The sequence below is a fragment of the Trichosurus vulpecula genome, chromosome 9 (genome assembly GCF_011100635.1).
Source record: "Trichosurus vulpecula isolate mTriVul1 chromosome 9, mTriVul1.pri, whole genome shotgun sequence".
Classification (NCBI taxonomy): domain Eukaryota; kingdom Metazoa; phylum Chordata; class Mammalia; order Diprotodontia; family Phalangeridae; genus Trichosurus; species Trichosurus vulpecula.
This window is the reverse complement of record NC_050581.1, coordinates 6833312-6977490: the sequence shown is the minus strand read 5'-3', so window position 1 is coordinate 6977490 and position 144179 is coordinate 6833312. Positions and strand designations below refer to the sequence as shown.

Here is a 144179-nt window from a genome sequence, read left to right as displayed (position 1 = left end):
AATGGTTGATTTGTGGAAAAAAATGTTAGAAATTGAAAGATATACACCAGCACTTCCATACTTGTCCTCTATGACACAGGCAGTAACACAATGACACAACTTTGCTTTTCTTCTATGTGATGGAGAGAGAGAGAGAGAGAGAGAGAGAGAGAGAGAGAGAGAGAGAGAGAGAGAGAAGAAGAAGAAGAAGAAAAAGAAGAAGAAGAAGAAGAAGAAGAAGAAGAAGAAGAAGAAGAAGAAGAAGAAGAAGAAGAAGAAGAAGAAGAAGAAGAAGAAGAAGAAGGGAGAGGAGGAGGAGTGGGAGGAGGAAAAGGAGGAGGAGGCAGAGTTGGTGGAGGAGAAGGAGGAGGAGGCAGAGTTGGTGGAGGAGAAGGAGGAGGACGAGGAGGAGGCAGAGGAGGAGGAGAGGAGAGGAATATTGATATATATCCTAATACCAATGGAGATAGAATATGTTGGATTATTTTCTCTTCAATGTCCACTCTAACCTACTACTACTCCTACTCCTGCACCTACTATTACTATGACTACGACTCCTCACACACACAGCTACTGAGAGGGCAGGTTTGAACACCCTGTAAGCACTAAACTGTTAGAAGTTCCGATGATAGAGATCTAGATTCTTTGATTAGAACACAAATGCATATTTGCATGGCAACCTCACAATGATAAGACTTTACAGTATTTACAAGGCATGCCATATAGAACCATATAATCTTAGTAGGATAGGATGTGTACCTTCAATAACCCCCATCAACCCAAATTAATCTCTGGTTAAAGACCTCCAGGGATGGGAACGCTCTTCCATTAAAGAAACCCATTCCACTTTGGGCCAGTATTTATTATTAGAAACAGTTCCCTTACATGGAGCCGAAATCTTCCTCTCTGCAACCATTTATTTAACTCAACTCAGTAGCATTAGTCATTGCTCTGTTGCTCAAGACTGACTGATCAGAATGTGTACGGTCTTCAACTCAATTTACCTTTTCCCGAAAGTTTGCTTTCCTTTTATTTTCCACTTCAACTTTTTTCAATCTGCTTTTGAAGATTCTTTAGATGATGGGTTCCCAAAGAAGCCAGTCCTAAAGGGGAGATGCATTATTCCAGGATGTCACGATTATTCACTTCTCTTGTGAAGCTTCTGTTATAACGAGTAAAAAACCCTGTATGTTCAGGACATATTTATTCCTGAAAACTTATCAAGGTGGTATACTGAAATTATTATTGTTCACAAAGGGAGAGAGAATGAAGAAAAGACAGAATTGCGTAATTTAAGGTTAAGGACAATGTCATTTGGCAGGCAGCCCGGACAGAATCATTGACTCCATAGTGGAGGCCCATTTCAAAAGGACAAGCCATGGGCTCTAGAAGGCCCCTTAAATGCCTATTTGTTCTTAGGGATTTATTTTGTCCCTGAAGTAATTTAAAATTATCGCTTGTAGAACTTCAAAACTTTTTAGTACTTCAGGAACAATGCCCTAAAGACCTAATTACATAGAAACCATTTTCTTATTTCAAATGGAAAGATTATCAGGGATAAGTGTTTGTTCCTTAATCCACCTCATGATTATGATGAAGAATTTCCTCTGTATCTATTCTAATAGCTTTATCCAAACTGCTCAGTTCACCCTCTCAAAACTTATTGGCCATAGAGTAAAATAACTTGAAGTCCCAGATGTTGATTATTTGTATCAATGGGGAGAACAATGCTAGAGGGAATTCAGATCTACTTCCATGCGAAGAAAAGGCATTCAGGATTCATCTCACATCCCCCAAATCGGCAAAGATGCAAAAAAATGGAAATAGTCAATGTTGGAATAGGGAAGCCAGCCACAATAATACACTCCTGGCAGGCCAGTGAATTGATCGAACAATTCTGGAGAGCAGTTTAGATTTATGCTAAAAAAGAGTAAGCATCCATTCCCTTTGACCTAGAGACCCCAATATTGGGCATATATCCCAGGAACAAAGATAGAAAGACGGGCCCCACATATAATAAAATATTTATAGCAGCAACAAACAGAATGAATAGTTGAATGTTTAAAAAATATTAAGAAAATTTTTATTTACCAAGAACTGTGCTAAGCTTCAAGATAATCTTGGTTTTCAAAAAGTTCACAGTCTAATTGGAGGAGGGAACACATTAAAGAAAGTTCAGCTTGAGGATGGAAAGACTGTGAAGTTCTTTCATGGAGGGGGAAGGCAGGGGAATTGGGGTTAAGTGACTTGCCTAAGGTCACACAGCTGGTAAGTGTGTCAAGTGTCTGAGGCCAGATTTGAACTCAGGTCCTCCTGACTTCAGGGCTGGTGCTCTACTCACTGCACCACCTAGCTACCCCAAAGGCTGGGAAATCCTAAGGGAATATCAGTTGAGGTATGGTCAATATCCCAAGGTTCATATAAGCTATATTGAAAGTTAAGGTGGCAGTAGGACACAAAGGCATGGCAGCTGGTAAGACCTGCAGTACTTTAGGAGACAGTTGCAGCACAGATGATATATGTTCTCAGCCGAAGGAAATGTAAAATAAAATATATCAATATGAATAAAACCACTTTAAGGTGTCAACAAAACGAGGGCATAATTTTTAAACCTATTTCTATTTAACTCTGATTTTTTTTTGGTTTGTATTTGTTTGGTCTAACCTTGTGGTTTCATCAGTTAATGAGGAGTCTCACTGTGGGAACTCTGTCCACTAGACCAACTCACCTGCAAATCCTCAACAATCATTTCTTAAGCTCACACTCTACTCCAAAAGCCTTGCTAAGCCCCAGGAATAAAATGGCAGGCCAAAAACATCCCCTGCTCCAAGGAGCTTACTTTCTTTAAAAAAAAAAACCTCTGAATTTAATGAACAGCACAAAATTTCTTTATTCATAGGAGAGAGAAAAGATCAGTATGTGAATCTTCAAGTCTCTATTTTTTTCTTGATCTCATTAAAGTACGTGTTTCTTTCAAAGCTGTCCTGCTTGTTTATGTTTCCTTTTGAGTTTCTTTTTCTTCTCTGCATTTAAAAATTATGCAATGTAATACCACAATAGCATTTCTAGGTCTGCATCCCAAAGAGATCATACAAATGGGAAAAGGACCCACGTATACAAAAATATTGATAGCAGCTGTTTTGTGGTGGCAAAGAATTGGAAATTGAGGGGATGCCCATCAATTGGGGAATGGCTGAACAAGTTGTGGTATATGAATGTAATTGAATACTATTGTGCCATAAGAAATGAGGAGCAGATGGACTTCAGAAAAACCTAGAAAGACTTATATTAACTGATGCTGAGTGAAGTGAGCAGAAGCAGAAGAACATTTTGCACAGTAGCTGAGACATGAAGGAAAATAGAGAAACTAAGGAACTAGGACATGGCCATGACAGAGGAGAGAGTCCTAGGCATAACAGATGGCCAGGGATAATACTGAAAGTCAGAAGAGAGAGCGTCTTGTGAGAACATCAAGGAGATCCCTGTCATTGGATTGCAGAGTATATGGAGCAAGAGTAAGGTGAAAAAGTCTTGAAAGGAAGCAAGGGATGATGTTACGAAGAGCTTTAAAAGTCAAATAATTTTGAATTTGATTCTAGAGGAAATGGAGAGTCCAATAGTTTAGTGAATAGGAAAATGATATAATCATATCTGTGCTTTAGGAATATCACTTTGATAGCTGATTGGAAGATTAACTGAAGTGGGGAGAGAATCAAGGTAGGGAGTGCAGCCAGTGGCTAATGGTATGTTATGAGGTGATGAGGGCCTTCACCAGGGTGGTGGACGTGTCAGAGGGAAAAAAGTGTCATTCCCTTCCCAGAAATGTCAAAGAAATATGAGGAATTGAGCTGAGTCACCACGATGATTCTGACAGCTCCTTGCTATTTGAGTTGGCAAAAGGAAACCTGAGAATCTTTCTGTTTTATGTTGTTGTTGTTGATCCTATGATATGGGTGACATGTTTAATTGAGTTTTTAAATGGATGTCAATGCCTATTGATTGATTGAAAGAAGGGGCTCAGTGAATCCTTTTTGAATGGAATTGAACTTTCCTTTTAACAAAGGCTAGAGGTCCAACTTCGGGGTTCTGAGTTCTGGGTTCAATTCTTCCTTGACATCAGCTTGTGCTAATAGGCTAATTCTCCCTTCCTAAGCTTCCCACTTCCCCAGGGTCTAGTCACTAAGCACCTGTTCTTTTCTCTCTGAACTGCTACAGGTGAAAGAAAACATAATGGAAGGATTCAACTGGACATCTGGGAGGGGGTTTGTTATACTGGGGTTTTCAGAATACCCAAAAACTGAAAGGCTCATCTTTCTTTTATGTCAGGTGACGTACATGGTCAACATACTGGGGAACAGTATTAAAATTATTCTGGCTATCCTGGATTGTCACCTTTACACCCCAATGTACTTTTTCCTCAGTAACCTCTCCTTCTTAGATATCTGTTTTACATCCTCTTTTGTCCCTAAAATGCTGACAAACTTCTCATCAGGGAGAAAAACTGTCTCCTTCTCTGGCTGTATGATTCAAATGTATATCTCCCTTGCCATGGGGTCCACAGAGTGTGTGATCCTAGCCACAATGGCCTATGACTGGTACATGGCCATCTGTAATCCCCTGAGATACCCTATCATCATGAACAAGAGACACTGTGTACAACTCGTGGTTATATCCTGGATTGTAGGTTTTCTCAACTCAACTATTTCCCTTTTGTGGGAAAAATATAATTAACCATTTTGTTTGTGAAATCTTAGCCATACTAAAGCTGGCCTGTGCTGACATCTCCTTGAATGAGATAGTTATGTTGATAGACAGCATAACACTTGCATTCTTCCCATTATTATTAATTATTCTCTCCTATATTTTTATTCTCTCTGCCATCCTGAGAATTAACTCTGCAGAAGGGAGGAAAAAAGCCTTTTCTATTTGTTCTGCACACTTGACTGTGGTGACTGTGTTTTATGGGACCATCCTCTTCATGTACATGAAACCCAAGTCCAAAAATTCAATTACGGACAAGTTCGTCTCATTGTCCTGTTCGGTGGTGATCCCCATGTTGAACTCCATCATCTATAGCCTGCGGAACAAGGAGGTGAATGCAGCTGTGAAAAATTTACTGAAAAGACTACCATTAAAATGAGTCCATGAACTGCTTAGTCTCCTTTTCTCAATTAGTCTCCTTTCTCAATATTAGTCTCCTTTTCTCAATATTCTGATATAAGAAAGGTAAAAGTTGAGTTGATATTATATTTAGATGGTTTGGGGTTTTGTCCTCTTTACTTTCTGAAGAAAAGAGCTTCAAATATAAGCAAAACAAAGCTCCTAAATATGAACCAACACCCTCTAATTTTTATGTGAATTTCCTGTGACATGTACAACCTGAATTTTTTCAAAGTCGACAATTGGTTAAAAAAGATGCTACCTGCCACTGCCCAAACTCAAAGAGATTTCTTGCCCATATTGAAGGGTACCAAGTAAAATTTAGCTTTTCTTTGAAACTTGCCCAGATTAATTAGCACACTGGTAATACCTTCCTAGCTCCCAATCCCCTTCCCTACAGCGTCATTGTGGTTTTGCACAAGATCATGCACCAAATGCGATGAAATGAAGACCATCTCCCCCATTTTATATTCTGGATGATATTGAGTTCCCTTTTCAATACTATGTCTGGGAATAAAGAGATATTTTTCCCTCTTAACTACTTTTTTAAAATTTATTTAATATATTTAGTTTCAGCATTGATTTTCACAAAACTTTGAATTACAGATTTTTTCCCCGTTTCTACCCTCCCCCCACTCCAAGATGGCATATATTCTGGTTGCCCCATTCCTCAGTCAGCCCTCCCATCTGTCACCCCACTCCCCTCCCATCCCCCTTTCCCTTCTTCTCTTGCAGGGCAAGATAAATTTCTATGCCCCATTGCCTGTGTATCTTATTTCCTAGTTGCATGCAAAAACTTTTTTTTGTTGTTGTTTTTTGAACATCTGTTTTTAAAACTTTGAGTTCCAAATTCTCTTCCCCTCTTCCCTCCCCACCCACCCTGCCTAAGAAGGCAAGCAATTCAACATATGCCACATGTGTATCATTATGTAAAACCCTTTCACAATACTCGTGAAAGATTAACTATGTTTCTCTCCTTCCTAACCTATCCCCCTTTATTGAATTTTCTCCCCTGACCCTGTCCCTTTTTGAAAATGTTTGTTTTTGATTACTTCCTCCCCCTGTCCGCCCTCCCTTCTATCATTCCCCGTTTTTTATCTTCTTCCTCCTTCTTTCCTGTGGGGTAAGATACCCAATTGAGTGTGTATGGTATTCCCTCCTCAGGTCAAATTCGAAGACAGCAAGATTCACTCATTCCCCCTCACCTGCCCCCTCTTCCCCTCCTACAGAACCACTTTTTCTTGCCACTTTTATGCGAGATAATTTACCCCATTCTATCTCTCCCTTTCTCCCTCTCTCAATATATTCCTTTCTTATCCCTTAAATTGATTTTATTTTTTTAGATATCATCCCTTCATATTCAACTCACCCTGTGCCCTTTGTGTGTGTGTGTGTGTATATATATATATACCTACATATATACATACATAGACACACATATGTATATATATATGTACACACACACACACACACACATATATATATATATGTATGCATATTCCTTTCAGCTACTACGATATTGAGGTCTCATGAATCATACGAATCATCTTCCTATGTAGGAATGTAAACAAAACAGTTCAATTTTAGTAATTCCCTTATGATTTCTCTTTCTTGTTTACCTTTTCATGCTTCTCTTGATTCTTGTGTTTGAAAGTCAGATTTTTTGTTCAGCTCTGGTCTTTTCACTGAGAAAGCTTGAAAGTCCTCTATTTTATTGAAAGTCGATATTTTGCCTTGGAGCTTGATACTCAGTTTTGCTGCATAGGTGATTCTTGGTTTTAATCCTAGCTCCATTGACCTCCGGAATATCATATTCCAAGCCCTTCGGTCCCTTAATGTGGAAGCTGCCAGATCCTGTGTTATCCTGATTGTTTTTCCACAATATTCAAATTGTTTCTTTCTGGCTGCTTGCAGTATTTTCTCCTTGATCTGGGAACTCTGGAATTTGGCGACAATGTTCCTAGGAGTTTTCTTTTTGGGATCTATTTGAGGAGGCGATCTGTGGATTCTTTCAATTTCTATTTTACCCTCTGGCTCTAGAATATCAGGGCAATTCTCCTTGATAATTTCTTGAAAGATGATATCCAGGCTCTTTTTTGATCATGGCTTTCAGGTAGTCCAATAATTTTTAAATTATCTCTCCTGGAGCTATTTTCTAGGTCAGTGGTTTTTCCAATGAGATATTCAACATTGTCTTCCATTTTTTCATTCCTTTGGTTCTGTTTTATAATATCTTGATTTCTCATAAGGTCACTAGCTTCCACTTACTCCAATCTCATTTTTAAGGTAGTATTTTCTTCAGTGGTCTTTTGGACCTCCTTTTCCATTTGGCTAATTCTGCCTTTCAAGGCATTCTTCTCCTCATTGGCTTTTTGGAGCTATTTTGACATTTAAGTTAGTCTATTTTTTTAAAGTGTTGTTTTCTTCAGTATTTTTCTCAGTATTTTTTTGGGTCTCCTTTAGCAAGTCATTGACTTGTTTTTCATGGTTTTCTTGCATCCTTCTCATTTGTTGTCCCAATTTTTCCTCTACTTCTCTAACTTGCTTTTCCAACTCCTTTTTGAGCTCTTCCATGTCCTGAGACCAGTTCATGTTTTTCTTGGAGGCTTTTGGTGTAGGCTCTTGCACTTTGTTAACCTCTTCAGGCTGTATGTTTTGGTCTTCTTTGTTGCCAAAGAAAGATTCCAAAGTCTGAGACTGAATCTGGGTGTATTTTCGCTGCCTGGCCATGTTCCCAGCCAACTTACCTGATCCTTGAGTTTTTCGTCGGGGTATGACTGCTTGTAGAGCAAAGAGTACTCTGTTCCAAGCTTGAGCGGATGTGCCGTTGATTTCAGAGTTATTTCTATACAGCCAGCTCTGCCACACCAGCACTCCTCCTTCCTCAAGAACCACCAACTCGGACCTGATGCAAATCTTCAGCAGGCTCTGCACTCCTGCTCTGATTCGCCACTTAATTCCTTCCCACCAGGTGAGCCTGGGCGGAAGTAACTGCAGCTATAGTTCTGTAGCTGCACCTCCCCCGCTGCCCCTGGGGTGGTGGCCAAACCTCAAACTCTGTCCCCAGCAGCTTTTCCCAATAACTTTCTCTGTTGTCTTTGGTGTTTGTGGTTTGAGAAGTCTGGTAAGTGCCACAGCTCACTGATTCAGGATGCTAGGGCCTGTGCTGCCCAGCTCCTGGTCTGGTTGGTCCTGCTGCCTCCCATGCTGAGCTCTGCTCCCCTCCACTCCATGCCCGATAGACCTCATCCAGTGACAATCCAGGCTTTCCTGGGCTGGATCCTGCTTCCCTCTGCTATTTTGTGGGTTCTGCAGTTCTAGAATTTGTTCAGAGCCATTTTTTATAGGTTTTTGGAGGGGACGTGGTTGGGAGCTCATGCAAGTCCCTGCTTTCCAGTCACTACCTTCCCCTCTTAACTTCTTACCCTGACAAAAGAGAATGAAAGAGATTGAATGAGAGATTAGCAAACCCAGCCCGGAGAATGAATCCACATTAGAACCTGAGGGTAAAGGATGTAATCCAAGTAAAGATCTCAGTAGGTCAAGAGGAAAGCCAGGCTAAGGTCAAAAACTAGATGTTTTCCAAAGGTAACCAATCTAAAAGGCTAAGTGGGAATTTATGACCTGAACCTTAGAGTAAAAGACCTCAAAGTGGGAGAAAGGAAAGGGATCCAACAGAACAAGTCTGTAACAGTACCACAGAGGATGATAAGTAGAATTGACAGTTGCCAGTTTCTCCCAAGCAAGGTATCAGCCTAACATTAGCTTTCATGGGGCTGGCCTGTTAACAGTGTCTTTCATCATTCTTCTCTGTCCATTTAGCTGTGGGCCCAGGCATTTTCTATTGACCAATCAGCTCACCATCATTTAGGAAGTGTTTACTATATACCAGCCTTGGGTTAAGTGTTATAATACAAAATACAAAGTGTTCCCATTTTATGGGGCAGATAACATGTATAAAATATACGTATATATAAAATAACATAGGTTGATTTATGTGGATGGTAGGGGCAGGAGGGGTACTAGGTGCTGTTTGATTGGCAAAATGAAACCTGAGGGTCTTTCTATTTTACATATTATTTAATGTGGCATCAATTAAAACAGCATGCTAAGTTTTATGTAATTAGATTATGGCTTATTATCCATAAAGCATGCTAAACTTGTTAAATTCCACATAGTTCCTGCATACAACTTTAAATTACTTCAGGGAAAACAGAGTCCCTAAGGAACACTGAGGTTCAAGGCAGTGGAACGAGGAGGGGAGTTAAGTTGGCATCTAGAACCAATAGTTGTACCTTTAGAACTTTCCAGGGTCCACAGACTGGAGCAAACATTTAGGGTATATGGAAAAAAATAATGCTTCTCTCATTTCTAATTAAAGTCATGGCTTTGCAGGGAAAGAGACAACATTCTATTAAGTCTGGCAATATCTTGAAATATTTCTAAATTTAAATTATAAGACTCCAATCCTTTGTCCTATGACATGTATTAAGTATGCTTTAAGAGGAAAGATGGTTATATAAACAACCTTATTAAAATCATTTCCATCCATATTGAGGCCTGGGAGAGAAATGTGCTTGATTTGGTCTTAAACCCCGAAGTGTTATTGGAAATGTGTTTAAAATACTTTCTTTGTTTAAAAAGGTGGAATAATCAGCTAAGTGGCTTTACGTGAACAGCAAAGGAGCTCTGGATCTCACACTGGGAGGTAAATAAAATTGTTGTCTGTAGAATATGGTAGGAAGAGCAAAGCTTTGATGGAACAGTTAGGGTTAGAAATCAGATTACAAGGAACTACAGCGTGACTGAATGATGAGTAAATTGAAAATAGCCCTTCTAGAAGTTTAACAATAAAGGAAGAGGCAGAGGGATGACAGCATAACCAGGAGAGAAATTTTCTTTAAGGAAAAGGAAGGCCTGAACATATGTGTAGGGAGGAAGGAGTCTGTGGAGAAGGAGCAATTGAAAGGCATGGGAATAATTACTGGGGCCAAGTCCTGGAAAGAATTGGGTCAAGAATAGTGATAGAAAGGACAGTTTATCAAGGAGTAGGAGTGCCTCTTCCTCAAAAATAAGGAATAAAAGGAAACCATATGGAGAAATTTGAGCAGAGGAGAAAAATCAAGGAATCTCGAGTGAGAAGGTCTTATCATTACTTAGATCAGAAATAGAAATGGACTTATTTGAACCAACTAGATGTAATTAATGTCAGTAAAAAAAAGTACTGTTAATTCATATCTAGGTATTTTGTTCAGTGGTAACATGGGAATACAAGGTGTTTAATTTAGGTCTCCTATATTACCCATTTTACAAGGAAAGTTGAAGTGTAAACGCCCTGATTGGGTGTGAATGAATTAATTAGTGTAAAAAACAATTAATGCATCTTTACTTGTACCAAGCACTGTGCTATACCAGGTTGGAGCAAAAATCTGTGCTCTAGTCTTGACCAGTGCTTACTTTGGTGTTGGGAATGTCAGTCAAGATGTGAGAAAATGTCAGTATGAGAAAATCCAATTGTATAAATATTCTACAACAATGCAGATCGGCCAATGATCTATCATAGCTTAGAAAGTTTCCTTGGGTAACTAAAAGGTTATGTGACCTGCCCATGTTCACATCATGTCAACGCTATCAGACTCAAGATTTAAACATATATCCCTCCTAGAATTATTGTGAAAATCAGATGAGATAAAATATGAAATACTTGTAAACTCTAGTGTGCCAGATATAGATATAAGTTGTCAATGTTTTTGTTTATCCTTAGTTGTGCTGTCCGGTACTTGGGATAATATGTCCTTTACTTTGTGGAAACATTTCTTCATTTTCTTCCCCTACATATCCTGTAGCACCAAATGTAAGACCATAGGAGAAATGATTACATATTATTAGAATGTAAATCACCGTTATTTTGCAATTTCAACTTCTATGAGCTGTGTCCTTCCCTAAATCCTGCAGGTGACCAGATGCATAACATGGACAAGTGGAATTATACAGCTGTGACTGAGTTTCTTCTGATTGGGCTTTCTCATTACCCAAGCCCTCCAAATATCTCTTTACGTTCTCTGCCTGATGATGTACCTTGTGATCTTATTGGGAAACAGCATCCTCATTGTCATCAGACATCCTGGATCTCCACCTTCATACTCCTATGTATTTTTTTCCTTGGGAACCTCTCCTTCCTAGACATATGTTACACATCTTCCTCTATTCCTCAAATGTTAGTAAATTTTATGTCTGAGAGAAAATCCATTTCCTTCACTGGATGTGCACTACAAATGGTTATTTCTCTGGCCTGGGCTTGTACAGAGTGTGTGCTTCTGGCTGTGATGGCGTTTGACCGGTATGTTGCCATCTGCAATCCCCTGAGATACACCATCATAATGAACAAGGGACTCTGTATCCAGATGGCAACTTGGACCTGGGTGTTAGGCTTTCTGTATTCCCTGCTACTCACTCTACTGGCTATGATGAGACCTTTCTGTGACAACATCATTGACCATCTTACCTGTGAGATCCTGGCTCTTCTCAAACTTATCTGTGGAGACATTTCCCTCAATGTTTACCATGACAGTTGGAAATTTTGTTTTCTTAGTCATCCCTTTGCTGCTCATTTTTTCTCCTATGTCTTCATCCTGTCCACTATCCTGAGGATCAAGTCTAGTGAGGGGAGGAAGAAAGCCTTTTCTACCTGCTCAGCCCACCTGACTGTGGTGATCTTATTCTATGGCTCAGCCCTTTTCATGTATATGAAGCCTCAATCAAAGGACACTAAGACCTCTGATGAACTCATTGGCCTCTCTTACTGGGTAGTGACTCCAATGCTGAACCCTATCATTTACAGCCTGAGGAACAAAGAGGTAAAAGAAGGTGTTGAGAAAACCTTAGGAAAAATCTGTATTTGGGGAGAAGGTAAAATGTTTCAAGGCTGTTAGTACTTTCGTTTATTGTTTTCTTTTTTCCTAGGCCGTTGTCCTTTGTATTTTTTTAATTGCTTAGTAAATTCAGTAAAATTACCAGAATCTTATTAAAATATGCATGTTTCATAGATAATTTTAAATATAGTGATATATTCATTCAAATAAACATTTATTGAACACCTAAAATGTATATGTCACAGAACCATAGATTATCAAGTTTCAAAGGAATCTAAGAGACCACACAATCTATACAACTTATACCTGAAAAAGAATCTAGAGCATACTCAACAAGCTGGTCAATCGGCCTTGGCTTAAAAGATCTCCAGTGATAGGAGATCTTCCTATCAGTCCATCCCACTTTTATAATTCTAATTATGCTGGCTATATAGAGCTATATAAATGCTCTCAATATTATTTGGTAGGACAACAACAATAATAATAAAGCTCTTGAAATAATTGAAGACAGTACTATCCTGCCCTGTTATCAAAGGAGAGAATATATGTATGTGTTTTGCAAATGTCACAACTCTATTAAAAATTATCACAGTTTCTTATAAAAATATTTTCTTATTAAATTTTTCCTTCTCCAACCTAAATCCTGTTTTTTCAAACAAATATCATATAGCAAGAAAAAACTAAATTTATAAGATAAATGTTTTAAAATGAATAGCAAGTTGTACATATTATTTGCAGCTTCATGTGCAATCATCTTTTATTATTCTATTATTGCTTTATTTCATAAATTAAAATTAAATGAAAATTTTAAAATTATCAACACATAATAAAACTATTCCCAGACCTTCTGCTTCATTAAACTCTGTGACTACTGATGACAAAAGGTTCCAAAAGACAAGTATCATCTCCCTATAGTAGAATATTAGCAATTTATCCTCATTTAATCTCACGATTATTGATTCATTTTTAATTTTTAATATTTCTCTTGACTCATTTTATGCTTCGAAATTTCTATTTGGCTCTGGTATTTTCCTCAGGATTTTTTCTTCTCACTCTAGAATTATATTTAATTTTACTAGGCAACTCATTTTTGTTGTCACCCGTCACCACTCCATATACTTTGCCCTCAAGCTATGTACTCTTTTATGGTGGCAGTTTGAAAGCAGGTGTGATCTTTACTGTGGCTCCTCAGTACTTTACTTCTTCCTTTTTGGTTGCTTGAAGTATTTTTTCTTTGTCCTAGAAACTTTGGGCTTCAGTCATAATGTTTCTGGTGAGTTTTCATTTTGGAGCTCTTTCAGGAGGTGACCAGTGGATTCTCTTTGTTTCCTTGTTGCACTTTGGTTCTAAGAGCTCAGGAAGTTTTCTTTTAAGACTTCTTAAAATATAATGCTAGGCTCTCTCTCTCCCTCTCTCTCTCTCTCCTCTCTCTCTCTCTCTCTCTCTCTCTCTCTCTATGTCTCTCTCTCTCTCTCCCTCTTCCTTCCTCTTCTCCCCTCTCCTCTCTCTCCTCTCTCTCTCTCTCTCTGTCTCCTCTCTCTCTCTCTCTCTCTCCTCCTCATCACTCCTCTCTTCTCCTCTCCTGTCTCCCTCACCTCGCTCTCTCTCCCTCTCTCTCTCTCTCTCCCTCTCTCCTCTCTCTCTCTCTGTCTGTCTGTCTCTCCTCTCTCTCTCCCTCCTCTCTCTCTCTATGGCTGTCCTCCTCCTGTCATGGTATCCAGTAATTCTTAAGTTTTCTCTTCTCCATCGGTTTCTAGGCCAATTGCATTTGGTATGAGGTAGCTTAAATTTCCTTCTTTATTCAGTCACTTGACTATATTTTTAAATTTTTAATATCTCATTGAGTCATTAGCTTTTATTTGGTACACTTTAATTTTCAGAGAGTTTGTTGCTTGGACAAGATTTTGTTTCTTATCACAAGCTGATACATACCTTTCTGATTCTTTTCTGCATGCTCTCATTCCTTTTTTCCAATTTTTCCTCTATCATTCATTATCTATAAAGTATTTTTATCTCTTTTTAAACCTTTGCAACATCTCTTCTAGGAATTCTCACCTAATTTATTACTAGTCTGTGTTTTCTTTTGAGGCTTTACTAATTGATATTTCAGAATCATTCTCTTTTTTTTTTCATTTTTGTCAAATGATCTTGTCAACATAATAGCTCCCTCCTCAATCTGCCCTAGATCTGTGACCAAGAAATGGGTAGCTAGAAAAGCTACCAATTGAGTGCTGTTCCACACCACGGATGAGGTCTTAGTATCCCACTATGGAAATAGGACCTCATCTATCCCCTGGGCACAGCCCCAGTCTTTTTTTAGTCTCTGGATGCTGAAATAAATCACCCATTGTGCTTCTGGCCAGTCCCAATCCCCAGTGTACACAGACATCTGTCTGTCTTCCTGTGCTGACCTGAACTGGGCAAATGACTGACTTTTTCTTGGATCAATGTGTTGTGTTTCCTAGATTTGTTTGGAGGAGCATTTTGGAGGGGGAGATCACCATATTTTTCCTGCTATTTTACCATCTTGGTTCTGCCCTCCATCACTTCGTTTTCTAGACAATCACTAAAAATCCCTTTATACTAGTACTCTTTAGAATTTTTCAAGATGACAAAATCAAGCTCACTGGTCACTTTTTTTCTTCTTTATGGAAATATTTTTCCTAATCAATAGTTTCTCTCCTTATTCTAACTGTATAGATTTTGCTCATAATACAAGTATTTCAATTTTGGGTAATAGAAATGATCTATTTTGTCATCTCTTCTGTAAAGATTACAGCAATACCACTGTATACCTTATAATTGGGGCACCTCGGTGGTGCAGTGTATAGAGCCCTGAACCTACAGTCAATAAGATCTGAGTTCAAATCCGTCCTCAAACATTTCCCAGCTTTGTCACCCTGGGCAAGTCACTTAATTCCTATTTGTCTGAGTTCCTCATCTGTAAAATGAAGACATACTGGAGAAGGAAATGGCAAACCACTCTAGTATCTTTGCCAAGAAAACCGCAAAATCTTTCCCAAGATTTTGTGACCTTGTCTATGAGGTCACATAGAGTCAGACATGACTTAATGAGGGAGAACAAGTTAGGTAGCAGAGTAGTTCAATTAAGATCCGAGTTCAAATGCAGCATCAGACACAATCTAGCTGTAGCACCCTAGACAAGACTTGCCTCCTGTTTGTCTCAGTTTCCTCATTTGAAAATTGGGGATAGTAATAGCCCTACCTCCCAGGGTTACTGTGAGGATCAAGAGAGATAATGTTTTTAAGTACTTTGCAAACTTTAAAGTGATATATAAATGTTAGCTATTATTATTTAGCATACATTCTTTTTAAATTTATTTTTTTTATTTTTAATTAAGACTTTTTTATTTTAGTTTACAACATCAGTTCTGCATGATTTGAATTCCAGATTTTCTTCCCCCCTTCCCCCTCTCTCCCTAAGATGGCATGGAATCTGATATATCTTCTACATATAACTTTGCATTAAACTTATTTACATAATAGTCAAGTTATAAAGAAGAATTATGACCAATGGAATGAATCATGAGAAAGGGAAAACAAAAACAAAAACAAAAATAAAAACAAAAACAAAAGAGAAAAAAAGGGGAGCAAACACTTTGCCTCAATCTGCACTCAGACTCCGTAGTTCTTGCTCTGGATGTAGATATCTCCCTCCATCATGAGTCCTTTGGGGTTGTCTTTGAACCTTGTGTTGCTGAGAAGAGCTAAGTCCATCAAGGTTAGCCATCACAGAATCACAATATCTGTGGCTGTGTATAATGTTCTCCTAGTTCTGCTCTGCTCATTCAGCATTATATCATGTAGGTTTTCCCAGGTTATTATGAAGTCCATATTTTCTCCATTTCTTACAGCACAATAGTAGGGAATCATCATTCTATCTTTAAAATTATATATGTCTAGCATATTATTATAATGCTAAAACAAAAACGAAAGTGCGATGTGACCTGAGAAAGTCATATTACGAGTTCGGTCTTATGGTCAAGACACATCTGCTTGTCCTATAGCCAGGTAAGGTGTTAGGTCCAGACATTTTTCCGTTATTAAGATTTTATTTCTAAATCAATTAAAATAGATGTAAGAAGGCTACCCTTCATGTAAGGGCTCTGAAAAGTATGCATACTAATGCAGCATCAGTAGAGCTATGTGTTGGTGCAATCATTTCAGGAAAATAATTGGGAATAATGTTACGAAAATGACTGAAAGGTCCATGGCCTTTGGTCCAGAGGACACCCACTTACACATGCGCACCACACACACACACACGCACACACACACACCACACCCTACATACATACACTAAGGGAGTCATTGATAAAATAAATGGTCACATAAACAGAAAAACTTTTATAGTTATCCTTCTTGTTGTAGAAAAGAACCAAAAACAAAGGGTCATCAATTGGGAAATGACTAAATAAACTGTGATAAATAAATAAAACAGAGGTCTCGCCTTGCCTTTTCTGCATTGTGGCTGTAGTATGTTTAGTATGTTCAGGCTTCAGAAGAGGCTTGCCTCCAGTTTCCTTTGATGTGGAAAGAATAAAGTATGGCTTGACCCCAATGAGACCAATGAAATTGCCAATACCAATTCCCATCAGTAGATCAGGAAGCTGATTAAAAATGGGCTGACTATCCTGAAGCCTGTTACTGTACACTCTCATGCCAGATTTTGGAAAATTTTGGAAAAATTTTATGGCTTGATGCAAGAGCAGGCACATGGGCATTGGTAAGAGAAAGGGTACTGTCAATGGTCACATGCCTGAGAAGGTAAGCTGGATGAGGAATATGAGGATTCTGTGCCATCTACTCCAAAGATATCACAAATGCATACGGAGCCATGTCCAGTCGTCCTGATCTACATTTGACCACTGGACCCAGATGGCTCTGGAGGAGAAAGAAAAGCTGGTGACGTTGCACAGTCCTCCCTCACTTCAATTCAATTCAACTGCAAGTCTTGTCATCATCTCCCTGATGTCATGGTCCTCTTTGAGAATGAAGGACAAACCACACGCAACTCCAAAGATATTGTGAATCCAAAAAGATTGACCGCCATGTGAACTACAGCCTGTACTTGAAGGTGAAGGGAAATGTGTTCAGGAATAAGAGATCTTCATGTAGCACATTCATAAACTGAAGGCAGACAAGTTCAAAAGAAGTTCCTGGCTGACCAGGCTGAAGCTCACCAGCCCAAGACTAAGGATGCACGAAAGCATCAAAAAAAATCTACAGGCTAAGAAAGAGGAGATCATTAAGATTTTGTCCAAAGAGGAGAAGACCAAGAAATGATTTTCTCCTGTCTCCTCTGTACATAGTTTGTTTCATACAATAAAACGTGACAGACTGTTAACAAATAAATAAAAAAGAATATCCTCATGTTACAAGAAATGATGAATCCAAGGATACAGTATTTAGGATACAGGGAAGCATGGAAAGATTATATGAATTGAGGAAAACAAGTAAACCAGAATCAGGAAAAAATATACTCATGACTACATCAAAGCAAATAGAACAAAAAAGAAAACTGGGTGTTCTGTAATTAGAATGGCCCAGAAGTGGATATAAGAAAATGTACCTCTTACCTGCCATTATAGAAGTAGGAGACTATAAGTATAGAACATTTTTATGCCATCAATTTCAGTTCACATGTCATTGAAATTTGCAGAACTGATTTTCTTTCATTCCTTTTTTATTCTTTGTTACAAAAGATTGCCCTCTAGATCGAGATCAAGGGAGGGATACATTTGGAAATGATGATAAAACATAAATTTTAAAAAATGTAAGTCTCCCTCTCTATAGCTTGCTTTATGTTAATCATCAAAAGATTGTCAAACAACATTCCATCTGTTGTTTCAAGGACTTTCACGATTTTCACACACGAATGAAAGGCATCTAGTAGGAAAAATAACTTTAAGACACTGCTTCCTCAGGAAATGAACTATTGCCACTAATCATCTCTGACTGCCCATGGTACCAACAGTACTATTGAACTTTTGCATTCAAAAGGTCCTAGCAGCACATCCCTTTTAAGTTTGTTGCTTGGTCACCTACTTAGGAACACAAAAAGTCAAAGTAGGCATTTGCTCATAGCTACCAGGGCCAGGTAGGATGATAGGGCCATGTATCCCTTCCTTAGCTGGTTCTCTGTAGTCCTTCTTCATTCACAGCCAGTAAAGAAAGCAAAATGACAGAAGGGCAAGTTGCTCCTTTTGTATATTCACTGAATTCTGGCTCAGCAGCTAATTTGGGAATTCTTTTCATCATACAGTTCAAACCTCTAAGTTGGATATACCCAAAAGTAACATCCTTGAAGTTCTCACACTGGAACCAAGGAGGGAATATATACAGAGGTTCCAACGAATGGCCTGATAGACCAGTCCACTTAAGCTTCATTCCCCTTCCCCACATTAAATATTGCTATCCTCGGCAAATGGGCTGGGGGTGCATTTGTACTTTGGATCCATATCCTCAATCCAGGAAAGTTCTCTGGAGCCCTGAGGAAACGGAAGTATTATCCTTTTGTTTTCAATTGAATTTATTTCAATTATCTAAATCCATTTTCTTTCCACACCATGTCCCTGTACCCATTGTTAAAGAGAAAAACCAAATCCATTATAACAGATAGACGTAATGAAACAAACAAATACCTGCATTGATCATGTCTAAAAAAATACACATCTCAGTCTGTATCCCAGTTCCTTCAACTGTCAGAATGTGAACAGCATGCTTCATGGCTGGTCCTCTGGAATCCTGGTTCGTTACCATGTTGATCACAGTTGTTAAGTCTTTCAGATTATTTGGAGGAACAATGATCATTACGTAAATCATTCTTCAGGTTCTGTTCACATCACTTTCAGTTCTTACATGTCTTCACAGGTTTCTCTGAATTCTTATCTTCCATAATTTGTTGTTGCACAATCATATTAATAATATTCACAATGCATTATCACAATAAAATTCATAATAAAATTCATAAGTCATAATAATATTCTGAATTGGTGGGTCCTACCTTAATTTCTAATTCCTTGCTACTACAAAGAAAACTGCTATACATATTTTTGTATATATTTTCCTGTTTCTTTAATCACTTTGGGTAAAATCCTAATACTGGTATCATGAAGTCAAATGGTATGTACAGTTTTGTCACTTTTATGGCATAGTTACAGATTCCTTTCCAGAATGGCTGTGCCAGTTCCCAAACCTACCAAGAGTTCATTAGCGTACCCGTTTTTCTCTAGCTCCTCTAACAACTGCTATTTTCATTTTTTGCCAACTGGAAATCTGGTGAGGGTAGAACTTTGGATTTTAAAATTTTTATTTCTCTAATTATTAGTGATCTGGAGCATTTTCATATTGGTATTTGTAACTTGGATTTCTTCACTGAAAACCGCCTGTTCAATCCTTTGATAATATGCCATTAGAGGAATAGACCACATTGTTATAAATTGGAGTCAATTCTTTATATCTTGAAAACAATAACTTTATCAGAGGAACTTGCTGCAAATGTTTTTTCCTAGTTACCTACATTCCTTTTAGTTTAGATGCACTGGCTTTATTTGTGAAAAGTTGTTAATTTTATGTAATAAAATTGTTTCTTCCACCTCTGTATCCTTTGTTTGGTCATGAACTCTTCCCCTATCTTTCATTAACCTTTCAAATGCCTGCTTAACACCTTAGACTAAGGAGTCTCAAAAGGTCCACATGGTATAATTCACAAAATATAGAAATTAGCATTTATCCAAACTTCTGAGTGCATGTTACAATTTTAACAAACATAAGGCTTTCAAGTGTATACCCCAACCAAAAAACAACAAAAAAAAAGAAAAGGAACTCAAACTTTCGATCTTAGAGGAAAAATGAGGTCCTCATGTAGTTCCCGTGTCCTGTTGCCTTAGCCTTAGATCATTCCTATCATCTGCTTCCTCCAGCCTAGTCACCCAACTTCTGAACCTCAGTGTTATTCCCAACTCCTCACTCTCCATTACCCAACATATCCAATCAGCTACAAATCTCACCATTTCCACCTCCACAATTCTCTCACAACTATTTTTATCTCTGTATTCCTATGGCCATACTTGTTCAAGCATCATCTCCTCTTAAGACTATTACAATAGTCTTCTAATAGAAATCCCTATCTTAAGACTCTCCTCTCTTCAATCCACCCCCCCCCACAACTGCTAAAGCAGTATTACTAACATGCAGTTCTGGCCATGTCATTTCCCTGCTCAACAAACTCCAGTGGCTCCCTATTGCTTTTAGAATCAGCTAAAAATATTTTTGTTTGTTGTTGTTGTTTTACTTTTAAAGTCTCTCACCATAGCACCAACATACCTTTCCAATGTTATTGTATTTTGCTCCTATTCCCACTCTCTCTGATCCAGCCAGATTTGCCTTCTCACTGTTCCTCATTCATGACACTCCATCTACCTTCTCTGTCTCTTTGAAGTGGCTGTTCAAAGCACTAGGCCTGGAATGCACTCTCTCCTTACCTCCACCTCTTAGAATTCCTTGTTTCCTCCAAAACTAGATGGAGCAGGGAATAGAGAATTGGGCATGGAGTCAGAAAGGCCTGAATGAAAATCCGGCCTTAGATACGTGGAGCTATGCAACCCTGGGCAAGTTGCTTAACCTCTGTTTGCCTCAGTTTTCTCATCTGTAAAATTGGTGTAATAATAGCACCTACCTCCCAGGGTTGTTGTGAGGATCAAAAAAGACAATAATTGTAAAGCTCTCAGCACATAGTAAGAACTATACAAATGATTAAAAAAAGAACAGCTCAAATGCCCCCTTCCACGTGAACGCACTGCAGATCCCCTAGTTCCTAGAGTCCATTCTAACAAAATTTCCTTGGATTTATTTTGTACACATTTATGTAATGGGAAAACTAGCCAAGGGGAGCCTCAGCCCCAGAGAATGCACAGCTGCTTTGCTGATACCGGCCCATGTGGAAGAGGCTGGGGTGCCTGCTTCCAGAAAGCCCTGATGACATGGAATGGCAGGGCCCTGCTCCCCAATTTGGGCAATGAGCAGGTACTCTAATTGTTTCCAATCCATTTCCCTCTTGGTGAATAAAAGGACTTATCTATCAATGACCAGTGAGAAGACGTTGGTATACATTCAAAAGACACCAACTGCCCAAAGCGATCCCTCTGTCTTTCAGGTTTGGCTCAAGGAGACAAAGGATTGCTCTAAGCTTCTGAGTGGAAAGAGAAAGAGACATCGAGCACCAATGGTCTGCTCTCCCCAACATGTTCAGTATGAAGCTGTGAGCCAAAGGCCCTACTCTTGCATTTATTTCTATTGTGCCTATGGTGTTTCTTGCATTTGGTGAAAGAGTATTGAAATGGAATGGACTGGGCTGTGACCTTGTGAGCTTTGGAAGGTCAGAAGAGTGAGTCACCAGAGATCTAATAAGAAAAGTCCATGCCAGAGTTTATGGTCAGTCAAGGTAAGTGAGGAGCAAAGCCCCAAGTCCCTGACTGACAGCCGTGTCAAACAGCAAAACCCAAAGTGCTTTGTTCATTAGTTATTCTGCGTTTGGAATTGAATTTTGTGGGCGCAAATACTATAAGTTTGACAACACACTCCTCAGGGTCTGCAGTGGTATGAAGTACAGAGTTCCTAGTTTCAGGGAATAGTTTGGACTTCTGTTCTTGTTTTGTTTCTCAGTAAAGTGATCAATACATACAAATATACAATAATGAAACATTCCACACCCATGGATTTCTACCTCTGCAAAGAAGTGGAGGCAACTTGGCTTCTCTTGTCACTTCTTTGAGAAAACATTTTTTGGAATTTTGCAGCATAATTTTTTTATTATTTATGGTCATTGTTCTTCACTTTTCATTGTTGTAGTCATTGTGTATATTGCTTTCCTATATCTGTTTCCTTTACTTTGCATCAGTTAACATAAGTTATTCCGTACTTCTCTGTATTCATCACATTCATACTTTCTTTAACACAGTAATATTGCATTGCATTCATGTGCCAAAATTTTCTTATCCATTCTCCAATTGATAGGCATCTGCTTGTTTCCAATGACTTGATCCTGAAAAAAGTACTTCTATTAATATGTTGGTATATATTATATTTCTTTTATTGGGGTCTTCCTTAGGACTTGTGCCTGGCTGTAGAGTCTCTAAGTCAAAAGTTATAGTGATTTTTTCTTTTTTTCACTTAATATATTAGTTTTCAGCATTGATTTTCACAAGAGTTTGAATTTACAAATTTTCTCACCATTTCTACCCTCCCCCCCCAACTCCAAGATGGCGTATATGCTGGTTGCCCTGTTCCCCAGTCAGCCTTCCCTTCTGTCACCCCACTCCCCCCATCCCCTTTTCCTTCCTTTCTTGCAAGGCAAGATAAATTTCTACACCCCATTGCCTGTGTATCTTATTTTCTAGTTGCATGCAAAAACTTTTTTTGTTTTGAACATCCGTTTTTAAAACTTTGAGTTCCAAATTCTCTCCCTCTTCCCTTCCCATCCACCCTCCCTAAGAAGTCAAGCAATTCAACATAGGCCACATGCGTATCATTATGTATAACCCTTCCACAATGCTCATGTTGTGAAAGACTAACTATATTTTGCTCCTTCCTAACCTATCCGCCTTTATTGAATTTTCTCCCTTGCCCCTGTCCCCTTTAGAAAGTGTTTCTTTTTGATTACCTCCAACCCCATCTGCCCTCCCTTCTATCATCCCCCTTTTTTATCTTCTTCCTCCTTCTTTCCTGTGGGGTAAGATACCCAACTGAGTATGTATGGTATTCCCTCCTCAGGTCAAAGCTGATGAGAGCAAGATTCACTCATTCCCCCTCACCTGCCTTCTCTTCTCTTCCTACAAAACTGCTTTTTCTTGCCACTTTTAGGTGAGATAATTTACCCCATTCTATCTCTCCCTATCTCCCTCTATCCATATATTCCTCTCTCATACCTTAATTTGATTCTATTTCTTTTAGATATCTTCCCTTCATCTTCAACTCACCCTGTGCCCTCTCTCTCTCTCTCTCTCTCTCTCTCTCTCTCTCTCTGTATATATATGCATATATATATATATATACATATACATATATATACATATATACATACATACACACTCACATATACATATATATACATAAAATATACATATATATATATGCATATTCCCTTCAGCTACCCTAATACTGAGGTCTCATGAATCATACACATCATCTTTCCAGGTAGAATGTAAACAAAACAGTTCAACTTTAGTAAGTCCCTTGCAATTTCTTTTTCTTGTTCGTTTTCTTGATTACCTTTTCATGCTTCTCTTGATTCTTGTGTTTGAAAGTCAAATTTTCTATTCAGCTCTGGTCTTTTCACTGGGAAAGCTTGAAAGTCCTCTATTTATTGAAAGTCTATATTTTGCCTTGGAGCATGATACTCAGTTTTGCTGGGTAGGTGATTCTTGGTTTTAATCCTAGCTCCGTTGACCTCCGGAATATTGTATTCCAAGCCCTTCGATCTCTTAATGTAGAAGCTGCTAGATCTTGGGTTATTCTGATTGTGTTTCCACAATACTCAAATTGTTTCTTTCTGGCTGCTTGCAATATTTTCCCCTTGATCTGGGAGCTCTGGAATTTGGCGACAATATTCCTAGGAGATTTCTTTTTGGGATCTATTTGAGGAGGTGATCGGTGGATTCTTTCAATTTCTATTTTGCCCTGTGGCTCTAGAATATCTGGGCAGTTCTCCCTGATAATTTCTTGAAAGATGATATCTAGGCTCTTTTTTTGATCATGGCTTTCAGGTAGTCCAATAATTTTTAAATTATCTCTCCTGGATCTATTTTCCAGGTCAGTGGTTTTTCCAATGAGATAGTTCACATTGTCTTCCATTTTTTCATTCCTTTGGTTCTGTTTCATAATATCTTGATTTCTCATAATGTCACTATCTTCCACTTGCTCCAATCTAATTTTTAAGGTAGTATTTTCCTCAGTCATCTTTTGGACCTCCTTTTCCACTTAGCTAATTCTGCCTTTCAAAGCATTCTTCTCCTCATTGGCTTTTTGGAGCTATTTTGACATTTGAGTTAGTCTATTTTTAAGGTGTTGTTTTCTTCAGTATGTTTTTAGGTATTTTTTTGGGTCTCCTTTAGCAAGTCATTGACTTGTTTGTCATGGTTTTCTTGCATCCTTCTCATTTCTTCTCCCAATTTTTCCTCTACTTCTCTAACTTGCTTTTCCAACTCCTTTTTGAGCTCTTCCATGGCCTGAGACCAGTTCATGTCTTTCTTGGAGGCTTTTGTTGTAGGCTCTTTGACTTTGTTGACTTCTTCTGGCTGTATGTTTTGGTCTTCTTTGTCACCAAAGGAAGATTCCAAATCTGAGACTGAATCTGGGTGCATTTTTGCTGCCTGGCCATATTCCCAGCTAACTAACTTGACCCTTGAGTTTTTGGTTGGGGTATGACTGCTTGTAGAGTAAAAAGTCCTATGTTCCAAGCTTGGGTGGATGTGCCAGCTCTGCCACAACAGTATTCCTCCTTCCCCAAGACACCCAACCCAGACTGGACTTAGATCTTCAGCAGGCTCTTCATTCCTGCTCTGATCCGCCACTTAATTCCTCTCACCAGGCGGGCTTGGGGCCGGAAGTAAATGCAGCTGTAGTTCTATAGCTGCCCCACCTCTGCTGCCCCCGGGGTGGTAACTGAACCACAACCTCCTTCCACTCCTGCAGCTTTTCCCACTAACCTTCTCTGTTGTCTTTGGTGTTTGTGGGTTGAGAAGTCTGGTAACTGCTGCAGCTCACTGATTCAGAGCGCTAGGGCACGCTCCACCCGGCTCCTGGTCTGGTTGGTCCGAGCCACCCAGGTTGGGCTCTGCTCCGCTCAGCTCCGCTGCCAGCTCTGTGCAGGATAGACCTCCCACCCAGACCATCCAGGCTGTCCTGGGCTGGAGCCCTGCTTCCCTCTGCTATTTTGTGGGTTCTGCAGTTCTAGAATTGGTTCAGAGCCGTTTTTTATAGGTTTTTGGAGGGACTCGGTGGGGAGTTCACGCTAGTCCCTGCTTTCCAGCCGCCATCTAGTTATGGTCATTTTTGCCACTTTATTTACATAATTCCAAATTGCTTTCCAGATGGTTGTTCTATATTAACACTCCATCAATAATGCTTCAGGGCTCCTATCTTTCCACAATACCTTCACCATTGACTTGTTCCAGTTTTTGTTATCTTTGCCAGTTTGATAGGTATAAGAATCCTCCGGGTTCTGATTTGTATTTTTTCATCTATAGTGATTGAGAGCATTCTTTCACATAGTTATTTGTAATTGGGAATAGGGTGGTTTTTTTTAATAGTAAAGGACTTGAATCCCCAACCAGTGTGATTCTCCCATTGATTTTCTTACCTTTCCTAAGTGTGTCTGGTTTGTATTCTCCTTTTAATGCAAATGCTGTGTTAACTGTGTCCAAGGATGTTGCCAGGACCAGGATGCCAACAAGAAATTCAAAATCCTCTGACTCTTCAAAATTTGCAAAGTCCTTTTCTGGGCACAGATGGGAAAGGAAAGAGGCTCACTAGTCTCTTTCAAAAGTGATTCCCTCTCAGGGACTTGGTTGGGACTGTTGCCTCATAAAAGTATTAGGAGATAACATCTTATTAGTTACTTAATTTGGAGTGGAAAGGATTATTTGATTGTTTTAATTGGCCTTCCCAGACATATATATAGATTCAGAGATTTTTGCATGCTGTCATCATGTTGTATATATTGTATGTATATATATTGTATATATGATAAAGTCAAAAGGGAAGTAGAACAAATATTTCTACATGAAATTGGTTGCCACCAACCACCTCTCACTCTAAGCTATTATTTTGAATTATTCCTAGATTTTAGGGCATGGAAGGAGATAGCCTGACCTCACAGGGATGAGGCTAATAAAGAACAGGTAGACTCCTACCTCGGTCCCATGGACTAAAGAGAGAAATCAGTTTCCCTATGCTCATCAGCTGAAAGGAATTCTAGCGTACTGTATTATTCACCAACTCTGGGTTTCTTTTGTCTGTGGCTCTCATTCTTCTCTATGATACCCAGTCACAATTCCTGCTTATGGTGCCAGTAGTTTGACTGCTTCTGGGCAACAAAGTCATGGTGTTTGCACTGCATGAATTCTGGGTTACTCTATTTCTCTCTCTCTCTTTTTCTCTCCCTTCTCTTCCTCCCTTTCTCCCTGCCCACCATTTCCCAAGAAGCAAAAAAGAAAGTGAAAATAGATTGCCCTCAAAATATAGATTTTCTTCCTATTGCATGGCTTCTTCCTGTCCACAAAAGAAGAGGTTCTTATATCCTCTTGATCAAGGAAGGAGGTATAATGGATTTTCCATCCCCATATCATCAGAAGTTGCTGGCCCAGTCCATTTTCTCTATTACCAACCCCTGAGCCCTAGACTCATAACAGAGATGAAAAGAAATTATCTTAATCAGCTGGGCTACACCCCATACAAAAATAACTTCTGTTCTGCCTGCATTTATCTCAGATCTAGACTTGGAGAGTCCTCAGAAACCATTTAGTCTACCTGCCTGATTCTACAGATATGAGAATGGAGTACCAGGGAGATTACTGATTTACCCAAGACCACACAGGCATTCAGCATAAGAAGGATTAGGTCCTCCTTCTCCAAACCCCAAGTGTATCCCTCCACCTTTCCTGGGCTATGTTCATCACATAATTGCTTTTTTATCATGCTTTTTCTTTTGGATTGTAGGATTTGGCCACATAAGTATATCTTTGTAATATACAACCCTCTTTCTTCATCTTTACTTGCTTGGTTTCTTTTGAATAAGATTTACCCATCCAGAGCTGTGTTCCAGTCATGGACATCATAGCACCACATCTCATTGGTATCTTTCAGATCAAATTTATCTCATAACTTTGGGGACTTAGTTCATCAAGCTTATTGCCTCTACTTAGAACAAGTCATTTAAGACCATGGTTTTACTGTGGTGCCATTTCTTAGATTTTGTCTCAAATGAACTTCTCGAATAGTATTCTTCTTTCTTCATTATAACTACTTTCTGTGGTACTAGACTGATGGGCAAACTAGGTGAAAATCTCCCTCCATCTTTCTCTTCAATTTAAAACACTTTTGAGTAGATTTGTAAGGCTCTAAGTAAATAAACTCTTAGCAGCCCTTGTAGATATATTCTATCCATGGCTAAGAAACTGTCATTCCTCTGTTATAAGCCATGGTCTGGGGATCCATATAGCTCATTCACAGAAAGTGTCATCTAAACCACTTATTCACTTCACTGCTGAGAATTTGCATGTATCCAAGTAGATAATTTCCCTATTCATTTATCTGAACCAAGGCTTTGTCTTGAATGTAATACTTTCCATGTCATTCTCCTTCTTCATAATGGGGTGGGGGAAGGAGTGGACTGTTAGAGATAGAAATGTTGACTTTAACATCCTCAGTTGAGAAATTATCATGAAGGACAGTCACTAGAGATCATGCTGGTGTGTTCCCTGATAGAACTTTTAAACAGCAGGCTAACCAGATTTTGACTCTTGTGCCTTTCTAGCATTTACTGTCTTGAAGAGTTTGCTCTTTAAATGACGTATCTCAGAATGAGTCTACAATATCAGTAGGAAACTCAAGCTTCTGTCCATATAAATGCCTTGATGAATGGAGGCATCGAACCCAAAAAAATGACCCATGGTAATATGAGGTGGGTTATTCATTCTTGGACTTCTCTCTGTTGGCTACACATAAGAATCTGAAAAGGAATCTGGGGTGGGGTAAGGATGAAGGAAACTTCTGGGTGGGCATGTATTGGCATCTTACTAAAATATTAAACAATCTTCTAGTCCATGGAACCAAAAAAGAATTCCTCTGAGGGTTGATTAGGAGTTGAATGTCTTCTCTATAAGCAGTAAGACAGATGTTAAAGTGGGAAAGTTTATTTTGGAATCAGAGGACCTGGGTTTAAATCCCACCTTTAATACTCACTATCTGACCTTCGGAAAATTATTTCACCTTTCTCAGATCCTATTTCCTCATCTCTGAAATGAGGGACGTAGGCTGAGATCCCTTCTAGCTTTAAATTTATGATAGTGTGGGGTGAGCTAGAGTATATGTAGGTGACTTTCACATCTCTTAGCAAATTTGCTATCCGAATCATATTCTCCCCTACAAAGGTAACTCAGTGTCCCCTTCCTTGAAATTGGGAAGAGACATGATACAGAAGAGGATGATCATTTTTACCTGAAACAACTGTGCTCAGTTACTTCACAGCTCGTTGTTACATTTGCCATAATTTTAAGATGGTAAATTCATTATCTATCTGATGACTGGGTCCTTGGGAATATCCTTAATGAAGTGGAAGGGATGGAAAGCTGGAATGAAATGAGCAGGGACATTACCAAGAAAGTCCTTAATTACTGTTGAGATGTACATGCACCCAGGGTAGCTAGGTGGCACAGTGGATAGAGTGCCAGGCCTGGACTCAGGAAGACTCATCTTCCTGAGTTCAAATCTGACCTTATTCACTTACTAGCTGTGTGACTCTAGACAAGTCACTTAACCCTGTTTGTCTCAGTTTTCTCATCTGTAGAATGAGCTGCAGAAGTATTTTGCCAAGAAAACCCCAAATGCGGTTATGAAGAGTCAGACATGACTGAAAAACAACTGAAGAAGTGAATACACGTGCCTAGACTTTCAATGCAGAGACAAAGAAAGCAGTCGGAGATGTTTAAGGGTAAGGCAGCCAGGATGGCTTGTGCTATCTGACTTGCCAAAGCATGAGTTAGTTGGGAAAAAAAAAAAAAACAACATGCATTTATTTTTGAGTTAATTTGCATCGCAAGCTTAGACTGCTACCTGGTGGTTTCGCTAAATATTACAGCCCGGGCTTCTCCAAAATATACCCAGTCAAAGCATCAGTAGGTGAAAGAAGTGCTTTGTAGGATCATAGAATCATATACCTAGAACTTGAAGGGCATCAGAGGTCATCTAGTCCAATCCCCTCATTTTATAGATGAGGAAAATGAAGTCCAGGGAAATTACTTGCTTGAGTTGATGCAGATAGTATCAGAGTTAGGGAGCCTCTGAATCCATTAAGTGCTTTTTTTCTGTGCTGTATTTTAACGTTTGTTTTGTTTTACATTTGAGGACTCTCTCTCCATATATAGATATAGATATAATATATATACATATTATATATACATATGCATAGATATACACACATATACATATACATATATAAGTTTGGGGTATTGCAACTTGGGGTAATTTTATAAGGCTATGATTTTTTTAATAAAATAAATTTTATTTTATTTTTTTATGTATTTGGAATATATTTTTTTAATTTAAATTTATTTATTTAACATATTTGGTTTTCAGCACTGATTTTCACAACAGTTTGAATTACAAATTTTCTCCCCATTTCTACCCTCCACCCCACTCCAAGATGGATGATATTCTGGTTGCCATGTTCCCCAGTCAGCCCTCCCCTATCACCCCTCTCCCCTCTCATCCCCTTTTCCCTTCCTTTCTTGTAGGGCAAGATAAATTTCTACGCCCATTGCCTGTGTATCTTATTTTATAGTTGCATGCAAAAACATTTTTTGTTTTTGAACATCTGATTTTAAAACTTTGAGTTTCAAATTCTCTCCCCTCTTCCCTTCCCACTCACCCTCCCTAAGAAGTCGAGCAATTCAACCTAGGCCACACATGTATCATTATGTATAACCCTTCCACAATACTCATGTTGTGAAAGGCTAACTACATTTTGCTACTTCCCAACCCATCCCGCTTTATTGAATTTTCTCCCTTGACCCTGTCCCCTTTCCAAAGTGTTTGTTTTGATTACCTCCACCCCCATCTGCCCTCCCCTCCATCATCCCCGCCCCTTTTTTATTTTTTTTTCTTCCTCCCTCTTCTTTCCTGTGAGGTAAGATACCCAACTGAGTATGTATGGTATTCCCCCTCAGGCCAAATCTGATGAGAGCAAGGTTCACTCATTCCCCCCTCACCTGCCCTCTCCCCTCCTCCCACAAAACTGCTTCCTCTTGCCACCTTTATGCGAGATAATCCACCCCATTCTATCTCTCCCTATCTCCCTCTTTCAGTATGTTGCTCTCTCATCCCTTAATTTCATTTTATTTCTTTTAGATATCTTCCCTTCATCTTCAACTCACCCTGTGTCTGCTCTCTCTCTTTTATGCATAAATATATATATACATATATATACACATATATAAAAACACACACACATATATATATACAAATACATACACATACATACACACACATACACAATATACATACATACACATTCACTTTATATACATAAACATATATATATGCATATTCCCTTCAGCTACCCTAATACTGAGGTCTCATGAATCATACACATCATCTTTCCATGTAGGAATGTAAACAAAACAGTTCAACTTTAGTAAGTCCCTTTCAATTTCCGTTACTTGATTACCTTTTCATGCTTCTCTTGATTCTTGTGTTTGAAAGTCAAATTTTCTATTCAGTTCTGGTCTTTTCACTGAGAACGCTTGAAAGTCCTCTATTTTATTGAAAATCCATATTTTACCTTGGAACATGATACTCAGTTTTGCTGGGTAGGTGATTCTAGGTTTTAATCCTAGCTCCATTGACCTCCGGAATATCGCATTCCAAGCCCTTCGATCTCTTAATGTAGAAGCTGCCAGATCTTGGGTTATTCTAATTGGGTTTCCACAATACTCAAATTGTTTCTTTCTGGCTGCTTGCAGTATTTTCTCCTTGATCTGGGAGCTCTGGAATTTGGCGACAATATTCCTAGGAGGTTTCTTTTTGGGATCTATTTGAGGAGGCGATCGATGGATTCTTTCAACTTCTATTTTGCCCTGTGGCTCTAGAATATCAGGGCAGTTTTCCTTGATAATTTCTTGAAAGATGATATCTAGGCTCTTTTTTTCATCATGGCTTTCAGGTAGTCCAATAATTTTTAAATTATCTCTCCTGGATCTATTTTCCAGGTCAGTGGTTTTTCCAAGGAGATAATTCACATTGTCTTCCATTTTTTCATTCCTTTGGTTCTGTTTTATAATATCCTGATTTCTCATAAAGTCACTAGCTTCCACTTGCTCCAATCTAATTTTTAAAGTAGTATTTTCTTCAGTTGTCTTTTGGACCTCCTTTTCCATTTGGCTAATTCTGCCTTTCAAGGCATTCTTCTCCTCATTGGCTTTTTGGAGCTCTTTTGCCATTTGAGTTAGTCTGTTTTTTAAGGTGTTGTTTTCTTCAGTGTATTTTTCAGTATTTTTTTGGGTCTCCTTTACCAAGTCATTGACTTGTTTTTCATGGTTTTCTCGCATCCTTCTCATTTCTCTTCCCAATTTTTCCTCTACTCTCTAACTTGCTTTTCCAAATCCTTTTTGAGCTCTCCCATGGCCTGGGACCAGTTCATGTTTTTCTTGGAGGCTTTTGTTGTAGGCTCTATGACTTTGTTGTCTTCTTTAGGCTGCATGTTTTGGTCTTCTTTGTCACCAAAGAAAGAATCCAAAGTCTGAGACTGAATCTGGGCATGTTTTCGCTGCCTAGCCATATTCCCAACCAACTAACTTGACCCTTGAGTTTTTCAGTGGGGTATGACTGCTTTAGACTAACGAGTTCTATGTTCCATGTTTGGGGGGGAGGTGCCAGCTCTGTCAGACCCGCACTACCCTTCCCCAAGAACCCCCAGTCCAGACTGGGCTTAGATCTTCAGCAGTCTGTTGCACTCCTGCTCTGATCCGCCACTTAATTCCTCCCACCAGGTGGGCCTGGAGCCGGAAGTAACAACAGCTGTAGCTGCCCCACCTCCGCTGCCCCTGGGGCTGGAAGCGGAACCGTGAACTCCTTCCACTCCCGCAACTTTTCCCACTAACCTTCTCCGCAGTCTTTGGTGTTTGTGGGTCGAGGGGTCTGGTAACTGCCGCTCACATATTCAGGGTGCTAGGGCCCCCCCGCCCGGCTTCTGGTCTGGATGGTCCACGCCGCTCAGGCTGGGCTCTGCTCCACTCCGTTCCCAGCTCCCAGCTCCCAGCTCCGTGTGGAATAGACCTCACCCAGAGACCATCTAGGCTGTCCTGGGCTGGAGCCCTGCTTCCCTCTGCTGTTCTGTGGGTTCTGCCATTCTAGAATTGGTTCAGAGCCATTTTTCATAGGTTTTTGGAGGGACTCGGGTATGGAGCTCACTCTAGTCTCTGGTTACCAGCCGCCATCTTGGCTCCGCCCCCATAACACCAAGGCTATGATATTTTAATAGTTGAACAGGAATTTTGATGGTATTGGTGAGATCTAGAATGTGATGCATCCTCCAGCACTGGAGATTACAATCTCTTTGAGAATCTGGCGCAATCGTTCGTTAATTAATTAAATCAATAGTAAGTAAGCATTTTAAATGACTGATTTTAACTAATACATACCATGGTGGAGTTGCAGGATTTTCTAATTTCCTTTAATGTTTTTTATTGGTCCCTTTCTGGGAAAATATTGAAATGGTGGACCATAGCTTCTCTTTTATCTAAATTTAGGGTCCATTCCACTCTATCATGCTAACAATTGAAGAGCAAAGTCATGGAATTGGGAGCTGAAAAGGCAAGCAATCACTAAAGCTCATCCAGATCTTTGGGGTTACTAATTATTTCAAGCCACAGAATTTCTCAGTCCCAGTTTTGTGTCATTCAGAAATATAATAAGCATGCAGACCATTAATTTTTTAAAAAATTATAATGTCAAAGGGTCAAAGAAAGCACTTTGTGCTACTCTGCTTGAACCTTGACCCTTAAGACTAACATCAGTTCAGCAATCACTCCTCACTGGGTCCAGTCCTTAAACTTGGCCTAAATCCATCTGTTGTCTGGTCTACACATCTCCACTCTGAATAGAAGAAAAGTATAAGCTGCTATCAATTGTGAATATAGGTTTCACAATCGTGTCTAGCACAGAAGATGGATTTACATCAGAGGGTGAGGATAAGGGAGATACTGGTGATCCGATCTTCCCCAGTTGGTAATACCCAGAGAAGTCAAAGAAAATTGGGAACTTTGAACTGAATCACTGAGATACTTTTATTCTTCTCACTTTTGTTTGTGTTACAAGGGTGAAATTTATATTTAATTTTATTCTTTTTTCTCAATTACATGCAAATAAAAATTTTTGACAATCACGTTTTTAAATTTTGAGTTTCTGATTCTTTCCCTCCTTCCTTCCTGTCCTCCTCCTTGAGAAGGCAAGCAATTTGATATAGATTCTAAATGCACAGTCATGCAAAACATAAGCAGGGTGAAATCCAAGAGATGATTTTCTGTTCTGTATTTTGTTGAGTTTGGCATCAATTAAAATAGCCTGATAAGTTTTCTGTAATTAGGACTTTAGATCAATGTCCCTAAAGCATCCAAAAGTTTGTAATTTCAATACCATTCCTAAACACAACTTTTAAATTACTTCAGGGATTATAGAGAATCCCTGAGGATCATGGGGGCAGAGGTTAAATTGGCAACTTGATCCAATCTATGATCCTTTGGAACTTTCCAGGGGCCTAGTCTAGAATAGGATGGAAGTGTTACAATGCTTTCTACACACATTAATGATAAGGGCTTAGAATAGAAGTGGCACTATTCTGCTAAGGTCAACAACATCGCACACTATTCGAATTATAGGAAATATAATTTTTTGTTTTATTACATGTCTCAGGAACAGCTTAGAGAGAAAGGAGAAGATGTAAAATGAGTTTTGTGAAACAAACAGTTACAGCCACATACAAGCCAGGGCACACATATCTATGGTTAGTGATCTCAATCCATCAAGATATTTTAGGGAATTTGTGTGATTAACTTCCTTTTTCAGAAAGGTAGAAGAAACAACTAACTTGGAATTAACTGGGTGCTGGAGCACACACGGAAAGGTAAATGAGAAGAGTGAGAATTATCTTGGGAGGGGGTTTGTGGAGGTGGAAGTGGAAATTGGGAATAATCTTGGTATAGAAATATTAAAAGTAAAGAAATATAATACAGATGGTACAAGGTTTGAATATTCATTCTGTGGGAGCTCTAGTAACTACAAGTAAAGGAAGCACAAAGTAAACTGAGGAGGTTTGAAGAAGTATTTTGCTGGAGCAGAAAAACACTGTTGCTTTTTGATTACTGTAATCTCTATTTTTAAAAAAATTATTTTTAGTTTTCAACATTCACTTCGACAAGATCTCTGTTTCTCTGTCTCTGTTTCTGTCTCTGTTTCTCTTTCTGTCACTGTCTTTCCCCCTCTCCCTCTCCCCCCCTCTCTCTCTCTGTCCATCTGTCTGTCTCTGTCTCTCTCTGTCTCTCTGTCTCTGTCACTCTCTTTGTCTGTCACTTTCTGTCTCTGTCTCTGTCTCTCTCTCTTTCTCTCCTTCCCCCCCCCCGTCTCCATCACTCTGTCTCTCTGACTCTCTCTGTTTCTCTGTGTCTCTCTGTCTCTCTGTCTCTCTCTGTCCTTATGTCTGTCTCTGTCTCTCTGTTGTCTGTCTCTCAGTATGTGTGTGTGTGTGGGGGGCACACATCCGTCTTTCAGTCTGTCTGTTTCCCCAGTCCTCTCATATGTCTGTTTTGTTTATGACCACCTCCTTTCCTCAATAGACCTTGAATGTTCATCACAACTCTGTTGTCCTGCTGTCACTGCCCCACCCTTTCTCTCTGTCCATTCATCTCTACTTCGCACACACTCAACAAGGTTCCAGTGTTTCCTTGCTCCCCGGAGCCCCTCTTGTCCCCACCCGCTTCAGCCCACGGTATTCTCCCGCTTGGTATCCCCATTACCAGCAGCGGCCAGAGGCGCGCCCCACTATTCTTCAAGCAAAAATTACCGTTTAGGCAAAAAATTGACCCGCAACATCGCCGGGAGGACCTGGGAAACCGCGCCGAGCTCATGCATCTCGAGTTCAGAAGACCCCGGCAAGCTCAAAGGCATCGGACCTTCGGACTCCCAGCAACTAAATGGGAAGACACAGAGCCACCGGTTCAAGCGCTAGGGGGCAGCCAGGGACTGTCCCCAGCAAGCCCCATGAACGAAGGCAATCCTCTGGGAACCCACCAGATGGCGCTGCTGGGCCGCTTTCTGCACAGCTGGGCCAGCGACTGCATCCAACCTTTCCACTCTCCTTCCAGAAGCCAAGATCTTCCTGTTCCCAGCCACAGGCAATATGCCGACTCAAAGAGCCTCAAATTCACCCTAATTCCACGTCCACCAATTTCCCCCTAGACTCTTGTTTCACAGGTAAACACACAGATAACACAGGAAGGCTGCTGGCAGGAGTTCTAGCAAAGGCTCCCTCTTGATCCAGGCAGACAGGAAGGCAGGAACCCAGACACTTTATTCTAGCTTATTGTTCTCACCATGCTTTGCTGATTATGGGAGCATTGACTCCTACAGCTTCCCTACAACTCTTTTCAGAAGGGCTGAGGAGAATATAGTAGGAGCTACAACTCCTACAGGTCCCCTAAACCTCAAAGGGGGCCGTTTGAGGATAGCACAGATCCCCCCTCAAGCTTTGATGAGGGCTGATCAAGACACCCACAGTACTGCAGTATCTCTCCTCTCTCTGTCTCTCTCTCTGTCTCTGTCCCTTTCTCTCTGTCTCTCTCTTTCTCTCTCTGTCTCTCAGTTACTCTCTGTGTATGTCTTTCCTTTTTTAAGCTGCTTTTATTTTTTCTATTACAATTATTTTTAGTTTTCAACATTCACTTCCACAAGATTTTGAATTCCGAATTTTCTCCCTGTCTCTCGCTCCTCCCAAGTCAAGGCAGCGTGCATTCTGATTTCCCCTTCCCCCAATCTGCTCTCCATTCTATCGCACACACCCCCTCTTATCCCCTCCCCCTCCATTTTCTTATAGGGCAAGATAGATTTCTATACCCCATTGCCTGTATATCTTATTTTCCGGTTGCATGTAAAGACAATTTTCAACATTCATTCCCAAACCTTGAGTTCCACATTTTCTCCCTTCCTCCCTCTCCACCCACACCCATAAGAAGGCAAGCAATTCGACATAGGCCATACATTGTAGCCATGCAAAACACTTCTATGATAGTCACATTGCGAAAGACTAACTACATTTCCCTCCATCCCATCCCCCTGCCATTTATTCTATCCTCTCCTTGACCGTATCCCTCCTCAAAAGTGTTTGCTTCTGATTACCCCCTCTATTCATTTGCCTCTCTTGAATCATCCCCTACTCTTATCCCTTCCCCCTACTTTCCTGTAGGGTAAGAAGATTTCTATACCCGATTGAGTATGTATGTTATTCCCTCCTTAAGCCAAATCTGATGAGAGTAAGGATCACTCATTTCCTCTCACCTCCTCCCTCTTCCCCTCCATTGTAAAAGCTTTTTATTGCCTCTTTTATGTGATATAATTTACCCCATTCTACCTCTCCCTTTCTCCTTCTCCCAATACATTCCTCTCTCACCCCTTAATTTTATTTTTTAGCTATCATCCCTTCATAATCAACTCACTTTGTGCCCTCTGTCAATATAGATAGGTAGATAGATAAATAGATAGATAGATATTCCCTCCAACTACTCTAATACTGAGAAAGGTCTTATGAGTTACAAATGTTATGTTTACATGTAGGAATGTAAACAGTTCAACTTTAATAAGTCCCTTATAATTTCTCTTTTCTGTTTACCTTTTCATACTTCACTTGAGTCTTGTATTTGAAAGTCAAATTTTCTATTCAGCTCTGATCTTTCCATCAAGAATGCTTGAAAGTTCTCTATTTCATTGATATCCATTTTTCCCCTGAAGGATTATGCTCAGTTTTTTCTGGGTAGGTGATTCTTGTTTTAATCCTAGAAACTTTGACCTCCAGAATATCATATTCTAAACCCTCTGATCCTTTAATGTAGAAGCTGCTAATCTTGTGTATCCTCATTGTGTTTCCACAATACTTGAATTGTTTCTGGTTGCTTGCAATATTTTCCTCCTTACCTGGGAAATCAGGCATTTGGCTATAATATTCCTGGGAGTTTTCATTTTGGTATCTCTTTCAGGAGGTGATCATTGGATTCTTTCAATTTCTATTTTACCCTCTGGTTCTAGAATATGAGGGTATTTTCCTGATAATTCTTGAAAGATGATGTCTAGGCTCTTTTTTTTATCAAGGCTTTCAGGTAGTCCTAAGTTTAAATGATCTCTCCTGGATCTATTTTCCAGGCCGGTTGTTTTTCCAATGAGTAATTTCACATTGTCTTCTATTGTTTTTTTTCATTCTTTTGGTTCTGTTTTATAATTCTTGATTTCTCATAAAGCTTCCATTTGCTCCATTCTAATTGTTAAGGTGATATTTCTTCAGTGGGCTTTGGACCTCCTTTCCATTTGGCCAATTCTGCTTTTTAAGGATTTCTTCTCCTCATTGGCTTTGTGGACTTCTTTTGCCATTTGTGTTAGTCTATTTTAAGGTGTTATTTTCTTCAGTATTTTGGTGGGGGGTCTCTTTTAGCAAGCTGTTGACTCCATTTTTCATGATTTTCTTGCATCTCTTTCATTTCTCTCCCCAATTTTTCCTCTATTTCTCTTATTTGATTTTCAAAATCCTTTTTGAGCTCTTCTATGGACTGAGACCATTTCATATTTTTCTTGTAGGCTTTGGATGTTGGAGCCTTGACTTGCTGTCTTCTTCTGGTTTATGTTTTGATCTTCTTTGTCACCAAAGTAAGATTCTATAATCTGAGTTTTTATGCTGTTTGGGTCATTTTCCCATCCAATTACTTGACTTTTTATCTCTTTGTTAAGATAGGTCTCTGCTTTCAGTGTGGAGGGGTGTGTTGTCTTAAGCTTCAGGGTTTTGTGTAGCTGTTTTCAGAGATATTTCTAGGGATCTGTAAACTTTCAGTTCTTCCAAGATGGTATGATCAAGGGAGAGGTGTTGCTTCCTTCTTGACTTGTGTTCTGTCTGTGAGTGACCACAAGCACTCTTTTCTGCCTTGGAACTGTGAGGTAGGATCCCTGTCCACCACCCGCCACACACTCCACCATGACAGCACTCCTCTCACCCCAGGACTGCTGCCCAGGACTGTGATCCAGATCCAGGCACAGGCAAAGTAAGAAAATCTTGCCTCAGCAACCAGCAAAAAAAGATCTCTGCAGTCCCTCTGTCTGTGGGTCAAGAGCTCTGGAAGCAGCTGTTGCTGCCACCCCTACCACATCTGCTGCCCCTGGGCTGGGGCCAGAACTCACTTCTCTCTCATTCAGGTCCAGCAGATCTTCCCTACTGACCTTCTAAGTTGTCTTTGGCATATATGTGTTGAGAAGTCTGGAAACCACCATAGGTGACAGTGATTCAGTACCCTGTGGCTTGCTCCAAGTTTGTTGGCAGGCCCAGTGTATGCTGGCACTAGCCAGTGTTGGTCTGTGCTCCTCTCCCAGCCTCATGCAATAGACCTTTCCTGTCAACCTTCCAGGTTGTCTTGGGCTAGAAATTTGTTTCCACTCTGTCATTTTGTGGGTTCTGTTGCTCTAGAATTTGTTTAGAGTTATTTTTACAGGTACTTGAAGGGACTTGGGGGAGAGCTCAAGCAAGTCCCTGCTTTTACTCTGCCATCTTGGCTCCACCCCCACAAATCTCTTACTCTATTTTCACCCCAAGATTAAAGCAATATTTTTAAAGACATTATGCTATTATCAGATCACTCTTAATTAGCTTCCATTGGATTATTAAGTTACTAATTACTGAGCCTTGGATTTATGCTTTGGCTCAATTTTCTTCTCTATAAAATCATGGAATTGGACTAAGATCACTTGAAACTCTGGTATTTTATATTTTAATTGCCTCCTAGCTCAGCCATACTGCTTTTTAAGTATACATTCCCTTCCAAGTGCAGTTCTATATTCTGTGTTCTGGGTGTCTTTTCTAGTCATTGCATCATTTAAAATTTTCTTACTTGTATTTCTTACGTTTTCAAAACAAATATTGTATTGCTGTCTTTTGTTTTCACATCACTGTACTCCAGAACCATCTCCTCCCACTGCAACCCTTTGCTTGAAAAATGAAACATCGAAGACTTGTAACAAAGGAAAAGTGTTAAGAAAAAAGACTGATACAATGAAAATATCTAACAAACTATGAAACATCCTGCCCACATAATCCCCCACTTCTTTGCCAGAACATTACACAGTTTTCAGTTATTCAGTATTCAGCTTTTTTAAGTGAAATTTCTAGAAGTACTTTATTATCTCGTTTTTATATATCACTCACTTCCCACTGACTCCTCTCTTTTTCCAGCACCATTATGACAGAAATACAATGAAACAAATCAAATCAATCCATTAACCATGCCCAGAAAATGTATGCCTCAGTTAGGGTCCATTACTTCTATGCCAATTGAGTTACTGAGATGTTCTTCATTAAATGTCATTGGCACTGATCAGAGTTCTGAAGTCTTTAAATGTATTTTCCTTTAAATTATTGTGGTCATTGGAAAAATTTTTTACCCGGTTTTTATTTCCCTCTGCATCTGTTCATATAAGTCTTCTCAAGCTTCTGTGAAATCTTCATATTCAACATTTCCTGTAATTTTCCATCATATTCAGATGACATAATTTGTTCAGGTCAATCCCTGATCATGAGCCCCAGTCAGGGCACATACTTTCCATCAGGTTTTTCCTCCAAAATAATTGCTGATATAAATATATTTGTGTGTGCATGTGTGTGTGCATACATATACATATTTGTGTATATTTTTTTAAAAAAATCTTCTTAAGATATATACCTAGCAGTGAGATCTAAGGGTCACAATTTAGTGACTTTTATAAAATAATTACAAATTATTTTCTGTCACAGTTGGTCAAATTCACAATTCTACCAAGAGTACAGAGTTTGCCTGTCTTCAGATAAGCTCCACAAATGTTTGCTGCAAATGTGCTCCTCATGTACCCGCTTCTCATAAGTCTAGCCACATTGATTTTGTTTATGGAAACCTTTCCATTTGATGTAACCAAAGTTATCCTTTTCGTCTTCTAGGATTAGCTGTACACCATTTCTCGAGTTCAGCTCATGTGACTTCCTTTTTGTATTCTTTTCTCATCTTCTTAATGATGTATTGGAATATTTGTGCTTGTTAATGGAAATCAAAATAAAATTGATGTTAAGAAAGAAAATTACAAATGATAAAATATATTATAAATGGAAGTCATTGTTAGTTTGATTTCATTTTCTGCAACTATGTCCTCCCCTAAATCCTATAGGTGACCAGATGCAACAACATGGACAAGCGGAATTATACAGCTGTGACTGAGTTTCTTCTGATTGGGCTTTCTCATTACCCAGCCCTCCAAATATCTCTTTACGTTCTCTGCCTGATGATGTACCTTGTGATCTTATTGGGAAACAGCATCCTCATTATCATCAGCATGCTAGATCCCCACCTTCACACTCCTATGTATTTTTTCCTTGGGAACCTCTCCTTCTTAGACATATGTTACACATCTTCCTCTATTCCTCAAATTGTTAGTAAATTTATGTCTGAGAGAAAATCCATTTCCTTCACTGGATGTGCACTACAATGGTTATTTCTCTTGGCCTGGGCTGTACAGAATGTGTTGCTTCTGGCTGTGATGGCGTTTGACCGGTATGTTGCCATCTGCAATCCCCTGAGATACACCATCATAATGAACAAGGGACTCTGTATCCAGATGGCAACTTGGACCTGGGTGTTAGGCTTTCTGTATTCCCTGCTACTCACTCTACTGGCTATGACGAGACCTTTCTGTAACAATATCATTGACCATCTTACCTGTGAGATCCTGGCTCTTCTCAAACTTATCTGTGGAGACATTTCCCTCAATGTGTTTATCATGACAGTTGGAAATTTTGTTTTCTTAGTCATCCCTTTGCTGCTCATTTTCTTCTCCTATGTCTTCATCCTGTCCACTATTCTGAGGATCAAGTCTAGTGAGGGGAGGAAGAAAGCCTTTTCTACCTGCTCAGCCCACCTGACTGTGGTGATCTTATTCTATGGCTCAGCCCTTTTCATGTATATGAAGCCCCAATCAAAGGACACTAAGACTTCTGATGAGCTCATAGGACTATCCTATGGGATAGTGACTCCAATGCTGAACCCTATCATCTATAGCTTCAGGAACAAGGAGGTGAAGCAGGGTATGGAGAAAGTCCTGACCAGAAAGCTGTATTTGAGGAAAATATGAAAGGCTGTGACGCCTACAGTTCTCACATCTACTCATTTCATCCATTCTCCTTCCATGTCCCTTTCCTACTATACTTCCCAGAACTCCTATTTTATTTACAATTTGCTTTTAATATTAAACCTTTTTCTGTAATACTCCTTCCATGTTGCAATCACAGAAATCTGACTCATTCCAGAAGGTACTGAACCTCTGGTCACCTTCCCCAATCCTAGATAAACCTCCACTTATGGCCCCCTAAGCACTAGGCCAAGAGGAGGTATAAATATCTTTCTTGCTCTTCACTGCCACTTACAGACCTTCTTCCACCACTCTCAGTCAGCAATCTCTCCTCCTTTGTGACTCATTCCATCCAGGTACGCCAGCCTTTCTGTATCATGGTCACTGTAATCTATTGCCCTAAGGTTCAACAAACTCCCCAATTCCCATGATTTTCATCTTCTCCACACCTAATACACAGAGGGATGGATACTCTTGATTTCATCATCACCAATAAGTGTCATAGTTCCACACTTTCTGGAGAGGAAATTGTTTTATCTGACATAACCTCTTAATTCTTTCCTTCCATCTCTCCCTGTGTTTTAACCTCTTCTAAATCTATCCCTTATTGTCACTGAAGTCTCAAGCACTCCAATGCTCCCGTATCATCCAGCAGCACCCTTACTCTGGTCTAATTATCCTTCCTTTCAAAATTGTGAAGAGATAGATAGATAGATAGATAGATAGATAGATAGATATACACACATATGTTTATATCCCTATAGTTAGTCAATTCAATTTCATGGTGTCTTCTACTCTTGAATCCCCTTTCCCTTCATACTGTCACCCCAACTCTAGATCACTCTGATTATCCACCATCTCTGTTCCTATCCACATGCTACTGAAAGCAACTTGAGGGAGTCACACAAATTTATGTAATCTAATCTCAGGTGGGCCCTCACTGGGGCATGGAAACTATTTTTATTTTCCGTGATTGTCTCACTAAAACACTTCTGACTATCTATTCCAAACTTTCTTTTTCTTTCCTCTCAGTAGAGAACCTTGTCCTATACATCACAGAGAAAAAACTGAGACCACCTGTAATGATCTTATTCTCCTCACTTTTATACTTCAGATCCCTTGAACAAACTCTCATAATCTCTCTTCTTTTATTTCTCTCCCCACAACTACCTCATTTATTTTGTATATATTATACACATTTATATAGTACGTATTTTCTCCAATATTAGAAAGTAAGATCCTTGAGGGAAGGGATAACTTTATTTCTCTCTTTGTATCCCTAGCATTTGGTAGAGTTCTAAGCACAAAATTAATGTTTAGCAAATGTTTGTGGATCAATGGATGGATGGATGGATGGATGGATGGATGGATGGATGGATGGATGGACGGATGCAGATCTCCTTGTTAATGCCAACCTTTATGTTCTCAAATCCTTCTCCTACTATAGCTTACTCCCAATTATCCCTTCTCTCTCCCTTTTTCAATTTTTTTCTTCCCTGTGGCCCACAAATATGCTTAGTGCCTCTCATTCTTTAAAAAAATCTCACTTGCCGTATTTTCTCCTCAAGTGATTGTCATATCACTTTTCTCTTTAAGCACCAAGCTTCTAGGAAAAAAGCCATCTATAGCTATCTATATTCATTGTCCCAACTTCTCCTCTCAACTGTCTCTCAACCATCCACGGTGTGATTTCTAACCTCTTCACTCAATTGAAACTGTTTTCTCCAGAGTTTGTAATGATGATCATTCCTCAGTCCTCATTTCTCTTGGCCTTTCTATGTCATTTGACACTGTAGACCAGTGGTGTCAAATTTAAATAGAAATGTGGGCCACTAGACCATGAATAAGGATACCTGAAGTTACATATTGACCTAGAAAATCATGTATTAACATTATCTATGTTTTTTGTATTTTTATTTATTATGGTGTTAAATACCTCCCAATTACATTTTAATCTGGTCAGCAGCACTTGGAAATGTTGCAGGCCACACAAGGCCCACAAGCTACATATCTGATTTGTCTACTGTAAACCACCCTCTCCTGAATGTCATTCCTCCTTGTTTTCATGACAGTGCTTTATTTTGATTTTCCTACTTGTCTGACCACTACTTCTCAATTTCCTCTAAGGTATCATCATTTACCTCATGCCCTCTTACACGAGGGTGAACATCTGTACTCTGACCTAGACACTCTTCTCTTCCCTCTCTGAACTCTCTCAATGATTTTGCTAACTGCCAAGAGTTTAGCTACCATCTCTAAACCGATATTTACCATGCCACCCAAATCTGTGTAGCTAACTCTCATCTCCTGACCTCCAGACCTACTTCTCTAAATTCTTTCTGGGACATATTGTTTACATCTTAAACTCTGTTCAATAAAACTCAAGTTTCTGAAATTCTTCTCCAAGATTCCCTATTTTGATGATGGCCACCACCATCCTTGTAGTCACCGAAGTGGGAATTATCTTGATCCTTCGCTCTTACTCACCAACATGCCCCATCGAATTGGTTGCCAAGTCTGACTCTATAGTCACATGCATGTCTCTTGTATTCATCTCTTCTCTACTTAGACTTCTTGCTGTTCAGTCATTTTCAGCCATATATGACTCTACATTACTCCATGGGGTTTTCTCATCAAAGATACTAAAGTGGTTCGCCGTTTCCTTCTCCAACTCATTTTACAGATGAGAAAACTGAGGCAAACAGAATAAAGTGACTCTCCACTCACAGTACAACCACTGCAATTCAGGCCTTCTTCTTCTTTTGGCTGAATCATAGAAATGGCCTCCTAATCAGTCTCCCTACATCTAGTACCCACCTCCCACATACAAAAAAAATTTATATTAATTTTGTGTGCATATATGTGTGTATGCGTTTATAATTTATTTATCTACTTAAATGCAGTTTCCTGCCAGTAAAATGTAAGCTCCTTGAGGGCAGGGGCTATTTATTTTTGTGGGTTTTTTCCTAATAACAGTGCTTGGAACACAAGTGTTTGATAAACGCTTCTGTAATTGAACTAAAAAGGAAATTATTTCTAGTCTCAAGTATGTTATACTCAATCCATTACATATACGTTAGTACCTGGCCTACTGTTGTATAACCTCTCCAGTTCTACTTCTTGGTCTTATGGTAATTTTGATACTTTCTATTAAGTCACACATAGACACAAAACATATACACTAATTATCCATAGGTTGCTAGCAAAAAATGAGCTTTGCAACTGCCTATTGTGAAATTTGAGAGAAATTCATAGTAAAATAGCATAAGCTTTACAGATAAAAATGTAGATTTGAAAATTACTGCTCTATAAGAAATTATGTACCAATCAAACTACCAAGGATTATTTTATAGAGCTATAAAAATCATAAAATTAATCTAGAAGAAAAAAGGCCAAGAATATAAAGAGAATCAATGAAAAAAATTATATTATAAGTTTAGATAAGTGGTCTTAGCTGAAATATACCATGGTTGAGCAGCATGATTCTCCCATTTTATTTTTTCTTATCTTCTTTTAGAGACAATATCAATGTAGTAGACAAAAAGCTTCTCTTTTAGAGTGCTCTAATTCCAAGACCAAAGTCCAAACCATTATAGAATAATCCAGACAATTAAAGAGTAAAGCTTCTTTCATGATTGTTTTTTAATACTAATTCTGCCATTCAACCTAACTTCTCGGTCTCACCTTTGCGTCATCCACAAATATGATAAGCATGTGAGACATTGATTTAAAAAATTGCTGAAGAGTCAAAGCAAAGAATCAGGGGGAAATGGATAAGGGAACAAACAAGGCAGTGTCTCTTGACTGGGGGAAAAAGTGGCACATTGGATAGAGTGATGAACCTGGAGTAAGGAAGACCTCAGTTCAAATATGGCCTATACACTTAATAGCTGTGCAACTCTGGGCAAATGGCTAAATCTATCTAAGTTTCTTCATCTGTAAAAGGGGGATAATAGCACCTACATCCCAGGGTATGGAGGATAGTATGATGATAAAAAGATGTAATATATGTAAAGTGCTCTGCAAACCCTAACGTGCACCAATGTCTCCTGTGTCACAAGTCCATCTTCTAGTCTTTTCTAGATTTTTAGTCTATACTCGAGTGAAATTTGTCTATATTTTTCTTGTGGTCAAAATGGAGAGATATAGGATGGATGATGAGGGACCTACATGGATTCATAACTGATTGAAGTACTAGACCTTATGAGTGATCATTACTGAACTAATGTCAAATAACAGGGGGTGTCCAATGTAGTGTCCCCAATTCTTTGCTTTGACTCTTCAGCAAATTGTTTACTCAATGACTTGCATACTTATTGTATTCATGGATGACCCAAAATTCACACCAAGCACACTAGTTCAGTTGACTGGCAGAATTAGGCTGAATCAGTCAGATAGTTAAGTTTACTTTCCACTGTGTTTAGCAAGATGAAACTTTTTTCTATTTTGTGTTTCATTTATTATGCTATCAATCAAAATAGCTTAACACTTGGTTTAGGGCACAGCCAAGATGGCAGCTGGAAAGCAGGGACTTGCCTAGGGCTCTCCCCCAGGACTTTCCAAATACCAATAAAAATGACTCTGAACAAATTCTAGAGCTGCAGAACCCACAAAATAGCAGAGGGAAGCAGGGATCCAGCCGGGACAGCCTGGATGGTCACTGGGTAAGGTCTATCACACAAGGAGTTGGGGGAGGAGCAGAGCAGAGCACAGCATCTGGACTAACCAGACTGGGAGCTGGGCATAACAGGCCCTAGTGCTCTGAATCAGTGAACTGTAGCAGTTACCAGACTTCACAACCCACAAACATCAAAGACAACAGAGAGGGTTAGTAGAAAAAGCTGCTGGGACAGAGTGAAAGGAGCTTGCAGGTAGGCCACTGCCCCAAGGGCAGCAGATGTAGCTCTGAGGACAGAACTACAGTTGCAGTTGCTTCCAGCCCCAGGCCCACCTGGTGGGAGGAATTAAGTGGTGGATCAGAGCAGGAGTACAGAGCCTACTTAAGATCTGAGTCCAGTCCGGGTTGGTGGTTCTTTGGGGAGGAGGAGTGCTGGTGTGGCAGAGCATGCTGTGTAGAAATAGCTCTGAAAACAACAGTACATCTCCTCAAGCTTGGAACAAAGTACTCTCTACTCTACAAGCAGTCATGCCCCGACAAAAACTCAAGGGTCAAGGAGTTGGCTGAGAACATGGCCAGGCAGTGAAAACAGACTCAGATTCAGACTCAGACTTTGGAATCTTTATTGGTGACAAAGAAGACCAAAACATACAGCCAGAAGAAGTCAACAAAGTGAAACAGCCTACATCGAAAGCCTCCAAGAAAAAACATGAACTGGTCTCAGACCATGGAAGAGCTCAAAAAGGATTTGGGAAAGCAAGTTAGAGAAGTAGAGGAAAATTTGGGAAGAGAAATGAGAAGGATGAGAGAAAACCATGAAAAACAAGTCAATGACTTGCTAAAGGAGACCCAAAAAAAATACTGAAGAAAACAACACCTTAAAAAATAGATTACCTCAAATGGCAAAAGAGCTCCAAAAGGCCAATGAGGAGAAAAATGCCTTGAAAGGCAGAATTAGCCAAATGGAAAAGGAGGTCCAAAAGACCACTGAAGAAAATATCACCTTAACAATTAGATTGGAGCAAGTGGAAGCTAGTGACTTGATGAGAAATCAAGATATTATAAAACAGAACCAAAGGAATGAAAAAGTGGAAGACAATGTGAAATATCTCATTGGAAAAACCACTGACCTGGAGAATAGATCCAGGAGAGATAATTTAAAAATTATTGGACTACCTGAAAGCTATGATCAAAAAAAGAGCCTAGATATCATCTTTCAAGAAATTATCAAGGAGAACTGCCCTGATATTCTAGAGCCAGAGGGTAAAATAGAAATTGAAAGAATCCACTGATCGCCTCCTGAAAAAGATACCAAAAAGAAAACTCCTAGGAATATTGTCACCAAATTCCAGAGCTCCCAGATCAAGGGAAAAATACTGCAAGCAGCCAGAAAGAAACAATTTGAGTATTGTGGAAACACAATCAGAATAGCACAAGATCTAGCAGCTCCTACATTAAGGGACTGAAGGGCTTGGAATATGATATTCTGGAGGTCAATGGAGCTAGGATTAAAACCAAGAATCACCTACCCAGGAACACTGAGTATCATACTCCAAGGCAAAATATGGATTTTCAATAAAATAGAGGACTTTCAAACTTTCTCAGTGAAAAGACCAGAGCTGAATAGAAAATTTGACTTTCAAACACAAGAATGAAGAGAAGCATGAAAAGGTAAACAAGAAAGAGAAATCACAAGGGACTTACTAAAGTTGAACTGTTCTGTTTACATTCCTACATAGAAATATGATGTGTATAATTCATAAGACCTCAGTATTGGGGTAGCTGAAGGGAATATACATACATATGTGTGTGTGTGTGTGCGCGCACTCGTGCGCGTGTGTATAGCCAGAGGGCACAGGGTGAGTTGAATATGAAGGCATGATATCTAAAAAAATATCAAATTAAGGGATGAGAGAGGAATATATTGAGAGAACGAGAAAGGGAGAGATAAAATGGGGTAAATTATCTCACATAAAAGTGGCAAGAAAAAGCAGTTCTGTTGGGAGGGAAGAGGGGGCAGGTGAGGGGGAATGAGTGAATCTTGCTGTCTTCGGATTTGACCTGAGGAGGGAATACCATACACACTCAGTTGGGTATCTTACCCTACAGGAAAGAAGGAGGAAGGAGATAGAAAAGGGGGGTCAATAGAAGGGTGGGCAGATAGGGGGAGGAGGTAATCAAAAACAAACACTTTTGAGAAGGGACAGGGTCAAGGGAGTAAATTGGATAAAGGGGGGTAGGATAGGAAAGAGCAAAATATAGTTAGTCTTTCATGACATGAGTATTGTGGCAGGGTTTTGCATAATGATACACATGTGGCCTATGTTGAATTGCTTGCCTTCTTAGGGAGGGTTGGTGGGAAGGGAAGAGGGGAGAGAATTTGTAACTCAAAATTTTAAAAGAGGATGTTCAAAAAAAGAGTTTTTGCATGCAATGAGGAAATAAGATATACAGGCAATGGGGCATCTATCTTGCCCTACAAGAAAGTAAGAGAAAAGGGGATGGGGAGGGAGTGGGGTGACAGAAGAGAGGGCTGACTGGGGAATGGGGCAATCAGAATATATTCCATCTTGGAGTGGGGGAGAGGGTAGAAATGGGGAGAAAATTTGTAATTCAAAATCTTGTGAAAATTAATGCTGAAAACTAAAAATATTAAATAAATAAATAAAATTTTAAAAACAAAAAAACAAAAAAAAAATTTGGTTTAATTAGATTGTTGAAACATCCCTAAAGCTTTGAAGTTGCTAACTTTCACACAGTTCCTGTATAAACCTTTAAATGACTTCAGGGATTACAAGGATTCTCTAAGGAACAGGAAAGGGATGATGTAGGGATGGAGAATTCATACCTTGATTTAATGGCTGATCATCCAAGATCCACAGGCTACAGCACACATTTAAAGCAGAGCTTGAAAATCAGTAGTATTTTCTCCATAAATTAATGTCATGGCCTTATGATAGAAGTGGTAGCGTTCTATCAACCTTGGTCATGTATCGTGGTGTTTCTGAATTTTAAGAAACTAATATTTTCTTTTATCACATATATATTAGAAACTATGGCAGAAGAAAGGTAATGATATAAACTGACCCAAGTAAAAACTTTGGTAGTCTTATATAAGGCAAATATATAGTAGAAACAGGTTGCGTATTTATATGTTTGGTGCTCTTTCAAGCTACCAAGACATTTTTGGAAATGTGCACAAAGTAGATGCTTTGTTCAAAAAGTGGGAAGAATACCAGCTAAGTAAGGAGGAGGACGAAGAGAAAGAAGATGGAGGAAGAAAAGGACAGGAAGGAGGAAGAGGAAGAAGAGGAGGAGGAGGAGTTCTGGATCTCACATTGAGGTAAGTTAAAATGGTGGGAACTGTTTTGGGAAAGGTCATTTTCAGAAATGTAAATGGAACTGAGAAGTGGGACTAGATATTGAAAGGAAAGTCATGTAAAGTGAGGAAATTTTATTCAATGATACCTAAGGCCCCTCCCAGTTCTAAATATAGGATCCTATTATCCCATGTTCTGTGAGCTTACGTAAGGTAGATGGAACCAAATCAGGAAAATTAGAATGGAAGATGAAGATAATGCCAAAGGGAAAGCCAACAGAGAAGTAGGAAATTCTCTCCGGGCTTCAGTGGTCTCAGCTATAAAATTATATGCATTCTGGTAGGCTCCTTCTAGGCTCATCATTCTTTATTGTGAGGTCTTTTGCAGTTCTAATGTTGTCTGACATTCTAAGTTCCGTTTTCTAAGATCCTTTCTGACTATGACATACTACCCTCCATACACTAACATTTCTTCAGGCTCTAACGTTCTATAATTCTATGACTCCAAAATTCTCTACTGTTGGATCAAAGACCAAGAATAGCTACACCAGAGATCACTGCACATACCTCACATAGAAAGTGATCCTCCATCCCTTCCATTTCTCTTTTCAAATGTGTTCAGCAATGAGGTTTGTTATCAGAAATAAAATTTTAAAAAGTGAAAAATGAGACCAGAGACCAGTATTTTCATCTCTACCATCTAGCACTGTGCCTGGCATATTTTGTTAATTAGTTGCATGAGCTCTCCTGTTTCTGCTTCTATCTCTTTGAATATGCCCTCTTGCTTTTTTATTCTGACTCCTTCTGTTTTTTCATGTGTGATATGTTAGTAAGCCCAAGGGGATTTTCACCCCACTCCCCTAGTAAGGTTGGAAACGTGAATCCTCATGACTAGGGGAATAAATGAGGCTGTGTCTGCTGACCAGGAAACTATAACATCACATTGGACAGAGCACTGAACCTGGAATAAGGAAGACCTCTGTTCAAATACGGCCTCGTACACTTGACAGATGCGTGACCCTGGCAAGTTACTTATTGTCGGTTTGTCTCACTTCCTCCATCTGTAAAAGAGGAATAATGACGCCTATTTCCCAGGGTTGTTGTGAGGACAAAATAACCATAATATAGGTAAAGTGCTCTCCAAGCTTTAAAGCTAATCAGTAGTAGTGATATCATCGTAATTATGATTTTATTGTTATCATGGGGGACTACAATAACTTCAAGAGGCACATGTTTATAGAGGTAAAGTGCTCTCCAAGCTTTAAAGCTAATCAGTAGTAGTGATATCATCGTAATTATGATTTTATTGTTATCATGGGGGACTACAATAACTTCAAGAGGCACATGTTTATAGAGGATTAGACATATAACCTCAAAATTCACAAAACCACTCTAACTGGGTCAGCTCTATCTAACTTCAGATGGGCCTTTAGTGATACAAAGGATTAGTTGTATTCATTTCTGATTGACTTCCCATCATATATTCCAAAGTAGATAATACAATGCTTCATTTTTTTCACCAGAGCCCCAACTCCACAGCCACCCCTTCCCTTTTAGCAAATCAAAGCCTCAGAGAGCTAGTGCTAGAAGGGACTCTAGAGGTCACCAATCCAACCCTCTCGTTCTACAGATGAGAAAACTGAGGCCCAGAGTGTAACCACAGAGTGATTGTCTCAAGTGAGGAAAATTGAGGGAATTGAAGGGATTAGGAGAGCAAGTGGTTAGTTGTGGGAATTGAGTGAACCATACTGACTTCATCTTGTGACTCAATTATGGAGCTAGCTCACTTCCCTTTCTATTCAATTGGGGTCTAGTCCAACTTCTATCTTATGAGGAAGGTTTGTTCAATTGTGGGAATTGGGAGATAACCATATTGTATTGTTTGAACCTAGCCCTGCATGGCTGAGAAGCTGAGCCATCTCTACCAGCCACTTGGAGACCCTTGACTAAGGATGTAGTTTATGCTGACCAGAAGCCCAGTCGGATCCAAATATTGATGCAAGGAGTTTTCTCACAATTGTATATTTAAAGCAACTCATATGTTTTAATCTAAAAACTGGCTTGTACTGATCAACTACAGATACTTGGGGAGTAGGATATCTTTTTTCCCCTAATTTCAGAGAATTGCACCTATTTGCTCTCTCTCCCAACTTAGAAAGTCCCTAATCTTTCATCCAATTAGAAATCAGAATACCTAATATTCTATTGTTTCCTTTTAATTAATCAATCTTATTTGATTAATTGTTTTTAATGTATAAAAGCTTGTCTCTCCCTATATCCAGGGTCCGGGCCTAAGTTGAGGAATACTGGTCCCACTTTGTTAGGTAATTGGCATGCATTGCATAATGCATCGGTATGCTTGGAAGATCAAACCCTTGTTTTCCTCATTCCTTTCATCTTTCAGCTGCCATACTAGGTCACACAGAAGGTAAACATCAGAGGTGAGATTCTGACTTCAGAGCCAGTGTTCTTTCCATTGCCCCACACAAGTTACCATGGCTTTACCTTTCCTACTCCACTGACATCAATTTCATCTAGCCTATGCTATCCAAACTTCCCTTCTCCAAACCATTGTTGACCTCCATTCATCTTATCCTCAACATTCCTGTTTAAGGTAAAAGTTTTATTGATGCTTTGAAACAAGCATGTGGTCACAACCTAATAAATCTGCACCCAATAGAAACTTCTTTTGTAGCAAAGGAAGCTTGTTAAGCCAAAGACAGCAATGCACAGTTCATTTTGGATTACATATCAATCTGTCAGTCAACTAGAATTGTAGTATCTATTATCTTCTGAACACTATGATAAGTGCTTCAAAGAAAGGCAGTTTATTCTCCCAAGGAGTTCATATTCTTATGGGGGAGGGAAAACACAAACAACTATGCATAATATGTCTATCTATCTATGCATGTTCACATATATACACAAATGTGTGTATGTGTGTGTGTGTGTGTGTGTGTGTGTGTGAAAATTGGAGATAATAGAGAAGAGGTTGCACTAAAGGAGTTTAGGCAAAGCTTCTTATAAAGGGGGAGACTTTCAATGAGGTTTAAAAGAAACCAAGGAAGTTAGGAGACAGATAAGGAGGGAGAGATTCCCAGACATGGGAGAAAGCCAGTAAAAAGAGTCAGGAGTTGGAGTATCTTGTGAAAGGAACAACAAAGAGGCCAGTGTCACTGGATCTCAGAGAATTAGGGGTGGGATAAGGTATAAGAAGACCAAAAATGTTGGAAGGGACTAGGTTATGGAGAGAATTAAAAGCCAAACTGAGGATTTTATATTTTGTGAAGGTGATAGAGATCTCTGAAGTTCTTGGATGGAGGAAGAGGGTTGATATGATTCAGCTTGCATTTTAGGGAGACTAGTTTGACAACTGATGAGACGGGGATGATAATGAAGTGGGAGCCACAAGGCATCATCAAATGATGAGAGCCTGCACCAGAGTGGTGGGGGTAGCAGTGGAGAAGAGGTATAAATAAGAGATGTTATGACATTAGAAGCAATAGGATTTGGCAGCTGATTGGACAGTAAAGGAGTAATGATACAAAGTGAATAGTCAAGGATGACACCAAGGTTGTGAGGCTAGATATGATGGTACCTCCAAAGAAATAGAGAAATTAGGAAGAGGGAAAGGTTTGAGGGGGAGATGGGTTTAGTTTTGGACATGTTGAGTTTAAGATGTCTACAAGACATTCAGTTCAAGATGTCAATAGGCAGTGAGAGATGTGATAACAGAAGTCAGGAGAGATGTTAGGTAGGGCTGACAAATAAATGTGATGATCATCTGCACAGAAATGATAGTTGAATCCATGAGAACTAATGGATTGCCAAATGAAATAACATAGAGAGGAAAGGACACCTAGAACAGAGACTTAAGAGAAAATCTGGTTAACAGGCATGACATATATGAATATCCAGCAAAATAAGATTGAGAAGGAGCAGTCAGAAAGGTAGGAAGAGAACCAGAAGAAAGCAATATCACAAAAACAAACTAACAAACAGAAGAGAGTTTCCAGGAGAAGAGTGTGATTCTTAGCGTCAAAGGCTACAAAGAAGTCAAGAAGAGTGAGGATTGGGAAAAGACAATTAGATTTGATTATTAGATCATTGGTAACTCTGGAGAGACTAGTTTCAGTTGAATGATGAAGTCTGAAGCCTGCAGAGAGCTTAGAAGACAGTGAAAAGAAAGGAAGTGGAGGCAGTGATTATAGACAGTTTCTCAAGGAATTTATCCAGAAAAGGGAGAAGTGACATAGGATGACAGCTAATAGGGATGGAAGGAACAAGTGAGAGGGTTTTTTTTGGAAGCTATCATTTTACTGTTTTTTCTCTTAACAATTCTTTTATTACTTAATATTTTAGTTTTCAACATTGATTTCCACAAGATTTTGAGTTAAAAATTTTCTCCCCATTTCTACCCTCCACCCCACTCCAAGATGGAATATATTCTGATTGCCCTATTCCCCAGTCAGCCCTCCCTTCTGTCACCCCACTCCCCCCACGTCCCCTTTCCCCTTACTTTCTTGTAGGGCAGGATAGATTTCTATGCCCCATTCCCTATATATCTTATTTTTCAGTTGCATGCAAAACCAACTTTTTTTTGAGCATCTGATTTTAAAAATTTGAATTCCAAATTCTCTCCCCTCTTCCCTTCCCACCCACCCTCCCTAAGAAGGCAAGCAATTCAACATAGGCCACACATGTATCATTATGAAAAACACTTTCACAATACTCATGTTGTGAAAGACTGACTATATGTCCCTCCATTCTACTCTGTTGCCCTTTATTCAATTTTATCCCTTAACCCTGTCCCTTTCCAAAAGTGTTTGCTTTTGATTACCTCCTCCCCCTACCTGCCCTCCCTTCTATCATTCTGACTTTTTATCCTCTTCCCCCTACTTTCCTGTGGGGTAAGATACCCAATTGAGTGTGTATGTTATTCCCTCCTCAGGTCAAATCCGAAGACAGCAAGATTCACTCATTCCCCCTCACCTGCCCCCTCTTCCCTTCCAACAAAACTGCTTTTTCTTGCCACTTTTATGTGAGATACTTTACCCCATTTTATCTCTCCCTTTCTCCTTCTCTCAATATATTCCTCTCTCATCCCTTAATTTTATTTTATTTTTTTAGATATCATCCCATCATATTCAGCTCACCATGTACCCTCTGTCTGTATTTATGTATATTCCCTTCAACTACCCTAATACTGAGAAAGGTCTCATGAATTATACACATCATCTTTCCATGTAGGAATGTAAACAAAACAGTTCAACTTTAGTGAGTCCCTTATGATTTCTCTTTCTTATTTACCTTTTCATGCTTCTCTTCATCCTTATGTTTGAAAGTCAAATTTTCTATTCAGCTCTGGTCTTTTCACTGAGAAAGCTTGAAAGTCTTCTGTTTTATTGAAAATTTATGTTTTGCCTTGGAGCATTATACTCGGTGTTGCTGGGTAGGTGATTCTTGGTTTTAATCCTAGCTCCTTTGACTTCCAGAATATTACATTCCAAGCCCTTAGATCCCTTAATGTAGAAGCTTCTAGATCTTAGGTTATTCTGATTGTGTTTCCACAATACTCAAATTGTTTCTTTCTTGCTGCTTGCAGTATTTTCTCCTTGACCTGGGAGCTCTGGAATTTGGCGACAATATTCCTAGGAGTTTTCTTTTGGGGATCTTTTTCAAGAGGCAATCGGTAGATTCTTTCAATTTCTATTTTACCCTCTTATTCTAGAATATCAGGGCAGTTCTCCTTGATAATTTCTTGAAAGATGATGTCTAGGCTTTGTTTTTGATCATGGCTTTCAGGTAGTCCAATAATTTTTAAATTATCTCTCCTGGATCTATTCTTTAAGTCAGTGGTTTTTCCAATGAGATATTTCATATTATCTTCCACTTTTTCATTCCTTTGGTTCTGTTTTATATCTTGATTTCTCATCAAGTCACTAGCTTCCACTTGCTCCAATCTAATTGTTAAGGTGATATTTTCTTCAGTGGTCTTTTGGACCTCCTTTTCCATTTGGCTAATTCTGCCTTTCAAGGCATTTTTCTCCTCATTGGCTTTTTGTAGCTCTTTTGCCATTTGGGTTAGTCTATTTTTTGAGGTGTTATTTTTTTCAGTATTTTTTGGGTCTTCTTTGGCAAGTCGTTGACTTGTTTTTTATGGTTTTTTTTTTCATCACTCTCATTTCTCTTCACAATTTTTCCTTTACTCTAACTTGCTTTTCCAAATCCTTTTTGAGTTCTTCCACAGTCTCAGACCAATCAATATTTTTCTTGGAGGCTTTTGTTGTAGGCTCTTTGACCTTGTTAACTTCTTCTGGCTGTGTGTTTTGATCTTCTCTGTAACCAAAAAAAGATTCTAGAGTCTGGGTCTGAGTCTGTATCCTTTTTCACTGCCTGGCCATGTTCCCAGCTAGCTACGTGACCTTTGAACTTTTTGTCAGGGTGCAAGTGCTTGTAGAGGAGAGGGTGCTCTGTCACTAGCTTTAGGTGCTATGCTGCTGTTTTCAGAGCTACTTCTTCTCCACTGTCACTGCAAGCTCTGCCACAGCAGTGCTCCTTGTCCCCCAAGAACCTCCAACCAGGATTGAGACCCAGATCCGAGCAGGGCAAAGCAAGCCCTGCACTCTCGCTCTGGTCTGCCGCTTCATTCCTCCCACTGTGTTTTAGCCAGGGATACCAGAAGCAACTTAGGCTGGAGCCCCACCACTGCACCACCTCCACCACCCCCAGGGCTGGGGCCAGATCGTTCTCTAACTGATCTAGCAGTTTACCCACGAACCTGCTCCATGGTCTTTGGCGTTTGTGGGTTGAGAATTCTTGTAACTGCCACAGCTCAATGATTCATGGCCCTAAGGCCTGCTCTGGGCCGACTCCCAGTCTGGTCTGTCCTGGCATGGCCCACACTGGGCTGCACTCCACTTCCATCACCATGGGATAGACCCTTCCTAGTGACCATCCAGGCAGTCCTGGGCTGGAGATATGCTTCCTTCTGCTATTTCAAGGGTTCTGTAGCTCTAGAATTTGTTCAGAGCCATTTTTACAGGTGTTTGGAGGGATTTGGGGGAGAACTTAAGCAAGTACCTGCTTTCCAGCTGCCATCTTGGCTCCGCGCTCCCAGAGGTTTTTGTTTCTGTTTTTTTTTTTTTTTACAACAGTGGAGATATAGTAGTGTTTGTAGACAATAGGGAAGTGGCAACTAGATGAAAAGATTAAAAATAAGTGAGAGCGTGGGGACCAGAGAGAAGGCAATCTGCTGGAGAAGATGGGATGGAATGGAATCACTTGTTTATATAGACAGGTTTGCAATGGCAAGCACCAAGGAAACCTTCTCTTGTGAGAAAGTGGTGGAGGTGATTTTATTGATGTGAATTGAGTAGAAGAGAACAGTGTTTTCTTACATTTGCTTCATTCCCCTCCTATAGACAATCACCTCTCTGTCCAGAGGAGAGAGATATGTTTCACTGTCAGTTTTCTCAGGTCAAGATTGAGTACCACATTGATCAGAATTCTAGCTTTATTTTACATTACTGTAGTCATTGTAGAAATGGTTCCTTTTACTCTGCTTACTTCATTTAGCATCAGTTCAAAGTTTACTTTATTATACATAATTACATATACATTTTATTATATTTTATACATTATATAGTTACATACATATCCACATGTAATGTATATACATATACAATACATTAAAATGCATATACGATAATATACATATACACATACATACAGATGCATAATTAAAACATAAATGTTGCTACAAATATTTCTTAGAGGATCATTGATTTAAAGTTGTACACATTGACCTTTCCATCTGTCTTTCCCATTCTTGGGAGTATATAGCCAGAGGAGGTATTGTACAATTTAGTGATATTTTAATACAGTTCCAAATTGTTTTCCAGAATGAATGGATAAATTCACCACTATAGAAACAGAGCATTATTGTACAATCCCACCAACATACCCTTTTTGGTGTTTGTTACTATTTCCAATAAAATTGGTGTGAGAAGAAAGCTCAGAGTGGTTTAATTTGCATTTCTTTAGTGATTTGGAACATATTTTCATAAGCTTGTTGATAGTTTTCTCTCCTTCTTTTGAAAACCCACCATTTACATCCTTTGATGACTTAACTGTTGGGGGTGGTCTATAATTCTTACTTATCTAAATACATTTCCAGTGCCTCCCTATTGCCTGTCAGATCCCATTTCAATTCAATTCAATAAACATTTACTAAGTGCCTACTATGTTCTAGGCTCTGTGCTAAGGAATAGAAATAAGAAAAAAGGAAAATAGTCCCTGCCCTCAAGAAACTCTACAATCTGATGGGGAAAGACAACACCCAAAAGGAAGCTGGAAAGGAGGAAGAAAACAGGGCATCTTGGCCTGTGGAGTCAAACCAAACCCAAAAGGAAGCTGGAAAAGAGGAAGGAAACAGGGCATCTTGGCCTGTGGAGTCAAACCAAACCCAAAAGGAAGCTGGAAAAGAGGAAGGAAACAGGGCATCTTGTCCTGTGGAGTCAAACCAAACCCAAAAGGAAGCTGGAAAGGAGGAAGAAAACAGGGCATCTTGGCCTGTGGAGTCAAACCAAACCCAAAAGGAAGCTGGAAAGGAGGAAGAAAACAGGGCATCTTGGCCTGTGGAGTCAAACCAAACCCAAAAGGAAGCTGGAAAAGAGGAAGGAAACAGGGCATCTTGTCCTGTGGAGTCAAACCAAACCCAAAAGGAAGCTGGAAAGGAGGAAGGAAACAGGGCATCTTGTCCTGTGGAGTCAAACCAAACCCAAAAGGAAGCTGGAAAAGAGGAAGGAAACAGGGCATCTTGTCCTGTGGAGTCAAACCAAACAGAACTGCAGCTAGAAAGTGGAGAGTGGACTGGAAAGTCCAGATCCTGCCTTCTATAAGGGAAAGCTTTGGGAGGAGTTGAGTATTACACCTTCAGGCCCTCTAATCAGAGGTGAGAAGAAGCTAAGGGAGTTGGAAAGGTGCTGAATGTCCAAAGCCATTAAACAGAGGGATGAGATTTTAAGTAATCAGCTTATCCGGGAGGGACATCTTGTTCCCTGGGATTCAAACTAACCAGAGCTACAGATGGGAAGTGTAGAATGTCCAATAAAATTTTAAAACTGTTTAGCTCTGTATTTAAAGTCCTTCACAATCTGGATCCACTCCACCATTCTGGGGTGATTGTACATTACTCTTTATAATGACCTCTATGTTGTAGCCTAGTTAGTCAACTTGCTAGTGCCTAAATTCTCCATTCCATCTCTTGCCTCTATGCATTTGCATAGTTTTTCCCCATGCCTAAATTGTACTTCTTTTTCACTTCTGCTCCTGTAATTCATATCTTCCTTCAAGACTTGATTGAGGGGCAGCTAGGTAGCACAGTGAGTAGAGTACTGGCCCTGGAGTCAGGAGGACCTGAGTTTAAATCTAGCCTCAGGTACTTGACACACTTACTAGCTGTGTGACCTTGGGCAAGTCACTTAACCCTAATTTCCCTGCCCTCTCCCCTCAAAAAAAAAAAGACTTGGTTGATATGCCGTTTCCTATGTGAAGCCTTGTCTGATTCCTTTAGTTGTTATTGCTTTTTCTCTTCTCAAAATATTACTTCGTATTTTGTGTCCTCTAGCAGAACGTAGACTCTATGAAGGCTAGGATTGTGTTGTTCTTTGTTTATGCCCATTGCCTAGCATGATTCCCTTGAATATAGATAATTCATCTTGGATTGTCAAACTCCTAGAAGAGGTAATCTACGCGGTTTGTTTCCACTTCTTCACCATCTCCTCATTCCTTAGTCCATTATAATCTAACTTCTGTTCCTACACCTTTACAAAAATTACTCTCTCATGCTAAATCCAGTGTCCTTGTCAGTGGAAATAAAAATAAAACAAATGTTGGGAAATGGGTTAAGTTTACAGTTCAAAGTATGAAGCCGATTATGAGTATATTACAACTATTCACTGTTCCTGTTCATTTCAGTTGCTTTGAGGCATGTTCTTTCTTAAGTTCTGCAGGTGATACAGTTAAAATAAGATGGAGAAGGGGAATTACACAGCTGTGACTGAGTTTTTTCTAGTCGGGCTTTCTTATTACCCAAGCCTCCAGATGTTTCTTTATGCCATCTGCCTGATGATGTACTTGGTGATTTTGTTGGGAAACAGCATGATCATTACCATCAGCATCCTGGATCCCCACCTTCACACTCGTATGTACTTTTTCCTTGGAAACCTCTCTTTCTTGGATATGTGTTACACATCCTCCTTTATCCCTCAAATGCTGATAACTGTTATGTCAGAGAGGAAATCCATTTCCTTCATTGGATGTGCACTGCAGATGATTCTTTCCTTTGGCTTGGGGTGCACAGAATGCATTCTCCTGGCAGTGATGGCTTTTGACCGGTATGTTGCCATCTGTAATCCCTTAAGATACACCATAATAATGAACAGTGGACTGTGTATTCAGATGGCAGCTTGGACCCGGATATTAGGGTATTTGAACACCCTGCTACCCTCTGTGCTTGCCCTGATAAAGCCTTTCTGTGGGAATATCATTGATCACCTTACCTGTGAAATCTTGGCTCTTCTCAAGATTATCTGTGGTGACATCTTCATTAATGTGTTACTCCTGACACTTGGAAGTATTCTGTACTTACTCACTCCTCTGCTACTTATTTTCTTTTCTTATGTCTTCATTCTCTCCACCATCTTGAGGATAAACTCTAGTGAAGGGAGGAAAAAAGCCTTTTCCACATGTTCAGCCCATCTGACTGTGGTGACCTTATTCTATGGTTCAGCCCTTTTCATGTACATAAAGCCCAAGTCTAAGGACACCAAGATTTTTGATGAGATTTTTGGGTTGTCCTATGGTGTCATCACCCCAATGCTGAACCCCATTATCTACAGTCTGAGGAACAAAGAAGTGAAAGATGCTGTGGAGAAGCTCTTATTGAGAAACCTGTACTTGAAGAGAATGTGAAGTGCATTAAGGCATATAATAGGTTGATATTGTGTCTTGGATGTTGCTCTTTGAATTCAAATATTGCCATTCCTGTTATTAAATAAAACATTGTCATTGCAAAATTTAATATGTGATCCTCCTTTCCACACAGGGTATGCATGTACCTCATTTGAGGCACAATTCCATTCTATAGAGTCTCCTGCCATGGGTTCTCTGAAGCTCTGTCTCTTGAACTCATGAGGTTTATATAAACTTATTAAAAAAATCATAAACACACATCCATTAATGGTGCTCATATACTGACAATTAGAAAACCAATGCTTCCAGTTACCGAATTTCAGATTTAGAAGGATTAGCCAAAGTTGTTGCTAAAATACAAGAATTTTCAAGAAAATATTATAGAATATATTCATGTATATGTTCCACAAATTTATGAAGGACTTACATTATGTCAAATAAATTGTATAAAAGATAAAGGGATGTAAATTTAATGGTTCCTGGCATCAAGAAGTTACAATATTATAGGAACTGAACAATCACTGAATCTCAGATTTGGAAGGAATCTCAATGGTCTTCTGGTACAATTCATACCCAATAAAGAATCCAATCTATATCATATCCAGAGTCCAAATTTCACATAGGAAATTCACTACCTTGAGGCAATCAGTCCCATTTTGGTCTCTTTAATTGTAAGAGAGTTTTTCTTTAAATCAAGCCTATGTAACTCTCTGAAACTTCCAGATGTTGCTCCTAGCTTTATGTGTCTGTGTCTTGGTAACCAAAAATGGGCTCCTTAGCACTTAGTCCACAAGTGCCCTTGACTAGTTTGGCTTTTTCCCCTGAACTGAATGCTGTTTGTATGTTGGATTGGAGTAAGCTTGTCGACCCCTTCACCTTGCTTCCCTTGCTTAAGCTGATCGAAAGAACCTGTGCTTTCCTGGTCAACTCCTTCACCTTGCTTAAGCAGATTGAAAGAACCTGTGGTTTCCACAGCATACCTTACACCCCTGCAGAAGCCGGATGGTTAAAAACAGCTTCCGTTGGAGCCAGAGGCTGCTATAGCTACAGCCACAGCCGAAGCTGAAGCAGGAGCTGCCGGTAGCAGAGCTGACCTACGGGAGGAAGCTGAACAAGGACTTGAGGCCAGTGGGTAAGCATGTATATGATTTTGCTGTACACCATCATGCTTCTCTGTGGCCTCCTGGTTACTCCTGTGTGGTGTACTTATTGGGCCTGGAAGCTTTTGATCAATATGTCAAAATGGGGATGCTGGTTCATGGGTTGGTTACTGTGGAGTCTAAATATATGCTTTGATTCTTCTGCCTCTTATCTTGAGAATTTCTTATATCCAGCGGTTCCGAACCTTTCAGACATATATATGATCCTCTTTGAGATTATAAACTCTGCTCTCCTAATACAGCCTGGCATATGGTAAGTACTTATGAGCTTTATGTTTGTCCTAATTCTTCTAAATAGGGAGAAGCAGAACAAATCCAATCCTTCACACATAGAACAGCCCTTCAATATCATATTACCTGTAATTCTTCTTTGCTACATATCCTAATTTCTTTCAATCAAGTTCAATGTGGTATAAATTCCAAGTCCTTCATTTTAGTCTCCTTTCTCTGTACATTTTATAACTTATCAATCTCCTCTCTAAAATATGCTGCGTGCAACTTACTATTACAGAGATAGTCTGAGCAGAGAAGAATATCCTAGCATTATAACTCCTCCATTCATGGGTACTATACCTCTTTGAATGAATAATAAAATCTTCATGGCTTATTTAGTTACTATATCACATTAATAATGTTTGCAGTCCACTGTGATCCATAGATCCTTTTGGATGGATTTCTATGTAGTAATAACATGAGAACATTGAGTACTTGTGAAGGAGAATTTTGGAACCCAGTGATTTTATGTTTGTCCCCATTAAGTTTCATCTTACTAGAGTCAACCCATTATTGCCATTCCTATGAGAAATGGCAAGACAATCTACTGCTCTTTGCCCATTTATTAGCCTTGATATTGCTTAGTCCCTAATATATGTTGTATCTCCTAAGAAAATATAAAGTCCTTGAAGGCAGGAATGATCTCACTTTTGTATTTGTATCCCATAGACTAACACAATGCCTTGTATGTAGTAGGCACTTAATAAATACTTGTTAAATAATTGGGGTTTTTAGGAAGAATAAGGCCATTAAACAAGCAAAAGAAGCAGAACAACTTGGACCTATTAGAAAATTTCTAATTTTCTAGAAAATTAGATTTTTCTAGAAAATTAAATTTGAAAATTATTAGAAGTCTGACTAATTCTCTGCAGAAAAAATGCCTATTCAGCAAGTATTTCAGGACATAATTAAAGAAAATCTACAAAAGCATATTACAAGAATCAACAGCAGAATAAGGGTCAAGGCTGTTCACTTTGTGATGGCATCTCAGAATTTAACCAAACTATTACTAAGGTTGATGAAAGATTGATTTAATGTGGTGTGGTTATGCTATGGAGAAATGATTGGTTACAGGGAATATTTTGTACTGAAAAGTGCTCACCCATGTGGCCATGTGTTAACTCTGTGTGTGCGTGTGTGAATGTGTGTGCATTAAAACTTGGATTGTTTTCATTCATACGTACTTCAGTCCTCAGTCTGATAATAAACTCCCCAGGATGAGTATTGGTTTTCAAACTGTTCCACAGGTTCAGTTTTCTTTTTTGCCAAGTGTCAAAAAAGGTACATACTTTTTTGAATTGTAAAGCTGTTTAGTACTAAAATGTATAAAATTAGAAGTGCCCACATATAAAAAAAAAACAAAACTTGAGATCAAAATTATTTTTAGTGAGTATAATCATGTGCATATCTCTGTAAGTTCACTTGTGATTTCTTACAATTCCTGTCATATTACCAACAGAGACAATAAAGCTTCAGTGGAACTGCCATGATGAAAAAAAGAACCAACGGCAGAGAAAAAATACATTACAAAAGCAAAGAAAAGCCTTAACTTCAATTCGCTGACACATACGTTGTCATTTGTCCTTCATTTCTGAAGAGGACCAATGACATCATGGGGTGATACCTTGACTCAATGTGTGAACTGGATTTAAGTGAGGCAGAGTTGTCCAAAGTCATCAGCATCCCTCTCTTTTCCAGAGTCATCAAAGTCCAATGGCAAGACAAAAGTCAGGACAACTGGTGATGGCCTGAGATGCAGTGGATGACCTTGGCATTTTGGATGTCTGGCCAAGCTCAAAGCACTCTGTAACACCTGCTTTAGCTGCCTTCATGGCTGTTGGAACAAATTATTCTCCTCTAATTATTCTTCTGGGGGTAGTCTTCATATGCTTGGGGTACACATCCTGCTGACTCACTAACAGGTTTGAAGAGAGTCAGTTACCTTTAATATATAATTGTAAAAAGATGGAATTATAGCTACATAAAATACTTCCCAAATAACAAAAAAGGGAAAAATGAAAAAAGTAACAATCCTAGAATGAAATCCTACTGTTATCCTTATAGTTGGGGGAACTGAAGGAAAAAAGAACACAACCACTCCAGGAGGTAGTTATCATCATCACCCCCATTTTACAGGTGAGGAGCCTAAGACAGGTAAAGTTTGAATGACTTGCCCAGGGCTACAAAGGTAGGAAGTATCTGAGGCCACATTGGAACTCAGGTCATCCTAACTGCAGGCCCAGTGAGTTGCACTTACATCCCTTAGTGTGCTAGGCCTGAGACTAGCACTCCTGGTATAGGGGAATCACAGAAGTGGCTAGCTCTTTAGAGAAGAATCTAAGATGGAGCCTGCTGACCAGGAACTGAATGCCATCCGTCCTGTGACTGAAGTAGATGACTATCATTGCCTATGCTGCTGGAAAAAGTTAACTGGACAGTGTTGAGACTACAACCTCTTTCTCACTTACGTTGTATGAAGGAGAAGATGAGAGCCAAGAGATTGTTGGGAACTATAGATACAGCCTTATCACAGACCAAACTCAACATCTGAAATATTTAAGAAAATACTAAAAAGTTGTGGAAGTGATTCTCAGTCTACGATGAATAAATTATGAAAATATACAGATACATTTTAGAAGAGAAAACAAATTATTGACTTCAGAATGCCCTACTTGAAAAGTAATCAAAAAGATGCAAATTTGAACAACTTTGAGGTATCACCCGATACCTATCAAATTAGCAGAAATCCCTAAAGTAAATGAAACTCAAATCAGGCAGAATTGCAGATGAACAGTACCTACACTTGCTCACTTACAAACTTGTAGAATCTTTTTGAGAGCAATCTGGAAGGACAGAGAAAAAATTACAAAGTGATCATATTCTTAGAACAAATAAATCTAATGTTGGCAATATATCCTGAAAGAGTTATTAAATGTTTTTGAAGAGCTACCTGTTCAAAGATTTTCCGCTTAGTAATGGGAAGCAGAAACTTGTAGAATCTTTTTGAGAGCAATCTGGAAGGACAGAGAAAAAATTACAAAGTGATCATATTCTTAGAACAAATAAATCTAATGTTGGCAATATATCCTGAAAGAGTTATTAAATGTTTTTGAAGAGCTACCTGTTCAAAGATTTTCCGCTTAGTAATGGGAAGCAGAAACAACCTAAATGTCCAAAAGCAGAGAAAAGGTTAAGTAATGTGCAAATTTGTGTGACAGAATACAATGCAATTAACACAGACAACCATGAGGAATAGAAGGAAATTTGGAAATATCTTTATGAAATAATGCAAAGAGGAAAAAACAGCAGAGCGGATATACTCTAATGATTAGAGTATGAGAAAAAGCATTAATGACAATGAATGGAAAAGTAAAGAATACTAAGGATGTTGAGGTAATGACTAAAACATTGTTATGATATCTGACTGGGAAGAATTGATTAAAATGTAGTTACTAAGAAAGTTAAATTGATGGTGTTGGCATCGAGTTTTATTTTTTAATAAAAAATTAGACTTATTTTTAAGAGTAAAACCATGGGATTAAGGACATCACAGTAGCAGCACCCACAAGTCCTACTTCTAGCTCAGCCCTTAACAGTCATCATTCAGGAAAGCAGCTCCTGTGGAGAGGAGTAAGCCATCCCTACCACGTCAACTGCCACTCATGAGATTGGCAAGCCAGTGTAACTGACTCAACGAGACACCCCAGGGAGAGACAGGAAGCTGCATGTTCCAGGCAGGCTAGCCACTATCACCACTTAGACCACTGTCTTCTCTCAGAACTCCATGCAAACAAGCCAGGACCCTGAACCCAGAATCTTGGGAATTCTTCAGCAAGTTCTTTCTGCCATTGTCCTGAGAAGCAGCCTCTGTGGAGATACAGCCTGGCAATTGCTATCTGTGGGTGCTACAGGTATATCTATTGAAGACACAGAAAAGAGAGTTTTTGTCCCCGGAGGCTTTTGTACCATCAGCTGATTGAACATCAGAAACTGATATGATTTTATCAGTGGAAATTATATTAAAGAAACATCCATTTGCTCTGGAGGACAATGGGATTTTTCCGTATTACTTCTCTATGTTTTGTCTTCCATATTCGAACATTAGCTTCTCGAGAGCAAGGAATCTCTTGTTTTTCTACTTGTTTTCCCAGACTTATCATTGTGTTTTGCATATAGTAAAGACATCATAACTATGTTACTCATTCACTCATTTCTCTAGTCTGTAAGGATATTTTTGGATCTCATCTCTGTAATTCAACATATCATCTCTTCCTCTCAAGTTTACATCATACACAAATATGACAAGCACACAAATTACTTATAAAAATCTTGAAGGCAACAGGGCCAAAACCAGATCTTTGGTGTCTCCTAGACACGACCTGACAGGTTGACATCAGTACAGTATTTGCAGCTCATTGGGTCCAGTCCTTTAATCAGTTCTAAATTCTTAACTGTACTCATACACTCCACATCTCTCAATTTTATCCATATGAAAACTATTTAACCCATGACTATAGATGGCCAGATTCTATTCTTGCCTGGAAGCTGGACTCATGCTACATTCTTCTTGTACATGCCCATTGTGTGCTAGAGTTTGGAGCTATTGAGACATAGGTCAACATAAGAAAGTGATAATAAGTTTGAACCAGAGTCTTCCATAGCTAACAACATTCAGAGATATAACAGAGATGTGGGGGGATATTGCTCAGTCAACTGCATATTGTGTCATTCCCCTCTGTTTATGTTGGCAAGAAGAAATTTAAAATTGTTTTCCTCTTTGCACTTTATTTGTTGTGCCATCAATTAAACCCACCTAATAAGTTTGATGTAATTAGATAGTTCCAGCATCCCTAAAGCTTTGAAAGTTAACTTCCACACAGTTCTGCATAAAGATTTAAATGACTTCAGGGATTACAAAAATTCCCTGAGGAACACTTTTGGGAGGATTGTGGAGATGGAGAGTTAAACTGGCATCCAGATCCAGTGGATGATCATTTGAAACCACCCATGGACCACGGGTAATAACAGGCATTTATGGCAGAACTGGAAATATAGTGCTCTTCTCTATTCAAAATAGTGTCACGGCCTTTGAGAGGAAAAGGAAACTTTCTCTTGAGCGAAGCAATATTTCATAAACATTTATGAATAAAGAATTGCAAATAGCATAGGAACAAAGGTAATGATATAAACTAGCTGTAATAAAAGGAATTTTATCCATGAAGAAGGCCAGTAGATAGGCCAGGCAGGCATAATAATTCCTTTAGTGCTCCCTCAAACCACCAAGACATACTCGAAGACGTATAAGACATTGCTTAAAGTAGTTTTTGCTCAAAAACAGGAACAACAGAGTGGAGAGGAGGAGAAGAGCAGTTCCACATCTAAAACTTAGAGGTAAATGAAAATGTGGGAAGGGTCATTTTCAGAGATCCCCATGGAAATGGGAGCTCTGAATGGGACTTTAGTAAGAAATATTGAAAATAAAAGTCATGGAAAATGAGAGGGCTGGGTTCCATTATCTCGGAATCCTCTCAGCTCTATATCTATGATCCTAAAATCCTATATTCTGTGAGCCTATGTAGGATATGTGGGACCAACTGAAGAAAGCTATAATGGAAGCTGCAGAAAATTCCAAAAAAGCAAGACAAAACAGAGAAGTTTGATTGCTGGAGCAGGAAGGGATTATTTCTGATTATCGAAATCTCTAAGCTTTCTGGCTCATGAATGGCTACAGCCTCAGAGCACTCTTTGTCATCCTCCATCAAATTGTTGGCAGTTAGCTTTTGAGTCACTTGTAGATGTGTTTTCTCATCTGTGAAATCATGTGAACTCTAAGGTTACTTTCTGTTTCAACATTCTATATTCTAAAACAGAAGTTCTGGACTTTTTAATGTCACAGACACTTTAAGAGTCTGGTAGAGCTTATGGATCTCTTCTCAGAATAATTTTCTTAAATGCATAAAATAAAAAAACTAATTATATTAAAATACTGTTATCAGATCTCTTTTACACAGACAAGTAGAAATCTCAGGTGAAGAACCCCTAGAAAATAGCCCCTTTACTTGAAGTTATCTTGTCTCCTGTATTCTAAGTTACTTCTCTATCCTTCTATTTTTTCAAAGATTCTTTGTGTCCCGCCATTCTGTGTTGTCTTCTAATATCTTTCCAAACTCTACATACTTAATTCTATGTTCCAGATTTATTTTAGCTGTAGCATTCTATGATTCTATGTTCCAAATACACTACTCTTAGGAGTAGCTAAGGAGAGGTCACTGTACATAACTCAAAGAGAAAAATTATTTATATTCCTTACTTATTTATCTCCTCAAATTATTCAATGATGTGGTTGAATATATAAAAATGAATACATAAGATAGATATGTGGAAATTTAGAGTATATTCCTCCATTCTTTGCCTTTATATACCCCAAAGATTAGCATAATGGCCAATATATAACAGGTGCTAAATAAAGCCTTGGTGATCGGTTGAGAATACTCCCATGATGCTGCCACAATCTGTCTCTTTGAAATTCCTTCTCCATTTCTTTTTATGAATCCTCATATTCTTTCTATTCCTTTTAGCTCAGTGTCCTCCAGAGTTGAGCCATTAGCACAAAAACTACTCTCTCTACACTTTTCCACCTGGTGAAGTGAGGTAAGTACACGTTCTCATAGGTAAGTTTATAAATGAGCTGGCCTAAATAGAGAAAGCTACTAGTAGGCCATGGCAAAGAATGTGGGGGAACTTGTAATAAACAATGGAGATTAGGGAACAGCTGATCTCAAAAGGCATTGCATTAGACATATAACATCAAAATTACAAAATCAAGCTGATTAGATCCTCTCTAAATTTGTTATGAAACTACAAGTGGGCCCTCAATGGAAAACAATATTCCTTTTATTTTGCCATAAGAGATAATGAATATGAAGAATTCAGAGAAACTTGGAAAGATTTGTATAAGTTGATATGTGAAGTAAGCAGAATTAAGAGAACAAATTACCAAGGGGCCATCTTTGAATGCCTATTCTTCACTTAATATTTTTCTGTTTTATTTAAAACTTCAACTTCACAACCTCTTTTCAGCATGTCATAGATTAGATCATAGATATAAAGCTGAAAGGAACTTTGTTCTAAAGTTGAGGAAGCTGAGTCCCAGGGAAAATAAATGGATTATAGTGTCACAAAAATTGCAAGAATCAGAGGGGGGATTTGAATGCTGGCCCCCTGATTGCAGAGCTAGTGGTCTTTCCACTGTACCATTCTTCTTATGTCCTTGCCTTTTCCACCTTACTGAGATCAATTTCTTCTAATGGATACTGCTTCAAGGCATCTAGGTGGCATAGTGGATAGAGTGCCAGGCCTGGGGGAAGACTCATCTTCCCGAGTTCAAATCTGACCTCAGACACTTACTAGCTGTGTGACTCTGGGCAAGTCACTTTATCCTGTTCGCCTCCATTTCCTCATTTGTAAAATGAGCTAGAGAAGGAAATGGCAAACCATTCTGGTATCTCTGCCAAGAAAATCCCAAATGGGGTCATGAAGGGTCAGACATGACTGAAATGACTCAATAATAACATCAACAGTGCTTCCAAGTCCTTTCTCCATTATGTACTCTAAACCTGCAACTGTCTTCATCTGTATTACCCTTATCTAGATGAATTTCAATTAATGCTTTGGTCATACTTTTTTAAAACAATAATTTCACTTCCTAATAAGCCCTCACTTCATAGAAAATTTCCTTATAGTAAAGAGGGATAAGCAAAATAAACCAGCACAAAATCCACATTCAACCACATATGTCTCATTCCGCTCTTATAGACCTTCACTGATCTGCCCAGAGGCTGAACATGTGTGTGTGTGTGTGTGTGTGTGTGTTTCATTGTCAGTATTCTGAGGTTGAAATTGGGCTGTTGGACTGACCAATTTTCTGACAGTTTCTGTCTTGTTTTCCTTTCCATCATTCTGGTCCTTTGGTAATTTGTTGTCTTAATCCTGCTTGCGTCACACAACATCAGTTCATACAAGTCTTCCCAAGTTTCTCTGAATTCTTCATATTCATTACCTTTTATGGCAAAATAGTTCTCATTACACTCATGTACCACAATTTATTCCATCTTTTCCCAGTTTATGAGCACTGATCTTGTTGTTGCTTTTACCGTCACATGAAAATTTTGTTACAAATATTGGTGGTCAGATTCACTTCAGGTTGCAAGCACATTTTTCTTATTTTCCTAATTTCTGCCCTTATGCTTATATTTAAATACCTACGACACTGAATGAAAGAAAAATAGTGATATTGAAAAAGAAAATAGTTCAAAATATGAAGCTGATCACAAATGTGTTACTATTCATTCCAGTTGCTTTGGAGTGTGTCCTTTCCTAAATCCTTCAATTGACACAATAAAAATAACATGAACGAGAGGAATTACACAGTTGTGACTGAGTTTTTTCTAGTAGGGCTTTCTCATTACCCAGGCCTTCTGCTAGCTCTTTACGTGCTCTGTCTGGTGATGTACCTGGTGATCCTATTGGGAAATAGCATCCTCATTACCATCAGCATCCTGGATCCCCACCTTCACACCCCTATGTATTTTTTTCTTGGGAATCTCTCCTTTTTGGACATCTGCTACACATCCTCCTCTATCCCTCAAATGCTAGTAAATGTTATGTCCGAGAGAAAGGCCATTTCTTTCATTGGATGTGCCTTGCAGATGGTTATTTCTCTTGGATTGGGGTGCACAGAGTGCATTCTCCTGGCAGTGATGGCCTATGACAGGTATGTTGCCATCTGCAATCCCCTAAGATACACCATCATCATGAACAAGGGACTCTGTACACAGATGGCTGCTTGGACCTGGATAACAGGGTTTCTTGTCTCTCTGGTACAAACTGTGCTTGCACTTATAAAGCCTTTCTGCGGGAATATCATTGATCACCTCACTTGTGAAATCCTGGCCCTTCTCAAGCTCCTCTGTGGAGACATCTCCCTCAATGTTTTCATCATGACAGTTGCAAGTATTGTTATTTTAATCACTCCTCTGCTGCTCATTTTCTTCTCCTATCTCTTCATCATCTCCACAATCCTGAGGATCAATTCTAGTGAGGGGAGGAAGAAAGCCTTTTCCACCTGCTCAGCCCATCTGACTGTGGTGATCTTGTTCTATGGCTCAGCCCTTTTCATGTACATGAAGCCCAAGTCCAAGGACACTAAGACATCCGATGAGCTTATCGGGATGTCCTATGGGGTCATCACTCCAATGATGAATCCCATCATTTACAGTCTGAGGAACAAGGAGGTAAAAGATGCTGTGGAGAAATTCCTCATTAGAAATCTATACTTCAAGAGAGTGTGAAATTCTTTAAGGTTTACAGTAGGCTTGCTCTTTGTCTTGGATATTATACTTAGTATTCAATGATAACATTGCTCTCCCTGGTATCAAGTGTATTATTGTGGATGCAAAGCTTAATAATGTGTGATTCTCCTCCTTTCCACACATTTGAGACACCATTGTGTCCCTAGATTTCTTGCTGTATGTCCTCTGCAAGTCTACCTCTTGCTCTCCTGTGGTTTACAAAACTTTTTATAATGATAAATCATGCATAGACACAGAAATTGATGGACTGACAATGGGAAAAATCATGTTTCCATTTGGTTAATGTCAGATTCAACAAAATATGTTGCTAAGACATGGGAACCTTTGAGATAAGACTATAAGTTGTATTAATATATTCATTCAAACATTCAACGCATATGCATTAAGCACCCATAGTATATGCTACACTGTGACAAATGATGAGAGAAAAAGGAAGTTAAAAACACACAAGTTCCTTGTTCTCCCAGAAATTGCTCCATAATAGGAACCAAGAAATGACAAAATGGAAGATTTAGAAAGGGCCTCACAGATTCTCTTGACCAAATCATGTGTGATTCCACATCTCCAAAACTCCAGTCTATGTCATCTCCAAAATATGGTCATCCCATCTCACATGAAGGATAATCCACATCTCCAGCACCTAACATAGTGCCTGATAAATAGTAGGCACCTTAAGGCGGAGCAGTGAATAGAGTGCTGGGCCTGGAATGAGGAGGACCTGAGTTCAAATATAGCTTCAGACACTTATAAACTATGTGACACTGGGCAAGTCACATAAGGTCTGTTTACATCAGTTTCCTCAACTGTAAAGTGGGGACCCTGGATAGGGAAATGGCAAACCACTACAGTATCTTTGCCAAGAAAATTTCATAAAAATGTGGTCATGAAGAGCTGAACATGATTAATTAATGGGGGAGATGAAGCCCATTGAATCAGTTTTTTTTTAAGAACCAGAACAACTTGTATCTTTTGGAAATGAACAACAGCCCAAAACTCTTGCTGAAAAAGCAATTTATCTATGGGAATTAGAGGAGATTTATAATCATTTTCAAGCTAAACTTCACAGATATAATCCTGATGTGGACTTTGGAAAATTAATTGGCATCATCTTATTGGAGCACCAATTATTGAGTACATGTATTTAAGGAATGTGGCTTCCTCAGGGAAATGATTAATTTGATGTTATATTAATATTTTTGATAATTTAGCCTTGATGAAATTCAAGATAACTATGTAATGAAGATCAGATTTTAGTTAAAGCTATATGGAATTATTTTCTTATTTCCATCTTATTTCTTATTACCACCAACTTTCCAGTGCCCTCGCTACTGCCTTGTATTTACCTACTTTATATTTATTTGTATTTATTCCATATATATGCATATATGTATATATATATATATACACATACATATACATATATATATATACATGTGTACAAACCTCCCTTAATAGAATATAAGCTCATTCAAAAAAGGGGTTGTTTTGATTTTGTCTTTATATTTTCAGTGCCTAGGTCAGTACCTGGCAATTAGCAAGAAATTAATACATTTTTATTGATTGATTATTTGAAACTGTCTCTGATTAGTGATATTAGTGGAGGGGAGTACAAAATTATTATTCCATTTTTGATCTTTGTTGTAGATCATAGTTGATAGGTAATGCTACCACACCTGTCCAACCATAAATGTTGTTTTTTAGTGAAACCAACATAGCCTATAAAAACTGAGAGTTGTAAGTATAATATTTCATCTGGATAATTCAACAAATTGATGTCATAAGATTTATGCCAAGTATTTGTTTCATGTAACATAGTTATTTATATTTTGTTTTATGTTTTGTGTAGCATATTCATAAGTTTTTAGAATAATTCAGCTATTTTTGAGAACTTTATGAAATGATGCTATTAATGGTTGGGAAAAATTGACAGTATAACTGACACTTAGAGAATGATGCACATACAACATTTGGGGTTGTGTGCTGCCTGAGAACCTCGTATAATGATTGGTTTAATAATTAATGTAATATAGGTTTTCACAAAACTGCACACACACACACACACACACACACACACAATACACTAATACATATAATAACTATGTATGCACAAATACTCCCACTTATCTGTGTCTTTATTTAACTGTGGTGCTCCAAAATGAAAACATAGGACTGCAGATGTGGACTTACCAGGAAAGAACACAGGGGGATGATGACTGTGTTATTCCTAAAAATTATTCCTCTCTTTTACATGCCAAAATTTGCTTTTTGGACTACTGCATCACATCAAAGACTCATATTGAGTTTACCATCCAATAAAACCCCAGATCTTTTTTTCCAAACTACTGTTTGATTCTATCTTTTTCATACTATCTTTATGAAGTCAGTTTAGAAAAAACATTTTAGGACTTCTTTTATTTCTCCTTATTGGATTTCATATTACTAGACTCAGCATAATACTGTAGGTCAACAGTATTGTTTTGGAACCTTGCTCTGTTATTTGCAACAATTATCCCTCACAGCTTCATGCCCCTTGCAAATTTGGTGGATGTGCCAACTCTGCCTTTATCTAAGTCACTGATAAAAGTGTATGAAAAGGGGATCATCAGAACAGTCTCCTGGAGACCTCTTGCCAAGTTGACGTTGAAATATTAACAACTCCCATTGAATATGGCTATTCTACCAGTTCTGAAGCTATCTAACTGGAATTATCATTTATAAAATGTTTTGCTATAGTTTAGGTAAAGGATTTTTGTAGTACTCAAGATCAAAAAGTCTCATCAAAATAGAACGCAAGGTTGGTCTAACATAATCTGTTTGTGATGGGGTGATGTTGGCACTCTATAATCAATGACTATTTCTAGATTTCCACTAATGAACTCTATAATTTTTTAGGAATTTAAATCAAGTTCCCTGGCCTATAGGTTATGGACTCTGTTCTCTTCCCTTTTTAAAAAGTCAGGACAATGTTAACCTTCTTACTATCCTGCCATATCCCTTACATTATCCATGATCTTTCCTGTATGACTGATTCAGCAAGTACATCTGCCAATCCTTTCAAGACCTGAATATGTAGCTCATAATTACCCTTGTAGTATGTGCATCTCTCCACTTTGGTTTGTCCATGGAGAATATCCCCACATATAAGTCTGACTATAGCCTGTCAAATACTGGTAGCCTGTGAAAGAAGTGGCGATGGCATTCCTTGAGACACCAAGATGTCAGGACTTCTCAGGTGAGGTTTCACAGAAATGGCCTTGACCCTGAGATAGCACCTGGTGAACAAGAAGTGATTATCACTCCATATAGTAGGTGGACTAGATGATTGCTATTGGCTTTATACAGAAAAGGGGCTAAAAGAATAATGGTAAGATGACAACCTCTTTCCCACTCATCTTGCATGAAAAGTCTCAACAAGGTCATACATACATACATACATACAAACACACACGCCAACAGAAAAGTGATACTGATTTCTTTCTTCTCTCAACCAGAGTGTGTACAGTGTTTGAATAAGATAAAAATGAAAGGGGCTCACCGTGGAAAGACAAAATAAAAGATGCCACTCATGAACACTACCATAGTGAGGAAGGGGAGATCTATGTCTCTGGTAAGAGATAGTGACCCCATAATGGCATTCGCTGGAGGAAGGTGGATTTGTATATTGGGAGACCATCTTCTCAAAGAAAAAATTTATAATTTGTCAGAATGTCACATCAGAGAATATGGAATTCATGAGATTTCATGACATCGAATAACCAGGGTTGTAGGAGAGACAAAGAACTAGAAATAGGATGACCCAGCTTTAAGAATGATTGTTGTAAGAAGAGGGGACGAGAATTTGTCTCATCATTCAGAACAGTGATTTCTTCTACACATCACTGCATCTATTCACATTCCTTCTTTCATGAATTAATGTATCTGATGACCCACAGAAAGAAAGGAAAGAGAAGATGGGGTGAAATATAAAAATATAATAACATGAAAATGGGACTGAAGAGAGAGTTCAAATATAACACTCCAGAAGGTCTACAATCATGAGGGACACAGAGACAAGAAGGGCCAGCTAAGGGTCAGCTAGCTAGTATAGAAGCTAGTGTGCCAGGGCTGGAGTTGGGAAGACTCATCTTTATCAGTTCACATTGGGTCTCAGACACTTATTAGCTGTGTGATTCTGAGCAAGTCACTTAAAACTCTTTGCCTCAGTTTACTCATCTATAAAATGAGCTGGAGGAAAAAAATGGCAAACCACTCCAGCATCTTTGCCAAGAAAATCCCAAATGGGGTCCTGAAGAGTCAGATGTGACTGAAAAGTGACTGAACAACACAAATGGCCAATGAAGTGGAAAAAAAGAATCCACACATATAAAATAAGAAGAAAAATGAAGAGGAGGTCAAAGCAAAGTAAAGTTTATTGGAAAAAAGAGGAAGAAACATACTTTAAGAAATTGGATGGGACGTGCAGGGGACTATTATGAACTAGGCTAAACAATGACAGAGGTGGGTCAAGATATAGAGAAACACATATTGATGATAAATGATAGATAATATCTATCAATACGTAGATTTTTTAAAAGATGGAATAAAACCAATAGAGTATTTGCCTTGATTGATAAGCTTTATCATTCAAATGATAGAAAGAATTATTAAAGGCAAGATAAACATACTTGGGACAGCTAGATGGCATAGTGAATAGAGAGCTAGGCTTGGAGTCAGGAAGATTCATCTTTCTCAGTTAAAATGTGGTCTCAGACACTTACTGGCTATCTGGGCAAATTACTTAACTCTGTTTGCTCTGGTTTCTTTTTCTATAAAATGAGCTGAAGAAGGAAACTCTCTAGTGCCTATGCCAAGAAAACCCCAAATGGAGTCGTGAAGAATTAGACATGAATGGGGATGACTGAACAGCAAGAGTAGATACGTTTAGCTACATTAACATTTTTAAATTCTTTGACAATTTTCTTTAACAACAAAAATAACAACAGATGGGGAAAACATGTGTGGCAAAAGTCAGCTCAACACTTGACATCTATAATATTTGAGGAAATGCTAAAGGACTGCAGAGGTAACTCTCAGTATACGATAGATAAATTGTGAAAAGATATAAGTAGTTTTTAGAAGAGGAAAAAAAAGACTGACTTCAGAATGCCTCCCCTCATTAATAATCAAAAGGATGCAAATTTAAACAAGTTTGATATATTATTTTACAAAGATCAAATTGAAAAAAATCATTAAAGACAATGAAAGTTAATATCAACAAGATTGTAGATTAACAGGAATAGTCATTCATAACTTGTGGAATTACAAACTTGTAGAATATTTTGAAAGTCATCTGGCAGTACAGAGAAAATACAAAAAATAATTGCATTATTAGACCCAATAATTAGAGTGTTGGAAATGTATCCTGAAAGTCTTATCAAAATTATAAAATGAGTAGTTAAAGGAATTTCAAATTAATAATGGAAAACTAAAAACAACTTAAATGCCCAATAATAGGGGAATGGTTAAGTAACTTGTGTTATATTCGTATGATAGGAACATTTTTTAGTAGTGAAGACAGACAAGTATGAGGAATGGAAAGAAATCTGGAAAGATCTTTGTAAAGTAATGAAAAGAGAAAAAAACAGTAAAATGGGTGTACTATGAGAGGAAAACATAGAGGAGAATAAATGAAAAAAGAATGTCAGAGACATGGAGGGAATGACTAAAACAATGTTATGAAATGCGAGCAATAGAAATAGATTAAAAGTTCATATTATGATACTAATGTTTAGTTTTAACAAGTATTTAACTTATTTTTTATAGTAAAGCTGTGAACTTGATACTTGGTCAGGTAACTCATCCCTCTAGCTTGTCAAGATCTTTTTGGATCTTAAATCTCTAATTCAGTTTATCATCTCCTTTTACCAAATTTTCATTATCCACAATGTGGTCAATTGGTAAGGCACTAATAAAAATGTTTAAAGTAACAGGGTCAAAATCAGAGCTTTGGGTGAATCCACTAGACCCTACTTTGAAGGTTGGCACAATTCTAGTGACCACCAGTCATTGAGTCTATTCTTTGACTAATTTTGAATCTATGTAATTGTACTCATAAAGCCCACATATTTCTATTTTGTCCATATGAAAACTATTCCACCCATTTGTATAGTTACTAAAATATTAATCTGACTTGGAATCTGGTCTCATGCCACAGCAGATATTCATGCACATACAGAGTGAGGCTTACTGCAAAGTAGGAGATCAATATACAAAGATGATAGCAGGTTTGATTCAGAGCCATAGCTGCTAATACACGGAGGTATTTAAAAAATATGAGGATTGAAATCAATTGTGAATCATCTACATAACTGTGTTACTCTTCCCATGTTTGGCTTATCAAGAAGAAATTTGAAAGCATCTCCCTGTTCAGCATTTTGTCTGTTGTGTCATCAATTAAAAACATCAAATCAGCTTAATTTAATTGGGTCTTTAGAATATCCCCAAATCTTCAAAAGTTAACATTCACACAGTACTTGTATAAATGTTTAAATGACTTCAGGGATTACAACGATTCCTTGAGGAACACTTTGAGGAAGTTTGTGAGAATGGAGAGTTAAACTTCATCCAGATCCAGTGGTAGATCATTTGTAATCATCCTGGATCCACAGGCATTTAGGATGGAACTGCAAACATAGCATTGCTCTCTATTCTAATATCATAGCCTTACTTTGGAAGGGGAAGCATTCTTGAGCCAGGCAATATTTCACAAACATTTTTGAATTAAATAGGAATTAAACTGAAGAAAGGTAACGATATAAAATAGCTTTAGTAAAAGCAATTGTCACCCTAAAGAAAAGCAATAAATAGGACAGATAGACTGTATATTTATGACTTTGGTGCTCTCTCAAGTCACCAAGAATTGCTTGTTAATGTGTTTAAAGTAGCACATTTGTTCAAAAACAGGAAGAACACCAGCTCGGTAGAGAGGAGAGAAGCATCTTATCTCACACTTAAAGGTAAATGAGAATGGTAGGGACTGTCCCGGGAAGGATCATTTTCAGAGATGCCAAAGGAAACGAGGAAAGTAGGAGCTGGGGATGGGTCTTTGCTAGAAATATTGAAAGGAAAAATCATATAAAAAGAGAATTTTGGACTCAATGACCTTTAAGAGTCCTCTCAGCTCTAAATCTATGGTCTTAAAATCCTATATTCTATGATGTTGTGCGTAAGACTCGGTGGTAATAATAAAGAAATAAGGAAACTTTTCATGGAAGCTGAAGACAATTGTAAACAAAAAAAGTGGAGAGGGAAAACAACAGAGAAGTATGCTAGAGTCAGAAGAATCCATTTCTAAGAAAAAGTATCTCTCAACTCTCCTGCTCAGGAATGGACTCCAGAGCACTTTTTGCCGGCTTCCACCAAGTTATTTTGTGTCCTAGCTTTGGATTCCCTTTCAGACGAATCTTCCCATCTGTGGAATCATGTGAACTCTAAAGTCACTTCTAGTTCCGACCTCTAAGTTTTAATGTTACTCATACATCTATTACTTTACCTTCTATATTCTCTTTAATAACATTTTATTTTTTCCCAATTACATGTCAAGTCAATTTTAGGTGGGGTTTGCTGCTGGCTTCAGGAGGCAAAGGTTAAAACAGCTGGTCATATAACCTCTAAATCACAAAAGCATGCTGCCTCAGTCCACCAAACAATTTATGCTTTCAAATATGCCTCCAGTTTTACATAGCATTGATTTCATTTTTCTCTGCATTTTCCTTAGCAGATGATCTAACACTTTTCTGTTTTATTTAAGTCCCCAATCCTCTTTCTCAGCAAAACATATACCTATTATAGATCTATAGCTTGAAGGGAGTTCAGAGGTCATCTAGTCCAGAAGTGTCAAACATACAGCCCACAACCTGTATTGCAGCTGTAATGCTCCCACCAGTGGCCAGAACCAAAATAAAATGTAATTGGGAAATATTTAACAAAATAAATAAAAATACTATAGAACTTAGATAATGTTAATATATAGTTTTCTAAGTCAATATGCAGCCTGCAGGGATCTTTATGTATAGTTTAGTGGCCCCTGTTTCTATATGAGTTTGACATCACTATTTTAGTTCAACCCCCTCATTTTATAGGGAAGGAAATGAAGTCCAGGAAGATTGGGTGACTTGCCCAATGTCAAAAAGATAGTAAGCATCAGTGGTTGGATTTGAACACTGATCTTCCGAATTATGAGTCAGTCTTCTTATTGTACATGCAAGTTCCTATATCTTTGCCTTTTCTACTTTACTGAGATCTATTTCTTCAGACCTTTATTGTCCCAACTTCCCTTCTCCATTACTCTAAACTTCTGTCTTCATCTAGTTTATCCTTCTCTAGATTTAAAAAAACTGAATATCTTGCTTATTCTTTTTAAAAAAAATTAATGCTATCACTTCCTAATAGGCCCTCTCTTTATAAAACTTTTTATAAATTTTATAGGCCTCTTTCTAGGCCTTCTTTGTAAAAAAAGAAAGAAAGATGAGCAAGCAAAACAAAGCAGCATAGTCCATATTAAAGTACACATGCCCCATTCCACTCCTATTAACCAAAACTTTAAACCTAAGGAGGAAAACGTCTCACTCTCGGTCTTCTTTGGTCAAGATTGGGTACTGACACTTTTCTGCCTTGTTTTCTTTCACATTACTGAGTCATCCTACACTTCTTCTGTTGACTTTGATTCAGTTCATATGGGTCTTCCCAAATTTCTCTGAGTTTTTCACATTCATAATTTCTTACGGCAAAAATACATTTTATTATATCCATTTACACAATTATTTCTCCTACCACTACTCGATGAGCACCATCTGTTGTACTTCTTTTAATTACACAAAATAATGCAATAGTCATTTCTTTATAGAATCATAGGGATAAAGCTATATACTCTTCAATCTTTCTCTCTCATCTTTGGCATATGTGGACAATCGTTGTTCAGTTTAGGGTTTTCTTGGCAAAGATACTGGAGCAGTTTGTCATTTCCTTCTCTAGCTCCTTTCATAAATGGAGAAATTGAGGCAAACAGGGTTCAGTGACTTGCCCAGGGTCACACAGCTAGGAAATGTCTGAGGCTAGATTTGAACTCAGGAAGATGAGTCTTTCCGACTCCAGGCCTAGCACTCTACCCACTGCACCACCTAGTGGCCCCCATGATATAGTTCACTGATATTTTTTGCATAGCCACAAATTGTTTTCCAGAATAATTTGACAAATTCATAGCTCTAGTGCATCTGCTTTCTGATAACCTCTCAAACGTTTATCATTTTTATGATTGCCATCTTTGATGCTGTAATTTGTATGAGATGAAATGAATTATATTAATTTGCATTTTCTTATGATTAGTGATTACTAGCTTTCTTTCTCATGCTTGTTGATCATTCACATTCATCTTTCAAAAGTCTCTGTTTGCATCCTTTAATTGCTTATTTATTGGAGCTTGGCACCTGTATAGCTTTGTATATATTTGAATAAATTTTCTATTTGTCATGGAAAACTACCTTTATTACAGATACTTATTATGAAAATTTTCCCCAATAGACATCTCCTATTCATGTTCTAACTGCCCTGATTTTATTCACTATATTCAGAGGAAGAAGTATCTATATTCCTTTTCAAGTTTAAAATTTCTCTTCTTATATTCTTCAGCCTACCCGATTATATTTCTTCAAAGACCTTTCTTCATCAATCAACCTCCTTTCCTCAGTTTCTCCCTTTCTAGGGACTCCATTCTCCCTTCAAAGATGTCCCATTCTAGCTTATTTTTTAAAACTAACATTCTGCTATAATTTCTCAATTTATCACTCCTGTCTTCGAACAAGCCTTACGTATTCAGTGCCTCTTTTTACTCTTTTCGTATTCATTTCTCTGCCCTTGAAATCTGGCTTCTAACATTGCCACTCAACTAATTGTTTCAAGGTTCCTAATGACACTTAATTGCCAAATCTGATGAACTATTCTTAGCACTCGTCCTTCTTGACCTCTCTGAATCATTTTCATGATTGACTATATTCTTCTCCTAGATAATCACTCTTTCCTGAGTTTCAATATTGCTGGATTGCTATCTACATCCCACTCCTTTTATGTGGATTACCAAAGGCTTTTACATAGAATCTCTTCCTTTCTTTCTAAATGCTGAGTGATCTCATGCGCTCAAAAGGACTCCATTATCATTCATATTGAGATGACTTCCATATATACATATATGTATGTATAGATATAGATAGCCTTAGTTTTGCTTTTAAACTAAGCATCTCAACTGAATGTACCACAAGCATCTCAAATGTCAAATTTCCAAAGCAGGACTCGTCATCTCATCCCCTAACCCCTCCTCCAAAGTCCATATTTCTAACAAAGAGCCATCATCTTTCTATTCACCAAGGTTGCCAAACTGAGCTCTTTCATCTCTTCCAGGCCTTATATCAAATCTATCGTCAGGCCTTGTCTTCTGTTCCTACCTCTCTCACAGCTATTCCCTTATCTTCATTCACTGAGCCACAACCCTACTTCATGCCCACTTCGCTTTTCTCCTGGGCTATTGAAATAGCCTCCTAACTGAACTCCAAGCTTCCAGACTCTTCTCTCTTTAATTCACCCCCCAGACAGTTACCAAAATAGTGATACTCAAATCAATTTGAACATACCACTCCACTGATAAAGATGTTTCAGGGGCTACTTATTGCCTTTAGGATACATTAAAAACCTCTTAACATAGCATTTACTGGCCCTCACAATCTGGTCATAGTTTATCTCTCCACTTTCCAGGCTTATTGAACATTACCTTGACCCCTGTTTTCAAGTCTATTTGGCTTACTTTCTGTCACCTTCCATAATCTAGTTCCGACCTACCTGTCCAGTCTTATCTAACACTACTTTTATTGTTCACTCTGTCCTCCATACCCAGAATTAATTTCCTCTATGTATTTCTGCTTAGTACCATCCACTTCTTCCTTCAAGGTCCAATTCTGTTGTATCCTCTGCCAAGAGTGTCTGTAAGTCTTCTCATATGACTCAGTGCTACATGGCTCCCCTAAAATGAAGGTAGCATGTTATAGAATGCTCTCCATATCCTAATTTCTTAAGTCATGAGGCACTCCTTTCAAGTGTTCTATATGACTAAATGTTATTACGACACACCAGTGGTCTAAGAAAACAATTTCCATACTGCTCACTTTAATTTCCATATCCATAATGGACTCAGACGTATGGCAGATATCAGTATTTAAAGATGCAACCATTTAAAAGATTTCTTAAAGCAATTGATCTGCCTTATAAAGAAAATATCAAAAAACTGGCTTTCTGACTTCAACCTGAAAACCTGTAGATCCTTAACTCCATTGTAAAGCACATGGGAGACCTGCCATTCAATCTGGGAGTGGAGTATGACCCTATGTGCCACATATACATGTTAGATAAATACATGAAGCAATACAGAGTGAAGAGAGCAGAATCAAAAGAATCATACATACATGTATGTGTAATATATACATATATCTATAACATTTATATTTGCCTCCATATTGATGACTGACATTCAATTAAAGACAACAACAGCAGCAACAAAATCATGTTATAAAGTTTTGGAGGTTGTTTTTGGAGTGGGGGTGTGGCAATCAGGGCTAAGTGACTTGCCCAAGGTCACACAGCTTATAAGTGTCAAGTGTCTGAGGCCAGATTTGAACTCAGGTCCTCCTGACTCCAGGGCCAGGGCTCTATTCACTGCTCCACCTAGCTGCCCCAATCATGTTATAACGTTAATATACATGTTTTGATCACAAGATAATTGGTAAATAACAGAAGCGACAGAGACATGTATAATTATTTACTATTTCTTAAGGTGTTTTTTATTTGTTGTAACTTGTTTATGCTTTTAAATTCGTCATTGAGAGCTCTGATTTCTGTCTGAAATCTACTACTAATTTTTTCTTGAATGAATTTTATTTCTCTTTTAAATCATTCTGTACCATCTCTTGTATCATATCTGGAATGTCCACTGGATTCTCTCTTTCATCTGATAATATTGTTTGATTTTCCTTCATATTAAATTTTTAGGGTTCTTTAGATTCTCTTTGTAGGATTCACTCATCCTTCTCATTTTATGTTTCTCTTTGTTTATGTTTTTTCTGTGTGTTCTCTCTGTGGTTCATCTGCTTTTGAACTAGGTTTCAGGCTTTCCTTCCTGGTCTTTTGGCTTTCCTTATATTTCCCATAATTTGACTTCTGAAATCCTGCTTACTCTTTGGTTTCTCCATCTTCTACCACTGCACAAACTCCTGGGGCTAGGCTGCTGGGCAACCTCAGCATCCTTAGGACTGCAAAATATGAGGGCTGGCCAGACTCCACTCCCTGTCCTGAGTAATTTCCACGGGGTAGTGGATTGGGCCAAGCTGGGTTGCCAGTCTTTCTTCTCTCAGGCCTATCGTATGGTGCTCTCCTCTAGGCTATGGCTGCAAACACAGTCTTCATTTTCCTTCCTTCTTGATTTCTCTTTCCTTTGAATGACTTGGCAGAATCAGTGCTTGAGGTAAGAGGAAGAATGAAAGGGAATGATCGAGTCATTTCTGTAGTGTTCCTTGCAGGTGTATCCTGAGTCACAAGCCTGGAAACTTTTTTGTCTTTATGACTGTGAGTGTGTAGACTCAGTTATGTCTGAGGACTCTGAATCAATGTTTGAAATATTAAAGTCATCTGGTGTTAATTCATGAGATTTTATCTCTGATGGGAAGTGTCTTCTGTGAGATTCAGTAGTCATTCAACATCTGGCCTATAACTTCTTTTTTTGAAAGAAGTTTCTAGAACATAGCTACCTAGTCATCTTCTTATTCACATTTCTTTCATACTACATGAATGCTTTTATCATTCTCTTTGTTTATGTTATTATATCTTTAAACACTTGTACTTGTTAATGTAAATCATAGCGAAAATCATACTGGAAAAGGGAAAAAGAAATATTTCAAAGCATGAACTTTTTTTTGCACATTCACTCATATATATATATATATATTATGTATATATATATATATATACATAAACATATATATATGCATATTCCTTTCAGCTACTATGATATTGAGGCCTCATGAATCATACACATCAACTTTCTATGTAGGAATGTGAACAAAACAGTTCAACTTTTGTAAGTCCCTTGTGATTTCTCTTTGTGATTTCCCTTTTCATGCTTCTCTTGATTCTTGTGTTTGAAAGTCAAATTTTCTATTCAGCTCTGGTCTTTTCACTGAGAAAGCTTGAAAGTCCTCTATTTTATTGAAAATCCATATTTTGCCTTGGAGCATGATACTCAGTTTTGCTGGGTAGGTGATTCTAGGTTTTAATCCTAGCTCCACTGACCTCCGGAATATCGTATTCCAAGCCCTTCGATCTCTTAATGTAGAAGCTGCCAGATCTTGGGTTATTCTGATTGTGTTTCCACAATACTCAAATTGTTTCTTTCTGGCTTCTTGCAGTATTTTCTCCTTGATCTGCGAGCTCTGGAATTTGGCGACAATATTCCTAGGAGATTTCTTTTTGGGATCTACTTGAGGAGGTGATCGGTGGATTATTTCAATTTCTATTTTGCCCTGTGGCTCTAGAATATCAGGGCAGTTCTCCTTGATAATTTCTTGAAAGATGATATCTAGGCTCTTTTTTTCATCATGGCTTTAAGGTAGTCCAATAATTTTTAAATTATCTCTCCTGGATCTATTCTCCAGGTCAATGGTTTTTCCAATGAGATATTTCACATTATCTTCCATTTTTTCATTCCTTTGCTTCTGTTTTATAATATCTTGATTTCTCATCAAGTCACTGGCTTCCACTTGCTCCAATCTAATTTTTAAGCTCGTATTTTCTTCAGTGGTCCATTGGACCTACTTTTCCATTTGGCTAATTCTGCCTTTCAAGGCATTCTTTTCCTCCTTGGCTTTTTGGAGCTCTTTTGCCATTTGAGTTAGTCTATTTTTAAGGTGTTTTTTTTCTTCAGTGTATTTTTCAGTATTTTTTTGGTTCTCCTTTAGCAAGTCATTGACTTGTTTTTCATGGTTTTCTCACATCCTTCTCATTTCTCTCCTCTAACTTGCTTTTCCAAATCCTTTTTGAGCTCTTCCATGGCCTGGGACCAGTTCATGTTTTTCTTAGAGGCTTTTGGTGTAGGCTCTTGCACTTTGTTGACTTCTTTAGGCTGTATGTTTTAGTCTTCTTTGTCACCAAAGAAAGAATCCAAAGTCTGAGACTGAATCTGGGTGTGTTTTTGCTGCCTGGCCATATTTCCAACCAACTAACTTGACCCTTGGTTTTTCAGTGGGGTATGACTGCTTGTAGACTAAAGAGTTCTATGTTCCACTTTTGGGGGGGATGTGCCAGCTCTGCCACATCAGCACTCCTCCTTCCCCAAGAACCCCCAACCCGAACTGGGCTTAGATCTTCAGCAGGCTGTGCACTCCTGCTCTGATCTGCCACTTAATTCCTCCCACCAGGTGGGCCTGGGGCCAGAAGCAACAGCAGCTGTAGCTGCCCCACCTCCGCTGCTCCAGGGGCAGTGGCCAAACCTCGAACTCCTTCCACTCCCGCAGCTTTTCCCACTAACCTTCTCCGTTGTCTTTGGTGTTTGTGGGTTGAAAAGTCTGGTAACTGCCGCAGCTCACTGAGTCAGGGCGCTAGGGCCTGCTCCACCTGGCTCCTGGTCTGGTTGGTCCGAGCCGCTCATGCTGGCCTCTGCTCTGCTCCCAGCTCCCAGCTCCGTGTGGGATAGACCTCACCCAGAGACCATCCAGGGTGTCCTGGGCTGGAGCCCTGCTTCCCTCTGCTGTTTTGTGGGTTCTGCAGTTCTAGAATTTGTTCAGTGCCATTTTTTATAGGTTTTTGGAGGGACTTGGCGGGGCGCTCACGCTAGTCCCTGCTTTCTAGCCGCCATTTATCTTCTGTATTCTAAGATTCCAACACTGACACTCTAAATTCTATTTTCTAAAATTTTATCTATGACCTTTTATGTTCTAGCTTCTGAGGTCCCTTATAGCTCTTAAGATGCTTTAAAGGTTATTATACTCCCAAATATTCTATAGTTCAGTGATTCCATATTCATTGGATTCAAGACAAAAATACCTAAGCTAGAAGGCACATTGCATATCTATAAGTGAAAAATGTTGTCCCACCCTTCTCTCTTCTAAAATGTCTTCAGTACAGTGCTGTGTTAGCAAAAATAAATAAATCAAAGAAATAATGTGGGAAAGTGGGATTCGCTGATGAGGTAGATAGCAGAGGACTTGATTTATATATCTATGAATTAAGTTGTCTCCTTGATGTGGTGGAGGAATGGGACTCAGAAGTATTATGAGGCTCAAACATGATGGATGTAAAGCACTTTGCAAACATTAAAATACTTTATAAATGCCAGTTATTGTTATTTGTCTAGAATCATCAGGTCTCAAGTCTGGTAATTATTTCTTTCCCTAAGCTTTCTCCTCCACTCAGCTCAAGCATGGTTTATAGAAGGATCGTTGGGTGTGCTAGTAAATATTTAAGAAATGGGCTGGAGGGTGGGGGCAGGAAGAATGTGTACATATACTTAAGTTTAATCTGTATTAAGATTTTTCTTAACTCTAGGCAAATCAGCAACATATTCAAGCCCTGATTTATAGGGACTGTGGATTTCTGAGGTGTAATGCTCACACTGAAAATTTAACAATGGGCTTTCACAATCGGGTTACAGTTGGCTTCAGTATACCCTTGGCATGTTAAAGCCTGTAAAGGAACTTGGTATGACCCACAGTGCAACAAAGAAAAGGCCAGCCCTTGATAACAAAAGGGCTATATGCAGAAAGGTAAGATTCAGAAAAGAGTAAGGGCATCTTTTGCTCAGTGATAAAAACCAATGAAAAGTGGGCATATGGAAAAAGTTGAAGGTAGAGAGGAAGAAATTTGAGAAAGTAAGGTTGGGAAGATTTTCTGGTTACTTAAACAAGAACCAGAAATGGATGCATCTGAAATAAAGGCATAGTTACTTTCAGTAAACAATAGGAGATAATATATATAAAGTACTCTTTTTTATCTTTTTAAAAGTACTCTTGAGAATCTTAAAACAAAATGTAAATGGTAGTTATTATTTATTCAATTAATAAGTTGACTTAATGGTAACAGGAACTCATTGGATTTTTTAATTACAGGTTTTCCTTAGCCATTTACAAAGACATTTAGTTATTCAGCAAGTGCTCTGGACTTGGAGATACCACTTGCTAATTGTCTGTTCTTAGAAAAGTTGGTTGACCTCTCTGAGCCTCAGGTCACTGACTTGCACAACCCTGCCTCTCTCATAGGGTTATTATAAAAGCATTTTAAATAATTAAGTGCTGCATACAAATGTAAGTTCTATTTACTAACGTTATTATCATTTATCCTTATGTGAGGGGCAGCTAGGTTGCTCAGTGGATATAGCACTGGGCCTGGAGTCAGGAAGACCTGAATTTAAGTGTGAACACAGATACTTTAGTAGATTATGACACTCAGCAAGTTTTTTAACCTCTGTTTGCCTTAATCCACTTCAGATGGAATGGGAAAACCACTCTAGTATGTGTGCCAAGAAAAGCCCACAGATAGTACTGGCAGTGATATTGTTCATAGGGTCATGATGAGTTGGATATCACTGAACAACTGAAAAACAACAAATCCTTATGTGAGCTGGCCTGTGTCTAGGAAAATTAGTATCCTGCTCTGTGATGACATGAGAAAAGAGCAGTCGTACCTCTTTGATCCCCTTCCACTACACATTCTATAGCACACACTGTTTTAAAATATTTTCTTGATGTTCTTTTTCTGTATATCACTGTCACTTGCCACTGAGTCCTCCTTCTGTTATAACCCTTTCTTATGATACAGAAGTAGAGTCAAACAGGAAAAAATGGACACATTGGCTATCACAGCCAATTGGCCATACCTTTCCTCTCTGTCCTTGTCCTCTTGGTATAAATGCCTAGCAGCTGTTTTGCTTAGTCAAAATGAATGAATCAGAGAGATATAGGACAACAGCTAGAGAAGGTGGTAGGATCAGGTGAAAGCTTTTTGAAGATGAGGAGACATGGCTTGCTTGTAGGGATCAGGGAAAGGGTTAATAGATAGAAAGAGATAAGAGATTAGAGAGAGAAAGGGACTGACAGAGGAGACCATCAAACTGAGAAAATGGTATGAGTTGGGATCAAGTTTGCATGTAGAGTGGTTTGCCTTAGCAAAAAGAAAAGCCACCTTTGCATTTGAGGTAGGGGTAAAGGAAGAGATTGGGAGTTATCCAAGGCTGCCATTTAGCAAGGCATGATTGGTAGTAAAATAAGGGAGCAAGGTATTTAAGTGTAAAGAATAGCATAGAGTTTAAAGTGATTCACCAAGGAATCAAATTGGGAAGGGAAGAAAGTGCATCCTGTGCAGAGGTGATGAGTGGGGAAAGACCTAAGGGGTGTAGAGTAAGTATGCAGGAGAAATGAATAATTTGAGGAATTGAGAACTTAGTGTACTGAACTGGTATCAGTATATACGATGAAGTCCATTAGAATCACGGCAAGAGTTGAGCTAGAAAGAGTGTCCATGAACCAGGAACTGAACTCATTGATGAAGTAAAATGTCCTGGGAGTAAACAGATAATGGTCATCAGGATCTGGATTGGGTGATACATTTGAATAACAAAAACTTCACAGGGGGAAAGGTTGCTAATTGTTAGTACCAGAAAGTGGCAATGGGGATCAAGGAGTGTTCCCACCACATCCAGCGAGTAGGGAAAAAAGGTATAAGTGAAATTGCAATCAGTGCTGGAAAAGATAACCAAGGATGCCGTATCATCAGGAGGGAGCCATGTCTTAATGGTGTGCTACAAGATGGGAAGAGTGAAAAGGGAAATAGCTTAAGATAAAAGCTAATTTATTTATTCTGAAGCACTCATTCCAGATAGCAGAGTGGATGGTACAGATACAGCTGAAGGAGAACACTTGGATGTTGGAGTTGAGAGCAATTGGAGGGAAGAAGAAGGCATTTGAATTTGTACAAAAACAGCCAGGGGTGTCCGGATCACTGGGATGTGAAAAGTGTGAAAAGCATCCTAACCCTTGAGGAATGAACCCAGGCAAATATCATAGAAAGGTCCATTGATCAGTGCAAGCAATCAGACTGTTCAAAGCCCTCCCTTAAGGTTCAAGCTCACAGCAAGAAGTGATGTTTCCCATGGGGCCTTGGGAGGCAGCATAGGAAAGTAAAAAATAATTTTGGACCAGAAGTCAGGGGGCAAGAATTCTCGCTACAAAGAACTAGATGGGAAGCCCTAGACAATCACTTAACCTGTTGATTCCTCAGTATCTTCATTTGTAAAATAGAGATTATAATGCTTGCTAATGACAAGGGATGTTGTGACAGTTAAGATGATAAACGTGAAAAGATTTGAAAAAGTACAAAATATAGGAAGTTGTGCAGAGTGAAAAAAGATGTGAAGAATAATACTTAAAATGCAATAAAAACAATGGCAGTAACTTAATATTCACACAATGACTAAAGTTAAAAAAAAAGGACAAAGGAAATGAGGATCGCGTAAGTCTTTCTTATGAAAGATAATTTCGTTAAAGAGCAGAAATTAGACACATATAAAATCATTAACCAGCTCTGTGAATTACTATTTTCCTTTGTACTTTTGGTCATATGTGTGAAAATCTGTACCGATCAATGGAAATCCAAATAAAATTAATGCTAAACAAAGGCAAAATTAAAAGTGCGAAGTGTGTATGATATCAGTATAAATCACTGTTACTGTTCAACCCCATTGCTATGACTGTATCTTTCATAACTCCCACAGCTGACATAGAAAAAATATTATGGACAAGGGGAATTCTACAGCTATGGCTGAGTTTTTCTTGGTGGGACTTTCTCATTACCCAGGCCTCCGGATAACTCTTTATGTGCTCTGTCTGGTGATGTACCTGGTGATCCTATTGGGAAATAGCATCCTCATTATTATCAGCATCCTGGATCCCCACCTTCATACCCCTATGTAATTTTCCCTTGGGAATCTCTCCTTCTTGGATATCTGTTACACTTCTTCCTTCATTCCTAAGATTCTGATTAATTTTACATCTAAAAGAAAATCCATCTCTTTCATTGGATGTACCCTGCAGATGGTTATTTCTCTCGGACTGGGGTGTGCAGAGTGCATTCTCTTGGCAGTGATGGCCTATGGCAGGTATGTCGCCATCTGCAATCCCCTGAGATACACCATCATCATAAACAAGGGACTCTGTGCACAGATGGCAGCTTGGACCTGGATAGCAGGATTTCTGTTCCCCCTGGTACAAACAGTGCTTGCCATGATAAAGCCTTTTTGTGGGAATATCATTGATCATATTACCTGTGAAATTCTGGCCCTTCTCAAGCTTATTTGTGTAGACATATCTCTCGATATGTTTATCATGACAATTGCAAGTATCATTATCTTAATCACTCCTTCGACGCTCATTTTCATCTCTTACATTTTCATCATTGTCACTATCCTGAGGACCAACTCTAGTGAAGGGAGAAAAAAGGCCTTTTCCACTTGTTCAGCCCACCTGACCACGGTGATCTTATTCTATGGCTCTGCCCTTTTCATGTATACGAAGCCCAAGTCCAAGGACACCAAGACTTCTGATGAGATCATTGGGCTTTCCTACAGGGTAGTGACCCCAATGCTGAACCCCATCATCTACAGCCTGAGGAACAAAGAGGTAAAGGGGGCTGTAAAGAAAATTCTGTTCAGAAATCTGTTCTTACAGAAAATATGACAATTTTCAAGGCTTTCATTCCCCTCCTCTTTTTTAGGTGGTGGTGGGGGGGTTAGGGATTTCTTACTTTGTATCCAGATATAGCATTATGGTCTCTGTTGTCATGTAAGATTGTGTTGGCTAAGCCAAATTTGTAATCGCTACTCTTTTACACACACTTTACATATTTCTGAAACACATCTTATCTCCACTGGTTCTGCCACTATATGGCCTCTGGATATTGCCACTTTATATCATGGGGTTTAAATATTTCTGATTAACAAATGTCGTATTTAGAGGAATTATCAGAAATTTGTCAACATACTTAAGCTTTCTATATGAATATAACAAACTTTCACAGTGAGTAAAAACTGGGCCTGGAATCAAGAAGACCTGAGTTCAAATTCTGCCTCAGACACTTAATACCTGTGCAACCCTGGGAAAATAACTTTTCTGTCTTCCTCAGTTTCCTCAACTGTAAAATTGGGGATCATAATAGCATCTACCTCACAAGGTTGTGTGAGAATCATATGAAATAGTATTTATAAAGTCCTTAGCACAATGTCTGGCACATAGTAGGGTGCTTTGGAATTCTTATTTACTTCCCAGGGAAATTGTGTAATTATGCCTTTGAGAGAATCAATTGAGAGACTCATAGTTTAACTGTCATTTTACACTCTGTTAACTACACTCTGTTAACTAACAGTTAACTAACTCTGTTAACACTCTGTTAACTACAGAGACACCGAGGTACGGAAAAGCCTAGAAGAATTTCTTTCCTGAGAATATAAGTTTAAATCCTATCTTGTGAAGAAACATTTTTTAAATTTTCAGTTCCAAATTTTCACTTTCCCTCTATACCCTCCCCCACCCATTAAGAAGGCAAGAAATACAATACCCATTGTACATATGAAGTCATGCAAAACATTTCCCCATTATCCATGTTCCCCCATAAAAGCAAACAAATAAAAATAAAAATATGTATGGTTTGATCTGCACTCTAAATTTGTCAGCTTTCTATCTCTAGGTGGATACCATTTTTCATCATGAATCCTTTAGAATTGTGGTGGGTCATAGTATTGAAGACAGTCACACAGTTGGTTATCTTTACAATGTTTCTCTTGCCATGTAACATTGTTTTCCTGATTCTGTTTACTTCACTTTGCATCAGTTCATATAAGTTGGAGAAACATTGTGAAGGGGATCCTTGATACCTCCTTGGAGTTATACTGAAAGCACTGAACGGTAGAACTATAACCAGAATGAAGAAGTCAACAGTAGCAATGACAGATAGAGATGACTTTGGCTATAGTCTTTTTCATCGAAAATATAAATTAAACAATTATTTATGGCTTTTGTTTGCTACATTCTTAATAAATTACATACTCAGTAACCTTGATATTTATTTATCCCTAGAAAATTAAGGAGTTGATATAGAGAAAAATGAGAAAAATCTTATGAAAAAGAGGTCTTCCCAGATTATTTCTTTTTAAACAAAATTAATAAACTCTTTTGGAATGTTGGGTGTTACGGGCTGAGTTAGAGCCAAGCCCTGCCCTCCTCGGACCTCCATGCCCAGGGCCTGCTGAGATAAACTCAGGGCTCTGAGATATGGGTGGAGCCAGGAGGAGGGGTCTGGCCTTTGTTGACTCCCTAGCAATTCCAGGTCTTTGCCCGGACCTGCTTGAGCACATGGAACTTCCGGCTCTCTGTCTGGGCTTGCCAGAGCACATGAAACTTCTGGTTCTTTGCCTGGACTGCCTGACCGCAGGGAGCTTCGGGTTAGCACGGAAGAGAAGGGGAGGAGAGTAGGCAGAGTTGGGGCGGTTCTAGTACCCAGGTGTCTTGATTTTACCTGTTCTTTCACCCATGTAACCAAACAATGTACCTATGTCACTAAAGATATAAAAGTTTGCTGCTATCCTGAATAAATCAGAGTCACTCAACACCTTCAGCTCCCGCCCCATACATTGTCCACAAGATCAGGCCCTTTGCTAGGCAAAGGCCTGGGTGTGGGGGGCTCACAGACCCCCAGGATTTTGTTGTGAGGCCAGGGACTCACAACAGTTGGGACTAGGTGATTAATTATTGAGAGGTATTATAATTTTCATAATTAATGTAGAAATATAAGATTGTACAGGGCAGCTAAGTGGCACAGTGTATAGAGTGCTGGGCCTAAGTCTCATCGTCCTGAGTACAAATCGGGCCTCAGATTCTTACTAGCTGTGTGCACATAGGCTACATGTAGAGGTTTCAACCCTGGCCCTACTACACATGAATTTGGTGGTGGGGGGAGGGATTTTTTTCCTTTTCTTCATTTTTAAAATTTTTTTTGCCAATATGTAGTTGAGCTAATAAGCATCAAGGAGCTGCCCATGAATGAGAACCCCCTGGTACATACTTGGTTTGGTCATTTAGGCCCTTACGTTCTGGGAAATTTTCCCCATTTTCCCATGTTCCCTAAAGTGAGAGGAGCCTCTGTATCTCTCTCTCTCTCTCTCCTATTAACAAGACCTTAGGTAATAAACTATCTCTTCCCCATCCCTGCATTAGACCAAAGTTTTATACTTGGCACAAAACTGCATTTTTCAATGTCAAGCATTTTTACAGTTTCCATATATGAACAGAAACATCAAAGAAACCCTCCAAATCAATAAAGTACTTCTGCAATGTAAAACCCTATGGCATAAAATTATCTCCCAGAATCTCAAATGAATCAATCAGCAAAACAATTTGTAGGTATTTATTAAGTGCTTACTGTGTTCCAAGCACTGAGCTAAGTGCAGACAACATAAGGAAAGGCAAATGATGGCCCTTGTTCTCGAGGAGCTCACAATCCAATGGATTTTGGAAGCATCAAGGAAAGAGATAGAAGAGGAAACAATGGGGAAATTGAATTCGATAATAATTATAGTAAAGAAATTAGAGCAGAACTCTAAGGAAATTTTAAAAACCACAAAACTTAATTAAATAATGATTAGGAAAACAAGTTAATGTCTGAAGTTTTTACAAACAACTGGGGAAACTACAAAGAACAGATTCAATCAATAGACCAAAGACTAATCTATAACAAAAATTAAATTGAAGAGCAGATGATTGGAAGCAATGGTTCTGATGAGTGGGTAGACATTTTGATGCCCTAAAATGGCCAGGAAGGTGAGCTTGAGTTTTGCCTTACCACCTGCCAATCAAGTCCTACCTTTGTTACCTTTTAGGGAAAAACTAGACTAACCAATATTGGGGATGGTAGAAGGTAGAACCCTGGTAGATATTGGTCTTATTGCAAAAGCAAAACACACCTATAAAGACATAAAGAAAAGACAGTTGATAATTTACAATTATTCAAGATAAAACACTTAAAAGGATAGGAATCGACAATTTTTCCTTAATATACTGAATAGAATCTTAAGCCAAGAGTCAAAATAGCATACAATAGATAAAGATTATAACTACTCCTTTAAAAACAAGTACAAAGTAAGGAGGTCCACTCTTACCTCTGTTATTTGATGTAATCCTGGAGGTTCTAGCAAGTATAAAAACACACAAAGATGATATTAATGGAATTAACATTGGAAATGAAGAAATCAAAATTAAACTCTTTGTAGATGGCATGACAAAATAGCTAGAAAATTTAGCCTTATCAAAAAAAATAATGAAAACAATACTTGAATTCAGTCATTTTGGCAGGATACAAGATTAACGAGAGTGTAGTAGGCATTCTAATTTATCTGCAACAAGATATCAAAAAAAGAAACCTTATTCATTATATATATATGAAGTGAAAAATATTTGAAAATTAACTAAATTAGGAATACATAGAACCTAGATACTGACAATCATAAAATGATAAAGATCAAAACAAAAAAGAAAATAGACACCCGCAAGCACAGTCAATGTTCATAAAATAATTATATGAATATAGAAAAAAGGATATTCTTTTAATTATATTATATATTTCAGCTGTTACCAATGAAAATATCAAGGGATTTTTAACAGAATTATACAAAGTCATGATAAATTTTTATGGAAAAGCAAGTAGTAGAGAATGTTAAGATACACACTGAAGAGAAAATCTGAAGAAGAGAATCTTATTTTCCTAAACACAAAAATGAAACACAAAATGACTACTACCACAACTATCTGGCACCCAGGAGGAAAAAACAAATGTATTGATGGACCAAAATAAAGAATAAACATATACAACTAAATATACATAAAAGGTGCATTTGAAAATTTGATAGACAATTTAAAATGGTGAAAAAACACATTATCTAACAAATGAGCATGGAAGATTAATTGACAACCTGGAATGAATACCCCAAAATATTCCCCAGTGAATTATAGCCAGATAAGAAATTTAAATATAAGTACAGGTATATAGAAGGTAGAAGAAAAATGGAATAAAGTATTTGCTCAATTACAAAAAGGTTTTTTTATTTGACAAATGGAATAAATTATTATTGATGAAGTAGATAGGTTTAACAACATGAATTTTTTTAATCTTACAACATAATATACAGAGTAAAGTGTTGGAGGAAATTTCGTGGTAAATATGACAGATCTAAACAAGACATATAAAAGATGTAAGGAATGCTACAAAAAAAACCCCAAACTGTGGTGATTAGTAGTCTACACTTCATAAATAATGAAAAGACAGATGAATTTTATAAGAGGAAATACAAATTGTTAATATTCACTTCAAAATTGTTCCACCTAATAGAGGTCCAAATTAGACACATGTATTGGTAAGCAAAATGGCCTTTGTTTTCTTTGAGTAACTCAGTGTATTTCATTGAGCCTTGCTAGGTGCTGGGCCCCAGGCCCAGAGCCCTATTAGGTGTGGAACCTATGTGGGTGCGGATTGGTGACTGGGGTGGGGCCCAAGATGGGGCTGGCTAAGGGGAGATGTTAACTCCAGAGCCATGCCCTATTGGGTGTTAACCTAATCTATGTGGATGTGAACCTCCCAGGGTCCTAAGGGGATGGGCCAACTCAAGAACCAGTCACCAGAGCCTGGGCTCTGGTCATTCGGACGATGTTTGATGATGTCAAAAACTCTATAAGAGGAGAGAAGACAGCTTGAAGATCCCTTTTTCTGTTGGAGCTCTTTGCGGGCAGCAGTGGTGGCGTGTGACTCTGGGCCAGTCCTTGTTCCGAGCTCCTGGGCTGAACTTAGATGTTGGTAACTATGAATTGTATTGGGTCTGTCTGTTGATGTTTGTAATTTGTTTGTATCTTGTTCTGAAGTTCAGGGTGCTGGATTTTTCCCCTGAACTAAGTGAATGATATTTGTATGCTGAATTAAAGTAAGCTTGTCAACCCCTTCACCTTGCTTTCCTTATTAAGGCAGATCAAAAGAACCTGTGCTTTCCCGGCATGCCGGCAGCTTTCTGGGTGCTGGCTGTGGGTGGATTTTACACCCCCACAGAAGCTGCTAGCCAGATTGTTGAAACAACGTATCACCTCATACCTATCAAAACAGCAAAATAATAGTAATTTAAATCAAAGAAATTAAATGCAGAAGTGATTGTAGATGATTCATAAAAATTTAAACTTGTAGACTCTTTTTGAAAGCAATCTGACAGGACTGAGAAAAAATACAAAGTCACATTCTTTGGCCTGATAATTCAAACATTGGGAATATATGCTGAAAGTTTTATTAAAATTTTTTGAACAGATCTATGTTTAAAGATTTTCAGAGAAGTAATTAGAAACTAGAAACAGCCTCAATGTCCAAAATTATGAGACTAGATAAATCATTTGTGGTATATTCATGTACTAAAATACTATAATACAATTGAGACAAGTATGAGAAATAGAAAGAAATATGTAAAGATTTTTATGAAGTAATGCAAAGAAAAAACAAAAGAATGATGACAGTAAATGTAGACACAAGAAAGGAAAAGCAATGGAAAAAGGAGGAATCCTGAGGACAGGTTTATAACAATAAACACTGTTATCACAATTTATGGGTTAAAATTGATATAGTTACCAAGAAATTTTATTTGGTAGTGCTGATGTAGTTATAAGCTGTTTTAAAAATTTATTTAACATATTTAGTTTTCAGCATTGATTTTCACAAGAGTTTGAATTACAAATTTTTTTCCCCAGTTCCTACCCTCCCCCCCACTCCAAGATGGCATATATTCTGGTTGCCCTGTTCCCCAGTCAGCCCTCCCTTCAGTCACCCCAATCCCCTCCCACCCCCTTTTCCCTTCCTTTCTTGTAGGGCAAGATAAATTTCTATGCCCCATTGCCTGGGTATCTTATTTTCTAGTTGCATGCAAAAACTATTTTTTTTGTTTTTGAACATCTGTTTTTAAAACTTTGAGTTCCAAATTCTTTCCCCTCTTCCCTTCCCACCCACCCTCCCTAGGAACTCAAGCAATTCAACTTGGCCCGTATGCGTATCATTATGTAAAACTCTTCCACAATATTCATAGTGTGAAAGACTAACTATACTTTGCTCCTTCCTAACCTATCCCCCTTTACAGAATTTTCTCCCTTGACCCTGTCCCTTTTCGAAAGTGTTTGTTTTTTATTACCTCCTCCCCCATCTGCCCTCCCTTCTACCATCGCCCCTTTTTTATCTTCTTCCTCCTTCTATCCTGTGGGGTAAGATACCCAATTGAGTGTGTATGGTATTCCCTCCTCAGGTCAAATCTGATGAGAGCAGGATTCACTCATTCCCCCTCCCTTGCCTTCTCTTCTCTTCCTAGAGAACTGCTTTTTCTTGCCACCTTTATGTGAGATAAATTACCTGATTCTATCTCTCCCTATCTCCCTCTCTCAATATATTCCTATATTCCTCTCTCATCCCTTAATTTGATTTTATTTCTTTTAGATATCATCCCTTCATCTTCAACTCACCCTGTTCCCTCCCTCCCTCTCTCTCTCTCTCTCTCTCTCTCTCTCTCTCTCTCTCTCTCTCTCTCTTTCTCCATACATATATACACATACATACATACACACACACACACACACACACACATATATATATATATATATATATATATACATATGCATATTCCCTTCAGCTACCCTAATACTGAGGTCTCATGAATCATACATGTCATCTTTCTATGTAAGAATGTAAACAAAACAATTCAACTTTAGTAAGTCCCTTGCGATTTCTTTTTCTTGTTCTTTTTCTTGATTACCTTTTCATGCTTCTCTTGATTGTTGTGTTTGAAAGTCAAATTTTCTATTCAGCTCTGGACTTTTCACTGAGAAAGCTTGGAAGTCCTCTATTTTATTGAAAATCCATATTTTGCCTTGGAGCATGATACTCAGTTTTCCTGGGTAGGTGATTCTTGGTTTTAATCCTAGCTCCATTGACCTCAGGAATATTGTATTCCAAGCCCTTCGATCTCTTAATGTAGAAGCTGCTAGATCTTGGGTTATTCTGATTGTGTTTCCACAATACTCAAATTGTTTCTTTCTGGCTGCTTTCAGTATTTTCTCCTTGATCTGGGAGCTCTGGAATTTGGCGACAATATTCCTAGGAGATTTCTTTTTGGGATCTATTTGAAGAGGCGATCTGTGGATTCTTTCTATTTCTATTTTACCCTCTGGCTCTAGAATATCAGGGCAGTTTTCCTTGATAATTTCTTAAAAGATGATATCTAGGCTCTTTTTTTGATCATGGCTTTCAGGTAGTCCAATAATTTTTAAATTATCTCTCCTGGATCTATTTTCCAGGTCAGTGGTTTTTCACATTGTCTTCCACTTTTTCATTCCTTTGGCTCTGTTTTATAATATCTTGATTTCTCATCAAGTCACTACCTTCCACTTGCTCCAGTCTAATTTTTAAGCTAGTATTTTCTTCAGTGGTCTTTTGGACCTCTTTTTCCATTTGGCTAATTCTGCCTTTCAAGAAATTCTTCTCCTCATTGGCTTTTTGGAGCTCTTTTGCCATTTGAGTTAGTCTATTTTTTAAGGTGTTGTTTTCTTCAGTATATTTTTCAGTATTTTTTTGGGTCTCCTTTAGCAAGTCATTGACTTGTTTTCATGGTTTTCTTGCATCCTTCTCATTTCTCTTCCCAATTTTTCCTCTACTTCTCTAACTTGCTTTTCCAACTCTTTTTTGAGCTCTTTCATGGCCTGAGACCAGTTCGTCTTTTTCTTGGAGGCTCTTTGACTTTGTTGACTTCTTCTGGCTGTATGTTTTTGTCTTCTTTGTCACCAAAGAAAGATTCCAAAGTCTGAGACTGAATCTTCACTGCCTGGCCATGTTCCCAGCCAACTTACTTGACCCTTGAGTTTTTCAGCGGGGTATGACTGCTTGTAGAGTAAAGAGTACTTTGTGCCAAGCTTGAGGGGATGCTCTGTTGATTTCAGAGCTATTACAGCCAGCTCTGCCACACCAGCACTCCTCCTTCCACAAGAACCCCCAACCTGGACTGGACTCAGATCTTCAGCAGGCTCTGCACTCCTGCTCTGATCCGCCACTTAATTCCTCCCACCAGGTGGGCCTTGGGCTGGAAGCATCTGCAGCCGTTGTTCTGTAGCTGCCCCACCTCTCCTGCCCCCGGGGTGGTGGCTGAACCAGGAACTCTATCACTCTGTCCCCAGCAGCTTTTCCCACTAACCTTCTCTATTGTCTTTGGTGTTCGCAGTTTGAAAAGTCTGGTAACTGCCACAGCTCACTGATTCAGGGTGCTAGGGCCCGCTCCACCCAGCTCCTGGTGTGGTTGGTCTGTGCAGCCCATGCTGGGCTCTGCTCCACTCCTCTCTGCTCCCACCTCCGTGTACGATAGACCTTACCCAGAGACCATCCAGGCTGTCCCGGGCTGGAGCCCTGCTTCCCTCTCCTATTTTGTGGGTTCTGCAGTTCTAGAATTTGTTCAGAGCCATTTTTTATAGGTTTTTGGAGGTACTTGGCGGGGAGCTCACGCTAGTCCCTGCTTTCCAGCTGCCATCTTGGCTCGGTCTCCCCAGTTATAAGTTTTTAACAAACAATTTAATTTACTTTTTAATGAGCTAAGCCATGGAATTGAGAGTTAGTGAGATGACCCATATATCTACTAATAATACTACTGATAATAATTATTATAGGAAGCGTTTCTATAGCACTTTGGTATTTGCAAAGCTATACATGTGTGTTTGTGTGTTTATATACACACACGTTTGCGTGTGTGTAATTCCATTTGTTCCTCAACAACCCTGGAAGTAGATGCTATTATGATCCGCATTTTACAAAGGACAAAACTGAGCCATACAGAGGTTGAGTGACTTGCTCAGGGTCACACAGTTAGTAAATGTCTAAGTCAGGATTTAAACTCAGTTGTTCCTGACTCCAGGCCCAGAACTCTATTTGCTTCACCACCTAGCTTCGTGTAAAGACCTTTTAAGTTCTCAGCTCTATCAGTCAGCACCTCCCGATTTTGTATCACCCACAAATGTTAGGAGCATTCAAGGCATTAGTCTTTAAAAATGGAGATTTTAATAATAGACCCAAAAAGTGAGCTTTGGAGTAATCCACTAGATCCACCCTACAGGTTGGTATAAATTCAGCACTTATCACTCAATGAGTCTTCATTCACTTCTGAATTCATCTTACTGTCCTATCTTCCATTCCTTATCTCTCTATTTTACCCACACTCTCTTCTCTTGTGGTTTTCGTGATACCGCTCTCTCGGTTCTCCTCCTACCTCTCTGATCATTCCTTCTCTTTCTTGTTTACTGGCCCATCATCCAGATCACGTCCACTAGCCACAGGTTTCCTTGGGGGACACAAGGAGACTCTATCCTAGGCTCTCTTCTCCTTGCTGTTTATAATTATCATTGGTGATCTCATCAGCTCTGATGGTTTCAGTTATCATCTATGCAGAAGACTCTCTCCTGACCTTCAGGATCTTGTCTCCAGCTGCCTAATAGATATCTCAACCTGAATGTCCTGTAGACATCTTCAATTCAGCATGTCCAAAACTGAACTCACTAACCTCCCCTGCCCCTAAACCCTCCACTCTTCCTACCTTCCCTATTGCTGTCAAGGTTACCACCATGCTCCCAGTCACCTAAGGTCATGGTTTAGGTGCTACTTTCAACTTCTCATTCTCTCAAATACATACCCATAGCAAACCAATAGTCAAGTCTTATCATTTAACCCTGTACCCACCCTCTCAAGGTGGGTCTGACACCAAGTCCAACACCATAAACACCCTGCTACGGGTACTCATCACTTTATTCCTGGACTACTGCAATAGCCTTTTGGTTTATCTCCTTACCTCAAGTCTCGCCCCTCTCCAATCCACCCTCCATTCATCTGTCAAATTTATCTGCCAAAACCAAAAATCTGACCATATCACACACACACACACACACACACACACACACACGCACACGCACACATACACAGGCATGCATGCACACACACATCATTCAATAAACTCTAGTGGGTTCTTACTCTCTCTAGGATAAGAAAAAATGGGTTTTGATTAGTGTAAATAGCAAATACCCCTAAAGTGATTGAATGTATTCAAATTTGTGCTGTTTGAAGTTTTTATAATTATAAAACATAATAACTATTTCCAGTCCAATGGAAATCCACAGTGCAAATTCAAATAATACAACCACTTTAAGGGGATTCACTAATCATAATATTTGAGACCAAACTGTATAAAAATTCTTTTGATTTTTTATAAACTGATCCTCCTCCCACTTGACATTTTTTCATTCTTTTTATGCCTTACTCTCCTCTTAGATCCAGTGACACTGACGTCTTTGCTGTTCTTCATCCATAATAGTCCATCTCCTGATTTCAAGTGTTTTTACTGACTTTCTCCCTATACCTGGAACTCTCTCCTTCATTCTCTTTACCTCCTAGGTTTAAGTTTCAGAAACCTTTTGTCATTCTTCTTTAATCTTCTTTAAAATTGTTTAATATTTCATTTTTCCCAGTTACATATAAAAAGTTTTTAACATTCATTTTTTTTATTTTGAGTTCCAAATGCTCTCCCTCCATTCATTCCCTCCCCATTAAGAAGGCAAGCAATTATACACATTATACATGTGCAGTCATGCAAAACATATTTCCAGATTAGTCATGTTGTAAAATGAAAAAAAAATAAGAAAAATAAAGAAAATTTTAAAAGTGTGCTTCAATCTGCATTCAGACTCCATCAGTTCTTTCTCTGGATGTGGATAGCATTTTTCATCATAAGCCCTTTGGAATTGTCTTGGTTGACTATATTGCTGAAAACAGCTCAGTCAGTCACAGTTGATCATCATACAATATTGCTCTTACTGTGTACAGTGTTCTCCTGGTTCTGCTTGCTTCATTTTGCATCAATTCATGTAAGTCTTTGCAGGTTTTTCTGAGAGCACCCTATTTGTCATTTCTTATAGTACGATAGTATTCTATCACAATTAGATACCGCAGCTTGTTCAGCCATTCTCCAATTGATGGGCATCCCCTCAATATCACCACAAAAAGAGCTGCTATAAATATTTTTGTATATATGGGTCCTTTTGTTTTTTATCTCTTGGGGATACAGACCTAGTAGCTATATTGCTGGTCAAAATATACATAGCTTTGTAGCCTTTTGGGCATAGTTCCAAATTATTCTTCAGATTGGTTGGATCAATTCACAACTCTACTAAGAATGCATTTGTATCTCAATTTTCCCACATCCTCTCCAATATTTGTCATTTTCCTTTTTTATCATATTACCCAACTTGATGACTTGTGTGTCTGAGTTGTTTTAATTTGTATTATTTAATTTGTACTAATTTGTATTTTTAATTTCTATCAATAGTGGTCTAGAGCATTTTTCATATGATTATAGATAGCTTTAATTACTTTGAAAACTGCCTATTTATATCCTTTGATATCATTTGATAAATATCAGTTGGGTTACCCCTTGTTTTTATAAATTTGATTCAGTTCTCTACAAATTTGAGCTTTTACTTTTTACTTTATGTTATACTGCTTTATGTTATACACTCTGCTCCCAGGCTGTAGGTAGCATTGTCCTAAGATTCAGGTTTTTTGTTCAGCTTATTTCAGAGCTAGTTCTGAGGGGGTCTATCAGTTTTCAATTCTTACAAAGTGATATTTTTTAAGGAGAGGTATGTTTACTACTCTCCTGAACTGTGCTACTGTTCTCTGCCTTGGAACTGTGACCAGGGTCCCTGCTCCCTTGTGACCAGGAACTCTAGTGTATTAGTGCTTTCTCTTTCCATGGGACTGTTACTCAAAACTGCAATCTGGCTCTGCATGTGAGCACTACAATGGATTTACTGCACCCAGTGCCAGCAAAGGGACCCACGTAATCTCCTTCCTACCAGTTGCCCGACACCCTTACTGTGTGGGTGAGAGCTCTGGAAGCCACTGTTGCCTATTCAGTTGCCCCCAAGGCCTGCTGCTAGCTTGCTCACCCACTGCTGGCTGTACAGGGCCTTGCTGCTGGCTTGCTGAGGCAGGCCTGCTGCTATCTTGCCAGGATATTGCCTGGCCTGGACTGCATTCTACCCTCACCCCAGTGTTACAGACTTTTTCTTTTGACCCTCTAAGTTGCCTTGGACTCCAAAAAAATTTCACCCCTTCCTTTTGTGGATTCTGCTGTTCCATAATTGATTTTGAGGAATTATTTAAAGTTGTTTAGAGAGGAATGTAGGAGAACTCAGGTTTCCCTGTTTTTTCTCCACCATCTTGGCTCTGCCCCCATTCATTCAATATCTTAATGACTTGTGAAGATAGATAGATAGATAGATAGATAGATAGATAGATAGATAGATACTGTATATACATCTTGTTTGTACATAGTTGTCAGCATGTTGTCTCCTCCATAAAACCAAGCTCCTTGGTAGCAAGAACTTTTTTGCCTTTCTTTGTATCCCTAGCATTTAGCATACTGTCTGGCACATAGTAGGTGCTTTAAAATGCTAGTTGACTGACTGATACAAAAAATTATAGGCTCATCTCTCCTGTAGGTATAGATACCAATATTCTAGAATGGACTAGAAGCGGGACTTACACAGCACCACAGATATTGGTGCACATATCCAAGTGTGTGTGGAGGGGAAGGAGAATGGAGGAATAGAATATCATGAAATAGATGAGTATGTTTGATCCAGAGTCTTCAACAGTTGTCAATATCCAGAAATGTTAGAAAAGCTGGAAATCTGGTCTGAATCATGCAGATAACTGTGTCACTACCCCAATGTTTGACCAAGCGAGAAGAAACTTGAGCCTTCCTGTTTTGTACAGTTTATTGTGCCATTTCTTGTACCTGTTAGTTGTAATGTTGTTGTAATTAGGCTGTTATTACTTTATCTCTAAAGCTTCAAAAAGTTGCTACCTTGCACAAAGTTCTTTCTTACCACTTTAGATTACTTCAGGGAATACCAAGAGTCTCTAAAGACCCTCGGGCGGGGCTGTGGTGGGAGGGGTGTTAAATTGGCATCTGTAGCTAATGGTTGGTCCTTTGGAAATATCCAGGGACCACAGACTGTAACATACATTTACAGCAGATCTGGAAATGTATGGACAAGCTATTGTTATAAGAGTAGTAAAAGTGGGAGCATCCTGTTGATTCTGCCAATTTTTCAAAGTATTTCTTAATTATAAAAATCTGACTCTTTGTATAATATCACAGGAACATACTTAGAAGGAAAGGGGAAGTTGTACATTGCCTTCAGTAAAAGTAATTTCAGCCTCGCATACGACAGGGATATACAATCAGGGAGCACAACTATGCATTTGGTGCTACCTAAATAATTTATTTGCTCAGAATGCTGGAGAAACATCAGCTAAATGACCTGGCATAAACAAAGGAGAAGGCTTGGATCTCACTCTGAGAGGTAAATAAAAATGGTTAGAAGGACCCTAGATTTTCAGAGATGAAAATGGAAACGAAAATAGGCAATGAAACCTGGGAAAGAAATGTTGAATGGAAAAGAAATGTAAGATAAGTGGGACCAAATAAGGAATCCTATCATGCAAGGTCAAATAGTTTTAAGGAAAGAAAATGCAAATTGAACAGGAGACTTGAAGGTGTATTTTATTGAGGTGGCAAGGAGATATTTCTGCCAATTAGACTTTCCTATGCATCTTGCTCAGAATGATTACAGTATCAGTTCAACTTTTATTGAATTCCATCTAGCTTTTCTAGTAGTGACACATCCCTGTATTTTCTCTGGTAGTCAAGTGTCTCCTCTACAAAAATAGTCCATCAAAGCTCTTAAATTCTATGTTCATTCTCCTAATATTAAACAAGTATTTATTATGCTCTATGTTCTAAAGTTCCTTTCACTCTGCTATTTTATCTTCTGTGTTCTAAAGTACCTTGCAACACTGACATTCCAAATTCCCTTTTCTAAGACACCATTTTAACTCTGACATTCTATGTGCTAGTTTCTAACTTCCATTCTTCTTCTTAAACTTTTTTGTTCTAGATCCTGTGTCCTTCTAGCTCTAATGAGAGACAACTTGGTGTTATGGATAGAGTGAGCCTTGAAGCTGGGAAAATTTGGGTTCGAATTCCACCTCTGACCCATGCTTGCTGGCTGCGTAACTTGGGCAAGTCACAATCTTTGAGTCGTCTGAGTAATTCTAAAAATATGATTTCAAGAGAAGGTAGGATCCACATTGGTAGAGGGAATTTCCACACTCCGGACTTCTTTGTGCTGATGAAATCACAGGTCAAGTCCCCATCTCCATCTATTTCTAATATTGTATATTTTGATAATTCCAGGATTCAGTGCTCCTGGATCCAAGACAGGAATAGCTAAACTAGCCACCAGGGTGCAAATTTTAGCAAGAAACCAATTCTCCCACCCTTATTTTTCTAATCTCAAGTGTTTTCAAGAAAGTAGCTATTATCAGAAGTAAGTAAATCAAAGAAATTGTGGAAAATGCAGAATTACTTGGTGAGGAAGTGATCACGGAACCTAATTTAAAGACCTCTAAGTGAGGTTATCTTCCCCAACTTGGTAGAGGGTGTGGCCTGTGAAGGAAACTGTTACAACCAAGGGGACAGGTGAGATGAGAAGCAGAATGTTTGAGATCTCTTTATTATCCGTGCAATAAGTTAAAGTAGATGAGGCCCTAGCAAAAAAGGAGGAAAGAGCAAGGAGCATCTCAGTGGATTAGTGGCAACAAGAACCAAATTGCAAGAAGCTAAGCAGTAAGAGGGTAGTGATAAACTGGAGGGAGCATTTCTAGAAGTTCAAGTAGAAGGAAAAGAGAAGAGTTCAATAGTACAATAGCACAATACAAGGCCAAGATCAAGGGAAAGTTTCTTTCAGAATGGGAGAGACATGAGTGCATTTGTAGAATGGAAAAACTCAAGGAAAAGATTAAAAGAAATGGAAATAATTAACATAGCGTAAGGGTGGTAGGAAAAGATAGGATCAAGAATACGGGCATAACAGTCAGCCGTGGAAAATAATGGGGACGTTTCTTCCTCGGAAACAAAAACAAAGGTCAGAATATGGAGAAATTTTAAAGATGTGAAGAGGGAAATTTAGAGAATACAGTTGGCAAGATCTCCTGATTCTAATCTTTTTAGATCAGGAATAGAAATCAATATATTTAAAACAACTATGCATAATTATTTTTAGTTAAAATGCTAGCTAGGGCAACTAGATGGTGCAGGCTCAAGTCGGGAAGATCTAAGTTTAAATGCAGGCTCAGACACTTACTAGCTTTGTGAACCCAGGCAAATAATTTAACTTCTGTTTGCCTTAGTATCTTCAATTGTAAAATCAGGATAATAATAGCATCCATTTCCCAGGGTTGTTGTGAGGATCAAATGAAATAATATTTATAAAGTTGTTGGCACAGTGTCTAGCACACAATAGGCACTTACTCCTTTTCTTCTACCGCTAGAGGATCGGGTCTTCTCGGGATGCCCCTGTGTTGGCAATCAAAATGGGTTCTTAGCACTTAGTTCAACCAAGTGCCCTTGAAGAGTTTGATTAAATTAGGAGTCCTTGGTGATCTCCTTGCCTCAAGGGAAAGCCTAGTTTACCTGGGTTTGAGTGACATGTTTGTGACATCAGAGGCTTTTAGACCACATGGGTTTAAGTCACATCTTTGTGACGATTTTAGGTCACGCGGGTGAGTCGCATGTGTGACTCACCCTTGACCCTGAAAAAGATATAAAACCAGGGGTTGGCTTTCTCTTTTTCGGAGCTCTGACCCACAGCAATGGTGGCATGTGTGACTCTGGGCCGGCCTTTGTTATGAGCTCCCGGGCTGAACTTAGATGTTGGTAACTATGAATTGTATTTAGCCTGCCTGTTGATGTTTGTAATTTGTTTGCATTTGCTCTGAAGTTCAGGGTGCTGACTTTTTCCCCTGAACTGAGTGAATGGTATTTGTATGCTGAATTAAAGTAAGCCTGTTAACCCCTTAACATCACTTTTCTTAGTAAAGCAGATCAAAAGAACCTGAGCTTGCAGCATTCTGTGAGCTGGTTGTTGTTGATTTTGCACCCCCCACAGCAGCTGCTAGCCAGATTCTTGAAACAGCCCCTGACTCTCCTATCCTGGGAAGCTTCCTCCTCCCAAGCTGCTCAAACCTCCCCTCAGAATAGACTCCAATAGAGTTGTTAAGCTTGGGGTCAGGGTGTACCTGGAAGGTCCCTTTCCCTTCTTGGCTTCTTACCCTGAATCATAAAACTAATGGATCCTCCCCCTGGAAAGGCAACTTCCCCTATTCCCCCAAGAAAAGCCAAATGTCAACAACTTGAGTAAAGAAGCACCACCTAAAAGTTAGGAGACCTGAGTCCTACATTCCAGTCCCTGATTCGAAACAAATTCTGACTCTATGTTTCCCATTGCACAAAATGCAGGACTTGGACAAATGGCTCCTCTGGTCACTTCCAGCTCTAGTATGATACTTCAAGTCCTCTTTCTGCTCATCACCCCAAAGTATTAATTGTGAGCATTACCACTATAACCCATCACCCAGTAATAAGGCTTCTTGGATACCAATTGTGAGGAGATAATTAACCTTTGCGTTTTGTTATGTGTGTGTGTGTGTGTGTGTGTGTGTGTGTGTGTATATACATGTATGTATATGGGTGCATATGGGTGTATATACATGTATATAGGTATGCATATATGTACACATATGTGTGCACATACATATATCCCCTCCCTCCGTCGGACCTGCAATGGTATGGAAAATTCCCAATGAGAATAATTTCCCTTCCAATGCAATTAGACAACAACTCTTCACCTTAGAGACTTAGAGATGGGGGTGGGGTGTGAGGAGAGAATTAGGAAGAAAAGAGGATGGAATGTGGAAAGAAGGGGTTGAGGGATTTGCTTATGGCAGTATTTTAATTTAGTCATTCTTGATCCCAAGTTCAGCATGTTATCGAAACCATAGTCTCTTAGCTAGCGTCTGTGCCTCTGAGGCTTGTTCCTCTGAAATCCTACTGCCAAAATACTTTTCTTGCTGCATTGCTCTGATATACTCTCTTCTGGACTCAAAAACCTTCAGTGAATCTCCATTGCCTATGAAACAAAACTTTAACTCTTGGCCAAGGTTATGCCTATTGTGCCAAGTTAATTTCCTTTAAAATTCTCTCTTCCATAATTCTCATTCTTTTCCAATTTTTTCATCATGCTCTCATTTCATTTATTAAAAAAAGACAACTTCCCTTAACTATTTCTGTAACGCACTTCACTTCCAGGAATTACAGTTAAATTTGTTCTCATGCTGCAGTTTTCTCTGTATTTTCTCTTTCCTTGTAGATGTTTTGGAGTTTTTCTCTGAATTTTCTTTTTGCTTGCAGATGTTTTGGGGACATTCTCTTCTGGGTTTGTGTCTTAAGTATACTTGTTACCATAATAGCTTTTCATGATTTGATTCTTTTTTTATTTTTTTGCTCAAAATTCTTCTCATCTGTTTCTTGACTTTAGACTACATTAGTGCCAAGTTTTGGAGGGTTCAATCTCACTTTTCCTTTTTAGGACCCTGACTGTTGTGTTTTTTCAGTACCTTAGAAACAGCTCAGGCTGGTGACCTGTGAGCAAAGCTGAGCTTGGAAGGCCCTCTCAATCTGGATCCAGCCAACTTTTCCAGGCACCACTCCACATTCCACCCTGCCATCTTCCATCTCCTCACTTTTGTTCACCATGTTCCCTAACCCAGAAATGAAACTCTCCTATACTTACCTATTTTAAAAATCTCTTCCTTCCAGACCAATTTCTAGTGTAAACTCTTCCAAAAACATTCATTCATCTCTCCTGAAAATGGTTGTTCTCTTGTTGAATTTCTTATATTATTTTCTCTTGACCTTTATATTTACCACAATTTGCCTTATGTCAAAGTTAATCAAGTACAAACACCTTACTCCCAGTAGATTTCAAAAGGACCAAATTTGCTTCTTTGCCACTTCTACCAATTATTCTTAGTTCTGTATTCTCTTTTTAAACAAAACAAGCTAAATCCCTCTTTCACATAACAGTCGTTCAGATTCTTTACCCAGCATCTATATATGCCCTGCCTTTTTATTGTATCTTGCTGAGAAATATAATCAAATTAGTAATACCGCTATGTCTGAAAAGGGTATGATCTTCACTTATTGTAGTGTACTTACCATTCCTATGGTTGCCCAAACTGAGTCCTTTGTCTGGCCACCAATCTCCTATATGCATTATCTCCTTTACTGGAATGTATACTTGTTGAGGGTAGGAACTCTCTCACTTTTATATATATATGCTCAACACATAAAAATTTAATAAATTATTTTTCACTAATTTATCTTTCTTTCCCATCCATATGTAATTTCCAAATTTTATATACATATATGATCCATATCTTTATCTAAGTCATTAATAAAAATACAAAAGACAGCAGTAACTTGAAATATTTTAATGAAGATAATTTTCTAAATTGACATCATACCATCCAGAGCTACTGCTTATCCTTTCACTTGGATTAAATGTATGTCCAAGTGACAGGTCCTAGGACGGTATGTAGAATTGGGTCAAAGGAAAGGTTTTACTGAATTTGGTAAACTTGGGCAAGAAACCTTAAATACCTCCTGTTTGACTGATCCACACTTTTGAGCTTCTGGGAGCAGAGCGAACTGTGCTTTCTCCCTCAATTTGATGATCTACAACAGCTATTCCAAGGAATGCCAGAAGCTGATCTTGCTAAAAATTGATTGGATAATAACTAGTAAAAGCTAACATTTATGTAGCACTTTTTGGACACCTCTAAACTCTTAAAAATTAATAAGGAAACCAAGGAGCATTTGTTTATGTGAATTATATTTCAATATTTGCCATATTAGAAATTAAAGATGATAAATTTATTAAATATTTACAAGTATTAATATCAGCTTTTTTACTTAAGTTCAAATGCATGTTTTTCTTCTCTTTTTTGTTCCCATTTGTGTTCATATATTTGAACATCTGCGCCCATCAATGGAAACCAAATAAAATTATTAATCCACATAAAAAGAAATAAAACTAAGTATATACAATACAAATATAAATCATTATTATTGTTCAATCCAATTGTTATGACCAGTGTCCTTCCATCACTCCCATAGGTGACTGCAATGAAATAACATGGACAAAGGGAATTACACAGCTGTGACTGAGTTTATCCTGATTGGACTTTCTCAGTACCCAGGCCTCCAGTTGTTTCTTTATGTGATCTGCCTAGTGATGTACCTGGTGATTCTTCTAGGAAACAGCTTCCTTATTGTCATCAGCATCCTGGATCCCTGCCTTCATACCCCTATGTACTTTTTCCTTGGGAACCTCTCCTTCCTGGATATCTGCTACACATCTGCCTCTGTTCCCCAAATTCTGGTTAATTTTATGTCTGACAGAAGATCCATTTCCTTCACGACATGTGCACTTCAGATGTTTATGTCCCTTGGATTGGGATCCACAGAGTGTCTGCTGCTGTCAGTTATGGCCTATGACAGGTACATAGCTATCTGTAATCCCCTAAGATATACCATCATCATGAATAAGGAACTCTGTGTGCAAATGGCTGCTTGGACTTGGATTATAGGGTGTCTGAACTCCCTGGTACAAACTACTCTTGCTATGATGATGCCGTTCTGTGGGAATATCATTGACCACATTACCTGTGAGATCCTGGCCCTTCTTAAGCTTATTTGTGTAGACATTTCCCTCAATGTATTTGTCATGACAATTGCAAGTATTGTTTTCTTAATTATTCCTCTGCTATTCATTTTCTTCTCATATGTTTTCATCCTCTCTACTATCCTGAAGATCAATTCAAGTGAGGGAAGGAAAAAAGCTTTCTCCACCTGCTCAGCCCACCTGACTGTGGTGGTCTTGTTCTATGGGTCCGCTCTTTTCATGTACATGAAGCCCAAGTCCAGGGAATCAAAGACTTATGATGAGATCATTTCACTGTCCTATGGAGTGGTTACCCCAATGCTGAACCCCATCATCTACAGCCTGAGGAACAAGGAGGTAAAGGGGGCTGTAGAGAAAATTCTATTGAGAAATCTATTCTTAAGAAAAATACGAAAAATCTGAGGTTTTCAGTTCCCTCCTTTAAGGGGGAGACTCATTCCTTTGCATCCAACAGTAGCACTGCTCTTCCTGGAAACATGTGTGAGTATGACTACAAAGTAGAATGTGTAATTTTCACTCTTTTATACACACATAACAAGTATCTGAAGTACAGTATCTCTCAACTCTTTCTGCTTCTATGCTGCCTCTGCAGTTTTGCCACTCTGTAGCCTGGGGCTTATGGTTGTCTTTTATTAAAATAAGTCACATGTATTCAAGCTGAGTAAGCATGAGTTAAAGATGAAAAATTAAATTTCCTTTTGCATAACATCAAATTTAGAGGAATTATTAGAAACTGTCCTTAAATACTTAAGCTCAAATGCTATAAATCACTATTGGTTAAATAAATGCAGATAAAAACAACTCTGAGGTACCTAACACCTATAAGATTGGCTAACATGTCAGAAAAGGAAAAGGATAAATGTTAGAGGGGATGTTAGAGGGGAATGGGACACTAATGCACTGTTGGTGAAGTTGTGAACTGATCTAACCATTTTGGAGAGCAACTTAGAACTATGGCCAAAGGTCTATAAAACTTTGATCCAGCAATACCACTACTAGGTCTGTATCCCAAAGAGACAAAAAAATGGAAAACTACCTATATGTACAAAAATATTTATAGCAGCTCCTTTAGTGGTGTCCAAGAATTGGAAATTGAAGGGATACCCATCAATTGGGGAATGGCTGAACAAGTTGTGGTATATGATTGTGATGGAATACTATAGTTCTATAAGAAATGATGAGCAGAATTCTCTCAGAAAACCTGGAAAGACTTATGTGAACTGAGGTGGTGAAACGAACAGAACCAGGAGAACATTGTACATCATAACAGCAATATTGTACAATGATCAACTGTGACCGACTTCGCTATTTTAAGCCAATACAATTATTCAAGAAAATTCCAAACGACTCATGAAGAAAAATGCTATCCATGTCCAAAGAAAGAACTGATGGAATCTGAATGAGAGTGAAGTATATTTTTTCCATTTTATTTTTGTAGGGTTTTTGTGTCTTCTTTCACAACATGACTAATATGGAAATATTTTTGCATGACCACACATGTATAACCTACATCAAATTGCTTACCATCTTGGAGGGGGGAGGCAGGAGAGAATTTGAAACTCAATTTTTTTTAAATGAATGTTAAAATTGGTTTTTTATATAATTGGGAAAATACAACACCAGCTTCAATAGACCCTCCATAAGACCTACGAATACTGTTACTTTATCTCTTAGAGGAAATAAACCCATGAAAGACAGTCTGCTTTATTTTAATTTGGGAGTTAATAAACTATAAATATATATATAAACTATCATGTCTGGAGGGAGATTGAATAAGGTATAGAGTTAAAGGACTCTGAGAACTTCTTTAATTAGGATCTGAATTACGAACATTATGAAGAGAATTCTTGAAATACTTTGGCTGCTATGCTTAGATGGCTGAATGGTGAAACTATGTTCATAGAAATCAGAAGTCAATTGTAGCAGTGATAGAGTTAATTTTGACCATGATAGCTTTCCTTTCAGACACATTGGAATGGGGATAGATAGATAGAGAGAGAGAGAGAGAGAGAGAGAGAGAGAGAGAGAGAGAGAGAGAGAGAGAGAGATGTGTTAGTCTTTAATGAGAGAGAAGTAAAAAGATTATGGGAACAGAATATTTAATAAATAATATTTAATTAACTAGGTTGGAACTTGGAACTATTTAATTAGCATTAAGAGAGATGCTGCAATCTTTATCTGTTTATCATTTATTTTAAATATATTAAATTCATATGAATAAAGTTTTGTTGAGTACTACTGTATATGCTACATTTTAGTGATTATCTTATCATTCTTGCTTACCATTATAACAAATGTCATGTTATAGGGGCAGCTAGATGGTGCAGTGAGTAGAGCACCAACCCTGGAGTTAGGAGGACCTGAGTTCAAATCTGGCCTCAGACACTTGACTTACTTACTAACTGTGTGACCTTGGGCAAGTCACTTAACCCCAATTGCCCTCTCTTCCCCCCTCCAAAAAAACCCAAATATATTACAATGACTTAAAAGATAGAACTTCACATGTTTAATAAGTATGGTTGTTCAATGGTATATTAGCAAGGCAATTATCACAATATAGATAATAATTGTCAAAATGCCTATGTGGTTCTATATCTCAAAATATAAGAGATTCTTCACATACAAGGCAGAAGAAGTAAAACATTTATTCAGACACCGAAGGACCAAATCCCATAACCAATAAGCCCAATTTATCATAGCAGCAAAGAATTCAATACACAATACCACAGCATGGAGCCTCACCATCCCAAAACCATCTTCTCCCCCTGTGGGGGCCTTCCCACAAATACAGTCACAGCCACTACACATCTGCTCTCTCCCTCAGCTCTAACTGCTCTCTCTCCACATTTCCTGCAACACACTTTCCTTTTCCTCTCAGCAAGCTCCTCCTACCACAAGTGACTTAGGCTTCCTGTGACATAGGCAGATCACATGGCTTATTAATGGGTGGGAAAGATCTTCAAATCTAAATTGTCATTACAAATGGATATAAAACAGGATTCTGAATGTTATAAATGCATTCTTATTGTAAGAATATGAAAAGATTGTTTTTAAAAACTGAAAAAGAATTGGGAAAATCCTAAGAAAAAAAATCAGTCAGCATTTTGTGAATTCCCAGATTCAAAAATCCCTGATATCACGACATTAGGGGATACTTTAGCGACTATACTGAGATGGATGAAGGGTGAGACTATGTTTACAGAATTGAGAAGTCAATAGTAGCACTGATAGCTAGAAGTAATTCTGGCCATCATCTCTCTCATGTCTGATACTTTTGTAAGAGGGGTTTGATAGATGATTAGGACTGATAGAAAAGGAATTACACAACCCAAGAGGATGAATAGTCAGAATGACCCAAATGGGCAAAGGAATTGAAAGCATGGTTTGGACTCAAGGCATATCTAGTGTATCAGAAAATAAACTCTTGACTTAGAAGCAGCCATTTTTTAAAAATAAAAATATTTTGGCATGAACCCAGTAGCTCAGTTAGAGAAAACTCAATTTTAAGAAACTCCACAATATCTTCTTCACTATGGGCTAAAGAGATACACTGAAAATACTGCTTTGTTTTGTTTTGTTTTTTGGAAAAAAATACTTCCTAGCCTTGGTGGTGTTCCTTAGACCTGCCTGTCCATTCCATTCAGGTATGCCTGGCCCTTGGCTTTCTTCCTGTCTTCAGAGGTGAGTCAGGCCTCAGATTATATTTATCAATGCCATCGTCTAGTCATATCAATACGTTAAGACAACCTGCAAGAATGCACAAATCTTATATAGATACAATCTAGTTAGCACAGTATTCTAGAAGTCAGAGGGGAACTAAGGAATAGAATCATACATAATATAGTGTTTGGGCTATATTTTGAAGGGGGAAAAGGATCCTGGGGTGGAAACTTGAGAATAAACATGCTAGGCGTGGGGGATTGGCAATTCGAACACAAGGAAATGGGAAATGAAATGTTATTTCTGAGGAACAGATACATGGATTTAGCTAGTAGACCCAAATGGGGCTGGAGAAGTTGGGGCAGTAAAAGAGAAATAGTAATAATAATAGCCTGAAAAGGTGATATTATTAAGGGCAAGTTTCCTACAGGATAGAAGAGATGTGAACGTTTTGCAGAAGCAAAAGGACGAATTGAAAAGGTAAGCTGGAAATTAATTATAATATTTAATGGAGTAAGGATTAGAGGGAGGGATGTTTTGAAAAAGGATGACATCAAGAGCAGAGTTAGAAAGGTAAGTCCTAGAAGTCTAATAAGCATAGTGTAATCAGGTCATTAGGATAGTTTTCCTAGACCTTCTAAAAGTTAAGTCCCACACAGTTCCTCCCTAAAACTTTAAATTACTTTAGGGATTACAGAGTCCCTAAGAACATTGGGGCGAGGGAGACTGGAGGAGGGACAAATGCAACAGTTGAGCCTTTGAAACTTTCCAGGGGCCACAGGCTAGATCAGGCATGGAAGGAAGAACTAGAAACATAGGATTCCTCTCCACACAAGTTAATATAATCACTTAAGAGCAAAAGTGGGCAATATTTTACCAAATTTGTTCACAAGGATGGGAAAACAGCACCTAAATGACTTGACGTGAAGGGAAGAGAAGATGAAGACTCTTCTAAGCTAAAAGGTAAATGAAGATCATGGGTACTATACTAGAAAGGGTCCTTTTCAGAGATGAAAGGGATAGTATGAAGTAGAATGGAAATTGAGTTAGGACAGAAATATTGATAGCGATGGGAATGTAAGACAGGTTGGACCATATGAAAACCCCCAATATAGAGGTCATCTAAGTGCCAAGCAAAAACAGTGCAAAGCAAAGTGAGAGAGAGGCATGAAGGATTTTTCTGAATCAGAAAGAACCTATTAGTTTGAAATCTCTTGTCTCTCTCTCTCATGAATGATTAAAACAATCAAATCACCCTTTATTAAATTACATCATGGGTATTGAATAAGCCTTAGATTTTCTGTGGGCCTCAGTTTCTCATCAATTAAGTCCATTGTTTGAACAAGAATCTGTGTTCCAAGGTTCCTTCCAGCTCTGGCATTCTATATTCCAACCCCATTTCAACACAACTTCTATAATCTGTTTTAAGGTATCGTTCAGCTGTGACATTTTATGTTCTGTTTTCTTGTCCCTTCTAGATCTAACATTTAATTTCCTTTCAGGTTTTCATTTCATGCTCTGTATTCTTATGTTCCTCCAGGCCTTCCTTTCTGTGTTTTGTGCTGTAAGTTCCCTTCTGGGTATTGCATTCAATGCAATATATTCTGATTTCTACAAGTTCTCACATTTTATCATTCTATGGTTCACTGTCACTGAATGGAAGAATTTGATATCTAAATCAGAGGCCACATAACAATACCTCAGAGGAAAAAATGATTCTCTGTCCCTTAGTTCTTGCTCCTCAAATATGTTTAAGGAAATATTCTAGTGGCATAAAAAGAACCCAGAACATATGTTGGTGAGGCCAGTATAATAACCATAATAATATCTAGCATTTATATCATGCTAAAGGTTGGCAAGTGATCAAACATGTGTTATCTAATGTGATCCCCGCAACAATTCTGTGAAGCAGGTGTTACCATTATCTCATTTTACAGAAGACTATGAGGCTGTAAATCATCCTATCTACTATGAAAATGGAGAAGATATGTTATAACAAGCCTACAGAGGAATTGATCAAAAGCAGTGGTACGAGTTTTTGTTTTTGTTTTGTTTTAGAGGGGGTAAGGTTAGCAGATTTAATTCGGGCAGATCAGAAATGTACTAAAATGACAAGAGAATGTAGAGATTAGACATATCTTGAACATGCATCCAATCAAAGGACATGCACAAGGGTCTAGGATGAAGATCAGGAAGAATTTCTTGCAAGTAACAAGGGCACGTTGAGTGGTAAAGGAGATAGAGATAAATAGTGTAATTGATTGACAGGGTAACAAAGCCACGTAAGTTTCCTATATGGTACAGGAGACCAATCCATGTTTGTAGAGGAGAAGAAAAGAGTGAAAAGGGAGAGAGGAAAATAAATTGGGACCCATTGATGCATCAAGACTTTGGAAAAGGGATAGGAGAAGATGGTATCAATAGCACAGGCAGAAGATTTATTCACAGAACTCTGAAGATAGCATTTATTCCAAGAAAAGACCAAAGAAAGGTGAGGCTGGAATTTTGTAATAAAGACTTAAGTTAAATTTACTCACATTTAAAATAATAATATTAACCCCTGCCTCCTTCAAAGTGTTATTTTTACAGATCTAATAAGATAAGAATATTAAAGAATTTTATAAAAAGTAGAGTGTGGTATACTTTTGCCTGCCATAGGCTAGATTCTATTCCCAAAGTCAATCCAGTTAGAATTTCAGTTTTTTCCCCTCATTCCCTCTAGGACCTCACTCCATTAATCATCAGCCTTTCTCTTATGCATCTTCAGTATCTCCCTCTGTATGGACTCCTTCTTTTCTGTCTTCAAAAAAAACTCCATATCTTAATATTTTACAAAGAAAAGAAAACAACCTTTCCTTACTACCCTTCACCTTATTGTTCAATCTCTCTGCATTGTCAGACTCCTAAAAAGCAGAGTTTGGAAAACTTGTCTATAGTTCTTGAGAAACTACTCCCTCTTAAAATGCTGATAATCTACTTCTTTCCCGACAACTTTAGGGCAACTGCTTTTTCCAAAGCAGAGGCTCTATACCTGAACTCCACAAATCCCTAAAGGATCCATGGATAATTTTCAGGTCTGTGATTTTTTAAATGTATTTTGACAATTATTTCAATACAATTCATATCCTTTGTAGTTCTACGTATCTTATTGTATCCATTTAAAAGTATTATTCTGAGAAAAGGTGCATTTGTTGTTGTTCAGTAGTTTTCTGTCGGGTCCAACTATCCATGGCCTTCTTTGGGGTTTTCTTGGCAAAGGTCCTAGAATTGTTTGCAATTTCTTTCTCCAGCTCATGTTGCAAATAAGGAACTGAAGCAGACAGGGTTAAGTGATTTGCCTAGGGTCACACAGCTAGTGAATGTCTGAGTCCAGATTTGAACTCACCAAGATGAATCTTCCTGACTCTAGGCCCAGCACTCTATCCACTGTGCTACTTTGCTGCCAAAGAACTCCATAGGCTTCCACAAATTGCCAAAGAGGTCCGTGAGACAAAGAGATATGTGTGTCTGTATGTGTGTGCGTGTGTGCATGTGCGTGCGTGCGTGTGTGTGTGTGTGTAAACACCTGCTTTGAAGTAACTGATGTTCAACTTATCGACAAATCAAATTACCTTCATTTTGTCTTCCACTCAATGTACTTTACTCCCTCAGTACTGACGATATTGTACTCACATTTCTCCACTTCTGCCTTCAACCACACTCTCTTTGCTGCCTCTTCAACCTCTATCTATCCCTTAAATAAAGTTTTCATGGTTCACTATCTCCTTTCTCGCTAGCCTTTATGTTTGGGTGATGTCATTTACTCCTATTACTATAACTAACTCCTTTATGTCGATGATTACTAAGTCTCTATCCCCATCTCCCATTTATTCTAAAAGCTCCTACCTCCTACATTCACTTGCCTCATCTATATCACTATACCAGCACCCTAAATTCAATATTTCAAATCTGAACTCATCCTCCCTCCAAACAAAATCCTGCCCATCTTTCAGTTTCTCTGTTTCAGTTGATGTACCTGTCAACTCTCCCAGTCATCAGTAATCTGAAACTTATCAAGCGTTTATAATTCTTCTCTCTCCCTCACACATCAGTTGCTGAGTACTGTCAATTTTGGCTCTGTATTATCTCTTACTTCCTTCCACCCTTTTCTCCAACATCACCACAACCCTGAGTTTGATTCTTACCACTTCTGCCTTGGACTATTGCAAGAGCCTCCTAATTTATCCTTGTCTCTCATCTCCTCAATACGTTCTCAGAGGAAGAAGTTTCTTTCTTGTTCCCAAGACTAACTCCTCCACCTGTGCTCTTGTTCCCATCTCCATTTCCTCAAGGACTTCATTTCTTTAATCATCACTCTTTAACTCTACTCTCTCCCTTCTCCTAGCTATACCTCCACCAGCTGCCCTCCCCACCAAAAAAAAACCCTTTTTCCTACTGTGTTGCTTTGATTCTGTAGGTTCTCAACTTACAACCCTTTGATGAGTGCCCATTGCCTACCAAATAAAGTTTTAACTCTCTTGGCTGACATGCAGGATCCTCTACAATCTGATTCCAACTTACCTAACCAGCCTTATCTCACTCATAACTTTCCCATATTCTCCATTCCTAATGATGTGGAATACTCACTATGTTTTTACCCAGTTCTGCTTTTATTCATTCTGTCCCACATGGGAGGAATGGATTGGTCCTATTTTTCTGCCAATCAAAATGTCTCTTTTCCTTCAAGGAGCAATTCTGGTATAGCCTTATCCAAGAATTCATCTTTAATTTCCCCTTGCCCAAACTCCAAACCAAAAGTGATCGTTTCTTCCTCAAATTTCTCTTAGTACTTTGGCAGAGCCACTAATTTGCAGTTATTAGTATAGAATACTAGAATAGAATACTATATCAGAGCTTCTTAACCAGAGGTCTATGAATATTTTTTCCATATTTTGATAACTATTTCAATATAATTTACATTCTACTTTTGCTTCACCTTGCAGATGTAAAATATTGAGTTTATATTTTATATTTGATTCCATTCTCTTATTGATCTGTTCTGTAACTGGCAAAGCTATATATTTTTGCTTTCAATTCAATTGAGAAATTTGCATGTTTAAAAGTTGTCTTCCTCTCTAATTTAAGTTTAAAAGTTTAGTTTTGTTTTTAAAACACTTTAGTTAAAAGAAGCCTGCAATCTTAAGTTTAAGAATTCTGTTTCCCTATAAGTTACATTTAATTGAAGGAAATCCATTATTTCTACACCACTGAGTCTCCTCGGACAATTGGTGACAATATGTTTTCTCTTAGGGTCAGAAGTTTAGCTTTTCTATGAATCACTCCATGACAAGGAAGTCTGTTATCTCTGTTCCACTAACAGGCAGATGGACTCTATCAATCTTTCCTGATAGCAGGATGGAAAGAATATTTGTTGCTAGCCCCAAATTTCCAACTAATCATATTGTTTTGCTGCCTATGTTGCTTCTGACTTTGTGACCAATAATATTGTTTTCCATCTGTGATGCTCTCTGTTCTTTCTTCTGTCCTTCCCAGAAAAACAACAAAAACACGAGCTTGTCTCATATCGTGGTCTTTTGACTTACTGAGGAGCTGAAAGACTTCATTTATTGGTAACTGCTAGCCTTGCCAATATTGATTGTGCTTGGAATTTTGTGCCTCACTCTACCTTAATTTCATGCATAATACTGCATACTCACTTTTCTCATTTTCTTTTTCTTGCAGTTTTGTTTATATGTGAATAGCTTTAACTTGTCAATGAAAATAGTAATAAAATAAAACAATATAATGGATAAAAGAGAAAATAGTGTTTTAAATTACAAATATAAATCACTGATACTTATCATTGTAACACATGAGCTGTCTCTTTCCCTAAATCCTTTAGGTGACCTAAATACAATAACATGGAAAAGGGGAATTATACGGTTGTGACAGAGTTTTTTCTGGTGGGGCTTTCTAACTACCCAGGCCTCCAGATGCTTCTTTATGTGCTCTGCCTGCTGACGTACGTGGTGATTCTCCTGGGAAACAGCATCCTCCTTATCATCAGCATCTTGGATTCCTGCCTCCACACCCCAATGTATTTTTTTCTCGGGAACCTCTCATTTCTGGACATCTGCTACACATCCTCCTTAATCCCTCAAATGCTGAAAATTTTTGTGTCTCAGAGAAAATCCATTTCCTTCATTGGATGTGCCCTGCAGATGGTTATTTCTCTTGCATTGGGGTCCACAGAGTGCATTCTCCTGGCTGTGATGGCTTTTGGCCGGTATGTCGCCATCTGCAATCCCCTAAGATACACCATCATCATGAACAAGGGACTCTGTGTGAAAATGGCTGCTTGGACCTGGATGCTAGGATTTCTGAACTCCCTGACACAATCTGTGCTTGCCCTGATAATGCCTTTCTGTGAGAACATAATTGATAACCTTACCTGTGAAATCCTGGCCCTTTTCAAGCTTATCTGTGGAGATATCTCCCTCAATGTACTTATCATAACAATTGCAAGTATCTTTGTCTTAATCATACCTTTGCTACTCATTTTCTCCTCCTATATCTTCATCCTCTCCACCATCTTGAGGATCAACTCTAGTGAAGGGAGGAAGAAAGCCTTTTCCACTTGTTCAGCCCACTTGACTGTGGTCATCTTGTTCTATGGGTCTGCCCTTTTCATGTACATGATGCCCAATTCTAAGGACACTAAGCTTTTTGATGAAATCTTTGGGTTGTCTTACTGGGTGATCACTCCAATGTTGAACCCCATCATCTATAGCCTGAGGAACAAGGAGGTAAAAGAGGGTGTGAATAAAGTCCTAATCAGAAATCTGTACTTGAGGAGAATGTGAAATATGAGGCTGACAGTTGCCCTCTTTTGTGTTTGGGAAGCTTGTCCTCTGTATTCAGATCTAATACCACTATCTTTGGTACCAGTAAGAGAAAAGTAACTGAAAACCTCATTCTTTTTCATATAGAATAAACATTTCTGAAGCATAGCTCTTCTGCTAGGGCCTGCTAATTCCCCAACCTCCACTTCTGCTTGATTTTCTGGGCTTTGTGAAGAATTTTGTTAAATTGTCGCACATATCCTCACACATATATTGCCATAATTTATTGTTAGTTAAGAAATTACCTTTGTAATTTCCATTCATTGCATCCAAAGGCTTAAATTCTGATTTCATAAATATTAGAAACAGTTGTTAAAATATTAAATCTATTTAAAAATGTGGATTGCATTTATATATTCAGTTAGGCATGGCCAATGTGGTAGGCCTTAGAGAAAGAAAATAATAAAAGATACGACTTCTATTCTCCAGAGTTAGCAAAGATCTCAGAGGTCAACTAGTTCATCTCACACTATACCAAGAATCTAGTCTACCATACACCAAACAAATGGTTTTTCAGCCTTTACTTCACAACCTATAGTGAGAATAATCCACTACCTACTAAGTCACCCGTCTCTCACTTGGATAGCTTCTCATCCTATAAGCATTGAAGGAAATAACAATGTGAAGAAACTTGTCTTCTTTTTGCAACTTCCATTGCTTGCTCCTGGTTCTATCCTCTAGATCTAAGCAATCAGTCCATAAATTAACATTTATCAAGTACTTCCTTTGCACTGGGCACTGTGCTAAGCACTGAAGGTGCAAAGAATATAGTCCTTACTCAATATAAACCCTCTTCTACATGACACCCCCTTTAAATGTTTGAAGACAGGTAGGTCCCGTTCATATCTTCTTTCATCAAGGCTAAACAGCCCTATTACATTCAACTTACTCTCATATGGCTTGACCTCAATATCCCTCATCCTTCCAGTCACCTTCTTTTGTACACTCCATAGTATCTCAACTTCCCTGAAATGTAATGACCAGTACATAATACAATATTCCAGATGTTTCCTGATCAAGGCAAATTTTAGTATTGACAACTCTATAATCTTACATGAAGTGCCACCCAAATTGTAGCACAATATTACAATTCTAGAATACCTGTCAATAAAGGTCAGAAGAAAAATGAATTACATGTCAAGTTCACTTGAACAATGTGATGGGAGATTTAATGATAGAACCTTAGAACTGAAAGTGACTTCAGAGGTAGCCAATCTAAAAACATCTACATTTTCACTCTTCTCTAGAACAGCTCCAATAACTGAATAATTAAATGGGGAAATCATTACCTCTGAGCAGCTCATTCCATATTTTTCCCTTTCTATTTATTAGGAAGTTTCCCTTGTGTTGAGCTAGAATTTTCCTATATTAGAAATTTCTCTCTTCTGTAACATGTCCATATATTTCTGTATCAACAAAAATAGTCTGGTGTCTTATGAGAAGTCACCTGCTATAGACGGAAATGACAAATTTCAGATTTTAGATACCTGATCTTCCTAAAATAAGGGTTCCTAGATCGTTTTTATCATGAACCACTTTGGAAGTCTGGTGAAGTCAATGGACCTCTTCTCAGAACGATGTTTTAAAATCCAACACATTTCCTCCTCTTCAGTTATGGGTCCAGTCCATTGTCCATTTATCATGTCTGCCCAAGTTTTTTTAGCTTCTGTATGGATAATTTTATTAACAAAAATTTAATCCATAAATATAAATATTGTTAAACATTTCATCAGAGTTACAGAACTTCATAGTTGATAGGAACCTCATACAATAAAAGTATCTGCCTTACAACACACCAAACAACAGGTCATACAGTCCTTCAATGTAAGAGAAAACCCACCACCTCAGAAGAGAGCCCATTATGGGCATGACTAATTGTTAGAAACTTTTTCTTGACATCAGGTCTAAATTCACCTTTTTTTGCAGTATCAACCCACTATTTCAGTTCTGATTTCTGAAGACAATGAAAACAAATCTAGTATCTCTTTCATGTGAAGGCCTTTCAAGTATTTGAAGCTATGTTTCCACCCAAGTCTAATCTTCTCTAGGATAAACAGTTCCTTCAAGTCATCCTCCTATGGCATAAAATGGAGGGCCTTTACTCTCCTACTGGCCCTTCTCTGGATGACTCAAGTATGCCAATCTCCCCCCTACGATTTGAAGTCTTGAGCTGAAGAAAATACTCTGGATGTGATTTGATCTGGACAGAGTACAACGGGACTAACACTTCCCTATTCCGGGAAACCATGCCTTTCAATGCAGCCCAAAATCACGTTAATGCTTGAACTTCTAAACCACTGTTACCTTATATTGACCTTGAAGTCCACTAAATCTCTCAGGTCTTTTCCAACATGTACAGCCATGCCTTCTTCATCTTTCATTTGAGAAGTTTAACTATTTAACCTTAGTATAAGACTTTTCCTTTGCCCCTGTTCTTTCCTCTTACCCAGTTTGAACTAGTTTGGACCAGTTCAATTTGGATTCTGGTTCTCTCATCCAATATGTTTGCTACCCCCTCCCAGATTTATGTCATCTGCAGTTTTTTTATAACCATGCTATCTATGCCTTTATCTAAGTCGTTGATAAAACTGTTGAACAAGACAGAAGCAAGATAAGATCCCTGAGAGACCCTTTGCTGAAATGGCATTAAACTATTCATGACATTTCTAAATGTACCCATTCAGTCAGTTCATTCAATCTAACAGTATTACCATTCGATCCAGGTCTCTCTAGATTTTTCATATGAGTAACAAGAGAGTTTTTGCCAAATGCTTTATATTTAGTAATTTAGTAACCTTGTCAAAAAAGGAAAGAGTCTCAGCCAGGCATGTCCAAATTGAATGCATTCTGTTTCATTGTAATGTGCATTTTCTAGATTTTCACTACTCATTTCTTTATCACCCATGAGACTCTTGACCTTTTGCTCCTCCAGATGAGTGTCACTATTCTTTTTTCCAGCTCCAATACAAGGAGCCTCCAGCTGTTTGATTGGTAGAAGACTGAATAAATTAGACAGTATTGTCATTTTTATTATATAGGCTTGATCTACTCATGAGCAATTGGCATTTCTGAATTTAGGCCTGTCTTTATCTCTGAAAAGAGTGTTTCATATTGGAATGATATGGCTACTGTGTATGTCTTGGTAGATACACTCCCGAATATTTTAAATATTGTGAAGAGTGAGCTGTACTTTAATCATATGTGATCTATTAAATATTTTATTCATTTAGTAGTTATTTCTAGCAAGAGATGCTTTCTTCTATCTCTTTCTCCTGAGTTTCATCAGAAATATAAAGAAAATCTGAGGCTTTGTGGGTTTATTTTATATTCTGCTGCTTTATTGAAATTATTCCTTTAACTAATGTTAGTTGAGTCTATAGAGTTCTTTAATTAAACCAAATTATCATTTACAAAAAGCAATAACATTTTTTCTTTTGCCTACATCTGTCTCCCACATTTTCCTTTTTATTTTGTCTTTCTGATATATAGTATTTCCAGAATTGTATCATGCAATTGTGACAATGGATATCTTTTATTTTACCCCTATTCTTATTGGTAAGACCTTTAGGGTTTTTCCATTACAATGATGCTAAATCTCTGTTTTAAATAGAAAGTTTACCATATTTTTTTAAAGTTCCATTTATTCCTATTAAAAGCATGAAAATGTTTTTAATATAAATTGGTACTGGGTCAGAGCTAAGATGGCAGAGGACAGGTAGGGACTTGCCTGAGTTTTCCCAGACTCTTCTCCAAGAACCTTTAAAATAACACCTCAAAATGAATTCTAGATTGGCAGAACTAATGAAGGGGTGAAACAATTTCCAGCTCAAGACAACTTAGCAGGTCAGTAGAAAAGATCTGTCTTACTAGGGTGAGAGTGGAATGCAGTCCAGCACAGGCTATGGAATTCACTGTGGCAGCTTCTGGAGCTCTCAGCCCACAGGTGGTAAGGAGGTTGTACAACAGGAGATTAAAGGAGTGCCTTTAGTGACACAGGGTGCATTGCTCATATACAGTTCCTGATTACAATACCAGGGCGAGAAGGATCACCAGCACACTACTAGAACATATGGCCAGATGGGAGCATGGCCTCAGTCCACAGTTCCAAGGCAAAAAGACTATTTGTGGTCATTCACATACAAGAGTATAGGCCAGGAGAGCAGTGGCCACACCTCTCCTAAGATAATATCCACTTAGAAAAATTGAAAACTGAAAGACTCCCAGAATTAGCTCTGAAAACAACTGTACAAAAAATCTGAAGCTTGGGACAGTGCTCCTCAACCCCAGGAGCAGAGTATAACTTTAACATAAAGTTAAAAGTAAAAAAATAAGCTGGAAAAAAAGAGCCAACAACAAATAAGAACCTGGCCATAGTAAGTTACTATAGCAACAGAGAAGACCAAACTCAGAAGAAGACAACAAAGTCAAAAAGCCTCAATGAAAAATATGAATTGATCTCAGCCTCCCAACTCTTCCACCAAAAAAAGAATTCCTGGAAGAGCTCAAAAAATTTGATTTGAAAAATCAAATAAGAGAGGTAGAGGAAAAACTGGGAAAGGAATGAGTGATGCAAGAAAATCATGAAAAAATAGAACATCTTGGTAAAGTAGGCACAAAAATATACTGCGGAAAAAACCCTGAAATACAGAATAGGCCAAATAGTAAACTAGGCACAAAAAAACACTGAAGAGAACTCCTTTAAAAGCAGAATTGGACAAATGAAAAAAAAGATGTACAAAAAATCACTAAAGTCTAGAACTCCTTAAAAAGTAGAACTGGCCAAATGGAAAAGGGGGTATAAAAGTTCACTGAAGAAAATAATTCCTTAAAAATTAGAAAGGAGCAAATGGAAGCTGGTAACTTCATGAAACATCAAGAAACAATAAAATAATATCAAAAGGTTAAAAAAAATTTGAAATGTACAAATATCTCATTGGAAAAACAACTGACTTGGAAAGTAGATTGTGGAGAGATAGTTTAAGAATTGTTGGAATCTCATTAAACTATGCAAAAAAAGATCCTAGATATCATCTTTCAAGGAATTGTCAAAGAAGACTGCCATGATATTCTAAAATTAGAGGACAAACTAGAAATTGAAAGAATCCGCTGATCACTTCCTGAAAGAAATCCCAAAATGAAAACTCCCAGGAACATTATAGACAAATTGAAGAGACCTCAGGTCAAGTAGAAAATATTGCAAGCAGCCAGAAATAAACAATAGAAATATCATGGAGCTATGGTCAGAATAACACAAGATTTAGCAGTCCCTATATTAAAGGATCAGAAAGTTAGGAATATGATATTCTGAAAAACAAAGATATTGGGATTACAACCAAGAATCACATACCTAACAAAACCGAGTATAATCCTTCAAAGGAAAATGAATATTTATGAAATAGAGTGCATTCGAGCATTCCTGATGAAGATACCCAGAACTGAATAGAAAATTTGACTTTCAAATACAAGACTTAAGAGAATTATAAAAAAGTAAACTGGAAAGAGAAATTATAAGGGTTTCAATAAAGCTGAACTGTTTACATTACTACATGGGAAGATGATATGTGTAACTCCCAAGAATGTAATCATTATTAGGACAGTTAGAAGGAGTATACACAGACAGAGAGAGCAAATGTGAGTTGACTATGATGGGATGATATATAAAAAAATAAAATTAAGGGGTGAGAAATAGATATGCACTTGGAGAAGAGAAAAGGGAGAGGTAGAATGAGGCAAATTATTTCACACAGAAGGGATATGAAAGAGCTTTTACAGCAAAGCAAAAATATGGGGTTGGCAGGCAACTGTACTCTCATTGGAATTGGCTGAAAAAGAGAATAATATACACACTCAGTTGGGTACAAAAATCTATCTCAACCAACAGGGAAATAGTAGGGGAAGAGAATATGAGAAGTGGGGCTGATAGAAGGAAGGGTAGAGTGGGAGAGTCAGTGGTCAGAAGCAATACAATTTTGAGGAGTGACAAGGTGAGAGGGGAAAGAGAGAGAGAGAGAGAGAGAGAGAGAGAAGGATAAATGGGAGAAACAGAATGGATAGAAATACACAGTAATCATAGCTGTGAAAAATTTCTAGATCAAAATTCTCTGATAAAAGTCTCATTTCTCAAATATAGAGAACTGAGTCTAATTTATAAGAATATGAAAGCCATTCCCCAATTGATAAATGGTCAAAGGATATGAACAGGTAGTTTTCAGACAAAGAAATCAAAGCTATCTATAGTCATATGAAAAATGCTCTAAATCAGTATTGATCAGAGAAATGAAAATTAAGACAACTCTGCTCTTGACACCTATCAAATTGGCTAATGTGACAGAAAGGAAAATGACAAATGTTGAAGGGGACATGGGAAAATTGGCACACTAAAGCACTGTTGGTGGAGTTGGGAAGTGGTCCAACCATTCTGGAGAGTAATTTGGAGCTATGCCCAAACGGCTATAAAACTGTGCATACCCTTTGACCCAGCAATATCACCACCAAATCTGTATCCCAAAAAGACCAAAGAAAAAGGAAAAGTACCTCTATGTACAAAAATATTTATAGCAGCTCTTTTTTTGTGATGGCTAAGAATGGAAACTAAGGGAATGCTCATCAGTTACGGAATGACTGAACAAGTTGTGGTATATCATTGTGGTGGAATACTACTTTGCCATAAGAAATGACAAACAGGATGTTTAAAAAGAAACCTAATAAGACTTACATGAAATGATATAAAATTAAGTGAACAGAATCAGGAGAACAAGGTATATAACAGTAGCAATACTGTACAGTGATCAACTGTGAATGACTTAGTTATTCTTACTAATACAAAGATCCAAGATAATTCCAAAGGACATGATGAAAAATGTTATCCACCTCTACAGAAAAAAACTGGTAGAGTCTAAAGGTAGAACAAAGCATACTTTTTAAACTTTTTTATTTTTCTTGGGTTGCTATGATCTATGTTTTCTTTTACAACATGATATGAAAACATTTTTACATGACTGCACGTGTATGACTATATCAAATTGCTTGTGTTCTCAATGAGGGGAGAGGGAGAACAGAGAAGGAGAGAATTTGGAACTCAAAAAAAATTTTAAAAACATTAAAAATTATTTTTAAATGTAATTGGAATAAGATAAAATATTAAAATATATATACATTGGTACTGCATTCTTCACAAAATTTCTCTGTAGCTATTTTATAACAATGTGAATTATATAGTTGTTTTAGAACTAATTATGTAGTTATTTTCTACTTTTTAAAATTAATTTTATATATTATGTTAGTCTTCCTAATATCGATTCAACCCCATATTCCTATTATAAATCAAATCAGTCATAATGTATAGTCTTTTCAATGTGATGCTGTAGCCTCCATACTAATTTTTTTTTAAGATTTTGCATTGGTATTTATCAAGTATTAGTCATCATTTCCTTTTTATGCCTTACCTCTTCCTGCTATAGGTAGCAAGCCAATATCTGTCCCATATAAAGCTTTCTTTAGTTAGGATGGCTTCTATCCCTTCTATTACAAAATAAAAAAAGTTATACTGAATTTAATTGTTCTTTCAATGATTGGTAGGATTCACCATAAATTCATGTAGTCATTTTTTCTTTGGAGATTAAATTTTTACTTGAAACTTTTTCTCTTAAAAATTCTTTGTTCTCTTAATCTGGATAATTTATATTTTATAACCATTCACATACTTCATTTTATTTATTAGTTCTGTTGAACTATAATTGGGCAAAACATCTTCTAATAATTTAATTTCTTTCTTCATCATCTATGAATTCTCTTTTTTCATTTTTTTATTGTCATAATTTTCTTCTCTTTTTGTCAAATTAGTGTTTTGTCTAGTTTTATTTTCACAAAATACTCAGTTTTTATTTATCAATTAAATGTTTTCATCAATTTTGCTTGTCTCTTCATTGATTTTCATATTTTTTGTTTTTATTTAGTTGATTTTTTTAATTGTTGCTTTTCTAGAATATGGTTAGTATTTGTGACGATACCGTGAACTCTATAAGCTAGCTAGACCGGGTTATTTGCTATTCTTCAAACATAACATTCCATCTCCCCCTCTGCACTGACAATTCCCCACAAGGGAAATACTTTTCCTCCTCACCTCTGTGTATTAGTTTCTCTAGCCTCCTTAAGACAATTTAAATCTCACTTTCAAACACTTCAAATTTCCTCCTTCTGCAGAAAGCCTTTCCTGGTCCCCACCAACTGCCAATGCACTCCCGCTGAAGATTGCTTTCCATTTACTTTGTATATACTTTCTGTGTAACTAGATATTTCCTGTTAGTCACACCCATTGGAATGTGAGCTCCTTGAGGGCAGGTACCATTTTTGCTTTTCTTTGAATCTCTAGCCCTAATCTCAGTGCCTTGCTCATAGTACGACATTAAGAAATGCTTTTTGACTAACTGATTGACCTGCAGAGTTTTATGGTACAGTTTCACCATTTTTGAAGTATTGTGGCTTCGTCAAATGTTTGTGAAAGATATAAGAATGTGTAGTCCTCAAATACAAATGCAAGTTTTCGGAAAAATCTATATTGCTTAGCAGCTAAGTGGCAAAGTGGTTAGAGTGCTGGGCCTGGAGTCAAGACACATTAAGTTCAAATCCAGCCTCGCTTGCTAGCTATATGATTTACTAGCAAGTCACAACCTCTGTTTACCTCAGTTCCCTAAAATAATAACACCTGTCTTGTGGGGTTGTGAACATAGCACCTGCTTTGTGGTAGCCTCTATATAAATAGTTACCCTCTTCCCCTTATTTAAACTCTATAAACTACTAAGACAAACGGGAGTGGTGAAGGGGAATCAAGATCAGTACTCTCTTACAATATGGCAGATAATAAAAGTTGACCATATCTCAAAGCAATGCCTTAAATGTACAAACAAGATATGGATAAATGGGAAAAAGGGGACAGAATCCTAAGAAAGGGTATAGAAGAAATTATTTTAAAACTATAAGAAATATTTAATCACCCCTACTAAATAAAAGTCTTTGATGCTTCAAAGGGAGAATGTCTTGTTTAATTTTGGAATGACTCCTTGCCACCCACAACCGCCTCACAACCTACTATTATAATAACATTATACATTATTTTGTGTGTGTATAATATAAAATCTTATTATAATAGATGTGTAGTCAAACCACAGAGTAAATGTGTAGTCAGTGTTCACTGAATGCAATTGATGATTGTTTTTTAAGGATCAGGAACTAAAAGGCAGCCTCAGAAATATGTTTGTTTGAAAGGGAGTAGTATAATAAGTTCCATGTAATTAGACCTTTAGGGCATTATTCCTTAAGTATCAGAAAGTTTTGAATTCTGGCACATTTCCTCTCAGAACTTTAAATTGCTTCAGGGAAAAAAGCTGTCCCCTAAGAAGAAGTTAAAATGGCTTCCCAGAGTCTGTGTTTGCCTCTTTTAAATTGTTAGGCTTTTATTTGGAGGCCAGTGGTTCTAGCTGAGCCCACTGAAAAGTAAATGAGTCTACTAAGAAGTAGAAGTCAGTTTTCTTTTCTTTCTCTATTCCTTTTCTTTTTCCATGTCCCTATTTTTGAATGACAGAAACTCAGTTCTCTGCCTCTGATCAATATCTGTTCAAAGATCGGAAGGAAGTACATCCCTTCTTATAGAAGGTTAAATTTCATATAATAGTTGTTCTACCTGCTGTGTCGATAAGGCTTTGCATTGATTTTCATAGCTGCCCATCAGGACTAACCATGTGGAAATCCATCATAGGAACTTTCTAAAACAGGCAGAAATCAGTTTTTTTTGAAATAAAGAAAAGCCATCTACTGTCTACTGAACCCAGGAAGTGAGACAACCACTTTTCATACAGGTAAATTGTTATGATGACTACATGCCTACTAATTACTCAAACCTGAGGAAGACTCTGACTCATGGTGCTCTTAGGCTAAACTCTCAGTTTAATGGTGAAATTTTCCTGGTGGGAAATGACTTTGTGGGCAAGGAAAAGAATCACAGTCTTGAAAGGCTCTTCAGAGAGAAGGGAGACAAGAGGCAGAATGACAAAAGGCACAAGAAGAGCAGATTCACGGACAAAGGAAGTCAGAGGTCCAGCATAAATGGTGGAGTGGAGCTGAAATTTAGCCCAGAAGGAATTCATGAATTTTCTGTATCAGACTGCAACTTGTTGGGAATTATTACAGTGTGCAAGGGTGCCATGCCTCTATTAACCATCTCTGGCCAGACTGGTTTGGTTGAGTAGCAGCAGACAATAGGATGCATGCTGTTTTACTTAGAACAAATAACAAATAAGTTATTAATAGTATTAATAGAAGCAACAACAATGAACGTTTATATAGTACCTATTATGTGCCAGACACTGTGTTAAGTGCTTTAAAAATACTTCATTTTACCTCCATGCTATGATGACACCTTTTACATGTGCTCAAAATAGTTTAGAAGAGATACTTGCTCTTTTAGTTAACATTGACTTACAGTACTTAGATCTTGAAAAGACATGGATTTTATGTAGATTATTTTGCAGATGAGAAAACTGAAGCTCACAGAAAACCAGAAAGGTAAATTGGGAATTCAAATTCTGGTCATTTCATCCCAAATCCCCCAATGCATTTCCCACTGCCTTATCACTTTTCCTTCATCACTTTGAATGATACAAAAAAAATTAATCTTTACCCTAACTACAGGGTACAAATTGGTGATTTTTCATTGTGAATAAGAGAAGACTGGTAATGTTCACAGCTATTTGTTGGAAGTGGGAAATGCATTCACGTATAAAAATGGTTTAAAACCCCTGATCTTATAGAACCTCCCAATTTACAAAGGAGGACATTGAGGTCAAGACAAAGATGGGTAGAACAGCAAAGGGGTTCATTGTAGGTCCATATGAAGACAAAATACTTATCTATTAATATTCATCTCTAATGCTACTATCAAGCCATCAGGGCAAGGCTTTCTATGAGGGGTCTGAGGGCACCTAGGCAAGAGGCAGCAAATGAATAATATAATTATAGCAAGAGCTTGATTTTAAGAATAGCAGATGCTACTGAAAGGACTAGACAGATGCCACAAGTGAGGAAGTATGCAGTATCCACAGTCTAGGAGACCAGATGATTAGGAATACCATTAGAAAGTGCCCAGACACCCAATGTACATTCTCACACAATCAGTTCCCTTACTATTGCTTTTTATACACTATCCTGAGAAGGATGCATAAGTGCTCACGGTTATATTTTTTCAACCACGGAAGACAAAAAAATTCCATAGGTAAGGTTTTCTCCAGATTAAGATTTTTAAAAAGAACCAGAACTCCATTTGAATCCATTTTAGCAAAACGGGACTTGACTAGAATGGGAAGGACATAAAGACAAAGTTTTCTAATTCTTTGCATTTCTTCTCTCTTTTGTTGACCATGTTAGAGGAAGACAACTAAGTCTGTCTGTCTGTCTGTCTCTCTCTCTCTCTTCTCTCTCTCTCTTTCCCTTTCTGTCTCCTTTTCCCCCCCTTTTCTGAGAAGTTTCCCATCAAATATTCAGAGTAGAAGAAACAAGGAAGAAATAAGGACAGGTATTAATTTGGGATCCAAGTCCATCCTATTTGCAGGAATGCCTCTGAATCTATATATTTAATCATGAAAATATATGAAGGAGCAAAGAGTTAATTTTGGTGGAAAATTCTCAGTGTGGGAATCTCCTCCACTGATCCAGCTTGTAACCACATCCACGACTTAGTAGCTCATAGGTTCACAAAGTAATAGTTCTAGAGTTGAAATTAATCTTAGAAGTCAGTCAAGTAATAATCAATAAAGTTGGAATTCAAGCTCAGGTCCTGTGTCTCTTGATTCAATAATTAGATAAGTCCTAGGTTATTGCCTAAGGAAAAATAGGTGTTCAGCATTATGCCTACTTTCACAAAGCTAGTGAGTATCAAGGGCAAGATCTAAACCCAGATCTATCCAGCACTCTCTCTATTTTGAATGTAATTAAATTGTGGTCCCATTACACAGGATTCATTTTTATTTTCATATTTGTAGTAAGCTAAAATTTCTTCCCTTCCATTTTCCTCTCTGTTTCTTTCCAGTACATTGATCAGTGGACAGAGGACTGGATCTGGAGTAAGACAAAGAAGTTCCAAATACCACCTGTGCTGCTGACTAGCTGTGTAAACTTAACAAAGTCATTTCACCGCTCTGGGCATCAGTTTGTCGTCTACCAAAAAAACAGCCTGGACTTTATTGTCTCTGAGGTTGCTTCCAGCCCTAGATCTATGAGTCTATGAGATATTCAACTGTTTAGCAAGTAGAACTTGCTGTGCCATTCCAGGAAAAAAAAACCAGAAGTGGTTGCTGGGAAGAGGTAGTCAACTGAGTCTCAAAATTTCTCTGTGGAAGAAGATTGCGAATAAAACAAGGTTCCCTGGAAGTGTGTTTCTGATCATGGTTTGTGGGAGAGAGAAGCCTAACAGTGAATTTTGTCTGGGGGCATAAATTTGAAAACTATATTCCTATTCTAGAAATTTAATTTGGAAAAAGATAAATTACATTTTAACTCCTTTCAGTTGGATGAACTTTTTATTTTGTTCCCTACTTTGAAATATTGCAGGTAGAAGAGAGGTTCAATGGGAAATCAAAACCAAACACTGATGAACATTCTTTTCCTTCGAGGTCTTGCTGGTTACCCTATCTTTCACTTTGTTTTCTCTCTTTCGTCCCTCATCATGTATATTGTAATTCTTCTGGGCAACAGTTTCCTCATTACAGTCATCATCCTGGACTCTCACCTCCACACCCCCATGTACTTCTTCCTCAGTAACCTCTCCTTCCTGGACATCTGCTACACATCTTCTTCTGTTCCATTAATACTTGTGACCTTCCTTTCAGATGAAAAATCCATTTCCTTTGTGGGATGTGGAACACAAATGTTCTTCTCTCTTGCCTTGGGCTCTACAGAGTGTGTGCTCCTCACTGTCATGTCATATGACCGGTATGTGGCCATTTGTAGGCCCTTGAGATACCCCATCATTATGAACAAGGAGCTTTGTGGATGGATGGCAGCCAGTTCCTGGATGACAGGTGTGCTAAATTCACTGGTGCAAACAGTCCTTGCTATGGGGTTGTCTTTTTGTGGAAACAATATCATTGATTATCTCACATGTGAGATCCTGGCTGTGCTGAAACTGGCATGTACAGATATCTCCCTCAATGTAATCATTATGGTGATATCAAATGTCATCTTATTAGTTATTCCAGTGTTGCTAATAGTCATCTCCTATGCCTTCATCCTCTTTACAATTCTGAGGATCAATTCTGCAGAGGGAAGGAAAAAAGCCTTTTCCACCTGTTCAGCACATCTGACTGTGGTGACGATGTTTTATGGGACCATCCTCTTCATGTATATGAAGCCCAAGTCCAAAGACTCTCATGCAACAGACGAGCTCATTGCTCTCTTCTATGCTGTGGTCATTCCAATGCTGAATCCCATCATTTACAGCTTGAGGAACAAGGATGTGAAAACAGCTGTGACAAAGCTCGGCAAAAAAATCTTCTCACGGACAACATGAGAAGCTGGAATGCACCAGCCAAATGAGACAAAATAAAATAAGCCAGCAACATTTTAAAATCAATGTTCGGCATATGGGTTTGATTCTCTCCAGCCTTGACCATCTTTCTACTGGTACCCCTCATCACAGCCAACTCTAGCAAAGCATAGTCATGGACATGGGCTGACATCAAAGAAATATAGCCCTCCTTCCCAGGTATGTTTCCAGAGGTGAGAAGGTAGGACAACAAACTTGAGGGAACATGAAAGAATCACATCCCTCTACAATCTAGTTGCATTGTAGCTGGTATTTTCTCCCACCTAGGTCCTCCACAAAAATTAGAAGACATCTTGATGCAGTGGAAAGAGTGCTGAACTTGGAATCTTAGGGCCTGAACTCAAATTCTGGTCCTACCACTTCCAACCTCTAAAGCCTTGGACAAGTCACTTAACCTCTCCTACCCTCGATTTTCTCATTCATAGAAACAAGTCATTAGAATAGATGACCTCTAAGTTCCCTTCCAACATTGGCATGATGGTCCTATGTCCCAGTTCAGTCAAGTGGGTCTCACTAGAGCCCTTATGCACCATATTCATTTCTGCCTTTTATAGATACCACCAAGGAGATGGGAGTTAAAGATGTATGCCTACTGCTTTGGATGGAAATTTTCCAGTATCTTCCTACTCCACTCCAGCATCACCCACTCTCACCCCTGGAGTTTTGTCCTGGGCCTGCTCAGCCTTGGGCTTGGAGCTGGCCTCTTCCACCTTTACACTTGTGGAAAGAAGAAATGGAAGTCTTTAAAGATTGGTTAGTCTTTTCTGCTTAAAAGTTTACTTGTTTTCTTAAGGTGGAAAAAAGTGATGGTGATCAACAAACTGCTGACCTGTGTGCCATTGCTCAAATGCAGCAGTGCGAAGGTGCTTCACTTCGGGGATGGCTCAGGAGGGTAGATAGAGTTAAAATGTCTGTATTTGTCACAGTGATATTTCTGGCTAGCGGCTTTGGGCTATTGGAGAGTATTATTGATTCATTTTTACAACTTCCCAGGAGGAAGAGGATGAGCAAGCTTCTCTTTGGGCAAATGATTTAGCTATGGTGGCAAGGCTGATGACTGTCTGGACTGGGATTGAGACAGGCATTTGTCATTACTGCAGATTAATTTTTAAGGAAAAACATTCATCCAAAGTAGGGAGGCTGAGGGAGTGGCTAGAAAGAAAGTCCTATCTCAAGATGAGTAGTCTGTCCCAAGAATAGGAGTGAAGTCAGAGTGACTGATAGCCCTGCCCCACCGTGTACCAGTTGAGAAGACAGCCACCACCAATTATATACTACATAAAGAAGAAGAAATCAGTTCAGAGAAGTCATGACTTTGCCAAGGATACAAGAATAAAAATTAGCAGAGACACAATTTGAACTGAGGTCTTCAGACTACATTTTCAGAGCTCTCCCCATTGCACTGTCTGTGTGTCTCTGTCTCTCTCTCTCTCTCTCTCTCTCTCTCTCTCTCTCTCTCTCTCTCCCTCTCTCTCTCCCTCTCTCCATCATTTATACTCTTGTACCTACTCACATTGTTGCTATGGACCCTTTCCAATCCATCCTGCATACTACTGCTTAGTTGATATTTCTAAAGCACAGCACTAATCATGTAACTTCCCTGCTCATCAAGCTTCAGTGGCTCCTTCTTGCCTTGAGGATAAAAAAGCAAACCCCTCCACTTGATTTTTAAAGGCCTTATTCTCTAGCTTTAGCCAACACCTCCAGGCTCATTGCCTGTCCTCAATGACTGTCCATTTTACAGTCAATGTAAATGGGCCAACTTGTTCTTCACCATACACAATATTCCTTTTCTATCTCTAAGACCTTGCACAGTCTGTTTCTCAGGCCTAGAATCCACTCCTTCCTCACCACCACCTTGAAGAATCCCTAGCTTTGTATGAAGCTCAGCTCAATTCCTACCTCCTACAGGAGGAAGTCTATCTTGATTCCTCCTCACCCCAAATTACTAGTAAGATCCCCTCAGAAATTATTTTGTTTATATTATCTATATTGATGCAACTAGATGGCAGAGTAGATAATGTTGGAATTGGAGTTAGGAAGACCTGAGTTCAAACTCCACATTCAAATCTCACACTAGCAGCATGTCCCTGGGCAAGTCACTGAACCTCTCTGAGGGTCATTTTCCTCTCCTGTGAAATGGGATTAATAATTGTACCTACCTCACAGGCCTGTTATGAGGAACAAATGAGATAACATATGTAAAATGCTTTGCAAAATTTAAAGTGATATATATATATATATATATATATATATATATATATATATGTCTGGAATTCTAAACTGATACAATTTTATTTCTTCAACTAAATGTAAGCCACTTGAGGCCAGGTAATGTTTCTTTTTTTCTTTTCTTTTCAGTTTATGGGATAAAATAACATAGTATAATTTTTTTTAAAGATGATTAGGCATGAAACTGCAGATCTATTATGTACAACTTGCTATTCTTTTTAAATACATAATAAAGTTACCATGTAAATTTCTCTTTTTCCTTTTATTTTTCTTCTTCCCCCCTTACCCTAGACATGCGTACTATTAGACACAAATGTGTGTGTGTGTGTATACATACATACATAAAACTATTCTATACATACTTCCCTTTATCAGATCTTACTCTGGATGTAGATAGCATTTTCCTTCATAGGTCCTTTATAGTTAATTTGGGCATAATAGTCCAAATGACTTATTCATTCAAAGTTGTTCTTAAAACAATATTTCTGTTACTGTATACAACATTCTCTTGGTTCTGCTCATTTCATTCTTCACTATCTCCTACAAATCTATCCATATTTTTCTAAGATTGTAGAGCTCATACTTTCTTATAGCACAGTAGCATTCTACCACAATCATATACCACAGCCTGTTCAGCCATTCCCCAATTGACAGACATCCCCCCAATTTCCAGTACTTTGTTATCATAAAGAGAGCTGCTATAAATATTTTAGAACATATAGGTTCTTTTCCTTCTCCCCAATCATCTTTAGTCCTCCACTACTATAACACTACTATCTCCACCTGTAATTCATTTAACTTTTCTCTTAAAAATTTAGATGCTAGAATATTTGATGCATATAGGTTCAGTATTGATATTGCTTCATTGTTTATGATACCTTTTGTCAAAATGCAATTGTCCTGCTTATCTCTTTTAATTAAATCTATTTTAGCCATAACTTTGTCTGAGATCATAATTGCTACCCCTGCCTTTTTTTGCATAAGTTAAAGCAAAATGAATTCCACTCTAACCCTTCATTGGAACTCTCTGTGTATCTCTAATTCTTAAAACATGTTTCTCGTAAATAATATATTGTTACACTCTGATTTTTAATCCATTCTGCTGTTTCCTTTTTAATGGGTGACCACAACCCATTCACATTCAAAGTTATAATAACTATTTGTGAATGTCCCTCTATCATTTTTTACTCACTATTGTCCTTCTCAGTCTCTCTTTTTACCCTCTCTGTTACTTTATCTTCTTCTCTGACCTTCATATTCCTGATCCTACCCACCGCTCTAAGAGTCCCACCCTTATCTTCTTCCCCACCCTCCTAAATACTGATCTATTTTCTAAAAGTCCTTCTCTCATCCTGTTCCCCAATCTTTTCACCTCTCTACAAGTCCAGAAGACTTCTACACCCCTCCAGATGTACAAATTGTTTCCTATTCAAACTAAATCCAATGTGAATAAGGCTCCAACATTACCAGCCCTTCACTCCCACCTGCTCCCTCTGTATCACTTCTTCCTTTCACGCCCCAATTTTGAGATAATTTCTCTTTTACTTTTTCCAACCCAATTTTGATTTTTACACTTACCCTATCATATACAACTAAGTCCCAAACTTCTTTTTTTTAATTTATTTAACATATTTAGTTTTCAGCATTGATTTTCACAAGAGTTTGGATTACAAATTTTCTCCCCATTTCTACCCTCCCCCCCTCCAAGATGGCGTATATTCTGGTTTCCCTGTTCCCCAGTCAGCCCTCCCTTCTGTCACCCCACTCCCCTCCCATCCCCTTTTCCCGTCCTTTCTTGTAGGGCAAGATAAATTTTTACGCCCCATTGCCTGTGTATCTTATTTTCTTGTTGCATGCAAAAACAATTTTGTTTGTTTTTGAACATCTGTTTTTAAAACTTTGAGTTCCAAATTCTCTCCCCTCTTCCCTTCCCACCCACCCTCCCTAAGAAGTCAAGCAATTCAACATAGGCCACATGTGTATCATTATGTATAACCCTTCCACAATACTCATGTTGTGAAAGACTAACTATATTTTACTCCTTCCCAACCCATCCCCCTTTATTGAATTTTCTCCCTTGACCCTGTCCCCTTTTGAAAGTGTTTGTTTTTGACTACCTCCACCCCATCTGCCCTCTCCTCCATCATCCCCCCCATTTTTTTATCTTCTTCCCTCTTCTTTCCTGTGGGGTAAGATTCCCAATTGGGTATGTATGGTGTTCTCTCCTTAGGCCAAATCTGATGAGAGCAATGTTCACTCATTCCCCCCTCATCCGCCCTCTCCCCTCCTCCCACAGAACTGCTTCTTCTTGCCACCTTTATGGGAGATAATCCATCCCATTCTATCTCTCCTTATCTCCCTCTCTCAGTATGTTCCTCTCTCATCCCTTAATTTGATTTTATTTCTTTTAGATATCTTCCCTTCATCTTCAACTCACCCTGTGTCTGCTCTCTCCCTCTCTCTCTCTCTCAGTATGTATATATATATATATATATATATATATATATATATATACATATACACATACACACATAGATATATACATACATACACATTCACCCATATATATACATAAACATATATGTATGCATATTCCCTTCAGCTACCCTAATACTGAGGTCTCATGAATCATACACATCATCTTTCCATGTAGTAATGTCAACAAAACAGTTCACCTTTAGTAAGTTCCTCGCAATTTCTTTTTCTTGTTCTTTTTCTTGATTACCTTTTCATGCTTCTCTTGATTCTTGTGTTTGGAAGTCAAATTTTCTATTCAGTTCTGGTCTTTTCACTGAGAAAGCTTGAAAGTCCTCTATTTTATTGAAAATCCATATTTTGCCTTGGAGCATGATACTCAATTTTGCTGGTTAGGTGATTCTAGGTTTTAATCCTAGCTCCATTGACCTCCGGAATATCATATTCCAAGCCCTTCGATCTCTTAATGTAGAGGCTGCCAGATCTTGGATTATTCTGATTGTGTTTCCACAATACTCAAATTGTTTCTTTCTGGCTGCTTGCAGTATTTTCTCCTTGATCTGGGAGCTCTGGAATTTGGCGACAATATTCCTGGGAGATTTCTTTTTGGGATCTATTTGAGGAGGCGATCGATGGATTATTTCAATTTCTATTTTGCCCTGTGGCTCTAGAATATCAGGGCAGTTCTCCTTGATAATTTCTTGAAAGATGATATCTAGGCTCTTTTTTTGATCATGGCTTTCAGGTAGTCCAATAATTTTTAAACTATCTCTCCTGGATCTATTTTCCAGGTCAGTGGTTTTTCCAATGAGATATTTCACATTATCTTTCATTTTTTCATTCCTTTGGTTCCAAACTTCTTTTAAACTACTCTCGTAATGATGACACCTTCAAAAATACTGACAGAAGAAGTTAATCGTTTGACCCTAATGAGTCCCTTATGTTACTCTTAAATCTTTTCATTATATTTCTTCTGGATCTTTTCTATTAAATTTTTCATTGAGTTCTGCTCTTTTTGTCACAAATACCTGAAAGTCTTTCAGTTCATCAAGTGACCATTTTTTTTTTTCCATTCAGGATTATACGCAACTTTTCTGGGCAAATTATTCTTGGTCACAACCCCAGGTCTTTCCCCTTCAAAATATAATGTTCCAAGACCTACGGTCTTTTTGTGTAGAAGCTGCAAGGTCTTATGAAATCTGATTGTATCTCCACAGTACTTAAAATGTTTTTCTCGTTGCTTGCAATATTTTCCCCTTAACTTGGGAGTTTTGAAACTTGGCTGTGACACTCCTGTAAATTTTCCTCCTGGGATCTCTTTCAGGTGATGAATGATTTGGTTTTTTTTTTCTATTTCTACTTTACCCTCTTGTTCTAGAAATTTGAGGCAATTTTCCGTAATGATTTCTCGTAATATTGCATCAAGATTTTTTATCATGACTTTCAGATGGTCCACTAATTCTTATATTGTCTCTCCTTGATTTGTTCTTGTGACAAGTTGTTTCTCTCTTTTTTAGCCTTTTATGTAGTCTTTTATTTGCTTCTTATCAAAGGGAGATATGGGTATACAGGACTTTTAAGGAAGACTAGAGTCTCTGCTGTGAGGGTTTGCCAAACGTTTTTTAGGGCTGCTCATCCACCTTTAGTGTCCAGATGGCACTCAACTCTCATCTGTGGCTCTAAGAAGCTGTAGCATGTGCAGCAGCCACACTTTGGTAAAACCATCTCAGAAGATAGACTAAACAAGGCTGAAGGTAAAAGACAGGCTTAAACCTGTCAGTGAATTAGGGAACAACCACCCCAAGCATATGAAGACTTTCTCCAGCACAATGGCTGGATGAGAATAATTTGTCCCAATCATCTCAATAGCAGCTTCAACAAGCACTGTGGAGCTCTTTGAACTTGGTCAGAAATTAAAGGTGCCAAGGTCATTGACTGTGTCCTGAGCCAGTACTGGTTGTCTTGACTTTTTCCTTGTCATGAGACTTTAATGACTCTTTTCATGCTTCTCTTGATTCTTGTATTTAAAAGTCAAATTTTCTATTTCTGGTCTTTTCATTGAGAAAGCTTGAAAGTCCTCTATTTTATTGAAAATCCAAATTTTGCCTGCTTTGCTGGGTAGATGATTCTTGGTTTTAATCCTAGCTCCTTTGACCTCCAAAATATCACATTCTAGCCCTTTGATCCCTTAATATAGAAGCTGCTAGATCTTGTGCTATCCTGATTGTGTTTCCACAATATTCAAATTGTTTCTTTCTGGTTGCTAACAGTATTTTCTCCTTGACCTGGAAACTCTGGAATTTGGCAACAATATTCCTAGGAGTTTTCTTTTTGGGATCTTTTTCAAAAGTTGATTGGCAGATTCTTTCAATTTCTATTTTACCCTCTTGTTCTAGAATATCAGGGCAGTTTTCCTTGAGAATTTCTTAAAAGATGATGTTTAGGCTCTTTTTTTGATCATGGCTTTCAGGTAGTCCAATAATTTTTAAATTATCTCTCCTGGATCTATTTTCCAGGTCAGTGGTTTTTCCAGTGAGATAGTTCACATTGTCTTCCATTTTTTCATTCCTTTGGTTCTGTTTTATAAGATCTTGATTTCTCATCAAGTCACTAGCTTCCACTTGCTCCAATCTAATTTTTAAGATAGTATTTTCTTCAGTGGTCTTTTGGACCTCCTTTTCCATTTGGCTAATTCTGCCTTTCAAGGCATTCTTCTCCTCATTGGCTTTTTGGAGCTCTTTTGCCATTTGGGTTAGTCTATTCTTTAAGGTGTTATTTTCTTCAGTATTTTGGGGGTCTCCTTTACCAAGTCATTGACTTGTTTTTCCTGGTTTTCTTGCATCACTCTCATTTCTCTTCCCAATTTTTTCTCTATTTCTCTTACTTGCTTTTCCAGCTCCTTTTTGAGCTCTTCCATGGTCTGAGACCAATTCATATTTTTCTTGGAGGCTTTTGATGTAGGCTCTTTGACTTTGTTGACTTCTTCTAGATGTATGTTTAGATCTTCTTTGTCACCAAAAAAGGAATCTAGAGTTTGAGTTTGAGTCTACATTTGAGTCTGAGTTCATTTTCACTGCCTGTTCATGTTCCCAGCCAACTACTTGACCCTTGAGATTTTTGTCAGGGTATGACTGCTTGTAAAGAGTACTTTGTCCCAACCTTTAGGGTCCAAGCACTGCTGTTTTCAGAGCTACTTCTACTCCACCATCACCCCAGGCTCTGTCCCAGCAGCACTCCTCCTCCCCCAAGAACTGCCAACCAGAACTGCAATACAGATCCAAGCAGGGCACAGGAAGAGAATCTTCCTTTGTGCCCACAAAGCGATCCTTGCACTCCCGCTCTAATCTGCTACTAGATTCCTCCCACCATGTGAGTCAGGGACTCAGAAGGCAGCTGATGCTGGAGTTCTGGAAGTAGCCTCAGGAGCTTTCTGCTGCTGCCACTGCCCCTGCTGTACCACCTCCTCCATCGCCAGAGATGGCAGCTGGACCACTCTGAATCGATGCCACAGTTTCCCCCTAACCTGCTCTTTTGCATTTGTGGGTTGAGAAGTCTGGTAACTGTCACAGATCACTGTTTCATGGGCCCAAGGCTGATTCTGGGTCTGGTCTGTCATGGCACGGCCCATGCTGGGCTGCCCTCCACTCCCAGCACCATGCGATAGACCCTTCCCGGCGATCATCCAGGCTCTCCTGGGCTAGAGATCTGTTTCCCTCTGCTATTTTGTGGGTTCTGCAGCTCTAGAATTTGTTCAAAGACATTTTTATAGGCGTTTGGAAGGATTTGGGGGAGAGCTTAAGTGAGTCCCTGCTTTCCACCCACCATCTTGGCTCCGCCCTGACCAGTTGTTTTTCTAATGAGATGTTTCAGATTCTCTTCTATTTTTTCTAATTTTATTATTTCTTGGAGTGTTATAATATCATTCCATTCCTCTTGCCCAATTCTAGTTTTCAAGGAATTATTTTCTTCCTTGAGATTTTGAACCTCTTTTTCCAATTGATTGACTTTCCTTTAATAATTTTCTCGGATTGCCTTTTCCCCCTTAATTTTTCCTCAATCTCTCTCATTTGAATTTTGAATTCCTTTTTAAGTTCTTCCAAGAACTTTCTTGTGTTTGTGGCCATTTAATGTTACTCTTTGGGGTAGGATTGGATTTTTTACCTTACTATCTTCTTCTGCATACCAACCCAAATCTTCTTTCACACCACAGTGGCTATCTAACATCCGGTTCTTTTTCCTTTGCTTTCTCATGTTTTTTTTTTTTATTTTGTTTTATCTTATTTTATCAGATTATTACTGGAATCAGGTTTTCATCCTGAGTTGTGGGTAATGGTGTCCCAGACCTTAGGTCCTCCTTACTGTTATTTTGAATTCTGTCCGGGGACTCAATCTAAGGCACTCCTCTCCTCCCCAAGCCACAGTTAGAGCCTCCAGCAACTCTGTTGCAAAAATGCTCTTGCTCCCTGCAGTACCATACCACACTCACCAGGTGTGTGTTTGCTCCTCCTTGCCCACAGCCACAGCCTAGGAATCACACCTGGTCAGCATCACTCGA

The 144179-nt window shown here is 38.3% G+C and overlaps 6 protein-coding genes and 4 pseudogenes across 6 annotated transcripts; all 10 read left to right on the top strand.

Annotated features, from left to right (window-relative positions):
• Positions 1–4209: 4209 nt before the first annotated feature.
• LOC118831916 lies at positions 4210–5119 on the top strand (annotated as a pseudogene).
• Positions 5120–11111: 5992 nt separating this feature from the next.
• Positions 11112–12071, top strand: LOC118831138 (annotated as a pseudogene).
• Positions 12072–16519: 4448 nt separating this feature from the next.
• On the top strand, positions 16520–17318 carry LOC118831714 (annotated as a pseudogene).
• Positions 17319–40262: 22944 nt separating this feature from the next.
• Positions 40263–41204, top strand: LOC118831446 (olfactory receptor 13D1-like). Its single transcript, XM_036738795.1, has one exon. The coding sequence runs from the start codon at positions 40263–40265 to the stop codon at positions 41202–41204; it is 942 nt and encodes a 313-aa protein (XP_036594690.1).
• Positions 41205–59173: 17969 nt separating this feature from the next.
• LOC118831749 (olfactory receptor 13D1-like) lies at positions 59174–60115 on the top strand. The gene has a single exon (XM_036739187.1). The coding sequence runs from the start codon at positions 59174–59176 to the stop codon at positions 60113–60115; it is 942 nt and encodes a 313-aa protein (XP_036595082.1).
• Positions 60116–69956: 9841 nt separating this feature from the next.
• Positions 69957–70898, top strand: LOC118831326 (olfactory receptor 13D1-like). Its single transcript, XM_036738619.1, has one exon. The coding sequence runs from the start codon at positions 69957–69959 to the stop codon at positions 70896–70898; it is 942 nt and encodes a 313-aa protein (XP_036594514.1).
• Positions 70899–89773: 18875 nt separating this feature from the next.
• LOC118831597 lies at positions 89774–90715 on the top strand (annotated as a pseudogene).
• A 19518-nt stretch (positions 90716–110233) lies between these two features.
• LOC118831136 (olfactory receptor 13D1-like) lies at positions 110234–111184 on the top strand. The gene is made up of 2 exons (XM_036738303.1): positions 110234–110765; positions 110958–111184. Exons 1-2 carry the CDS (start codon positions 110234–110236, stop codon positions 111182–111184), a joined length of 759 nt encoding a protein of 252 aa, XP_036594198.1.
• Positions 111185–120342: 9158 nt separating this feature from the next.
• LOC118831550 (olfactory receptor 13D1-like) lies at positions 120343–121284 on the top strand. The gene has a single exon (XM_036738931.1). The coding sequence runs from the start codon at positions 120343–120345 to the stop codon at positions 121282–121284; it is 942 nt and encodes a 313-aa protein (XP_036594826.1).
• Positions 121285–133939: 12655 nt separating this feature from the next.
• LOC118831323 (olfactory receptor 13D1-like) lies at positions 133940–134881 on the top strand. The gene has a single exon (XM_036738613.1). The coding sequence runs from the start codon at positions 133940–133942 to the stop codon at positions 134879–134881; it is 942 nt and encodes a 313-aa protein (XP_036594508.1).
• The last annotated feature ends 9298 nt before the right edge of the window (positions 134882–144179 follow it).

What these genes read in the sequence shown, in the direction of transcription:
- LOC118831446 (XM_036738795.1), top strand. Translation starts at nt 40,263, where the DNA reads ATGGACAAGCGGAATTATACAGCTGTGACTGAGTTTCTTCTGATTGGG.
- LOC118831749 (XM_036739187.1), top strand. Translation starts at nt 59,174, where the DNA reads ATGGAGAAGGGGAATTACACAGCTGTGACTGAGTTTTTTCTAGTCGGG.
- LOC118831326 (XM_036738619.1), top strand. Translation starts at nt 69,957, where the DNA reads ATGAACGAGAGGAATTACACAGTTGTGACTGAGTTTTTTCTAGTAGGG.
- LOC118831136 (XM_036738303.1), top strand. Translation starts at nt 110,234, where the DNA reads ATGGACAAAGGGAATTACACAGCTGTGACTGAGTTTATCCTGATTGGA. An exon ending in TATCATTGACCACATTACCT is followed by an intron (nt 110,766 to 110,957) that starts GTGAGATCCTGG and finishes CCACCTGCTCAG; the next exon opens with CCCACCTGACTGTGGTGGTC.
- LOC118831550 (XM_036738931.1), top strand. Translation starts at nt 120,343, where the DNA reads ATGGAAAAGGGGAATTATACGGTTGTGACAGAGTTTTTTCTGGTGGGG.
- LOC118831323 (XM_036738613.1), top strand. Translation starts at nt 133,940, where the DNA reads ATGGGAAATCAAAACCAAACACTGATGAACATTCTTTTCCTTCGAGGT.